Below are 144,179 nucleotides of genomic sequence, written 5' to 3' on the forward strand. Positions count from 1 at the left end.
CTCATTCTCCTTCACCACATGGTTTATCTGTGGCTTGATTCCTGATTGTCTTCAGAGAAAAGATAGAAGTTTCAGTGAATACTCAGGTTAAAATTTATAAGCAAATAGTTAAATACTGTAGCTGGAATCTTGGAAATTAAGCAGTACAGTAACTCACCATCTTTCATAAGGAAATAGGTTTTAACATACATATATTTAGAAAATACAGGATTATTTTTTTTTCCCAAGCATTCCTGGACTATAACATGAAAGCTGAAGAAGTTGTGGAACCAGATTGTGGAGATCCTGGTTGCTATGTTAAGGATTTTTGATTTAGATTTAAAATAATTAGATCAATAAAATTGATTGAATGCAGGGCATTTAAAGAGAGAAGGTATAAATGATGAATCTCAAGTTTCTGTTTTGGGTCATTTAATAGGTGAAACTCATATTCTCTCATATATTAGAAAAGTAGGGGACACCAGATTTCTGAAGAAATATAATAGATTTTAATTTAATTTTCAAAAAGTTAACTTTGAGGTGCCCATGAGCTATCCAAAAGAGGATATTCAGAGTGCAGTTGGAGATGTGTGTCTTGAACGATCTAAACGAGATCTAAAGAATTAGGAGGTAACGATATAAAGTTGATGATATAATTCAGGAAAAGTATGGATAGAAGAGAAAAGGTCTTCAGGTAGGGACTTGAGGAATGTCAGGATTTAAGAGACACCAAAAAGTGGAATAATCAAAGGATGAGCTGAAATGTCAATTCGGTTGAAGAAAAACTCCAAAAGTGTTGATAAAGCATTAAGAAAATGATTCAAAGATTGAAGACATAATCAGTAGTATCAAATGCTGCTGAGATGTCCATCAAGGACTAAAATGAAGATATAGACATCATTGGTGACCTTCATGAAAGCTGCTTCAGAAGTGAAAAGGAGAGGACAGAAATGTGAATCACTTGGGTTTAAGGATGAGTAGATTGGAGATAAGTAGTGTAGACATCTACACTGATTTCCTTATTGTGTGGCTTTGGCAAGTTACTTACTTTCTCCCTGCCTCAGTTTCTATATATTGAAAGTGTGAGTAGTGTTCATAGCTTATATTGTAGGGTTCTTAGGAGCATCAAAGAAGAGATTTCATGTACAGAGCTTTAGACAAAGTGCACTGAATGTTCACAAAAAACATTAACTGTTGTTATTGAGGTTGCTTATCTGCTTTTATCTTGACCCAGAATTTAGGATATACAAATTGTGTATTTCTTCCACTAGAGGTCATCTCTCTCTTTATCAAAAAGCACGTTTGAAATAATTGCCTCGGCTTCCCTGGTAGCTCAGTTGGTAAAGAATCGGCCTGCTATGCAGGAGACCCTGGTTTGATTCCTGGGTCAGGAAGATGGGCTGGAGAAGGGATAGGCTACTCACTCCAGCAATGTTAGGACTGTGGAATCCTGGACTTCCCTTGTGGCTCAGCTGGTACAGAATTCAACGCAATGCGGGAGACCTGGATTTCATCCCTAAGTTGGGAAGATCCCGTGGAGAAGGGGAAGGCTACCCACTCGAGTACTCTGGCCCAGAGAATTCCACGGACTGCGTAGTCCATGGGGCCACAAAGAGTCGGACATGTCTGAGCAACTTTCACTTATTTCACTAATCCTAAGAGTGGGCTGGAGGGTGAGCTGCAACCTCTATTACATTAAAATCCAAGATGAGGCATCAAATAACACAGCCTCAGAGAACATTATGGTCTGCAAATCCCAAGACTTTCTTGTGTCAGGGAAATCACTCCAACTACAATAGGGTTGGTTTGGCAAGCTACAGCTCCAGTTTTTGTCTTTCCTTAAACACTTCTCTACACCTCCTGCCTCCTCTCAATTCTTCTTGTCCAACAGGGTATGGAGGAAGTCCCTGGAGTGGAACAGCAGCAAAAAGCACTGTTGTCTGTGGCCTCTAATGTGCTTGGCTCTGCAAGTTACTAAAGATGAGATCTTTGGTAAGACAGCTCTCAGAGCTTTCATTTTTATTTTAAAAATGAGGACGATAAAAACAAATTTCTCAGAAGATTGTTCTAAATGAAATGATACTTTATGAGAGTCTGGTCCATGGGACAAGTCATATTTTCCCAATTATGCCCCTACTTCTCTAATTGTCCTTCTCTCACTCAGCATGTGTGTGGTTAGGTCATTTTTCTCTATACAGCAACACATTACATTGACCCAGGGAAAACTGAGTCATTAAAATGGAAATAGCATTTTATGCAGTTTGAAGAATATGTTGGAGAGACTCGGTGATTATAACTAGGAGTACTGGTTCTTTAGCATCTTTCTAGAGTTCATGAGCATTGTGTTAACAGAAAAGGAAGGTTCTTTCTTAGCAATAAGAAAGAGAAGAACTGACCCTAAGAAAATGCTGCAAGAAGAATTACCATATGATTTTTTAAAAATGTTCATTACATACAATTTGTTTTAGGACACAGAAGCTATTCATCAGATCTCCATGACCATGTACAATCTGACTGGCTACAACACAGATGCCTTCACCCTTTTGGGTATTCCAGGACTTGAGCAGTACCACGTCTGGATCAGCATCCCCTTCTGCCTCATCTATTTCATGGCCATTGTGGGTAATAGTATCCTTCTCAATGCAATGGAGCATAGTCTTCATGCACCCATGTTCTTTTTCGTTTCTATGCTGGCTATTACTGACCTCATACTATCTACCACCTGTGTCCCAAAAGCTCTGAGCATCTTCTGGTTTGGTGCCCAGGAAATCAGCTTTCCCGGCTGTCTCACACAATTATTTTTTCTGCACTACAGCTTTGTTCTGGACTCAGCTATACTGCTGGCCATGGCATTTGACCGCTATGTGGCCATCTGTTCACCCTTGAGATACACCACTATTCTGACCCCCAGGACCATTGTCACAGTTGCTGTGGGGATCTCCTTCAGAAGCTTCTGTGTTATTTTCCCATGTGTTTTCCTTGTAAATCGTCTACCCTTCTGCAGGACACATGACATCCCTCACACTTACTGTGAGCACATAGGTGTTGCCCGACTAGCCTGTGCTGACATCTCCATCAATATCTGGTATGGGTTTTGTGTTCTCCTCCTGGCCGTCATCTCAGATGTGATTCTAATTGCTGTCTCCTACATCCTCATCCTCTGTGCTGTCTTTCGCCTCCCTTCTCAGGATGCTCGCCAGAAGGCCCTGGGCACCTGTGGTTCCCACGTCTGTGTCATCCTCATGTTCTATATACCAGCGTTCTTCTCCATCCTTGCACATCGCTTTGGACACAATGTCCCTCGGACCTTTCACATTGTGTTTGCCAACCTCTATGTTATCATCCCACCTGCCCTCAACCCTGTCGTGTATGGAGTAAAGACCAAGAAGATCCGAGACAAAGTCATTTTCCTGCTCTTTCCTATGAGGTCCTATTGATACATGCCTGAAATCTAGGAGGCAGGGGGCTGTGCTTTTGTTTTCTTTATTATTTTTGGCAGAAGTCTTCCCAGACATTTCAATTGCAAAAAATTAAAATTTTAGTCTAAGAAATAATATATAGTACATATTAAATATTGTTTCTGGAAACCAGAAAATGGCAATTTCTTTTGACTGCTCTAATGTGATACAAAACTTTAAATGAAATAAATAAAATGTGCAGTATCTTTTTTTCTTTATAAAGATGTTTCTAAGGAATATGAAATTTTTTCCATGTTTATACATCATGGTAATTTCTATGTCATAATAGAGCAAGACATTTCTACCTTAATGACTATGTGAGGTTGTAGACTTTTAGTTTGGCTACTACAACCCATTTCTGAATGGCATCAAGTATAGGTCCTGGCATGTATTTAGTACATAAGCAATGTTTATCAAGAGAAAAATGACAAGGGAGATTCGAGAGGGAGGGGACATATATAAACCTATGACTAATTCATGCTGATGTATGGCAGAAACCAACACAATATTGTAAAGTAATTATCCTTCAGTTAAAAATAAATAAATTAAAAAGAAAAGATGAAATAATCTTATTTCATGGAATAATTTTATTCCATGAAATAATCATGGAATTATTAAACTGAGACTGCAAATGTTTATTTTGAACAAAGGAAGGAAGAATACAAAGATGAAATACAAAGCTCATTTTTCATTCAATCTTGAGAAAGCCCAACAAGATGGAGAGGGTAAAGGCTTCTAAGAAGAAGTATACAGAAGAAGCTAAATTCCACGGCCAGTAAGATAGAAAAGCATGTACAGATGTACAGACTAAGATGTGGGCTTGAAACTTGACTGATTAGAAGTACCGCTAGTACTGAGTCTCTTCTTCATTTTTGTATCCCAAAAGGCATGCCATGTCAAAAATGTATTTATATTATTCTTTTTGAATTGATGTTATTCTTTCTCTCTTCAAATTCAGTATGCCTGACTTGGTCATAGTGAGTCATTTAGTCACTAAATCAGTTAAGAAATAGCTATGTTTTGTGTTTGATGGGTGCCTAAGGTAGCTGATGTCTGATTTTCTCCTATATCTATCTGACCTTACAGTCTACTCCTATTTTCTGAACAATTTGCAGATTACCAGTCCAGGGTAAGCATCCCTTTCCTTACCACTGAGGGTCAAACACGCATCCGTTTTTATCTGGATCAGAACACCAGAGTTCTGCATGGTGTCTCTACTTCTGTTCTGCTTTCTCTCCTCTGTTATGCCTCCACTCACAGGTCACCAGATTTATATTTCTACAGTAGTTCTCAACATAAAATTTTAGTATGAACGATATACTCTTTGGACTCAGAGTCTCAAATTTCAGTATATGTTACTTTACTATGGGACCTAGCCATGTTGTTTCTAAAATTATTTGCAGAAATAAAAATTTTTATGAAGTATAAGTAGGAGACAAAGTAGAGGCAAAAAGGAAAAGCAGAGATAAAGATTTTAAAAAATAAGACAAGAAAATTTAATATAGTTGTCATGTGCTATGAGTTCTCTTTCTCTTACTCCACATGGTTCAGGAATTCAGCTCTAGTTAAGCAAGATTGAGTTGCATAATTCACAGTGCCTATAAAAGTCACGTGTTCAGAGAAGTAAAACTACTTATTCCTGAAATGAAGAGCAGAAAGAGATATATTCAGAGACTTCTTAGAAAAAGGGCACCAAGTAATATAATTAATCACATTCTTACGTAATATACAGCTTCATGGGATTCTTCAGTCCATTATCCTAGTATAGAGCACTAGAACACCCTAACTTTCTATTCAACAGCAGCTAACAATTTAGTGGGGAATCAACATACTGCTAGCCTCCTTAAGCATGCTTTAGTCCTGATATTCTGGGGCATTCAGAGTACTAAGTGGACTTCAGGCAATCATTGCTCATTCTTTCATTCCAGAGTATTTAGCCAATATGTGACACAAATTTTTACATCTGAAACCCTGTGTTAGGCATTCTTTTCACCATGTTGAACAAAACAGAGACAGCCCTCGTCTTAGTGAGCTTTCAGTCCAGTGAGGGAAACAAGCCTCAATCATATCAACACCCAACTGAACATATAATTTTAGATTGCATTGTTTTAAAACAGACAGAAACCAACCAAAATTTTAAAAGCAGTGCCTTTGTGAGAGAGACTATCAGAGGACAGCAGCTTCAAGTTAGGTTTTTCGAAAAGCCCTACCTAAAAGAAATTACATTTTCTCTAAAAACAATGGGAATCATGGGACGTCAATCACGTAGGGAAGGATGGATGGCATCATTCAAGAAGAAAACTTGAAAAGTCTGTACACTGAAAACTATAAGATGTTGATAAAAGAAATGCAGAAGACACAAATACAGATTTACCCATTATTCAAAAGTAAAACATTCTTAGGACTTTTTAAAAGCCCAAATGGCATAAGGCCAAAATTACCTTGAGATACATATGGCTAACAGATTCACAAAATAAACTGAAATAAAGCATAGATTCTCAGTGACACAGTTCAAAGCTATGACGACTTGATACTGAGATGCTGAGTGTGATTCCTGAGGAAGGAGCTTCGTGGAGCCACTCTCGCTGCTCTGCGTGTGCGCTGTGTTGCAAAGACTGGTTGCAGAAGGAATGCTGAATATTGTTTTCCATTGTCACATTTTTCATTAAAGCAGTATCCATCTTTAGCTTTCTTTCAGTTAGTGAAAACAGTTACTGCTATACGTCTTGTGTAAAAATGAAGTGGTCTAAATCAAACTTTCCAAAAGTGGAAGATATCTGTAAATGAGAAGGTATATTCTTTTTTTTTTTTTTTAACATTGATCATTACATTATATTTCAACATAAGGTTAAACACTTTCAGATTAAGTGATAAAAATAGGTACATTTTCTTATTAAGTTAGCTTGCCATTCATATATATATGTCCATATATTTTATCATATATATACACTTTCATAGGATTTTTATAATTTTACCCAAATTAAATAATAATCTATTGTGCATCTGCTACCATTTGCTGTAATATTATTTTCTTACTTATGAAATATTTCCTTATAATAAACCTATTGGTTGTTTTTTGTTCTACTATTAAAAATACGAATCGTTGACAGTACGTTTAAAAAGCAACAATACAATTTATCAACTATTTCTGTAGCTGCATTGTGAATTTTGTGAAATTATTTCTCTTTGAAATATTTACTTGTTTATTTATTTACTTTCAATTAAATTAGAAAGGAAGTAGCATCCTATATTTTAGCCTGTTTTTTTTTTTAACTTTTTATTTTATATTAGAGTATAGGTGATTGGGCTTCCCTGGTAGCTCAGCTAGTAAAGAACCCGCCTGCAATGCAGGAGACTCTGGTTCAATTCCTGGGTCTGGAAGTTCCCCTGCATAAGGGACAGGCTCCCCACTCCAGAATTCTTGGTCTTCCCTGGTGGCTCAGATGGTAATGAATCCACCTGCAGTGCTGAAGACCTGGGTTCGATCTCTGGGTTGGGAAGGTCCCCTGGAGCGGGGCATGGCAACCCACTCTAGTATTCTTGTCTGGATAATCGCCAGAGGAGCCTAGTGGGTTACAGTCCGTGGGTTGCAAAGAGTTGGACACAACTGAGCGACTGAGCCCCGCACAGCACATGGGGATTAGCACTGTTGTGGCCGCTTCAGGGGTACAGCGAAGTGACTCAGTTATACATGTTCACGTGCCTATTTTCCCATGTTCTTGAATTGGGAGAGTTAATATTGTTAAAATGTTCATATGCCGCAAAGCCAGCTGCAGATTCAAAGGAATGCCTATCAAAATTCTAAAGATATTTTTCAGAAACATAGTCATCCCAAAATTTTATGGAACCACAGAAGGCCTGAAGAGCTGAAGCAATCTCAATCAAGAAGGTCAAAACTGGAGACATCACAATTCCTGACTTTGAACTATAAAGCAATAGTTATCAAAATAATATGGTGTTTATAGAATTGCATAAAAACAGACACATGGATCAGTGAAACTGACTAGAGAGCCAAGGAATGAACCTTCCCTTATATGGTCAACAAGGGTACCAGTAGAGAGAAGACACTAACTAAAAAATGATGTTGGAAAAAGGGTAGGCACATGCAAGATAATAAAACTGGATACTAATGCATCACTCACAAAATTTAACTCAAAATGAATTAAAGATGTAAATACATGACCACAAATTGTAAAATTTCTAGAAGCTAATGTAGGATAAAATTCTTCAAGGCTGTGCTTTAAAAATATTTTTTTAAAATTGAAGTATAGTTGATTTACAATACTGTGTTAGTTTCTGTGTACTCCAAAATGTATATGTATGTGTATATATATATGCATATATAGCCATTATTTTTCATATTTTTTCTATTATGGTTTATCACAGGATATTGAATATAGTTTCCCATGTTATAAAGTAAGACCTTGTTTATTCCTTCAATATAAAATAGTGTGCAACTGCTAAAACCAAATTCCCAGGCAATCCCTGCTCTCCTCCCACCTCCAGCTCCCCTTTGGCAAGCCCAAGTTTGTTCTCTATATCTGTGAGTCTGTTTTTGTTTCCCTTTCACATTGGTCTTGACAATATTTTTTTGGATGATCCCCAAAACACAAGTAAAACAGCAAAAATAAACAAACAAGACTATAAACACACACATACACAAGGGAGCATTATTCAGTCACAGGAAAGGAGGAAATCTTGCTATATGTGATCACCATAGATTAGGGCATCATACTAAGTGAAATAAGCCAGACAGAGAAAGAAAAATACTGTGTTGTATCATTTATATATGACATCTAAAACAATTAAAAAAATGTTGAACACATATAAACAGAGAATACAACACTTATTTCCAGGAGATGGGGTGGAGGGACATGGGGAGCTATTGGTGAAAGGATACAAACTTTCAGGTATAGAAAGAATAAGTTCTGGAGATCTAATGTACAGCATTATGACTAGTTAAAAAAACAAATACTGCATTGTATACTTGAAGTCAGCTAAGGAAGTAGATCATAAATGTTCTCACCACACATGCAAAACACACAGGTAAATATGTGATATGATGGATGTGCTAATCAACTTAATTGTGATAAATGTTTTACAATGCATATCTGTATCAAATCATAGTATTGTGCACTTTGAGTATATGCAACTTTGTCAATTATGCCTCAGTAAATCTGGAAAAATAAGAAAAGAACATTTATGAATGAGTGAACCAGGGTATTCTTGTTTGTTTGAAAAAAGGCAAAGGAATAAGAATATATAAAAACACAGAGCTGAAAAAAAAGTCTCAGTACATTAAAGGAACTGGACACTGAGCAAGTGAGGTAGGTTTAGGTAGAGGGAATAACAAAAAGTGAGATTGCAGAAGAAAAAAATTCTAGATCATTTCAAGAGTTTGTTTAAAATTCTAAGAAAAATGGAAAGTTACAGGAATTTTAAGTAAGATGGCAACATATCCCCAAATTGTGTTATTAAACATTATTCATAGAACTTTTGTTTTTATGATGGAGTTTGTGATAGCTTTGGGAGTGTTAGGAGGAGGTCATTGAATTCAACAGTGACCCTATACCTGCCCATTCACACCCACTGTAACCCTCTTTAGGTGGGCATTCTTTTTTAAACAAGGAAAGACCTAACCCTTCAATTTCCTGAAGAAAGGCAAAGCCAACTTCAATTAGAAATGAAACAGTGTCTCTCGGGTTAAGGAATCTTTCCCTTTGGCTCCATCTCTTCATTCTTTCTGGAGTTATTTCTCCACTCTTCTCCAGCAGCATATTGGGTACCCACCGACCTGGGGAGTTCATCTTTCAGTGTCATATTTTTGCCGACAAAGGTACATCTAGTCAAAGCTATGGTTTTTCCAGTAGTCATGTATGGATGTGAGGGTTGGACCATAAAGAAAGCTGATCACTGAAGAATTGATGCTTTTGAACTGTGGTGTTGAGGAAGACTCTTGAGAGTCCCTTGGAGTGCAAGGAGATCCAACCAGTCCATCCTAAAGGAACTCAGTCCTGAATGTTTGTTGGAAAGACTGATACTGAAGCTGAAGTTCCAATACTTTGGCCACCTGATGCAAAGAAATGACTCATTTGAAAAGCCATCCATAATCCAGACAGGGATGCAGGTCCCCTTGAAGACTTACGGACTGGGAGCTGGAGTTTACGGATTGTGGAGCAATCCCAGGGCAAGGGCTGCTGTTGACTCCAGAGAGATCGAAGGGATGTGAGGGAGGAGATTGTGATGGGAAATGCCTGTGGAGGGAATCTGGGCAGCCATGGAAGCAAGGCAATACTGCTGAGTCACGCATAGGGGGTGGAATCATCACCATAGCCTCTCTCCCCACACACCAGCTTCAACAGCTGAACAATAGAGAGGCTGGCCCATCAAATGCCTGACACCCTGAACTACAGAGTAGGACGCCACCCAGGGTGCCCCTTTAAGTGCTTGATGTGTCGATCTACAGAGTAGAAAGCCCAGAAATAAACCCATGAACCTATGGTTATCTTCTTTTTGACAAAGGGGGCAGGAATATGAACTGGGGCAAAACAGTCTCTTCAATAAACTGTGCTGAGAAAACTAGACAGCTACATGTAAAAGAATGAAATTAGAATACTTCCTAACACCAAACACAAAAATAAAATTGATTAAAGACCTAAATATAAGACCAGAAACTATAAAATTCTTAGAAGAAAGCACAGGCAGGACACCTGATGGCATAAATAAAGCAAGATCCTCTATGACCCACCTCCTAGACTAAAAGAAATTAACACAAAAGGAAACAAGTGGGACCTTATTAAACTTAAAAGATTTTTCACAGCAATGGAAACTATAAGCAAGGTGAAAAGACAAGTCTCAGAATGGGAGAAAACAACAGTAAATGAAACAATTGCCAAAGGATTAATTTCCAAAATATACAAGCAACAAGCAAAATATACAACTCAATGCCAGAAAAACAAAAAACCCAATCAAAAAATGGGAAAAAGACCTAAACAGACATTTCTCCAAAGAAGACAAACAGATGGCTAACAAACACATGAAAAGATGCTCAACACCTCTGATTATTAGAAAAATGCAAATCAAAATTACAATGAGATATCACCTCACATAGGTCAGAATGGCCCTCATCAAAAAGTCTAAAACAATAAATGCTGGAGAGGGTGTGGAGAAAAAGCAATGCTCCTGCAATGTTGGTGGGAATGTAAATTGATACAGCCACTATGGAAGACGGTATGGAGATTCCTTAAAAAACTAGGATTAAAACCACCATATGACCCAGGAATCCCACTCCGAGGCATATACCCTGAGGAAACCAAAATAAAAAAAGACACATGTATCCCATTGCTCCTGCAGCACGATTTACAATAGCCTAATTGTCTCTTGACAGATGAATGGATGAACAAGTTGTGGTATATATTAGTTCAGTTCAGTTCAGTTCAGTCGCTCAGTCATGTGCGACATTTTGTGAACCCATGGACTGCAGCACGCCAGTCCTCCCTGTCTATCACCAACTCTGGGAGCTTACTTAAACTCAAGTCCATTGAGTTGGTGATGACATCCAACCATCTCATCCTCTGTCATCCCTTTCTCCTCCTGCCTTCAATCTTTCCCAGCATCAGGGTCTTTTTTAATGAGAAGTACTTCGCAGCAGGTGGCCAAAGTATTGGAGGTTCAGCTCCAGCATTAGTCCTTCTAATGAATATTCAGAACTGATTTCCTTTAGGATGGACTGGTTGGATCTCTTTGCAGTCCAAGGGATTCTAAGAGTGTTCTCCAACACAGTTCAAAAGCATCAATTCTTCGGCACTCAGCTTTCTTTATGGTCCAACACTCACATCCATACATGACTATGGGAAAAACCATAGCTTTGACTAGATGGCCCTTTGTTGGCAAAGTAATGTTTCTTCTTTTTAATATGCTGTCTAGGTCATAACTTTTCTTCTGAGGACTAAGAGTCTTTTAATTTCGTGGCTGCAATCACCATCTGCAGTGATTTTGAGCCAAGAAAAATAAAATCTGTCACTGTTTCCATTGTTTCCCCATCTATTTGCCATGAAGTCATGGGACCAGATGACATGATCTAAGTTTTCTGAATGTTGAGCTTTAAGTCAACTTTTTCACTCTCCTCTTTCACTGTCATCAAGAGGCTCTTTAGTTTTTCTTTGCTTTCTGCCATAAGGGTGGTGTCATCTGCATATTTGAGGTTATTGATATTTCTCCCAGCAATCTTGATTCCAGCTTGTTCTTCATCCAGCCATTTGCTTCTCATGATGTACTCTGTGTATAAATTAAATAAGCAGGGTGACAATGTACAGCCTTGCTGCTGCTGCTGCTGCTGCTGCTAAGTCGGTTCAGTTGTGTCCAGCTCTGTGTGACACCATAGACCACAGCCTACCAGGCTCCCCTATCCCTGGGATTCTCCAAGCAAGAACACTGGAGTGGGTTGCCATTTCATTCTCCAATGTAGGAAAGTGAAAACTGAAAATGAAGTTGGTCAGTCTTGTCCAACTCTTGTGACCCCATGGACTGCAGCCTACCAGGCTTCTCCGTCCATGGGATTTTCCTGGCAGGAGTACTGGAGTGGATTGCCATTGCCTTCTCCATGTACAGCCTTGATGTACTCCTTTTCCCATGTGGAACCAGTCTGTTGTTCCATGTCCAGTTCTAACTATTGCTTCCTGACCTGCATACAGATTTCTCGAGAGGCTGCCAGGTGGTCTGGTATTCCCATCTGTTTCAGATTTTTCCACAGTTTGTTGTGATCCACACAGTCAAAGGCTTTGGCATAGTCAATAAAGCAGAAATAGATGTTCTTCTGGAACACTCTTGCTCTTTTCAATGATCCAATGGATGTTGGCAATCTCTGGTTCCTCTGCCTGTTCTAAATCCAGCTTGAACATCTGGAAGTTCATGGTTCATGTACTGTTGAAGCATGGCTCAGAGAATTTTGAGCATTACTTTATTAGCATGTGAGATAAGTACAATTGTGTGGTAGTTTGAGCATTCTTTGGCATTGCCTTTCTTTGGGATTGGAATGAAAACTGACCATTTCCAGTCCAGTGGCCAATGCCGAGTTTTCCAAATTTGCTGGCATATTGAGTGCAGCACGTTTATATACACAGTGGAATATTACTCAGCCTTAAAAAGGAACACGTTTGAGTCGGTTCTGATGAAGTAGATGAAACTAAAACCTATCATACAGAGTGAAATGACTCAGAAAGAGAAAGATAAATATTGTATTCTAACATATATATGCAATCTAGAAAAATGGTACCAAATAATTTATTTACAGGGCAACAATGGAGATACAGTCACGGAGAAAAGGCTTCTGGACACAGCAAGAGAGGAGGAGAGGGTGAGATGTGTGTAAAGAGTAACACAGAAGCTTACATGACCATATGTAAAATAGATAGCCAATGGGAATTTGCTGTATGGCTCAGGAAACTCAAACAGTGGCTCTGTCGAGGGGTGGGATGGGGAGGGAAATGGGAGGGAGGTTCCAAAGGGAGGGGCTAAATGTACACCTGTGGCTGATTCCTGTTGTGGTTTGACAGAGAACAAAAAATTCTGTAAAGCAAGTATCCTTCAAAAAAAAAATTAATTAAAAAAATATGTGCTAGTAGGACAAAGCAAATTTCGTGTTAACTTATCAGAAAATAAAAATTCATAATTATATGTAAGCTTTATAATTAGATTAGCCATATTACATAATTTTAGCTCTCTAGTCCTATGCCTTTGATAATGCCTAATTATCCTGTAAAAATAAAGAGTATTAAATACACAGAAAAATAATTAATATACCCTGAAGTTGTGTTAGCTCACAGGTCCCATCACGTTTAGTGTAATCTTTATAGTCTTCTCTTGAGGATAAAAAGAGAGGGTGTTAGAGTCCCTCAGGCCCTAATTATTTACCTCTTCTTGGCATTGAACAACGGCCGCTGGGGGGTGGGTGGTGGGCGTGTGGGGAAAGAACAGGGAATCAGCCTATCAGTCTTTTTCTTCCATCTCCCCTTTTTTTCTTGGGTTTATATGTCTGGTCCTCTTGCAGATTTTTTGTGTGTCTATCACCATAATCTCTGTGCTCTGCACTTGGCCCAGTAACCACACTAGGTGAGTGCTGGTTATTTGAAGAGGTTTGGTTGTAAATATGATTTTGAGAGAAAGAGAGAGTGAATGAAAAACTCAAGGCTCCATTTTCTAGGAGCCATGGACTGAGTGCTACAACTTTTTCCCTGAACAACTCAGATTTTTAAGCTGAATTGATGGTCTCCTGTACTTGGATACATGCTTCAAGTGATTAGAAAGATAAACTGCTGGATTAAGGATGGCCAAGGTAAGTATTGTTCTGGTCATTTCTGTTAGATGTGTGGCAAGAACCCATAGCCTTAACTTGAAGAGTGGGCTTAAGTATGTGGACATTCTTGTTTTGAGAGTCTACTGCTACCATCCTTCTCTTGATCTCAAATGAACAGCTCATGTTTATTCCCACCTGGGAAGTGAATCATTTTTTAATACAATTTTCAATGGTTACACTTCATTTACAGTCATTACAAAATATTGGCTGCATTCCCCCTGTAGTACAATATATCCTTGTAGCCTCTTACACACAATAATTTGTACCTCCTACTCCCCGACCACTGTATTGCTCCTTACCCCTTCTCCCCCCTGGTAATCACTAGTGAAATCTCTATATCTGTGAGCTAGCTTCTTTTTCGTTATATTCAGTAGTATGTTGGCTTTTTCTTTTTTTTTTTTTAATATTCCACATATAATTTATATCCTACAGAATTTGTCTCTCTCTGAATTATTTCACCAACTTAACACCCACCAAGTCCATTTATGTTGCTGCAAATGGCAAAATATTGAGGACATAGTCTTTAAAAAATTAACTCAAGGGTATATATTTTGGGAAATTACAAAGAAAATGGCAATGAGACAATTCTGTCATGAAATACTTTGTGTTTTTCGTAGTGTATGTGTGTATGACGTGCGCCTTCATGGGTGAGAGCAAAAAGGGGGTTTGTGTAAGATTGTGCTCAGTCTCTCAGTCCTGTCTGACTCTTTGTGACCCGATGGACTGTAGCCCGCCAAGCTCTTCTGTCCATGGGATTCTCCAGTCCGTGGGGATGCTCCAGGCAAGAACACTGGTGTGGGTTGTCATGCCCTTCTCCAGGGGATCCTCCCAACCTTGGCTTGAACCCAGGTCTCCCACATTGCTGGTGGATTCTTTACTGTTTGAACCACCAATGAAGCCCAAATCAAACACAACCCTAATGCACTGGCTGGAAATCAAACTGGGATCTCCTGCGTGGGAGGCAAGAATTCTACCACTGAACCACCAATGCCCGTATTGTGTAAGATTGCGTGTGGGTAAAAATAGGATGGTAAAATGTATGAAAGAATGAAGTATAGATCAAGGGATGCTTGAGAGTTTAAGAACTAAAATCTCGTCTGTGTGTATGTAAGAGTCATTATCCTGGAGCCCATGTGTTTATCCAATAGAATATGTATTTGCAAAGAAATAATTGTACATTTGGACAGAAATCTTGACCAAAATTGTTAAGTGTAAAGCATTAGGATACCACACAACTATATAGTTTACAGAGTGCTGGAAAAAAGTATTTTGGAGGAGCAAAATTTAAATTTAAGTTATACCTGCTTACCAGTATAGCATGGGACTCAGGCAGTACTGGCTAAACTGAATTAGGTTTTTGAATGGCAAAAAAGTGTATGGACCTCACAAATAGAAGAACAGCAGTCATCATGAAATTGAAAAAGGGTGAATAATTGCTGGGGGCAGAGACTGATATTCAACAGTGACAGAGGAAGCCAATATTAACTACTGATGTCCATAATATCATGTGTACTGTAATCCACCAACCCACAGAAAAATATGTCCTGGAAATTGGTAGTTTGTAGCAACAGTATACTGTGGATAAAAAGTGATTCATGTCAGTATGGAATACTGCTTGGAAAAGCTGTGTAAACCATCAGAGGCAACCAGAGTGAATAAGATAAACTCTTTAAGGGAATGACTGTACTTTCCAACATATATGAGACAACCTGGCTCCTGCTGGTACCCGCTATCTTCATAACAATCTTTCTTCATACAAAAGTGTCTCACTTTGAATTATAATTAGACAGCCACTTTATTTTGGGGGATATATAATGAGCTGTTGGAAGTGAGAGTGACTCAAGTGAGCCTAACATTTATCCCCCTCTGTCCTCAGGAACTAGGACTTGTGCCATCCTGGTCTGCTATGGTCCTTTTCAACCTGAGCAGTGACAACCCAGGACCCTTCATTCTGGTGGGGATCCCAGGCCTGGAGCACGCCCATGTGTGGATTGGGATTCCCTTCTGTATCATCTATATTGTAGCCATTGTGGGAAACTGCATCCTTCTCTACCTCATCTTGGTGGAGCGCAGCCTTCACGAACCCATGTTCTTCTTTCTCTCCATGCTGGCCATGACTGACCTCACCTTGTCCACAGCTGGTGTTCCTAAAACACTCAGTATCTTTTGGCTTGGGGCTCGAGAGATCACATTCCCAGGGTGCCTCACACAAATGTTCTTCCTCCACTACAGCTTTGTCCTGGATTCAGCCATCCTGATGGCCATGGCATTTGACCGCTATGTGGCCATCTGTTCTCCCTTGAGATACAACACTATCTTGACCCCCAAGACCATCATCAAGATTGTGGTGGGAATCTCCTTTCGTAGTTTCTGCATCATCCTGCCAGTTGTATTCTTGCTCACACGCCTACCTTTCTGTAGGACACGCATCATACCACACACATACTGTGAGCACATAGGTGTTGCCCGGCTCGCCTGTGTGGACATCTCCATCAATATCTGGTATGGCTTTTGTGTTCCCATCATGACAGTCATCTCAGATGTGATCCTCATTGCTGTTTCTTACACACTCATCCTCTGTGCTGTCTTCCGCCTCCCCTCCCAAGAAGCCCGCCAGAAGGCCCTGGGCACCTGTGGTTCCCATGTCTGTGTCATCCTCATGTTTTATACACCTGCCTTTTTCTCCATCCTTGCCCACCGTTTTGGACACAATGTCTCCCGCACTTTCCACATCATGTTTGCCAACCTCTACATTGTTATCCCACCTGCCCTCAACCCCATTGTTTATGGAGTGAAGACCAAGCAGATCAGAGAAAAGGTCATCATTTTATTTTCTATAAAGGGTACATTATAGTGTTCCACTGTGCAATGGAAAAGTTAGGAGAAGTTTTTAATGTATATTAATGTGTAAGAATTTTTTAAAAGGTAAATGTTATTTAAAGTAAGAGCAGATTTTGTGTTTTATGAATATGTTATGATTTATATGAAAGAAAGATTTTTATGTATTAAAATACTCCTTAATGACCTGATTGTTTTTGGAATATGAAATTGCACAGGATACAATCTGGAAGAAGGAGGGGAAAGCAGAGTGCTGAGTTAGTTTAAATAGAAAATAGCAATAACGATTTAGAAATTGAAATTTGTAGTTATGGAGAGAGAAAAATATGTGAAATGGAACAAAGACTCTGAAGAAAAGAGATTAAAACTGAAAATATAAAATTGAACTTTTTTGCTTAGGGGGTTATTAGATGGATTTAGGACATTTTTAATAATACAAATTCTAATTATTGTCCATGTTATGTTTATGTAGTTCACTTTAAATGCCCAATCCTTAGATACCAAAGACCTTCTAGTACAAGTCTGTTATAAATAATGAGTTCTATCAACATTGCTATAATAGGAATAAGAGAAAATACTTATCAATGCCATGGTTTTTGGGAAGGGAGAGTAGCTTTTAGGCTCCAAGACATACTAATAAAGTGAACTTCAGAAATAGTGCTCAGGAAAAATGACTCCCTAAAATAACTGGAGATCTGAGAAGAGGGCTGGACTTCTTACAACATTCCTACAATACATAGGTGAGAACTCAAGCCAATATGAAAGTAAAACAAAACAAAAAAACAACAACATTGGCTGGAAGACTTGTGGAGTTCTTATCTACAGAGTCTATTTCCTTGATCAAAAGACTCAATAGCAAAATACATTTCTTTGGTGAGGTGTCGGGATGAGAATGGGAAAGCTACAGTAAAGTAATACATTCAAGGTAAGATGCACCCAAATGTCGTAAGTATTAGAATTGAGAAGGTATATGTTGTAATCAAAGAAAGATGTGGAGTTCTTTCCATCTGTTTTTTTGAAAATTGTCTTTTCAACCAGGAGAATCCCAGGAACAGAGGAGCCTGGTGGGCTTCTGTCTATGGGGTCGCACAGGGTTGGACACGACTGAAGCGAGTTAGCAGCAGCATTCAACCAGGAATTGCTTATTTAGTACCTAATATAGTTCAAGTTTTGTCCTAAGCATTCAGGATTAATAATATGGAAGAGGCTCTGCTTTGCTTCTCTGGAGCTTATTTTCCAGGGAGAGTAACAAATAAGGAGCAAGAAAATAAATGTGTTACTTTCAAATAGTAATATAATCAATAGAAAAACAAAATCAAATACAATGATAGACTAAAACTTGATGAGAAAGACAATGGCAGAGAGAACAGAACATGCAAAGACATGCAAAGGCCCTGGGGCTGAAAACAGCTTGACATGATCTGAGGCTAAAAACAAGGTCTGTGTGGTCACAACAGAGTGAGGTGGGATATGAGGTGAGGGATTAGGGGCAGGACCATATCCTGTGGGACTGGAATCGTCCAGACCTCATTTTTAGAAGAGGAAACTGAAGCTCTTAGAGGAAAATGACTTTTCCAAAGCACATGGCAAGGGAGTCATAAATATGGAGCTAGAAAAGAATCTGCTAAGTCCTACTGATAGTCTCACTGAACATAACATAACCTGACTCATGTGAAAGCAGACTCCAGAGGAAGGTAAAAAAAAAAAAATTATCTAGGAGAATCAGAGCCGATTTTTGTTGTTTTTGTATGCTAAGTTGTGTTCGACTCTTTGAGACCCCATGGACTGGAGCCCTGTCAGGGTCTTTTGTTCATGGGACTTCCCAGGCAAGAATACTGGAGTGGGTTGCCATTTCCTTCTCTCGGGATTGAGCTCTGGTCTCCTACATTATCAGGCAGATTCTTCACCACTGCGCTGCCTGGGAAACCCATTATTGTTTTTGTGAACTATATTTATCTTCAATTAAGCCACAGTTGACTGAGTATTCTGTATTTTTGTGCCAGCTTGCTAAAACTGCTGTTGGATATCAAAAGAGATGATCTCTTATTCTTCTGGTTATTTACATCTCACTGAGAACATGGATTTTTCCAAGAGATGATATTTTAAAAAGTTTACTGATGGAAAACTAAATAAATAGAGACTGAGCTGGGATCATTTAAAAATACATACTTCTTTCATCCTGGAATCTGCGGTTATTCACTGACATGCACAAATGGCTCCCTTGGAAGCTTAATGACCTAGAAAAAACAACAAAGGAAGCGACTGTCTCCCCTTCCTTCTCCAGCCCTCTATCTTTGGGCTAGTTATCTATTATAACTTTTCTAGCCTTCTCAGGAGAGTTTATTTCTATGACTTTATGGCCTCTTTGCTGATAACTCTATATCTTAGTTTTCATGTGTAATCTTTCTGATAAATTTCAGTGCTTTCTTACCTCATAGGGTCAATACCAATATTAAAAGCAAAATGTAAGTAAGTGTGCTTTGCAGATTGTAAAACATCATTCTAATGTTAGCTGTTATGTTAGTATTTTCACTAATTACCACTAAGATTCTCATGTCAGACTCATCCTATTCAAACCCAAGCTCATCATTGTTATTTAAAATCCTTCCCTTTACTGTTCATAAGAGGAGAAAACTGGCTAAACCCTGATTTGCTCTTCCTTTAAGTTTAAATAGCTGCTAATGTCTCTTTCTGGTGAGGTTGATTATGAATATTCTATTCCATGTCAGACCATGAATGAAATTACATGTTCTGGTTTTAATGAAAAAAGAATAATTATACAAAAATCATCAGTGACTGTCTCACACATAAGTTGCCTTGTCCTATATCTATTCCTTTTTGCAAATTCCCATCTCTTATATTAAAGATATCTGAAACTAGCACAACATTGTAATGCAACTATACTCCAATAAAAATATTTTAAAATGACATTACCAATAGAGGCATTAGTTATTTTATCTTCCTACACTCAGAATTTAGAACTGGACTCTACAAATTGTTTAGTTGCTAGGCTATATCCGACTCTTTTGCGACCCCATGGACTGTAGACCACCAAAACTCCTTGTCTGCGGGATTTTCCAGGCAAGAATACTGGAGTGAGTTACCATGCCCTCTTCCTGACCCAGGGATCAAACCCACAGTTCCTGCATTGGCAGGCAGATTCTTTATGGCTGAGCTACCAAGGAAGCCCACTCCACAAATAGTAGGAATTGATAAATGTGTCCCTGACACCTTTAATAACTTAAATTATTAAGTAAATTTACAAATGATTTATGTCATATTTTCAATAGCATTCACAAAGTACATGTTATGTGAAAGGAAATACATATAAACTGGGAGTAGAGACACTGACCAAGTACACAACCTGCTAAAATCAAGAAGCTTATAATTTAGTAAAAGGAGTAAATCACATAAATAGGCAATTTACTCAGATAATCTTATGTATCACAAGGTACTGCAATGATTAGGTTAAAGTGCTAAGGAAGCATAAAGAAGCAAACTCAGTTAATTGGAGTCAAAGACAGCTTCCTGGAAGATTTCTGTAACTGTCTTAAAGGAGAGTTCATTACTGTGATTGCCTTAAAGAACACAAAGAAAGTGAACCTCAAGGATAATGGGAATTGGATGTGCCTGACAGAAGGGATGGTCTGAGCCTACATGGGAAACCACGTGTTCCAAAGATCTGAAAGTGTAAATTGATGGAGGCATCATCCCTAGTGGTGATGCACTGCTCAGGGGCTGTAGGGGTTGTGCAGTGAGAAATGTGGGAGCTCATAAACTAGTCTTCAGTGAATGTAGGGGACTGATCGGAGTACCAGCAAATGAAGAACAGTCCTGTAGCTTGATGCTATAATCGGTATTTGAAAATTAAAAATCAGTCATACATTTGCTACTTCCTTTTGCAACCTAGTTGATAGATAAGCATAGGAGTCAGATGGATATAGAAGTGTGAGCTTTATTTTTGGTAGTGTTGGATTCAAGAATATGGTGTGACTATATATTCAGACTGGCTTTTACTGTTTTATCTCCAAGTCTAAACTTGGGAGGACACACCATGAATGAGTCAGAATTCACAGAACAATAATTCTAGCTCAGTTGGCTGCAGAATCATGAATGTGGATGTACATATATGAAGACACATGTAGAGAAAGACCTCTAGATCAGCTCTTCTCAAAATGTCAGTGAGGAGTCACCACTTTTTTAATGCCCCCAAACTGTAGATTAATACTTTTGTTAAGTACAGTAAAATTAATTAGTAGAAAAATTTTAAATGTGTTGAATATAGAAGCCTTGTTTTTATTATTATATTCAAAAGGCATAAAATATATTACAATGTATAAAACCAGAAAAAAAATAAAGAACTTACAGAAATTGTACACACTGTTTCTTGAAAGCATGCATACAGGTGACTAATGTAGAGAACTTAAATTATTTCATGAGATTTTGCCATTCTGCAACTATAGTTAAATGAAAGTTATAAGTGAAAACTGAAAGCCTCATATTTGTCAAGTATATCGATATTTAAATTTTTAATGTATTAAATGAGCTTACATTGATTTTGTTAATTTATCTAACAGGTTTGATTGATGACAATACTACTTCTAGGAAATAATTTCTGTTTAAATCATATTTTGTGTGTTGGTTTGATTAGTTTTTTTTGCTAATGTGAGTAGTCAGAAAAACCTATCTGACAAAGGTTTATTAAGTAAAATGGCAGAGATAATTTTATAGCAATGACACCACTATAATTACATTTGCTTATCTTTTATTTATTTATTCAAGCAAAGCTATGCTTTCATTATTTTATCTTCAGTTTTATTAGTAGTCAGTTTCAATAATTTATCCTATACTTTACAGTTGAATTCAAATGATCTTTCAGTAGAAAGAGTAAATTCTGAATCCTGGAATTTCCTATGTTCCTGGAGTTTCCTATGTTGGATTTTGTTTTGATAAAAAAATAAAATTCAAAACATTCTATTAAATGTGTAAGGTATTCAGTGATAGTCTTTGTAGATGTGCAATATATAGCTCATAACTTATTGAAAATTATTGTTACTTTAAGGATTATGTCGCAACATTCTGGAGACACTTTGACCTCTCAAATTTCTAACTTCCATATTTGCCTCTAAAACTTACCTACTATTGGAAAGTATGTTGCATAAAAGTATTAGAATGTTAATATTGCCATAGAGAGTCAAGTTAAAGAAAATCTGTCTGTCCAGTTTACTTCCTTAAGAAGTTGGACCAAAAGGTCATCTTATGGTAACGACGACCCTATATGTGAGACAGCAAAAGAGGCACAGATATAAAGAACAGACTTTTGGACTCTGTGGGAGAAGGCGAGGGTGGGATGATTTGAAAGAATAGCATTGAAACATGCATATTACCATATGTGAAACAGATGACCAGTCCAAGTTTGATGCATGAAACAAGGCACTCAAAGCTGGTGCCCTGGGACAACCCAGAGGAATGGGGTGGGGAGGGAAGTGGGAGGGGGGTTCGGGATGGGGGACACATGTACACCCGTGGCTGATTCATGTCAATGTATGGCAAAAATTACCACAATATTATAAAGTAATTAGCCTCCAATTAAAATAAATATTTTTTTTAAAAAAAGGTCATCTTCTTTTGCAGAAACAATGAAAGTTCTTTCCATAGTTCAAACATCTCAATAGAGCTTTTCACTACAATAGCCATCATTCCTCATAGGCAGAAACTTGTTTTTGATCAGCTTCCATACTATCACACAATAAAGAGAATAACCTTGAATTTAACACAGTAAGTTTTATACAGTTCCCTATTTTGATTATCTAAACACATCATTCAGTTTAGCTTTTATTTTCCCTAGCAAGCCTTTAGGTTTACATTCTGATGTAATTAAGCTCCTTAATCTTGCTAGCTACTCCAGTGTGTTTGCCCATACCTATCACTGTTTCTATCAGTCAGTTCAGTCTCTCAGTCATATCTGACTCTTTGTGGCCCCATGGACTGCAGCACGCCAGGCTTCTCTGTCCATCACCAACTCCTGGAGCTTGCCCAAACTCATGTCCACCCAAGTCAGTGATGCCATCCAACCATCTCATCCCCTGTTGTCCCCTTTTCCTCCCTTCAATCTTTCCCAGCATCGGGGTCTTTTCCAATGAGTCAGTTCTTCGCATCAGGTGCCCAAAGAACTGGAGTTTCAGCTTCAATGTCAGTCCTTCCAATGAATATTCAGTACTGATTTCCTTTAGGATGGACTGGTTGGATCTCCTTGCAGTCCAAGGGCCTCTCAAGAGTCTTCTCCAACACCGCAGTTCAAAAGCATCAATTCTTTGGTGCTCAGCTTTCTTTATAGTCCAACTCTCACATCCATACATGACTACTGGAAAAACAGAGACAGACATTTGTTGGCAAAGTAATGGCATCACCGACCCGATGGACACGAGTTTGAGTAAACTCCGGGAGTTTGTGATGGACAGGGATGACTGGCGTGCTGCGATTCATGGGGTCGCAAAGAGTCGGACATGACTGAGTGACTGAACTGAACTGAACTGAATGTCTCTTCTTTTTAATATGCTGTCTGTCTAGGTAGGTCATAGCTTTTCTTCCAAGGAGCAAGTGTCTTTTAATTTCATGGTTGCAATCACCATCTGCAGTAATTTTGGAGCCCAAAAAATAAAGTCTGACACTATTTCCACTCTTTCCCCATCTATTTGCCTTGAAGTGATGGGGCCGGATGCCATGATCTTAGTTTCCTGAATGTTGAGGTTTTTTTTAAGCCAAGTTTTTTGCTCTCGTCTTTCACTTTTATCAAGAGGCTTTTTAGTTCCTCTTCACTTTTTGCCATAAGGGTGGTGTCATCTGCATATCTGAGGTTATTGATATTTCTCCTGGCAATCTTGATTACAGTTTGTGCTTCATCCAGCCCAGCGTTTCTCATGATGTACTCTGCATATAAGTTAAATAATCAGGGTGACAATATATAGCCTTGACATACTCCTTTCCCTATTTGGAACCCTATTTAGAACTCCAGTTCTAACTGTTGCTTCTTGACCTGCATACAGATTTCTCAGGAGGCAGGTTTCTATCAGGACATATTTTTACACCAAGCTTACACCCTAAACTACATATTGTATCCTTTGTTCATAGCTTTATATACAGGTCTAAGTTGGTTGTGTTTGTCAACAAGAATGCTAAAAAATGATTATTCCTTCACATCACTTTCATATTTAAATCATGCATAAAATAATTATTATGCTGGTAATATCTGTATATTCAAGTTGCAATTATAGAAGAAAAATTTTCTGGCTTTATTTGTCCTGTGATTTGGACTTCCATATCATTAAACTCTTAAATATACAAGATGATGTCTGACAAAAGGGGAACCTGCTTAGAGCAGGTGCTCTCACAAGAAGTAGTGAAGTTTGGATTCCTCACTCAGAAGTCATGTCTCCTTTGCACAGCGGGCTTGTTGTTTATGGTTTCCGGGCCATAACTTAGTAACTGCTTTCAGACACTCCAGGTTAGAATGTGTATGAACATGCTCCACAAGGAAAAGACCCAACATGAAATGATTTTTCTGGAATAACAAAGAACACAAGTACAATAGTATATAATATTTTGTATTTTTGATAAACTGAATTTTTTCTTTAATTGTATAAACACAAAATAATTTTATGTAAACTAAAAACAAATATAAACTGTATGTGAGATATTGTGAAATACCTTTCATTACTACATTCTATTGGGGTTTCCTAGGTGGAGCTAGTGGTAAAGAACCTGACTGCCCGTGCAGGAGACATGAGACACTGGTTCCATCCCTGGGTTGGAAAGATCCCCTGGAAGAGGGCATGACAACCCACTCAAGTATTCTTGCCTGGAAAATTCCACAGACAGAGGATCCTGGCAGGCTACAATCCATAGGGTCACAAAGAGTTGGACACAACTGAAGCGACTTAGCATGTGCTGCAGTCTATTATGTACCTCTGAATGGAAGGATGTGTTTTTTTGAGGAGGGGAAACATTATGAAACTAATAATGTTTATTATTAGAGTCCAAAAGTGATGTGGATCCAACAGAGTTTTTCCTCAGGATGACTCTAAGCCACACAGCCTTGAGTAATGCTGTATTAATTCTCCTTAATTAAATCACCCTACTAGGTGATTTACTCCTGTTACTATTATCTTCACAACCACTTCTTTGGGAAGATACACCAACCATCACAGCACAAAGGAAAAAAATCAAGATCAGAAGATTTAAGAAACTTGTTCAAGGCTACTTAGCCATGGAATTTTATTCAAACCAGGTCTGCCTGATTCAAAATCCCAAGCTCTTTACACCCAGCTGGTTTGTTTGTCTCTTTATAAGGGTAAGGCAGAAACAATGCTAAATCAAAATGACTGTCCTTGTCCATTTCTAGATGATAACTAGGTTTGTCATTTTTGTAGAGCATTTTCGTATAGCTCATCTCCATCTGAGTTTGCTGCTGCCCATCCAGTGGATTTTCAGAGACCTCTCTGCTCAGTCTCTACCTATGCCCAGGTTCTGAATGTGCAGGGCATATAAATCTGGGGACCAGGAGAGTCAGCGGAGGTGATTACAGATCTCTGCTAATTCCTCATAAACACCTCACAGCTGTGACTAGCAGGTTCTCAATCCCTGTAGGGGCTCAGGGTCCATGGCCCTCTGAGGGGCACAGAGAAGAAATTCATAAATCCTTCTCATCCCCACCTGCTCTCTCCCAGGCTGACCATAGGAGCATCTTTGGAATCTCCTAGGTTCTGAGTGTGCTGACTGCTGAATGGACAAGCTGGAGCAGCAGGGACTGAAGAAGCGTTGGGTAGAGGGAGGCTGGATGCCTGGTCCTAATCTTTAACCACTGTTTCACAACAAAGAGGTAAGAGAGTCCTGTTCCATCAGTAGCATGAATTCATCAGCCAAGATCAGTCACATCCTAGAAAGAGTTTGGGGGCTCTTGAAAAGGTGTCTTTATCCCCTATCCAGATTTACTACATATTAAGCCCAGTACTGAAAAGTCCCACTAAAGTGCCCATCCTGGAGGAGATGCTCCCAGAAGCCCCTTAGTTTTGATGGGAATGAGGTGTTCAGACTTTTTCTCAGAGAACAACTTTGGGATGCACAGGAGAGTACCCCACAGCAGAAGGCCAGTGTGGACGTCAAGTTTGAGAACTGGGACTAAGGGACCACCACTCCCTTTCTCCCGCGCACCATTCCTGAGCCAGAATAAAGTGAAAATGTGGAGGTGAGGGACGAGGAGTTGGATTAGAAGACAATGCTGTCATATTCCTCATTTTATTTAGAAATGGTCTTATATTCAACCTCCTTTGCTTGGGTCTGCTATTGGCAAAGGAAATTTTTTTTCCTTTGGTCTAATCAGATCTAATCTGAATCTTTTAGTCTTCTTTTAGCCATCCGCCCCGCCCCCCGCCCCGCCTCACACCGCCCCGCCTTTTTTTTTCTAGATTTAAGACCATTCTACTTTCAAATAGCCTTAGTTCAGTCCCTGCTCACCTTATTTTTTTAAGATTTGATAAAGGACTTTTTGTCAGATTGTGAAATTAAGAACTAAGAATGCAGTAGAAAGGACCATGAGAAGAATGGATTCCAAGAGTTACAAGAGGGTTAAGGATAAAAATACCAGTACTGCTTAACATATGCTGGGTATTTACTGTGTTTCAGCTACTACTGTACCTTATGTTATTTCTTTATATATGCTAATTTTTATCCCTGATTTAGAAACAAAGAAACTGAAGCATAGAGAAGTTGAGTATTTTGTTTAAAGTCACAGAGCTTTCGTGTGGCAGTACAAGGATTGGAGACTGGGTAATCTGGCCTCAGGGTAATTAATCACTGTGCTCAAGTGGGAATAAAGAGAAGCAAGGAAAATGTGTTTTCCTCTCACTCTTATCTCCTCACAAATCAGGAAGGGGATTACAAACTGTTTAAAGGAAGTTTCAAAGTGATTAATCAATTCACTCCCAAATCATATAAGAAACCTGTTGTTTGAGTTCATTTCTTGAACTCTTTTGCACTCTGCCTTCTTTTTTTCTTAATGCTTCCTGCTACATTTTATGTTTTTTGATGTTCTACCCTTTGCTGGAGGGAATACTCTGTTATAACTTGGAGATGAGGAGCAGGACTTGGCAGGCAAAGCAGAGCAGTCAGACGGAGGACAAGAAGGGTGGAGTTGTGCCCACAGAGAACCCGACACAGTGCAGAGGATGAGGCTAGAGGGAGTCCCCGGCTTCCTCCTCTTCCCCTTCACTTAGCCCATTAAAGGACATTAAAAGGGTAGAAGTGTGGGCTGCAGATGTGGAGGGAATGGCGTCTTTGGGATTTTTTCCAAGAGGAAGTGGGCTAGCAGGGCCCACAGATCCTAAGTATAGGACTTTCTTATAGGGCCCCCATCTGGGAATGGATTGTGCTTGCTCTGTGGTTTTGTGAGAGATGTTCTCAGGCCCTGAGGGAGTTGACATCCTCCTTCCCTTGTCAAGGCTGAGAATGCCCTGTGGGTCCTGGCAGAAGTTTTCCAGGATCTAAAGGAGCCTGCAGGGACCCCACCATATCAGTTCAGTTCAATTCAGCTTGGAGTTTCAGCTACAACATCAGTCCTTCCAATGAACATTCAGGACTGATTTCCTTTAGGATGGACTGGTTGGATCTCCTTGCAGTCCAAGGGACTCTCAAGACTTCTCCAACACCACAGTTCAAAAGCATCAATTCTTCGGTGCTCAGCTTTCTTTATAGTCTAACTCTCGCATCCATACATGACTATCGGAAAAAACAGCTTTGACTAGACAGACCTTTGTTGGCAAAGCAATGTCTCTGCTTTTAATATGCTGTCTAGGTTGGTCATGGCTTTTCTTCCAGGGAGCAAGTGTCTTTTAATTTCATGGCTGCAGTCACCATCTGCACGGATTTTGGAGCCCCTCAAAATAAAGTATGTCACTGTTTCCATTGTTTCCCCATCTATTTGCCATGACGTAATGGGCCTGCTCCATGGTGAGAAGTGAAACAAGTCCCCGTGACTTGGCAAAGCCTCATCTTTCAGGAGAAATCTCTGGTTTATACACAGCCAAGACTTCCATGTGGGAAAGCCTAGCCTGGTTTCTCACCTGCCTCTAATCTGCAGGAGTCAGTGTGGGGATGTGAGAGAATGTCCAAGAGGCATATTGCAGAGAAAGTTAGAGCAAACACAAATGGTGTGGAGCTTGACAGCTTCGCCCAGGGTCAAACTTTGTTCTCTGCTAACCTGACTGAAACTCCTCAGTCACAGGAGCAGGTTAAGATACCAGTCACTATGTCTCATAAAATTCAAGGGTAAAACTTGGCCTCAGTCAGAACACGCAAAACCCAAGCTTGGCTCCTTCTTCCAGATTGTTCTTTACCCACTTAAACCCCAGTAAGTAAAATCCTCCTCCCTCCACTATTTTAATATGACTACTAGTTGCCTTGTGGCATCTGATCCCGGTCCCTTCCACTGCAGCCCAAACTTGATGCTCTGCCGTGTCCTCAGTCAGATCAGAATTCCTCCAACTGAGTTTCTGTAGAACCAGAGGATGTTCCCCTGGACAAGGGACAGAAGAAAGAAGAACCACAAAGCAGAATCAGGGCATGGATATCTGCCCTGGTCAAAGAAGAAATTAAGTTCCATGAGCCAGGTATACACAGTTATGGTACATCAGAGTTGGGAGTGGGCGGAGGCATGCCAAAGACCTTGGGCAGCTGGGAAAAAGTACTAGACAGACTGGGAGGAGTGTGATGTTGGGAGAGTGGGTCTGAGCTAATTAAGTGTCCTCTGGAAAAGGATCTAGGAAGATGAGTTTTATCTAAGCATTTGTCACAGAATGGAGCAGAAAATGGCCATTCCATATTTCCTTCCTTCTGATTAATATCTCCCTCAGGGTGGAAGGAACATGATGCTTAATCCCTTTAACATCAGTTAATATTAAAGGGATTAAGGTTAGATGGCTTCCCTAGTGGCTCAGACAATAAAGTGTCTGTCTGCAATGCTGGAGACCTGGGTTCGATCCCTGGGTCAGGAAGATCCCCTGGAAAAGGAAATGGCAACCCACTCCAGTACTCTTGCCTGGAAAATCCCATGGACAGAGGAGCCTGGTCAGCTACAGTCCATGGGGTTGCAAAGAGTCGGACAAGACTGAGCGACTTTACTTACTTACTTACTTACTTAGGGTTAGATAACAGAAATGACTTTTTCTGGGACAGGTGATCAGGAAAAGCATATTCCAACATCTCCCTGAGCCTGGGCTGATGAGGAGACATTTGATCCAGAGACGACTGTTGGAAGAGCATCATCTTTAGTCAGATGCGTTTTGATTCAAATTCCAGTTCTTTTATGTACCAGATGTATGACTTGGAATAAGTTTTTTAGCTTCTCAGAAACCAATTCCTTGATCCGTCACACAGAGGGGAACATTGAAAAACTCACAATTAGGGAATTTGTAGGTCAGTGTATGCCAAAGCCCTAGAACAGTGCCTGACACAAAGATAGCTCTCAGCAAATGCTGTAGCATCCTCAGTCCCCATCCTCACCTCCACCTGTCTAAAATCTCTGTAGACCTGGTGATTACCTCGGAAAGATCTCTTTTGTTTCCTGCAGTGACAGAGCGAAGTGGAACCAGGAGATGGGGCTGGATCCCACACTGCCTGCTCTCAACCAGACCTGGCTCAGCTCGGGGCCTGGGACCTTTGTCCTGCTGGGGATACCCGGAATGGAGGCCTTGCATGCCTGGCTTTCTGTGCCTGTATGCCTGCTGCACATGGCAGCTCTGGTGGGGAACGCCCCTCTTCTGGGGCTGGTGGCAGCTGACCAGGCACTTCGGAGACCCATGTACCAGCTACTGGGGCTTCTGGCAGCAGCTGACTTGGTTCTGGCTACATCCACAGGGCCCAAAGCTCTGGCTGTGCTGTGGGGCCTGTCAGGCGAGATCTCCTTCCAGGCCTGCCTAGCCCAGCTCTTTGTTGCCCACGTGGCCTTCATTGCTGAGTCCTCCGTGCTGCTGGCCATGGCCGTGGACTGCTACGTGGCCATATGCCAGCCTCTGCGCTATGCGGCGCTGCTGACTCAGCGCGTGGTGGGCATCGTGGCGGTAGCTGCTGTGACCCGTGGGGCCTGTGTCATGGCACCCCCGGTGGCCCTGCTCTGGAGACTGCCTTACTGCGGGCAGCGGGCCCTGCCCCACACCTACTGCGAGCACATGGGTGTGGCTTGGCTGGCCTGTGGCGACACGCGCCCCAACGTCTGGTACGGACTGGCCACCACGCTGCTCACTCCAGTTCTGGACCTAGGGCTCATAGGTGCTTCCTACGCCCTCATCCTCCGCGCGGTCTGTCACCTGCCCTCCCATGGCGCCCGGCGCAAGGCCCTGGGCACCTGAGGGGCCCACGCCAGTGTCATCACCCTCTTCTACACACCCGCCCTCTTCTCCTTCCTGGCTCACCGCTTCGGCCGCCACACGGTGCCCAGCCACGTCCATATCCTCCTGGCTAACCTCTACGTGGTGGTGCCCCCTGCCCTCAATCCCGTGGTCTACGGAGTGCGGACCCAGCAGATCGCGCAGAGGCTCAGGAGCTTGTTTCGGCTCTGCTGGGCAGGACCGGTGAGGGATGTGGGCCCTGAGAGGGCCTCCCCCAGGAACAAATGAGCACCCTGTTTTCTGCAGCATTTTCCCTCAGTTGGTCAAACTGGCCTGCAGAGCCCATCAGGGCCGAGCTCTAAGCAAGGCGTCTCCATCATCGGCCACTACGGGGCGCTATGCCCACCCCAGCCCTCTTCCCATAAAGGGAGAGCGGATGGTACTGAGGGCAATTGAACGGACCTCTCCCGGCCTGAGGCTTCCGCGCCAAGACTGTTCCTCCTCTTTCTAACCCTGTGTGGTCTCCATAGATGCATGGCGCACATTGGGCCTGGATTGTGGCAGACAGGGAGGCCCAGGACTCAGGCTGGTCATCGGGTCTTGTCTTTTTCTATCACTCTGTCCATCCAGAACCAGATGAGTGAAAGGTGGCTCTGAATGGGGCCTGTGTACAAGGTGTGAAGCTGAGCAGGAACTCTGTGTTGGCTGAAGGGATGAAGTTGGGGGAAGCTGGGGAAATGTCACAACAGGAATAAAATAGACCTCAACTCAAAACTGACACAGTTTCTGACCTGGGTGATTCATATCTAAATCTTGAGAGACATTGTCTCTGGGGGCAGAAGGGAATGGACAATATTGTGGCTGTCTCCCTAAGGTGTTTCTTCACTTTACTCAGAGGCTTCTTCTGCTTTTCTATCTAGTACCACACATCAGCTTTAATTGACTAAATATAGGGAGATGACCCAGCGGCACAAGTTGTCCTATTTCACATGCGATTTCTTCTTCCACTTTTCCTTCCTCCCCAAAGCTCTATTAACTTAGACACTGATTCTGGATAGGTTTCCCACTCCGTGTAACTTAGAGCTTTCAACTCATTTCTCTTTTATCTTCCTAACCTCTATGGTCCCTCTGGACCCCATGGTTATAGCAAGGCCCAGCCAGGGGAGTTGATGGAAGATGGATCCCTGGCCTTGATCAGAGAACCAGAGGATGATAATCTGTAAGTGAGATTGAGGGTATGATCCCTCATTGAAGATTTCCCAGCAGAATCCTGGGCATATCTTTCTGGAGTTATACATTCACCTAAGCTCTTAGATCCTTTCCTTAAAAGGGGAAGTGGTTTCTCCATAAGCTAAAACAGTCTTCCCAGACATGCAGCTTGGCCTCATCCAAGAGTGCATGGCTAAGTAAATGAAGTCAATAGGAAGACCATAATCTCCTCTGAAAAGAACCCATCTCAAGGCCCCCACAGGATGTCTCAGGTTTGCCTTAATCTGTTTGGGCAGGAGGGCCCAGCAGAACTGGGCAGATCTCAGCTTGGAATGGATGAGAAAGACTATGTTTTTAGTGAGAAACTCACTCCCACCCTATCTATGGAGGCACCTGTCTGGCTGTCACAGCCCTATTCTTCCACACCCTACCCCCAGATCCTCCCCACACCCTCACTTACTCTCAGTGCCTTCAGATGCCCAAACCTGGACCCCTCCTTCTGGAGGGGTTTACTGTTTCCTCGGACCAGAGATAGAGTCTGGGGAAGTTCGAAGGTCTTACTCCACTCCTACACCTAGTGCAAGATGCAGCCTATCCCAGCCCTCCTGACCATGATGCTGTAGCTGCCCCAGGTGTCCCCAGGACAGCCTCAGGTATAGGTGGAGGGGAGAACGTCATGAGCAAGTAGAGACAGGGCTGTGTTTTGGGATCGCTTTCTTCATTGCTCTGAACCTTTTCAAGAAGCTTTGTGGGAGAAAGTGAAGGCAGAGAGACCTAGGGACAGGTGGAAGGGGTATGAGATACCCTGCCTCCTCTGACTGTCCCTTGGTTTGGGTGGGCACAGGGTGAGAGAGGGAAACAAGAGGGAGGGGACGGAGAGAAGGATTCTGCTGTGTACCCCTGCCATTTTCTGAGGCCCTGTCTTGCAGAGGTCTGCCACCCCTTCCCTGAGCTCAGGATGCTGGACATAAAGGAGACTCCCTGGGCTATTGTAGGCTATGTAACCTCTGCTTCATTATCTGAAAAAGCCAAGCTCCTGGGCTAGGGTTATAAGCTGAAGACATAGCCAGATTAACTACCAGGACCATAGAAGCTTTGGGTGTGACTATTCAGAGAGCAGTGGCCACACATGTTAATTTTTAAAGATTCTGTAAGGAAGCTCCAGCTGGCACCACAGGCCTAACCAACAATTTGGGAAGGAGTCTTCCATCCAGTGCTGGTCCATCTAGCTTCAAAGTGAGACTGGAGAGATGAACATAGGGAATTATAATAACTAACATAAATGACTTCAGAGACTTTTTTAAAATTGGAGTATACCTGCTTTACATTGCTGTTAGCTTCTGCTGTCCAACAAAGTGAATCAGCTATATGTATACATGTATACTCTCCATCTGAGATGGCCCCCCTCCCCACCCCACCCTTCTAGATCATCACAGAGCACAGAGCTGAGCTCTTTGGGCTATGTAGCAAGTTCCCACTAGCTATTTATTTTACAGAAGGTAGTGTATTTTCTCAATCCCAATCTCTTAATTTGTCCCACCCTCCCCTTCCCCCATTGTCTCCACATGTCTATGTCTCTATTCCTGCCCTGGAAATAGGTTCATCTGTACCATTCTTCTAAATTCCATATATGTATGTGTCAATATATGATATTTGTTTTCCTCTTTCTGACTTACTTCATTCTGTATGACAGTCTCTAGGTTCATCCATGTCTCTGCAAATGGCACAACATTGTTCCTTTTTATGGCTAAGTAGTATTGATTGTATATATGTACCACACCTTCTTTATCCATTCATCTGTCAATGGACATTTAGGTTGTTCCCATGTCCTGGCTATTGCAAACAGTGCTGCAGTGAACATTGGAGTAAATGTGTCTTTTGGCGTTATGGTTTTCTCAGGGTATATGTTCAGTAGAGAAACTGCTGGGTCATATGGCAGTTCAACAAACATAGTCTTACATACATTTATAATTCTGAAAATAAAAGTAATCATCCTCATTTACACACAAGGACTGGAGCATAGAGAAACTAAGTGATTCACACAGTGTCATGGAGCCAGATGTGGAACCCAGTTGAACTGGCTCTGGAGTCAGTGGGTTTGGACTCTTAGTGACAATGTAAGTAAGATCATAGGCAAGGGAGAGAAGACCTCTAGATATGCATCTCTCATCACTAGAAACTTCTCCTCTCTCCCTTTTCTGCTGAGGCAAGAGAGCTGCCTCCCACACTCACCATGTCTGCTACATCACACACCTCCCTTAACAGAGGTTGGAGCTCTGCTCCTCAGGAGTAAAAGTACAGGGCCTAGACCTGGGGGCACCTGTAGGCTTGTCACCTACTAATCATGTGGTTTAGTAAAGCTGCTTTTTAGATTCTCAGCACCTCAGTTCATTCAGCTATATAACGTCAATTACAAGTCATACCTCGTCACCTTCTTGTGAATGCTAAGTGTTGCACAGACTCTGGGGCCCCATGGTGCTGTTAATATTCACTTTCCTGCTTTGACAATATAGAACTCCTGCCATCTTCAAGACAAAGTGAAGTTGTGGAAGTGTACTAAAACTCTATAATGGGGTTGCTGGAGCCCTTACACTTGATAACTTTCAGTGAATGGTGTTGGATTCATGATCTTTGAAGAAGAAGATTTAGATTTAGCTTCAGGACCAGGGACCAGACTTGGTCACTCAAGAGCTTTTGTGTAGCAGAGTTTTATTAAAGTATGAAAAGAGACAGAGAAAGCTTCTGACATAGACATAAAAAGGGGGCCAGAGAGTGCCCCCCTTGCTAGTCTTAGTAAGGGAGCTATATACTTTTTAAAATTGGTTTTTACAGTAAATCAAAAGACTGTCTTAAGTTTGCAAAGGTTTTACCAGACCCACTCACACAATATACATTTTAAGATAATGGGATTAGAACTAACAATAGAAAGACCTTACCAGACCCCCTCACACAACATACACTTTAAGATGACAGGATTATTCAGAAGGTTCTTAAGAAGAAGAAAAATGTCCTCGAGCAGGATACATTGTTGTCATATAATCATTGGTACAGAGTTTAAGGGAAAACATATCCTTGAGCAAGGTGAGTTGTTTTGTTGTGCAATCACCAGCTCTGGACTTACCTATCCCTTTCTCCTCCTTGAGAACTCCAGACCCCTATCTCCTCCCTGAGAGCCCCAGACCCCTTTCTCCACCTTGGGGACCCCAGATTTCTTATCAACCTGTCTAGGAATTGACTCTCTCATACTGGTCCCCTAAAACTTTTCTTTAGACCAGTTTTCCACTCAACTACAGAGCATCAGGAAAAAGTCTGCTTCCATTATGTGAAGATCCAGCCAGTACATGAAGTAGGGTGTGGGTTGCCCTACCAATAAAATCTGGAAGGGAACTGCACTTTAATTCCAAGAAATCAAGGCAAGGACCTCTCAAACCCATGACAGAAGGATGCCTAGATAGTCAAGAGCAACTTCCTATGCAGAGAAAGGTCTCAGGCACTTCAGAGCAGGGTCAGCCTTCTCTCCCACTTTTTTATGTTTAATGCACTAGTGGCCATGTTTTACAATGGCTGAGTAGTATACCAGTCTGTGTGGATGAGGATGGCTTATGCCATGGTGTGGTTTAGCTGCCGAACTACCTCATTCATCTGCAGCAGCTGGAGCAGCTACAAAGTACAGCCCAGAATCTATAGGCATGTATGAGAAGGAGCTGTCCAAGGTGAGTGCTGGAGCTTTGAGCTGGGGCTGCCAAACTGTAAGTTATACAAGCACAGCCTCTCCTGCATGGATCTTCTGCATCCAGCATGGGTATGAGCCTGGATGATAGAGGAAGAGCTGAGGATGGATCCTGAGTACTGTTTTGGGATCCTCACTGGTCATATTTTATAGAAAGGCTTATGCAACAAGTACTTTCTATGTTAATGAATAAATTAATGGCTAGAATCCACTGGGAAATGGAAAGAGCTTATAGAACAAGAAGAGACTTGGAAATGGAAGGACCGGTACAAAGCAGGGGCTTCCCTGATGGCTCAGATGGTAAAGAATCTGCCTGTAATGCAGGAGACATGGGAGACAAGAAAGTTTGAGCTGAAAAGTAAAAATAGGGGCAATATGTCAAGAGACTTGTGAGCCAGGCCAGTGAGCTTGGAATTGATGCTGTGAGGATGGGTGAATAAAAATATTGCATCAGCAGTGTGATATTGGCAGTCGCTTTCTGTAATGGTTACTTGTGGACCTTCTGGGAAAGGCTGCTGGAATAGGATCAGATTGTAAGCTACGAGTCAGTGCATTCCTGAGAGTGGGGCTATAACCAGATAAAAGAAGAGACAATGTGGGTGGTGCAGGAGCAAGAGCTTTTTTTTTTTCTTTTTTTTTTCAGTGAAAAGAATATGAGTGTCCTCAGCTATGAGATGGGGATAGCACCTTGGGCTCACCTCAAGGGCTCTTATTGGAAGCAAATTAGGTGGCAGATATAAGGGTATTTTGTAGACTGTGTGGCACCAGGAGGATGAGCCACAGTGTTCATCCCCCCACGTCCAGGTCAGTGAGCATGCATTTGCCACTGAAGATCAGAGTAACCAGGTCTTGGAGATGAACCACATCCTAGAACCCAGGAATCCTGTTGCCCTTGCTGCTTGCTGTGAGACTCCAGCTTTCATTCTGCTGTGCCTGGAGCTGGAGGGAGCTCAGGAGTTGGTGATCCAGCTTAAAGTCAGGGGAGAAGTGGGTGGGACTAGGGACCTCCTCTATCATCTGGAGAGCCAAGTATGTGGATGGATGAATAAATGTTTGTTGCCTCTACAGCCTTCCATTTTATCTAATCTCAAGAACCTGCCAATTTCCAAAATCTCTTCTTTCTGGGGAAGAAAACCCTGAGCTGAGAAAGAAGGGAAACTGAGTTCAGTTCTGAGTTAACACTCTGTGACCCACATCCTTGGCTTTGCATTTCTACAGGCAGCTAATGTCAACTTCACACTCAGGCTTCTGGCTGACTCTGACCAGTGAACCTTTCATGCTGTCCACCAAGACATGGATGTCCTTGAGAGCCAGCTAAGGGAGTGTGAGAGTGAGAAGGAACAAGAAAAGACCTCCAGACACCTTGGTTCACCCCTGCACCCTAGCGAGGCCTCAGACTGAATTTCCCAAGGTCTCCTGACCCCAAGAGCAGAGTTGGGGATGCCAGGTTCACTATGGTGTACTGAGGGGGCTGAAAGGTGGGCAGTAAAGATCCTGAGGGAGAATAAAGCTTTCATTTCCTTGTTTGGTATGTCTCAAAAGGATGCAGACTGAGACAGATGCACTCTTGAACGTAGGCATACCCATACACAGACATATAAACACACCCATAATTAAGAGTTGGACACAACTGAGTGACTAAGCACAGTACAGCAATCAGACATACACACTAAACTTTATTCTTGCAAATCTTTTCTCTTATACACATGTAAATGCATTCAAGTATATGGACACTCACTCAAATGCACACGTAGTTTTGATACTTTCATAGTCTGATTCCAGTGTGCTATATACTTCACTCCTAGTTCATACCTTACCTGAACTCTTCTCTAGGTTCCTGTGCTCACAGAGGCCTCCAGAAAGTCAGCAAACCCCTTGTGGTAGTGGTTTAGTCACTAGGTCGTGTCTGACTCTTGTGACCCCATGGACCTTAACCTGCCAGGTTCCTCTGCTCATGGGATTCTCCAGGCAAGACTACTGGAGTGGGCTGCCATTTCCTGCTCCAGGGGATCTTCCTGACCCAGGAATTGAACCCGGGTCTCCTGCATTGCAGGCATATTCTTTACCAACTGAACTATGAGAGAAGTCTGTCAAACCCCTTGTGGTACAGCTTAATTGGAGCGATTTCTTGTACAAGTGCCTGGGGCCGAGACTCAACACCCAGCCCAAACTCTTCCTTCTACTGGGTGGCCCCTCTGGGTGCAGATGCCAGGTGAGTCCAGGATAATTTCTCTTCTGCAATCAGGTTTATTCCAAAGGAGTCCTACTATACCCTAACAGGTTTCTTTGTAGCCCCAGTTCAGCTTCCTCTTTCTATTTTAAGTATGCCCCTGGATAGTCTTGGCCAAGACCTGACAGGTCACCTCCTAAAGCTCCTTTCATGGGTTATGGATGGTGCAGACTGCCCCAAGCTTCCTTTATAAACCCACTGTGTGGAATTTCTAATCCCATCATAATCCAAAGCAGTTGTATACCCAGCCTGGTCTTATCTCAAGAACAAATTTTTCTATACCCAGGGCTCTTTAAACTTTCCTTACAGTGCTTTTACTATAATTAAATGAGATAATGCATGTATAGTGCCCACTGGGCATCATTGCAGTTGATTTTAATATTATTACTGTTACATTTCTTTCTTTTTTTTTTTTTTACAGATATATGTTGTCATAATATATTGTAAGTAAAAGAAGAGAGATTATAAGTCAATTCTGGTTGACTCCCAAAGCCCCAACTGTTAGGACACTCACTTGGTCTTTTTATTTTTAGTATTTTATTTATTTATTTAGTTGCATTGAGTCTTATTTGGGATCTTTCATTGTGGTGCTTGTGCTCAGAAGTTGTGGTGCACAGGCTTAGCTGCCTTGGGGTAGGTGGAATCCTAGTTCCCTGACCAGGGATCAAACCCATGTTCCCTGCATTAAAAGGCAGATTCTTAACCACTCGACCACCAGGTAAGTCCCCAGCTTCTCTATCTCTCTCTTTTTTTAAAAACCTTTTTTAACCCTGATGATCTTGGTGTGAGGCTTGGCCTAGGTGCTTTGACTACTATTGGCTATACAAATCCTACGAAGATCTGATGCTGCTGCAGAACTATGAGGAGAGGAAGATGGGCTCCGGCGATGGCAGCGGCAATACTTTGTACAAGAACTTCACGTACTTTAACTCCTATGGCACAGCCGACATGGCCAAGGTGGGCCTTTCTTCTAACATCCTGGAGCTACCGTGTCTGCTGTCCGGTGCCACCTACAACAGCCGCTTCTCCTACGCGGGTGTGCCCTGGAAGGATTTATATTTTGCTAGTGATGATAAGGGGCTGTGGGTGCCCTATGCCACCGAGGTGGCCGCAGGTTACCTGGCGTGAGTCATTTCAATGCCAGCACTCTACAGGTAGAGAAAACCTGGCATGCCAGCCAGTACAAGCCAGCCACGTCAGGGACCTTCGTGGCCTGCAGGGTGCGAAATGCCTTACGCCCACTGAGCACCAACCAGGAGGAGATTTTTTATGCTTTTGGTACCACCATGGAGCGGGAGTGCCGTCTCAGCATCATGCTGGATAAAATGCTGGAAACACCTTAAGGCATTAATTACTAACCTTCTGGTCACAGGTTCTATGTCTACAATGATGATTTCCTGATTATTTATGACCTCGGCTTCCTGGAACTGCAGCATAGGTTACCAAGACCACCAACCCAAAGGCCCTTTGGGGCTTGGGCCCCTCCCAAAGCTGTCAAACTGACAAAACCCTCCAGTCCCTGAGACCTCAGGGCAGAGGATTTATAGAAGTGTGGCCTTCTCCTCACCCTCCAGGTGGACCATTCCTCAAAATGGTCATCAGCTCTAATGATTGGGATATATTGATTATATCTAGTTAGTTCTTGACAATAAATATCTCAATCAGCACATTAAAGTTCTCTTTAATAGTGATCTGGGGCGATCTGATTGAAGTTTCATTGGGAAATGAAATGTTAGTTGGGCAATGTTACCCCTCTTTACCAGAAACCTAGTGTAGGAGCTGGATTCATAGTTTTTAAAATAAATTTTCATAGTTTTGAAAACTGTGATTCCAACTCTTTCAGTTGTAGGAGTCTGTTGAGCTAGGTTTAGAATTCTTTATGTCTGAGGCTGAGATCCTCTGGTTCCAGTGCTGAAGATACAAGGGAGTTGATCATTAAAGTGAAATGTGGAAGTTTCTTATCTTACCCCCAACCTCCTATGGTGTATCTGGGGAGAAAAAAAGCAGTATCTTTGTGTGAAAATTAATGTTTCACTGCCCTGATCAATTTCACTTTAAATGCAGTTGAGCGAGGGCCTTAGACCTGAATCCTGCTCTAGGAATTAAGCAATGGAAGGCTGAGACATGAAGAACTCTGACATGGATTGGGCTAAAGGTCCAGACCTCTTTTATCAGGAATCATTTGATATGATAGCAGAAAGTCTGCTGGCTGACTGTCATTAGTTTCTTTGCTCAGGCCAAGACTGTCTGTACTTATCTGATGTATATTATCTGATGATGATATGATGTACATCCTGTCCATGCAGGTACATGGAATGTTCAAGATTTTAGACCCTGAAGTCTTCTCAATCAACAGAGGATACCAGAATATTTCACACACAGTCTCATGCTTACACTTTCACATATACATACATTTACAAATATTGTACCCAAATTAGACATGCATTCCCACTCTTCATATACAATATTTCCATCCATACCCAAATATCAATAAACATAAAAATGTTTTAATATGTCCTTTAACAGAAAATTCATCTGCTAGCCAAATAAAAAATAAAAGATGTTGGCTTTTAGATGCCTAATCCTGCCCTGTCAGGAATTTCACTGCTAAGTCAACTCTATGCTCACCTCTTGATTTACAGACAAATTTCCCCCTTAATGAGAGCCTCAGATGGTAAAGCGTCTACCTACAATGTGGGAGACCCGGTTTTACTCCCTGGGTTGGGAAGATCTCCTGGAGAAGGAAATGGCAACCCACTCCAGTATCTTGCCTGGAAAATCCCATGGATGGAGAAACCTGGTAGACTACACAGTCCATGGGGTTGCAAAGAGTCAGACACGACTGAGCGACTATGACTAAGCAGTCTGTACTTTTAATAGTTGTATTATGAGAACTTTGCCCTCTATTTCCTGTAAAAGCATCTTATTTTCTTTTATTATGAAGACCCAGACTCCCCAGATAGGTTTCCTTTCCCAACTAGTTCAGCCAGAGACTGTGAGGCTTGGGTTGACATCACAATATCTCTTTTCTCAAGAGCTGTGCTTTTGGTGGGTGGGGCCGGGGGAGGGGGACCCTGGCATGAGTGATTGCCACTTAGCCTACCTTATATCAAGTATGAATTAGTAGCCACTATGGGCCTCAGCTGGGCCATATCTGGAGAACTGGGGTGGGGGTACAACATCACAAAACACCTGGCCCCAGTCTGGTCACCCATCCCCTTTGGGGCAACAAGGAAACCAGCCTGTGGCCTGAGAACTCGACACCTGAAACGGAGGCCAGAGGAAGAATTTGCCTGCCCTCACCCCTCTGCCCCTGCTTCCACCCCATCTGCCCACCCTCTAAGATCCATGCCACATGTCATCGCTCGAACACCCAGGATGGCCCAGTGTGGGCATCATTCAGGGCTGCCTGCAGAGAAGAAGATCTCTCCAGGTGTCACTCGGGTGATAGTGCAGACACCAGGCAAGCAGGAAGACTTTGTGATAGCCAGTGATACCTCAGTGAGGCAGTTCAAGGAGAAGCTATCGGCTCACTTTAAATGCCAAATGGACCAACTAGTGCTTGTCTGCATGGGCCACCTTCTCAAAGACCATGATGTGCTGAGCCAGAGGGGCATCCTGAACGGTCACACCATCCACGTGGTCATCAAGTCTAAAAATGGCTCCAGATCCCTAGCCCATTTCTCCCGGGACCTGTCAACCAATAAACCCTGCCACCAGGACAAAAACACCAAAGGAAACAGCAGTGGGGAATACCAATCTGCTGGTGTGGGTTACACCCCAGTGGAGTCAGCTCTCTCAGAGGATGCACCCAAGGTGCATACCCAGGACTTGAAAGTGGGTAGTCTAGAGAACATATCACAGATACTGGAGAATCCTAGCATCCAGCAACTGCTGTCCAACACAGACTTCATGAGACAGTTCATCTCAGAACACCTAGACATGCAGCAATTGACGCAGCAGAACCCAGAGGTCTCACACATCCTTGACAATTCTGAGATCCTGTGGCAGACTCTGGAGCTGGCCAGGAACCTGGCAGTGATTCAAGAGATAATGCAGATCCAGCAACCTGCACAGAATCTTGAGAGCCCACCGAACCCACAGTCATATGTAGGCTTAGAGAGTGTCCCAGGATGGGACAATGCCTCGGGTCAGAGTTCTGCTGATTTCAATCATCAGATGCTCAACAGCGCACAAGATCCATTTGGGGGCAACATTTTCACAGGTCTCCTGGGAGGACAAGTGCCAGAGCAAGTCCAGTTTTCACTCCCGTCTCCACCACCATCCCAGGAATGGCAGGAACATCTCCCACAGCCCCCTACAGCCCGAGTCATCCATGCTAGTTCTCGAGGTGTATCTTCAATCACTTCAGCCAATTCTACCCCCAACATGGCAAATCATACTTCCAGGGCCAGTACTTCTAACTCCACTAATGGTCAGAGTCATACTTGTGCAGTGGAGCAGCCAATTGGGATACCAGACTTACCTAGCAGAGAGCTCAACCAGCTGCCCCAGGCAGAAGACAAAGATGCCACCATTTCTATAGATAGCTCTAACCAGAAATTAGATGATCTCCAGCAGTCAAATGAGCAGACCAGCTCCCAGATCACAGGAAGCATGATGCAACTGCTTTTGAACAACCCTTCCCTGGCAGCCCAGATGATAATGTTCATGAGTGCGCCCCAGCTGAGTGAACAGTGGAGGCAGCAACTGCCTGCATTTCTGCAGCAGACTCAGTTTTCTGATATGCTTATAGCTCTAGCCAACCCTAAAGCATCACAAGCAATACTGCAGATTGAGCAGAGTCTGCAGCTGTTGGCCACTGAGGCTCCTATTCTTCTACCCTGGGTTGCCTCCTACTTATGGAGCCTGGGCTGGCTTCCTGCACCCAGCTGCAGCTACCCTGACACAGTGCCCTGGGCCTGGGATGTGCCCAATATGGCTGAGCCTAAAGGACCTGAGTCCTGTCCAAAATCGGGAACAGTCCTACAGAGGCTACAGTCCCTAGCTGGAGACCCTTCCCACCTTCTACAAACCCCTGAGACTCGTTTCAGCAAGCAAATGGAATATCTCCAGGCCCTGGGATTTGCAAACCATCATGCCAATCTTCAGGCCCTCATTGCCACCGAGGGAGACACCAGTGCTGCCATCCAGAAGCTCAGGAGATCCCAGGGATCCTAACCATTGGGTCTACATATTTGCTTGGCTACCTGCCTGCCAACCCGTTTGACTACCTCATCTGCCTTCATCTTTTCTGGTGCTTCTGGTGCTTCAGGAGAAGTCCTAGAATGGGGAAAACCAAACAGTGCTTTCTTTACTGAATAATAGACCATTGGCCATAGCTGAGAGATCTGTCAATAAAATGGCTACATCAACTTGACCCCATCTGAAGTTTGGCCATTTTTTTCCCCCCAGAAAAGGCAATTGTCAATGTGTAATAACACTACTTCATGTACCATACATGCATGAGCACACACACACACACAATCACATGCATATATTAAAATAGAAAAGCATATTTGCACCCATAGAATTACATGTACAGACATCATGCCATGCTCATATATTCAAGAACATGCACATATAATCTCAAACACATATGCACACATGGCTAACAGCCAAAGATTCATATATATAGGCATATAAAGTCACCACACAGTACACATAATCATGTGTATAGACAGCTGCACACCAATACTTAGAGACCCAAAACAGACCCACATGTAGGGAAGACAGTCATAACATATGAAAAGAGGGAATTACATGTATGTGTGTTCAGTGGTGTCCAACTCTTTGCAACCTCATGGACTACAATTTGCCAGGCTCCTCTGTCCATGGAATTCTTAAGGTAAGAATACTGGAGTGGATTGCCATTTCCTACTCTAGGAAATTCAGCTGAATGTATAGCTACATGAGGTGTTGATAAGTGCTATAAAGAAAAATGCGGTGGATAAGCTGTTCTAAGTGGGGGATCATCAAGGAAGGCCTCTCTGAAAGGAGACAGTTGAGTAGAAATCACAAGGACTTGGGAGAGCAAAACATACAATTCCAGGCAATGTTCCAGGCAGAGAAGGCTGCATAAGAGGAAAAGCTGTGAGATAACAGTACTCTTGTTGTGTTTGAAGAACGTGGGATGGTGTAGCTGGAGAGGAGTGAACTTAAAAATGAAGGGGGAAAGAGAATTATTAGAAATCATGAAAAGCTTTGTAGATCTGGTGATCACTTTGGATTTTACTATGAATACACAAGAAAATTATTGCTAGATTTTAGCAAAGGGATAGAGTAGTTCAATGTGTCAGTCTGGCTGCTGAGAGGGGAATACCGTTGGAGAAGAGAAAGCTGGAAGCAGGAACACTAGTTCTAGCATGTGAGAGACAGTGGTGTCTGGGGCAGGAGCAGAGGATGAAGTGAGAGATATTCAGATTTGTGTTGTCCTCACAGGTCACCCATCTTTCAGCCCCGATGTAACCATCAGCAAGACTAACGGAAGCTCCATTAAGCTCCCAGTGCTTCAGTAAATCTGCTGACAAAGATCCCACTCCACCACCATGACCTATCAAAAAGAAACAGGTCAAAGAAATGAAGTGAAGTGATAGACACTCAGTCATGTCTGATTCTTTGTGACCCATGGACTGTGGCCAGCCAGGCTCCTCTGTTCATAGAATTCTCCAGGAAAGAATACTGGAGTGGGTAGCCATTCCCTTCTCCAGGGGATCTTCCTGACCCAGGGTTTCCATCATTGCAGGAGGATTCTTTTTTTTTTTTTTTATTTAATTGCAATGTTTATTGTACCAAAAGGATTCACAAAGGTGCAATGTCTCTCATTTTCTTTTTCTCTCGTCTTTAAACCAACGATAAATTATCTCAAAGGCAAATCTGAACCTTGGATGAAAAAAGATAAGGTATACACCTGGAACTGAATTTAGCAAGGAGCTGTATGAATCAATGGATAATTATTATGAAATTATGCATTATAATAAGCCCTTTGTTATAAACAAACATTAAAGTATGAAAGAAACAAACATCCCAAGAGCCTTTATTTTATTTTTTTTTGCAGGAGGATTCTTTAACTATCTGGGCCATCAGGGAAACCTGACTCAGTTGGTAAAGAATCTGCCTGCAATGCAAGAGACACAGGAGATGCAGATTCAATCCATGGGTAGGGAAGATCCCCTGGAGAAGGAAATGGCAACCCACTCCAGTATCCTTGCTTGAAAAATCCCCTGGACAGAGGAACCTGGTGGACTTTAGTCCAAAGGGTCACAAAGAGTCAGACACAACTGAGTGACAAAGATTCAGAGTTGGAGAAACGCAGGGCAAGTTCTAATCTAACTGAGAATACTGGAACGGATTGCCATTTCCTTCTCCCAGAGATGAAACCCGGGTCTCTTGCATTACAGGCAGATTCTTTACCATCTGAGCCACAGAGAAGTTCCCTCAAGAAAGAAAACTATAGCTAGAAACAGATTTTTCACCTCCCCATTAAGATCTCTCTATTAATCCAATTAAATCTTTTATCCTCAGTTTACATAAGGAGCCCAAATTCTCCAGATTATCGTCCTGATTCTCTCAATATGCTCTGAAATTCCCTCATCTGACTCAGTTTCCACTTGTCAGTTTTTCCCACCCTACCGTTTAGGATGCAACGTAGCAACAGTGAAACTCATACCTACAACCTTCTCTCAATGTTCCCTCACCTTTTTGCTGTGACTAATATCTGGATGTTCACTAAGAAGACTGCTTCTCCAGCAGTGATGACTCTTTCTTTCATTCTCTGTGGACTTAGAATCAGGGTACATGTCCTCCATGTACCTACTTTAGGTTCCCAAACATAGTTTTCTAGCTTCAACACTACTCAGTCTATAATAATTATTCTGATATAACACCCACCTGGCAAACTCACAAAGGTTATAACAGTTATATCCAACCCTGCCTAATCTCTGTGTAGGCACAGAAAATCATATAACGGTGCTGACTAGTCTTCTTTAAATTTATTACCAAGGCTTTAGTTGGTCCATTTGTATGCCTAATACATTTTCTTATTTTAATGCTTTTTTCTAGAATCTGCATCAGAAACCACCTGGAGGATGTGTTAAAACCCCCAGATTTCTGAGCCTCATTCCAAGGGTTTCCAATTCTGTGGATCTACAGGAAGGCCCCAAATTCTGCATAGCTGACAATTTCCAGGTGATGCTGATGATACTGATCTAAGGACCACACTTGGAGAACCAATGCTCTAGCCTTATTCTTTGAGATGATTCTTTCATACCTTTTATGCTCTTCTAAAACCTTCAACAGCCCTTTAATATCTATTCTCAGTCTCAGATGATATTTTCCTTATGCCAACAAAAAATAAAAGTTTATTTCATCCTGAACCTCTCTTTTATACTCTACATCTTACTTATCAGAAAGTCAATATGTTGATTGATGTATCATGGCTAACGATGAATCAGAGAGGACATAGGAATATAACAATGCCAAGAAGAGGCTCAACTAGCAAGTAGCTGAATTGGGGTCTTCGTGGGGACATAAGGGCTCAAGAAGCCTTTCTTAATTGTCCAACCCCTGTCTGAGTATCCACATACCACCTACCAGGTTGTGTGAAAGCAGAACACTTGGCTTGTGAGGGAAGGGTCAGCCCAGAACTCTCACTATAAAGATGGCAATTGAGATAAAGGAAGCAGAAGAGTTGAAGGGTGGGGGGAGATGAAGCCCCCAGGAATCCCAAGTACCTTGGAGAAGTCTCAAGAATCCATTGTATGAGGCCATGATGTCAGTGCTGAGGTCACAGAGGTGACCCGGTAGAGTGGGTTCTGGTGTAGAAGGCTTCAGGGGTGGCTGTTCAGCAAGATGAGGGCAGTTTGGAGTCCTATTTAAGAGGAAGGACGGGGCCACAGCTGATCGGTATGTATTCCCCAAACCAGGTCCTTCAGGCTGCCCTTGCCCTTCATTCATCAACTCTCAACCTCTTTCCTAGGGCCTCAGATTTCCCTCCCATGATCCTCAACATTTCTCCAACCCTAAATCCTCCCAAGGCATCCTATCCCATGCCCTCAGAGCCCCTTCTGTGTGGACTCTCTGGTTCCCCCACCCTGAGCCTGCAGATCCTCCCCCTGCTCACCTTTCCTTTCACCATTGCCCAGAAGGATGATTTCTGTCTCCCCCCCCCTCCCCCCAGCTGTGTCCCCACAGACCTGGGCCTGCTGCTGCCCACTATGGCCAAAAGTGGAGAGGCCCTGCCGCAGGGCAGCCCAGCGCTGGTCCAGGATCCCCACCTCATCAAGGTGACAGTGAAGACGCCTAAGGACAAGGAGGATTTCTCAGTTACAGACACTTGCACCATCCAGCAGCTGAAGGAAGAGATATCCCAGCGCTTTAAGGCCCACCCTGATCAGCTGATCCTAATCTTTGCCGGCAAAATCCTCAAGGACCCTGACTCGCTGGCACAGTGTGGGGTCCGGGATGGCCTCACTGTCCACCTAGTCATCAAGATGCAGCGTCGCACCATGGTCAACGAGTGCCCAGCTGCTTCAGTCCCTACCCCAGCCCCGAGCCCTGGGTCCCTCCCTCAGCCAAGCTCCATTTACCCAGCAGATGGGCCACCTACCTTCAGCTTGGGTGTCCTCACAGGCCTCAATGGGCTAGGCCTGACCTTGGGTGGTTTCCCTGACCAGCCAAGCTCCCTGGTGTGGCAGCACGTATCCGTGCCTGAATTTGTGGCTCAGATCATTGATGACCCCTTCATCCAGGGTCTGCTGTCTAACACGGGCCTGGTGCGCCAGTTGGTTCTTGACAATCCCCGTATGCAGCAACTGATCCAGCACAACCCTGAGATTGGGCACATTCTCAACAATCCTGAAATCATGCGGCAGACACTGGAGTTTCTACGTAACCCTGCCATGATGCAAGAGATGATGCGCAGCCAGGACCGGGCACTCAGCAACCTGGAGAGCATCCCGGGTGGTTACAATGTGCTCCGAGCCATGTATACAGATATTATGGACCCCATGCTTAATGCAGTCCAGGAGCAGTTTGGGGGCAATCCCTTTGCCACCACTACTACTGCTAATGCTACCAGCAGCAGCAGCCAACCCTCAAGGACAGAGAATTGTGACCCTCTCCCCAACCCCTGGACTTCCACATATGCAGGCTCAGCTGGCAGTAGGGGCCGGAGGCCTGGGGACCAGGATATATCTGAACTTAGAAATAGGGGTCCCAATATTCTGGGGAATATAGGCCTCTATGACTACCTCCAACAATTGCTTGAGATCCCCCAGTCCCTGGGAACCTATTTGCAGGGGATGGCATCTACCCTCAGTCCAAGCCAAGAACCACCTCCACCACCAGGAAGCCAAGTTCCTCCAGCTTCACCCTCATCCCAGGAACCTGAGTCAGGCCAGGCTCTCCCCAAGGAGTCAGTTGCAATCAAGGGAAAGCCCTCTTGCCCAGCCTTCCTGAGGTATCCCACGGAGAGCAGTGCTAGAAAAGACGGAGGTCAAGATGGTGCAGGGAACGGCTCCACTGGCCATAGCACCCACATGCCTGATCTTGTCTCTGGGTTGGGGCCTGCTGCCAATAGGACCCCACTTGTCCCTTCCCCACCTTTGCCCACAGCAGCTACTGCTGGAATCCCTGAGCATGTCTGGCTGCCGCCACCAGCTTATCCAAGATCTCAGAGGCCCACCAGCATGAATCAGGCCCCACAGCTGCAGGATGAGACGCGCTGGCAACTGCCACTGCTGCTGCACCTTCAGGCAGCCATGGTAAACCCACGTGCCGTGCATGCCCTGCTGCAGATTGAGCAGGGTCTGCAGATCCTGGCTACTGAAGCCCCTCGCCTCTTCCTCTGGTTCATGCCTTGTCTAACAGGGCTGGGAAGTATGGCGGGAGATACAGAGCCTCGAGAGAGTCCCCTTGTGCCTGGGGATCCTTCGCCTCCCCCAGCTCCTGAGGTTCCCTCAGCACAGAGCTCTATGGAGCTGGGCCTCCATTCCACCCCCTTCCTCCAGATGTTGCAAGCCTTGACTGGCACCAATCCCCAGCAGCCAACGCCCGAGACTCACTTCCGGGTGCAGCTAGAGCAACTGCGGGCCATGGGCTTCCTGAACCCTGAAGCCAATCTCCAGGCCCTCATTGCCACAGGAGGCGACGTGGATGCTGCTGTGGAGAAGCTGAGGCAGTTGTAGGAGCCGTAGTTGTTCAGACCGTATCTTACCCTCTGTGCCTTTCCCCCCATAGCTCCCTTCCCTAACTACCCCCACCCCCAGTCATTCTTGAATGCAGCTGCACTATGAAGCAAATTTACTATGATACTCTTTACTGCAGAGACAATGTTGTTCCAGAGTCAATGAGGAAGAATGAGAGCCAGAACAGGGTGGGGGTGCTATAAGTGACCCAACCACCCCTGTCACTGTACCATCCTGGGGTCACGGTCTGAGTTCTGCTAATGCCTAATATGAGATGTAATTACATCCAATCTCCAATGCTGTCTGCTGCTTGAGTCTGATTCTTTGTGGGCTATGGGAAAAGAGGGACTGTATAGGAGGAAAGGTGATGATAAGAGCTATCTCTGCATGGATGGGAGGGCTTGGAGGGGAAATTGAAAGGTATGAGGTTAAAAGCAAAAGAGTCACAGGGAACACAGGAGGGTGAGCTGAGAACTGCAGCCTTCCATGTGTCCTTCCAAAGGTTCCCCAGATTTGGTGTCCTGTTGGAGCTGCCACCACAAACTCTGTGTTCTTTGGGGCTCTCTACCACCAACCAGACTGAAAAGTGGGCACAGCTTCTTATTTTTAATGTCTCTGAACCCTATCCCACAGTTGGCTCTCAATTTTTGGATTTGATCCTGATCCCTGAGACAGCGATAGAGCAGGAATCAGGCTGAGTTCTAAGATTCCCTGATCTCATTGAGTTTACAAAGCTACTGTCTTTGGTAGCCAGATCTGTAGTTGATTCCACTGCCATGGATCTAGCTTGTCCTGGGTTTTGTCTTTCTTATACTATTGCACTCAGAAATTGATTACCTAACCTATGCTAGGCATTCTGCTAGGGATTGGGAATTAAATGTGAGTAAAAGAGGCATGATACTGCCTTCATGAATTTATGATGGTAGCTGGAACTATTCAAACAGTACTCATTATATATAATCACAAGCTATGATAAGTGTTATAAAAGATGGGGATCTGTGAAATAGCAAAACAGAGGCTTGATCTACTCTATGAAGACCGGCAAGGCTTGTGAGTATGAACTCTAAGCTAAAAATCTAAAAAAGTGGTAAGAGTTAAGTAGGTAAAGTTTTGAGGATGGAGGGAAGAGTATTCCAGTAAAAAAGTCATTATGTACAAAGGAGCTGAGGGAGGGTGTGCACACAGGAGGTGCCTTCGGCCTCTCAGACCCATTTGCATTCAGGGATGCTTCCCAATACCCACATGCTTCTGGGGCAGAAGTGTTACAATTCACTTATCAAGTGGATGAACCGTGGCTTCTAGCCCATAAATGTGCCTGTGGGTTCACACGGGTAAATACATCATGGAGTAATGCACTAACACAAAATGCATATTCACACTTTAGTACACTTTCACATGGTCAAACTTTTGTGCATGTGTCTGAGCATACACACAAAACACAGTCTGTTAGAGTTTTATCATAGATGTGTTAAAAAAAAAAAGATAATGCTATATTCCTGTCAGGGCTTACCAGGTGGTGCTAGTGGTAAAGAACCCTCCTGCCAATGCAGGAGACATAAGAGATGCAGGTTCCATCCCCACATCAGGAGTATATCCTAGAGTAGGGCATGGCAAACCACTCCAGTATTCTTGCCTGAAGAATCCTATGGACAGAGGCACCTGGCAGGCTACAATCTGTAGTGTCTCAAAGAGTTGGACACAGCTGAGTGACTTAGCAAGCACACATGCATAATTCAGCCAAGGAAAGGAAAGGGTCTTTGAAAGAGAATATCACTATAGTAGAAAGTGGCCATGGTGTGTATATGTGTTTAAATGTCAGAGACTCAGTATTGGGAGTCCTTTTAGGGAGAAACAAAAACTCTGCCTGGAACCTAGGATACTTGGATCAACCTGCCTTTACCTGTTAGCTACTATCACGTGACTTAGAGATAAAATGAGTTTTGGGGGCAACTTTCTCCCGTTGTTTCAGGTTTCAATCTCCAGTGGAGCACAAGGCTTCAAGACTCCTTTCTACTCCCTCTCCACTCCCCATCAGTGGGGGGGTGGGGGTGTTTCTTGTCCACATCCAATGAACTGTTGTTTATGGTGGGACTGGGTGAAAGGCAGAGGAAAGTCTTGCTTCTTCATTTTCTGTAACTAAGAAGGCTCCAGGCTGCTTTTGACTGCCAGAGTTATACATTGTAATCTCTAATTTCAACCCTTGAAAGTCAGATAGGTCTGAGAAAAAACTCAGGGAGAGAAATGTTGCTTTTATCTGCCTTTCATATGGGCCAAGAAAAGCCTGAGGGTTCATGTGACATAAATTCCAGCTTACCAGAGAAGGCTGTAGGTGGAAATCTGGGTCTAAAAGTTCTGGGTAGGGAAGAGAGTTCTCATTTATTAGATTGTTTTCTTTTCCTGCACTATGGAGAGCCCTTTTCAGTTCACTGGGTGTTTGGAATCTTTGCTCGGGCCTCATCAGAGACTGAACTCATCAGCCCATTGTTCTGCTCCATGGTGAGTCCAAAGAAAGCAGATTCCTGGGGTGGGGAAGGTCACTGTCCACCCAGCAGCTGATATAGGACTTAGTACATGGGAAACATTCAGTAAATGATTGAATAAATGAATGTTGAATGATGAGTGAAGAAGTGAATGACCAAATGATAAAGTGATTGAGGAGGTTAGGTAGATACGAATCAAATAAACAATCTTAGAGGATTTTCCCAGGCCTTCTGCTTGGGAAAAATAAAATTTTGGAGTTTAAGACAGAGGAGATGCCTGTAGGCTGAGGTTACTGAACGGGCAGGCCTCCAGAGATGTCATATTTATAGTCCCTGCTCTGACTCTCATGCTGCATCAGCTGCGCCTTGGAAGGACCCTACCTAAGAGGTTGGGTAGATGGAAGAGAAGCAGACTCATAGTTTTGGTTATACTGGGCCTAGTATGACCTGAATAGTCCCAAAGAAAAGGTACCCCTTCCTCAGACCAAGAGGTTTTCTAGGTCAAAGAGCAGTGAACCTTGAAACGCTGATCTGCATCATAAATAGCCAGCCAGATAGCTGGACAGCAATTTAAGAGAGAAGTATTAAAAACCAGAAAGTGTTTTTATGTATTTATGTTTTTTATTATTTGATGATGTTTCCCTAATATCTCTGTTATAAATAAATGGGTACATTTTTTTTCTGGATATCATAGGGTTTTACTACTTACAATTAATTTTAAATCACAGTTAATATTATTGAGGCTTTCCTCTAGCCAGCCCCTCTTCCAAGCTCTTTACATCTGAATCCACACAATTATCTTTTATTCTGAACTTCAGATGAGAAAAACGGAGGCATAGAGAGAAAGGAAGTACATTGCTTAAAATTTTACAGTTCTAAAAAAAAAAAAAAAATGGTACAGTTCTTGCATAATAGAGCCAGGATTTGAAATTAGACAATGTACTTCCAGAGTCTACAATCTTAGCTGCTGCAGTAAATCAAGTTACTTAATACTTTAATTCTTACCCACGGAAAGTAAAAAGGGGCAGGATTTGTGGTCTTTGTTTGGAAATTTTACACCCCTGACTCCTGCAACTATCTACACTGGATTGAAATATTTTCATTACCGTATCCTGTGTATGCGTACATGTGTATTTCTGGTATAAAAAAAAAATGAACAGCATGAGAGTTGCAAGATATCAAGGGACACAGCATTTCAGATGTTAATCACTCTGAGAAAATGCTCCAAAGAGGTAGGGGGAAGGCAAGTGTATATAGGTGATTTTGGTCAATGGGTGAATGGTGAATTTGGTGAATGGTACATGCAAAATCAAGAACATATTTTTACAGAAAGTCTCATAAGGGTTACTGCTAGTCATGAGGAGCAGACATCATCGTGAAGAAGTTTAGTGCTTTTCTAGGTACGAAGAGATCCAAGAATTGGGCTAATTGGCTCCGGAAAATAGTTATCTGAAGACATGTCCTGCCGCTTTTTCCAGAGCACAGAGTGCCTCATTTCTGTTCTCCACCCTGAACTCCCTTCAGGGGCCATTGAAGGTTAGCAGCAGCACACAATTTAATCCTTGTAGAGGTAGATGACATGTGCCAATGGCAAGTGTCCATTTGTAGTTGAGTATTTTTGTTTTTAATTTAATCTGCTAGTTCTACATGAAAGCGTTAAAGTTTAAGCAGGCAGTCCAAGGCCCTTTAAGGAGGAGGTGAACATTCTCACTCATGCTTTCCCAGCTGTGTGAAGCAATGTATCTTACCCAAGAACTGGCCTTTCTTTAGCTAAGGTCACACAGCACACTAATGATCACACAGAACAATGTCTTACTCAGGGAAATGCTTCTCTTAGTCTCCATGCTAATGATTATAATTGTAACAACCCTTGCCTGGCAACCTGTTTCTTAAGACTTGTACCCATGATTACACAGCAACTGTATATCTAGCCCCGAAACATTGCCTGGACCCGTTCTCCTTGGCTAATCTTGTGCCAAAGTTATCTCAGGATGTATACCTTGGGAAAGGGCCTGGTGGAACTCTTACAGTCTTGAGGTATTCTTTTTATCTATTCTCAGCAGCTAATTGAAAAGCATATAAGGGCCCGCTTAAACTAGTGAGGCAGGTACTCTCCTGCCCACTTCTGATGTCTATGTCAGAAGCTTTCTCGGTCCTGCCACTCTAAACAAAATTTTGCACACAAAGCTCTCAGTGACTGAGACCTGTCTTTGGTCTCGGAATTATATCTTCTTCAGAGATCATGAATCCAGTGGCATTTTCACTATTCACCATAAGCTATCATCTTGGGGACTCATCCAGGATCTTCAAGACAAGGTAAGACTACTCAGAGCTGGGACTCTTTTGCTCTTTTACTGCAAAGTCTCTACTAACTCAGAAGCATACAGACTGAACTTCTTTTACCCATCAGCTTTTCCTGGTTTCTCTGACCATTTCATAACTGCTTGGGGAATTAAAGTTACTGACCTAATGTGCCAGATTATAGACTTTCAGGGGACTTGCAATCCATGCTGTTATTGTGTTTTTCTAGCAAGACCATCATTCCAAGTTTTATAGGACACTGAAGGCAGGAACACATTAGGGATCTAGCTGGAGCTCTAGTTCCAGGGACATCTCTCAGACCTGAAATCATCATCCTGACCCCAGAGACCCAGAGGCAAATTCTTGTCATGGCTATGCCTCCGGACTGTGTGGATGGAGACATTACTGGTGGGCATGAGATTCCTGAGGACACAGATCAGGGAACCCCAGATTTGGGCAGATTGGAAATGCAGCAGGCTTGTTCCCTTGGTAGCAGTAGCTCTTAGAGGACCACAGAAAGCCCTCCAGTGGCTCTTGTTTCAGCTCCTTAGGTATTCTTTTTGTACAATCTGCTGGACAGGAATAGAAAGATTGGCCTTGACACTTCATGAGCACGAAAGATTACTTTTTCCTCACAGGCTGGCCCTCTATCACCTCCTCTGTTATCACATAGACTCATGTGGCAACCCTCTCAGAAGGGACATCTTGGGTTTTCTCTTCTTCCCTTTGTAACTACCTTTTTGACTTTCAGCTTCTCCTGTGGTCAGGAATATGTTCAAAGATGTGCGTAGGCACATAAAAGACGGATGCTTCCCCTAGTGGTCTTAGCTTGGGAGACATTCCAGAAGGCTACTCTGTTCCACCCTGGGTGGCACCAGAGGAAAAGGGGAAATCAAGGCAAGGTTTTAATGGTGAGAAACTGGACATCAGTTTCAGTAAGAGGTAGGTTAACTTCGGCCAGGGAAGGGAGCTTAGGTGGAAGACCTGTCTCCACACCCATCTAGAGCAGGGAGGGACGCCTCTGGTAGAAAAAAGCCACGGCACTGAGCACCGCTTTTTTCTCTCATACAGATTGCAGCTAACAGTTCCAGAACCACCTCTTTGAATTGTATCTTATAAAAACTGGGATAAGTTTGATCCCCAGAGCCTAAAAAGCCCCTTATATACAGGCTTTCTTTGCTATAAGAGAAGACCTCACCAGCCCAGAGAGACAATCCCTGCAGGTACAACATCTCATCAGTCAGTCTACCCCTGTCATCAGAGCCAAATTGAACACTCTCTGGTTTAAAAATTTTAGATATGAAATTATGACTACAAAAAGGAGGGATGACATTTTTGACATTGAATGGCCATGATATTCTTTAGCCTCTGGAGAAAACTGGTTAAAATGAAATCTTTTTGAAATTGAAAAGCTGGTTCTTTTTGCACATGCAATTAGGAAAAAACTGGCTTATTAAAATACTTTTTTTGGAGCTCCAACCCTGCCTGAGAAACAGAAACATACCTGGGAAAAAACCTGAAGTTAACTCTTATCATGTCCTTGAGATACACAGCCCACTCTCTCTGGGACTCCTGCCATGACCAAATTGGTAGAACTTCAAGCCAATGGGGAAAAAAAGGGGGTGGGAGGTGGGGCAAAGAGACATTTTAAATTTCAAGCAGAAAATTGTGAGGTCTCTGTCCAGATTTATTTGTCTTAGTGTGTCTCCATCCTTGGACAAAATTGCTAAGGGCTAATTGATCAGTGAGCTGTATTTAATTGGCCCAAAGAGAAGAGCTTAGAAAGCAAACAGTTATAAAATCAAGAAAACTAAACAAAATGAGTTTCAGTGTTATGTAAACTGGGAAATATTCACTATTGAATTGATACCTGGTATTGATATCTGTTTATTGATCTAATTAACACAGACATTGTAAAGATACTTTTACAAATGACATAACTTTGGGTAATTTATATTTACCAATCTACAAAATGACAATATAAAGTACAGTTCATGGTTGCTAAAGGAAAGTAAGATGTGTGTTTTTAATAAAAAGGTATAAGGAATGGAATTACATTCTATTAAGGAAAAAGAAAGTAAGTCTAAACCTACAGGTGACTCATCTCTAAAATTGGCAAAGGATGTGATAAGTGCAGAAGGCATAAAAAAAGGTTTGTGACAAGTGGAAGAGTGTTCTGTGCATGGTCCATGTTTCTTAAGACATTAACCTGAGCTTTGAACTCCTTTACTATTACTTTGACTAAGTGAATAACTATTGTTTCGCAGTGAATGTAAGCTGGTACCAAAGTGGAATTTGGTTTTCTCTCCCTGTTAAAAGAACAAAGTTTTCTTGGAATAAGGCTTTTGGTAACAGACTATGGCACACATAGAAAAAACTCACTCTGCTTTTACAAAAATTAACCCCTCATCAGGGAGTTTAAAATGGATAAACAATGGCTATAAACCAAACAGCTGGGGCTATGGGAAATCCAAGACAGCCCCTTGGCTTTTCCCAGCTCCCTGACAAACTCACTTTTATTTGATAAGAAAAAGCCTTTCCTGGCTTCAGGGTTAATGTCTCACAATGGAGAAGACATGGTTAAAATGTGTTTTCTATAATCTCCAGTGATTGGAGCACCCACTTTGCTGGACAGGTCATACTGACATTGGCAAAAAAATCTTCACAAGTTTCTGGTAGACTATTGCTTTCACTGGCATACTCTGTCACTTGGGTTTGAGACACTTGGGTTCTGAACAGCCTCATCAAGGTAAAAAAGACTGTCTCCCAACATATACGGAAATCTCAAAGTATACTGGGGACCTCTAAAAGAAAAATCCACTCAACTGATGTCAGGCCAATAGCATCTATTAGTTTCACTGAATATTAAGTTCTAGTTTTATGAATCAAGGACAGCATTTACTAAGATTCACTTCTGAGTTCCTTGTGGTTCTGTTACATTGCTAAGAGGTTTAATTCAGTTGTTAAAAAGGACACTCTGAGTTTGTTTCTAAAGCTTATTTCAGTAACCAGTCTTTGAATAAAGGTCAGATACTCCAGGATCTACAACCAGGAGAATAACAGCAGGCTATAGTCATTTAACAAACTAAGTCAGATGACCTGGAGATGTCACTAGCCTGTACCTAAGTTCTTACTTTTGATTTTACTATTGCTGCTAATATATTGTTTTCTATATTGTTTGTTTCAAAATGTTGTCCCTTACATTATCAAGTATGTGACTGAGCCATTGATACAATGATGGTATACAGTTCCATATGAAATCCATAGCTATAATGGTGTGACTCTGTATATGAGAAGAAACAACAAGAGGGGATATTTTCCTGGACCAAGAGACTAGTGAGACAGGTGCTACCCAGAGACTTTTGCTACTCACAGGGCCTAGTCCAGTAACAGGACATTGAGTAGCCTATCAGTGAAATCTGTGATAGACTTGGGAATGAGCCTTCCCAGCACCAGATGGGACAGATGGTCATGAAATGCCCCCCAACCATGGTCAAACTCATGGCCATAAAGGGGCCCTGTGACTGGAAACTGGCACTTGCCATCTGCCTCTGCAAAGATTAATCATGGACACTACAGCTGCTGACCATCAACATCCCCTGAAAGGAGTTCAGGGTGAAAATCAGAAATTAGGCGCTCGCTCTGTGTTCTGGGAAAAAATGGACAAAGCAGGCCTTTGGATAGTTAGGTATTTTCAGGTAAAGATTTTCTTGAACCCAAATTCTTCCATCTTCTCAAACTTAGAAAAACACTAAAGTTGTTAATGGTGACAGCTACTTTGGCTAATACGTTAATACCACAATAAGAGGCTAAAGCCTACTTGAACAAACTTAGACAACTGGCTACCTGGCTATAAGTCTCCTTAAAACAGCTCTGCACGTTGTGGTTCAGATTCATTCTCCTAAAAAGAAATGGTAAGATTTATTTTGTCTGTTAAGGCTCAGGTTGTCACTCTTTCAACTACTAACTGGGTTTGTTATACCTACATTCAAAATGTATATGAACATGCCAAATGGCTCCATTCTTATAAACAGGGTAGCCCAAGTGTTGACTGTATCTAGACCAAGATCAAAGTTACTATCAAATGTAACCTGATTCCTATTCTTGCTTGGACTGCTGATTACAATAATTCTTTTCACTGATTTTTGGTCTCTGCCTTTTAATCTACTTGTCTAGTTTGTTCCTTATAAAGCATACAATGACTTCAAAGACAAAGTAATGGTGATGCAGAGATTCGGGTCACTCTTCAGAATGGACTCCCTTGATATCCCACTCTGGTCACAGATGCAATCATGGTTTACAAGCTCTCCTTGGTGGAAAACTATCTTGAGTGTAGTAATTGTAATCATCTTATTCTTGCTGTCTGCCCCTTATATCTGTAACTGTATAATAAATTTTGTATCTAAGCAGCATGAGGCATTTAAGTTACAAATGATTGTTAAGCTCCTATGATTGTCACAGGCTCCTCCAGCTATTACGTGGGGCTCCTGGATCAGAGATCCTCAATATAAGGGTAAGGAGAATATGCTGCCTCAACAATTTATTGTCTGTGCCCCTTACCAGCAGGAAGAAGTTATAGAATGATTTCTCTGCCTCTTTCCCTGGCAACCATATTCTCCTAAATAAAAAAAGGAGGGGGGCATGAAAGAGTTAAAGCCTAGGGAGGCAGTCCAAGGCCCTTTAAGGAGGAGGTGAAGATTCTCACTCAGGCTTTCCTTAAGCCTTGTGCAACAATGTATCTTACCCAAGAACTAGCCCTTCTTTCCCTAAGGAACTAATGATCACACAGCACAACCTCTCACTCACAGAAATGCTTTTCTTAGGCTCCATGCTAATGACTATAATTGTAACAAACCTTGTCTGGGAACCTGTTTCTCAAGAAGTGTACCCCTGATTACACAGCAACAGTGTATCTCACCCAGAGATGTTGACAGAACCTTTCTCCCTGGCTAATCTTGTGCCAAAGTTATTTCAGGATGTATGCCTTGGGAAAGGGTCTGGTGGAACTCTTACAACCTTCAAGTATTCTTTTTATCTCTACTCAGCAGCTAGTTGAGAAGTATAGACCTTAAATTAGTGAGGCGGGTACTCTCCTGCCCCCTTCTGATGTCTATGTCAGAGGCTTTCTTGGTCCTGTCACAAAATTTTGCACACAAAGCTCTCAGTTACTGAGACCTGTCTTTCATCTTGGAGTTAAATCTTCTCCTTTGGAACACATGAATCCAGTGGCATTGTTCACCGTTCACCATAAGCTATCACAGACTTTAGTTTTAATTTTGAAATATTTAGGGACAAAATACTCAATGCTTAACTCATTATTCCTTTGCAAAATGCCATTGTCCAATTTTATTTTTGTAAATATACTCTATAGTAGCTGTCAAATTCCATATAAGGCCAAAGGATATCTTCACTGGCTTTTAATTACATATGAATATATGAATATTAGAGAAGAATTGAGGGATTTGCAATAGACAATCTTTCCTTTTAATATAAAGAATGTTTCCATTCAAGTTTCACTTGTGTCTCTTTAAAGAACTGTAATTTCTTCACATAAGTCTAGCTTGGGTTTAAGCACTACATATTTGCAGTTTATTTTCAGAACGGATATTGCTGTGGTGAAACTATGCTGTCACCAGTACACTATAAATTATTTTAGTTTCTTTGATTCTTGTGCAAACATGTGCATCTTTGAAAAATAAAATTTCTACTCGTCTAATAATTAAACCTCTTTACTAGATTCATGACTTGTTTTCTCAGTTTAAAAGATATGTGTGTGTGTGTGTGTGTGTGATAGAATGTATTATGCATAATATATATGCATATTGAGAAGGAAATGGCAACCCACTCCAGTATTCTTGCTGGAAAATTCCATGGACAGAGGAGCCTTGTAGGCTACAGTTCATGGGGTCGCAAAGAGTCGGACACGATTGAGTGACTTCACTTTCACTTTCATATGCATATTAGATAATACAGATAAGTAATAAGAATACAAAAGTCAGCAATAATTCCACTACCCAGATAACACTGCTAACACCATGATGGTTGTCTTTCCACTTATTTTACAAAATTGTGATTATATTGTGCATAATAATCTGCCTTTCCAACATGATACTATGTCATGAAATTTCTTTTCAAGTTATTAAGTAGCCTTTTGGAATTCATAAGTTTAATAAATACTCCCTAAACATTTCTTGTATGCCAAGAGTAGTAGAAATACAATAGTGAACAAGATATGTTTCCTGCTTTAAGGAGCTTACAATATAGTGGAGATAACAGACCTCCAGGAAAAAAGGAAGAGAGAAATAAAAGTAATACCTAAAAAAAAAAAAAAAAAAAAAAAAGTAATACCTAGCACAGAGCACTCACTGAGAACTAGGCACTTTTCTATAGACTTTTATTTTATTTTTTATTTTTAATGGGAGATAGTTGCTTTACAGTGTTGTTTTGCTTTCTTATATAGGCTTTATGCCTATTAACTCATTTAACTCCTACAGCGCTATAAAGCAGGTGTTATTATTAAACCTATTTGACAGATGAGTAAAGCAAGAAATAGCTATGTGGGTTTAGTCCAAAGTTGCACAGCTCGTAAATGATGGAGCTGGAGCTGGGATCTGAATCAGTGTTTCTAGAGACAACACCTTTTATCTCTATTCTACATCGATTTCTACTGAATAAATAATTATTAAATAACAATTAAAATTCATTTCATGAAGGGAATAAACAAGGCATATTGCTAGTGTATATAAGGGGGAAGGGATATATTTTTAGAAGGATGGTCAGAGCCTATCTCTCTGGTGGAAGTATTTATGCAGAGACTTGAAGGGTAGGAGGAAGTCAGACATCCAGAGAGCTGGGAGAAGAAAGTTTTAGGCAGAGGGGAAACTATAAGAGTTCCCTGAGTTTGGTTAGAGCCTGATGCACCTGAAGAAAAAGGAAAGAAAGCCAGGGGTCCAGAGTAGAGAGAATGAGAAGGCAAGTGTTTCAAGGTGAGGTGAGAAAGAGAGGTGAGTGTCAAATTCCCCAGGGCTTTGTTTCGAGTGTGGATTTTACTCTCATCTTATGTGGCACGTGATCGAGAGGGTGGCTGGGGTGTCAGCTGAGTCAAGGCAGAAGACCCTGCAGTCATTCAGCTGAGAGATGGTATTGGCTTAGATTAGGGTTCTCCACAAGGGCAGACGGCAAGAAGTGAACAACTGAAAACATGTTTTGGAGACTGAATTTATCATACTTTCTGATCAGATGGGGTCAGCTTCCTGGTGGCTCAGTCAGTAAAGAATCCGCCTGCATCAGGTGACCTGGGTTCAATCCTTGGGTTGGGAAGATCTCCTGGAGGAGGACTCAAAAACCCACTCCAGTATTCTTGCCTGGAGAATCCCCATGGACAGAGGAGTCTGGTGGGCTACAATCCATGAGGTCACAAAGATTCAGACACAGCTTCGAGACTAAGTACACACAGCACAATAGTAATTAAACACCCTCTCTATGGTGGAGTCCTGTCCTGTGTCTCGGTGATAAGAGGTGTTCTAGATCACAAAACCCTGCCTTCACAAAGCCAACAGAGAGGGGACAGTAGCCAAGTTCATATAATTTGAGCTAAAGGGAGACCCTAAGAAGAAACACAGGGTAAAGAGGAAAATTGACAATGAACTCTTCTAGGTTCTAAACAGGGAGACCATCACCCAAGAGAGCATTTAAGCAGAGATGTGAGTTAGCCAAAGCAAGAGGTCCCAGGGAATAGGGTCAACAATTAAAAAGCCAGCAGGAACAAAAATATAAGAAGTCTCCTGTGACTGGAGAAGGGTGCTCAAGGAGTGGGGTCAGGGAGACAGACATGAACCAGATTATTAGGGCATTTAGATTTAATTCAAATATAATAGGAAAACCTTTGGTGGTTTTGGGTAAAGAGTTGAGGTTAATTGATCTATATTTTTAAAAGATCACATTGGCTACTTGTATTGTCAGCCCAACCAGGTTTTTTCTTTTACATTTTTAGTAATGCAAGTGCCTAATTGGGATTTTGGTTGCCCAGGCATCCAAATTCAAGAGACGTCAACTTCAAATATGGCTATTTCCCCCAAAACACATTGTTAGCTGCAGAACTACATAAAAGGCCAGGGTACATGCCCTCTGATATTCCTTCGTTTTAGAGGTCATGGCTGATTTCTGTAACTGATCATTTGTGCCACTTATTTTTTCTCTTCCCATTATTTAATTTTTCTTAAGTTTTATATCTACCAATAATGAGCCCATTATGGCTGATTCATGTTGTTGTATGGCAAAAACAAACACAACCTTATAAAGCAATTATCCTCTAATTAAAAAAACAACAACAAAGAGTGAACCCTTGAAACCCTCTGTGCCCACTCTTGAGCCTGATAAAAGAAAAGCCCCATATACATTTGTTGTCTCTCTACCCTTGACCTTTTTTTATGGCCCCAAGTGTGCACATAACCTCCAGGACTTGTAAGAAACTTTGTCTCTTTCAAAACTCCCTGATGGCTATTGCTGAAGGCCTCTTGCAATCATAATAAGAACCACAAGGCCAAGTCCAGCCTCAACATCAGTGATAAATTGAGACCAGCACAAAACACTGCTGTGGGAATTAGTAAAAATGGACCAAGAAAGGAAGTAGGGAAACCAGCCAGGAGGCTGTGCTACTGCAGCATGGGAAGTATTAAGGTGAACAGATTCAGGATATACTTTGAAGAAAAAACTCATAGTACTTGCTGATACATAACTTCAATGTGAAAAGAAAGAAACTGAAGGTGATTCCTGTGTCTGGATGAATGAAACTTTTATTAGAAGAACAAAGAGAACTTGAGCAAATGGCAAGTTTGAGATCCTGTTCTGAAATAAACTGTCTTGGTTGTAAAGTTAATTGACATGAGAGAGACTAGGAAAAACAGGTTTGTGGAGAGAAAGTCAAGGCTATATATTATTCCTAAGTATTAGAAAGTCAGTGCTATTCATTGCTATGTATTATTCCCCTTACTGTGAGAGCAAAGAATTCTAATATAGACCAGCTCCAGATTCATCTCATAGGAGAATAAAATTTGCCACCCAAAAATGTGTCTTTAACATGAGGATTAATTTAGCCTGATTATTTTTAAGAGACATGACTCAGGAATTTTTTCTTGTTACCTCCTCCTAAATTGCCCCAAATATTTAGATAAAGGGCCTGCTCCAGGAAGAAGAACTAGCAGCATAAATAACTAAAGAATAATATGAACTAGGTGTGGTAAACTTATGAACTGGTATACCTGGTACAATATGAACTAGGTGGGGGAAACTTAGCAAGTCCTATTTGATCAAAACACCTACCTTGACACACAAGTGTGTAACTGAGCTGGGGAAGGCTGTCAGCTTGAGCCGGAGATTTTTAGGCACTGAAAATGGAGACTGTAGAAGAGAAAGGAAGAAGGACAGTTCACCTCAAGAGTATGAGGGAAAAAATCTCTGGAGCCACAAGATGCACAAATGTGATTCTGGACAATTGTTACCTGGCATGTTCTTCAACCTCAGATACACATTAGCTAAGGAAAAGCCATAAATGTTAGCTTGAATATCTGATTCTGCTGAGGGAAATACAAGTGGAATCCCCAATGGGAACTGGGTTTGGTACTAATATTTGTATAATAGAAATTTTCTTAAGGTCTGGACATTACCAGAGGAGGCCCACTAGGCTGTTGATTCCCGCCAGCCATAAGGATCACTCTGTAAAATTTATTGGGACTGAAAATCTTTTTCAAAATGGCAACTTATTAGAGGCTTGATATGGGTTGGACATGGAAAACATTCATTCATACTAACTGAAGTTTAAGAATACACCTTAGTATATTATAACCAATGTAGTTTTAAGAGGATCTAGGTGTTCATGTTGCCCACATCTAACAACCTTCTAGAGGTGGGAGTCTAGGCAACCAAATCCACCTTTGTAGTTATTTGAAACTCTAGAATCAGAAAAAATGGTCAAGTATATAGTGGAAAAAGCCTCAGACAGCTTGATGTAGCCATTTTTACAGTGAAAAGACATAATTATTCCAGGTACTAGACAGAATTTACTCTTGGGGCTCACCTGACTGGAACAGTCAAAACAGTATCCTAGACAGTCACTGTTACCTGCTTTTACAGCTGAAATATGTACCCTCCCCAGGCACAATTCTATTCGTCATATATACCTCAAATTACATAACTGTTAAGTCAAAGAGGAGGATACATCCAGTCCATCCTAAGGAAATCAGTCCTGAATATTCATTGGAAGGACTGATGTTGATGCTGCAACTCCAATACTTTGGCCACCTGATGTGAAAAATTGACTCATTTGAAAAGCCCCTGATGCTGGGAAAAATTGAAGGCGGGGTGGAGAAGGGAATGACAGAGGATGAAGTAGTAGGATGGCATCACCAACTCAATGGACATGAGCCTGAGTAAACTCTGGGAGTTGGTGACGGACAGGGAGGCCTGGCGTGCTGCAGTCCGTGCGGTCACAAAGAGTTGGACACGACTGAGTGACTGAACTGAAATGAAATGAACTGAAGTAAAAAAGACCTAAAGTCAAATCATTACTTTTTCATTAATTTCTCTTGTTTTAGCTCTGACCCTCTGGGAGTTGAGATCATAGTTTATCTCTCTGGGAACAACTGCATTTCCAAGTTCTTTGCAAATATTATGCCGTCTTACTTAAAATCATGTGTAATAGATGGGTTACCCAGCCTGGGGAGCCTCAGAGATGAAAGCTGCCTCAAGACCCCTTTGAGGCTGGGTGGATTAATTATACATATTTTGAGTCTCTTCATATAGAAACAGAAACTTTATGCCTGCCTAGGGCATAGGTAGTATATAGTGACTTAGTAGAAGATATGTGTGTGTATGTGTGTGTGTGTGTGTGTGTGTGTGTGTGTGCACGTGTGCATGTATGCTGAGTCTTGTCCAACTCTTTACAACCCCGTGGACTATGTAGTCCATCAGGCTCCTCTGTCCCGGGGATTTTCCAGGCAAGAACAGTGGTTTGTGGGTTGTCATTTCCTATTCCCGGATATCTTCCTGACTCAGGGACTGAAGCCGCATCTCTTTTGTCTCCAGTATTGGCAGGTGAATTCTTTACTACTGTGCTACCTGGGAAGCCCTAGTACAAGACAGGTAACTAGGACTTCCTAAGTTAGTAATTAGACTAGTACCTTTTTGGCTGAGCTTTATTCATCTATCCAACTCCAGGTGTATGATTTTCAATAGTGAGATAGGTTGGCACAAAATATGTTTTTAGACGTGCTGCATGCTAAGTCGCTTCAGCTGTGTTTGACTCTTTCCAACCCTATGGACCGTAGCCCTCCAGGCTCTTCGGTCCATGGGATTTTTCCAGGCAAGAATACTGGTGTGGGTTGCCTTTTCCTCCTCCAGGGGATCTTCCCCACCCAGGGATGGAACGCACATCTCTTATGTCTCCTGCATTGACAGGAAGGTTCTTTACCACTTGTGCCACCTGGGAAGTCCTGTTTTTAGACAGGAACATTTAAATTTTTTCTACTGTTTTTTAGATCAAATCTGATAGGAAGTCAACTTTTGACAGGTGGTAGAGACTACCACCCTTCCCCCATTCAGGTCTACCTCCCAACTGTGACCTCATTGCTGACATCATCTGCCCTGAGGCTGGCTCCGGAGAGGGCAGCTGCCACCGGGACTACACTTGGAGGTGGTGCCCACAGGACTTGGGTGAGAGGACATCACGGGCCACCTACTGGTCCCTGCGCTCAGGCGTGCTCAGTGCTACATCTAGATTTCTTAAGGTCCGCAGGGGGCCCTGAATTCTGCTCTCGAGGAAATATGTCAAGGGCTAGGGAAGAAGCAGGGGACAGTCGGCTGGTGTCTGGTCGGGAGCCACCATCACGTATCATCAGAGTGTCTGTCAAGACCCCACAAGACAGCCAGGAATTCATGCTGGCAGAAAATAGCAGCATCCGCGACTTTAAGAAGCAGATCTCCAAACGCCTTCACTGTGATACTGACCGACTAGTGCTCATCTTCACTGGAAAGATCCTCCGGGATCAAGACATACTGAGCCAGCGAGGCATCCTTGATGGCACCACAGTCCACCTGATGGTGAGGAGCCATGGGAAAGGCATTCTGCCTGGCCCCAGCACTCTGCCCAGCCCTGCTGGCCACTGCACCCATCGTCCAGATCCATCCACCTCAAAGAGTGCTAGGATGCTAGCCAGGCTGGGCCAGCTGGCCCGGACCTCTCCTGAATTAGCTGACTTCTTTGGCCAGCTGGCTCAACTCCTCATGGTTGTGCCTGAGTCCATGGGGCCATCACTGGAAGAGCCTGTGGTTCAAGGTCTGGCGAGTGAGAAACCAGCCAATGCCAGCTATGTTCCTGAATCCTCAAGGCCAGTACCGAAACCTGAGCCAGCTCTTAAGGCTCTGGAAAACTTGCAGACCCCAGCCCGGCAACAGGAACTCCTGCAGGTGGACAAGCGGGGGCTGGAAGCCTTGAAGGCAGTGCCAGGTGGTGACAATGCTATGCGTCCGGTCTGCTCTGATATCCAGCATCTCATGCTGTCCACTCTGGCCCCTCTGGTTGCCTCCGAAGACCACAGCCCAGATTCAGAGCCTGGCAGAGGGGGCATCAATCCTCAAAGTTGTACTAACATCACCACCACGGCACCCACAGTTTCTGCACCTACCAGGCCATTGGCACAGGAAGTCATTGCAGGAGCAGCTGTTCAAGCCAGGAGTGTAATTTCAAACCAGCCCAATGCAGTCTGTAGGACTGGACTATCAGACTTATACTCAGGCCAGGATCTTCCCTCCCAGGAGAGCCAGCAGCCCATCGGGAAAGCCACTCCAGCGAGTCAGCTAAGACCATCAACCTCTGTCTTGCGCAGAGCCTTACATGTCCTGCAGCAGAATCCAGCTCTGCTACACCAGCTGGCAACAGGCAGCCCCCTGCGACATCACATGCCACTCCTTCCCATTCTCACCAACCCCCGGGCACTGCAGGCATTGATCCAGATAGATAAGGGCCTGCAGGTACTGTCCAGGGAGGTACCTGGTTTGGGACCGTGTTTATGGTGTCCAGGTAGACCACACGGGGCCAGAGGAGTTTCTGAAACTAGGGGCAGAGGACAGGGTCACAGAGCAGACCCTGGGCAGCCCACCCTGGCTGTTCTTCAGCTCCTCCATGCTCTGGCCAATGCCTGCCCTCAGTTTACCCAGTCCTCATCGTCCTCATGTCCCCTCGCTGAAGACCGCTACCCGCAAGAACTGGAGCATCTGGAGGCCATGGGCTTTGCTAATCGCGATGCCAGTCTTCAGGCCCTCATGGCCACAGGAGGAGACATTTGTGCTGCCATTGAGAGGCTTCTGGGGAAACCGGAGGCCTAGGTGCCTCCAGCTGATGCGCCAATGCACCATCCCATGGAGAGGTGGGGGGAAAGGAAAGGGAAAGAGAGGGAGGGGGAGTAGCTTATTTTGGGAATTTCTCCTCCTCAGATCACGTGCATATTATACAGCCTCCCCTCACCTCCCAAGCCTGTTCTACATTAAAAAGGATTGCATGGATCTTGTGTGTTGTGTCAATTTTGGAGCAGGTGGGCTAAGAGAATGTTGTTTGAGGGAGGGATGGATCTGGGTCTGGGCTTCGCCTATTCTCATAACTGTAACCTCAGAGTAGGGGGAAATCCTGAGTTCTTTTTAGTATCTACTCCTGTTCAATGGGCAATGCAGTTTTCCACCAATATTACTATCATCACCACAATTCCAATTCTGTGGTGACTCTGAAGGAATCCTGACGTTTGCTCTCCTGGGAAGCCATGGGTTTCTTCACAGACTCTGAAAGCCACCTATTCTTTGACAGTGTTTCTCTGTCTTGAGGTCGTCTCCTGATATTGCAGAAAAGTTGTTTAACTTGCCTTTCAGTTAGGGCTTCTCCTTTGCTATCCACCTCAATGGAATGACAGGCCTTAATAGTAATGTTGGCAGTTCTCCTGGGAGCTGGACCTTGCTACCTCCAGGCTGGTAGCAGCTGCTGGTTTCTATAAATTAATTTCTCCCTCTAGGAACTGTTGCATTCTATCATTAGAATACTATTAAAACAACAGATTCCACGCCCACCCGCCCCCCCCCCCCCCCCCCCGCCCCGCCAACAAATGCCTAAAAGCCTAAAAGAACTTCCAGGAGTAGAGTTTGCACCCAGGGCTGCAGAATCCTCCATCTGTTACATATTGTCTGTGAAAGCTGAACTTTGGTCAGAGATAGGAGACTATGGAGAACAGTCCTGTGCTACATCCACAAGACATCAGCCCAGAGTAAAGGCCATAGCTAGATCCCTGTCAGTCAGTTCAGTTCAGTCGCTCAGTCTTGTCCGACTCTTTGCAACCCCGTGAATCGCAGCATGCCAGGCCTCCCTGTCCATCACCAACTCCTGGAGTTTACTCAAACTCATGTACCCAACTATTAACAAGTGTGTGGTCCTTGCATCTCATATTATTTCTGTAGGTAAAACACGGGGAGGTGAGATGCTCCTGAAAAAGCCACAACTGGAGAAGAGGGTTGGATGGAGGGTCTTTGCTAAAACAATTCCTCCTTTCTGTAATATCAGTGTTGGAGTGAGATTAAAGATTTAGGGAAGGAGGAAGGATGGTGGGCAGAATGGGTGGATCAATTCCCACAATGTTCACATAAGCATATATCAATCCCCAGAATAACACAAGGAAAAATAAAGTTCATGAGATGTATAGTTGAATCCTAAAGTCAGACTAGAACACATGGAGGATATCACATAGTCCTACCATCATAATACAGTAGAAAATAAGCATGATAGCCCTAAGCATAAATTTTCAGTCAGACATGAGAATTAGAGGCACAGAGATAAGTGATCTGTGCTCAGTACCAACTATTGATTGGATGTCTACCAGTTGTAGATGTGTATCACAAAATCACACACAATTTCAATCAGAGACACACAGCCAACACACAGACCTCTATTCACACACAGAAATGTAAAGAAAATTGAAAACCACAAATTAAGATAAACTGACTTTTCAGTTTTTCTAGAAAATGAAACTAAAATTATTGACTGTATTGCTTAATATAATACAGTTAAGGACTTAAATGTCAGTGTTAGCTTTCACTGGGAGTAAAATTTGAGAATTTCAGAAGTTACTCCTCGGATTTCTTTTAATGTAGAGTACTTGAGGGAGTACTCAAAACCCAGGGAGTTGGGGGATAAAAATAAAACTAGCAACCACTCTGTCAGAATGAGATGCCATTCACTTTTGAGAGAGTATAGCTATTCCTTTGAAATTCCTGAAAGATATGAAAACTATTTTCATTTTAAAGCTAGAGAAACAGACTCCAAGGGGTAAAGTGACTTCCCACACACCTGTGGTTGAAATTCTAAGCTGATTTTCCAGATTTCAGCATCCTTATTCTGTGCACAGCATAGAGTCAGATGATGAGAGTGTGGGATTCAGAGTGACCATTAAGAGAAAAAAGATCTGGTCAGATTGGAAAGGCTTGAATGTATTTTATTATTTTTAAATTAATATTAATTTTTATTTTATATTGGAGCATAGTTGATTTGCAATGTTATGTTAGTTTCAGGTCCACAGCAAGTGATTCAGTTATACATAAACATACATCCATTACTTTCAGATTCTTTTCCCAAATAGGTTATTACAGAGTATTGAGTAGAGTTCCCTGGGCTATATAGGAGATCCTTGTTGATTATCTGTTTATATATATAGTAGAGTGTATATATCAGTCCTAAACTCCTAATTTATCCCTCCCTGCCACATTTCTCCTTTAGCAGCCATAAGTTTGTCTTCAAAGTCTATGAGTCTATTTCTATTTTGTAAATAATTTCATTTGTATCACTTTAATCAGGGCGATGGAAAGACTTAAGTTTCTGCCCAGAGTGTGGAATCTTATGGCTGGTAAAATCAGTGGATCAGAGTTGTGGTCTGTGGAGTAACTTCTTTAGAAGGATCACTAGAGACAAGACAAAGGGTTGAGCAAAGAAAGACAGATATATCAAAGGAATGATGCAGAAGGCTGGAGTGGGTCAGCTACAGAAGGGAGCTGAGGAAAAAGTAAGAGATATATGTTGAACTTATTTAAAAGTATGTAGATATAGAAGTGAGAGAATATAATCCAAGAATAAAAGTGTAGTGATTAAAGAATTAAGATGTGTCTATCTCCCTGCTGTTTACTTCTATCTGCTCTATGTGGAGAATAATATATAGCCAGATATCTTCCAACTTGACTGTTTATATATAAAAAAAAAGTCTACAGGGGCTATGCAACATTGGATAACAGAAGTAGACAGGAATGAAGCTCCAGATCACTGCCACTGGAGCAGATATACCTTATACAATTCACTCAATTTCTTGGATTCCACTGAAGTCAAAAGCATCCAGTTCCCATTCTACTGAGCTGCTGATTTTGCAGAAAATACAGTTTAATGATCACTATTCGTATCTCAAGCACTGCCTAAACATTTTAATATAGTTATATAGTATAATTATCACAGTAAGCCTGAGAAGTGATATAAAAAGTCCTAACTATGTAGCTTGCAATATTAGAGAGATTGCATAGTTTTCTCATATTTATTTAGTGAGCATTTTACATGTTAGACACTGTCTTAACTTTTCAACATTCATTGATTTCTCTATTCCTCACTGCAACATTGAAGTGAAGTGAAGTGAAAGTCCCTCAGTCATGTCCAACTCTTTGTGATCCCATGGACTATACAGTCCATGGAATTCTCCAGGCCAGAATACTAGAGTGGGTAGCCTTTCCCTTCTCCAGAGGATCTTCCCAACCCAGGGATTGAACCCAGGTCTCCAGCATTGCAGGCAGATTCTTTACCAGCTGAGCCACAAGGGAAACCCAAGAATACTGGAGTGGGGAGCCTATCCCTTCTCCAGCGGATCTTCCTGACCCGGGAATCAAACTGGGGTCTCCTGCACTGCAGGTGGATTCTTTTCCAACTGAGCTATCAGGTAGATGTTAACATTATTCTCCACTTAATCGTTGCCCAAACTGAGGCACAGAGATTTAGCAGCATGCTCAAAGGTCACAAAACTAGTAAGTGGAGAAGGAGGATGTAAACCCAGGTATTCTAATGTAATTTATTTATTTTTTTGTGTGTGTATGCACACGCATTTTTTAAAAATCAAAGTACACTTGATTTACAATATTTCAGGTATATGGCAAAGTGGCACAAGCATTTTTTTTTTTCACGTTCAAAGAATTTAATTTTTATTCTTTCCATTCTTTTTCAAATTCTTTTCCCATTTAGGTTACTAAAGAATATTGAGCAGAGTTCCCTGTGTTATACAGTAGGTCCCTGTTGATTATCTATTTAAAAAGAGCAGTGTATATATGTCGATCCCAAACTCCTATCTATTGCCACCTCCAATCTGTCTCCTCTGGTAGCCATAAGTTTATTCTCTAAGTCTGTGAGTCTATTTCTCTTTGTAGATACGTTCATTTGTATAAAGTTTTAAGATTCTGCATACAAGTGATATTATATAATATCTGTCTTTCTCTGTGTGACTTACTTCACTTAATATGATAATCTCCACATCCATCCATGTTGCTGCAAATGGCATTATTTCACACTTTTTTATGGCTGAGTATTATTCCATTGTATATAAGTCAGATACTCTGACTTTAGACCATGTAATCACTGCCCAAATTTCTTGGATTTGGATTAGATATACTTTAAATGTTCTTGTCATTTTCTACTTGGACTCACAGAAGATAGTCCCACCGTGGGACTTAGATGCTTTTTAAGAACAGGAACTGCTTTGCTTTCTAGTAATAATAGACAGATATTAAACCACAGAAGCATTTGAAGCAAAAGTAGAAATATTAGGAGTTTTGTGCAGTAGCAGTATCATAGCCAATGAGGTTTATGATTTTCACTATTTAAAAGCTTCTTCTAAAAGTAAAAGTATTATTACCTTTCTGGGTTATTCATAATTGCTCAAGGAGCCTCAGAAGTAAGGTATCTTCAATGTGATTATCAATAACTTCAGTTCATCCACCTCTCCTTAGCCTTCCAAGGCTTCCTCCAATGGAAACACATTCCACTTATATCAGAGGTCTCCATCCAGGAAAATGCATTCAGATAGCCATCATACATACTTTTTCCCCCTCATTTCTGATCTCTGCTCAGAATTCATATTGAAATTTTCCCCAAGTGAAGCAGTCTTGGAAGCCGACTCCGAATCTCCTTGGTCCGAGCCCCATAGATGATGGGGTTGAGCACGGGAGGCACCAGCACATAGAGATTAGCCAGAAAGATGTGCACGTGCCTGGGGACTCGGTGTTGGCCAAAACGGTGGGTGAGGAAGGAGAAGAAGGCAGGGATGTAGAAGACCAGGATGACCCCAAGGTGGGAGCCACAGGTACTCAGAGCCTTGTACTGAGCATCACGGGATGGAAGGTGAAAGACAGCATGGAGGATGAAGCCATAGGAGATAGAAATGAGAATAGAATCCAGACCCATGGCCAGAAGAGCCACAGTTAGCCCATAGACTATATTGACAGTGATGTTGGCACAGGCCAGCCGAGCAATGCCCATGTGCTCACAGTATGTGTGTGCCATGACATGGTGCTGACAGTAGGGCAGTCGCCTCAACAGGAAGATGAAGGGGGAGACAATGGCCACACTACGAAGTATCCCAACAAGGCCGATTCTGCCAATGACAGCATGGTTGAGGATGGTTGTGTATCTCAGTGGGTTGCAGATAGCCACGTATCGATCAAAGGCCATGGCAAGAAGAACCGAGGACTCTAGGGCATAAATAGAATGGACACAAAACATCTGGGCCAGGCACCCATCAAAGGAAATCTCACCTGCTTGGAACCACAAAATGGCCAGCATTTTTGGCACAGTGGTGGAGCTGAGAGCAAGGTCAGTGAGTGAGAGGAGGCCAAGGAAGAGGTACATGGGCGCATGAAGGGCACTGTCTGTCACTATGACCAGGATGAGGGTGGTGTTCCCAGCCAGTGCTACCAGATACATGGCACAAAAGGGGATGGCAATCCAGACATGAGCCCACTCCAGCCCTGGGATGCCCGTCAGGAAGAGAGTGTCTGGGAGGTCTTTATCACTGATGTTGGAAGCTGGCATTCTGCTTGGCAATTAAAAGGGGTGATGGTACACCTATTATCCTGCAGCATGAGAGATTTGGTTCATTCACATAAAATGATGACCTTTCTGTGAAGTCGTCTTTCTTAGGCTGAGAAAAATATTTGTTATTAACTTGCTTAAGAATCTTAAAATACTCCTCTACATATTATCTGCTTCCCCTTCTTCTGCTGATTCCTATACTCATCAGTCATATTTTGAATTCTATATCCCAAGCAGCAAGCTAAGTATTTAAGCATCTGTTCAACCTGATGCTTCAGGGGTTGTCTCCTACACATCATTTATGAACATTTAGTCAACCCACATGTAGGGATAGCCCTTGTTTTCTTTCACCCATGTCCTTTTCCCATGCCTACAGAGACTTCTTTATTTTCCTTTTTTCTATGTTTTTTAAATTTCAGTGAAAGTTTCCCTGTCTTCCTGACACCCTTCTATTTTTTATGTCCATAGCTGTCTCATTCTTTTTTCCATTCTTCTGCTAACAAAATTCCATAGAGTGAGAGTCTGTCTTTGCTATGGTATCTTCCACACTGACTGTGACAGTGTATCTAGTCATTTTGGTCACTGTTCATTAAGCCTCAGTTTTGACAACTTAGTAACATTGCATTGCTTTTTTAACTTAATGATATAATAATGTGTTCAGTTGTTTTTTTGTGTGTGTGCTTGTAATGCACCTTCCCAGATATATACCCAAAGAATCTCTTTGTATATCTCACTTGAAATGCCTAGAAAAAATATAGGAAATTATGAATATGCTTATATATCTCATGATCGAATATGTACAGCAATTTGAATATTCAAGAAGCATAATAGAAGATAGCAAAATATACATTAACACGCTAGTTGGCGAGACAGCACTCCCTACTATGGCAAAGCCAGGCAAAGTCCATCATGCCCACCAGTGTAATGTCTGGATATTCTGGCCAGATCAGAATACCAAGTACTCACAGAGGCTGACTAAGGGATAAAATCTGTGGTCCCAAGTTTGCTAACAGTGAAGATATCCCGGAAAGAGGATCTGTTTCTGGCTGTTGAAGGCTAGCGAGTATTTACAGACACTGTTCCTTGACAGCATACTGTTGACCCTTGAACAATGAGGGTGTTATGGATGCCAATCATCTGGGCAGCTGAAGATTCTTATATAATTTATTACCTGCCCTCCATATAAGAGGTTTCTCGTAAAGTGGCTCATCATATCCACTATTTGGCATTCATGGATTCAATCAACCACTGATCAGTAAGTAGTACTGTAGTATTTACTATTGAAAAATCCACTCATAAGTGAATCTGCACAGTTCAAACCCTGTTATTTAAGTGTTGACTGTATTCTGTCCTTAAATCTGTGTAGAATTTGGAGAAGCTTGAATTTTAACCCTGCTTCTGTAACAAAGTTGATGTGTGAGTGGAAACAAATCTCTCTCTCTCCCAGCCAGTCTTCATTTGGAAAGAGCAATGGCTCTGCAGTCATTCTCTCTTTTCTATCTCTTCATGTTGCTGCATTGGAAAAAATGCCACACTTTTTGCCTTCAGTTTTTTGTCTCTAAATTGGAAATGGCATCACTTGATCTACCAGCTTCACAAGATTTTGTGGTAGAGCTTAAAATAGTATTTATGTGATTAAAAATTTGGACATCCCAAATAATCTTCTCTTCCTTCCTTCCTTTCTTTGTTTCTTTAACAAACACTTTCAGTATACTACAAAGATAATAGACTATACTAATCATTTGAACCCCTTATCACTGGGGAGACCAAGTCCAGAGAGGTGAATATATGTAGTCCAGATTACAAAGCATGTTAATTGCAAAACTAAAATTAGATTTTATGTGTTCTGATTCAGAGTTGCAAGCTTTTACTTCACCCAAATGTCCATTAATGTGAACAATATCTGAATTCCTATGTTTTTTGATCAAGGCACTATGTCAATAATTCAAAACCCTGCAATCAGTTTATTACTTATCTGAATTCCAAAGTGATAAAGAGAATTAGGAAGCCCACCCTATTTATGTAGAGGCTTCCACCGAAGACACCAGCTGCTCTTGGGCTCCGTACACAGGACTGAGACGCCAGGGGAGAGAAGCTTGGATGGTGGAGGGCAGAGGACTGGAATCACTACCGTCTTCCTTCCTCCTTTCTTCCCAGCTTATTAATGGCCCCCTAAGGAAGATATCAAGTGGTTACAGTAAGACAGCCACTACTCTGTGTCCATCTGTGGGTCTGAGGATGAAAAAGATTGAGGTAAAAATTCAGCTGGATTTTTCCTCCTTGGGAAACAATGGGATAAGAATATTGGACTGGAGCTTCACTCTAGCCCATAGTGCGAGCATCCTTCCCAGATTGTCCCAGGATCTGGTTCTTTGAGGTTCCTTTCTCTGATAAGACCTCAATAATTATACTCTGTGTCTTTCTGCTACACACAGACATCGGGCAATCTGATTTCAAGAACTGTGTGGTAGGTGTGCATTTGCAGGTAGACCACACTGAGTTTGAATTCTATGAGCGTGTGTACTATGTGAGTGTGAGGCTGTATGGATAGGATGCCAGGTTGTGAAGGAGGTGTGTATGTGAATACAAAATGTTACTTAAGGGTATAAAAGCTGTTTCTGTGCAGGTGCAAGTGGGAGCAGTAAGGAAGCAAAGGGCTCTGAATGTGCAATCTGGGCTGAGATGTGTGATCTTTTATCTGATGCTAAGTGTCTGGGCTCAGTATATGTCTTCAGCTCATCTCTGTGTTCCCACCTCCTCTGATCCAGGGATTTATAAGTAAGGTTATTTATTGATTCTCTTCGTGATGCTCAGGTGTGAAACCAAAGAGGACTCCTCTAGGGATTTGATGCACCTTTTGAGAGACAGAAAGAAAAGGAAGGTAGATAAAGTAACTGAGGTAAGAAAGGGAAATTTTCCTTCATGACTTTTCAAAGAAAGTGGATATTAAGCATCTAGTGTATGATGGATTATATTTTATCCTCCTTTCTAATTTCTTGCTCCCCCCCTCCCCCGTCCTCTCATTCTCTTCTCTTTGCTTTATTTCTGTGTGTCTCCTCGAACTCCCTCTCTTGTGGGTACACCAGAATTCTGTGCTTATGAAGCGTGGTGAGATAATCATGAGAAAAGGACAGCAGGTAATGGTAGTGGACCTGCGCACACATCACTGTGCCATCAGATTTCACTTACAAACACAAGTTCAAAGGTAAAATTATCATGAATTTCATGATGATGAGAGCAGAATGGTAAGGAAAGCCAGAGGCCATTCTGAGCATGGATGCTATGTAATTACCCAGGTCATGTGCCCATGAAGCCCGTCCTGGTAGGGAGTGACATCAGTGCTGAGGGTAGATCACCTAAGATCCCTTGACATCAACCATCTATCATGTCCTGCACAAGCATCGCTTCCATCAGCCCCTTCCAAGACTAATTATTCTCTCCTCCATAACTTCAGAATACTGTACTCACTTTCCTTCTAATAGACCTCTCTTGAATAACTTCAAACTGTGGTCTTCATTGGAGTATCTAAAAGAATATTCAAAATGCTATATGCCTCCTTCAAAACTTTGACAACTAAAAATTATCATTCAAAGTTTAAAAGGTAGAAATAGACATAATTTTCAGTATATTGTGCATACTGACATTTAAGACTCCCGTATGACCATTTAAAGTCGGACACGACTGAGCGACTTCACTTTCACTTTTCACTTTCATACATTGGAGAAGGAAGTGGCAACCCACTCCAGTGTTCTCATCTTGAGAATCCCAGGGATAGGGGAGCCTGGTGGGCTGCCATCTGTGGGGTCACACAGAGTCAGACACGACTGAAGCGGCTTAGCAGCAGCAGCAGCACAAACTATTTATGCCCTAGAAATTGTTAACGCACCATGATTTATTTCAAAGTAAATAAAGAAGCTTTTCTTAAGTGTCAGGAATTTAACATACTGCTTTGTTTCCTTGACTCTGCTCCATTTTCCCACATATATTTTTACTTGAATATTTCATGATAATTACTTTTTTATTCATGTAACAATAATTTTTATGTGTGTTGGAATTTCTGCTTCCTTTAACATTAGGCTCAAATGTTTAGCCACGTTGCTCAGTCATGTCTGACTCTTTGCAACCCCATGGACTATACAGTCCATGGAACTCTCCAGACCAGAATACTATAGTGGGTAGCCTTTCCCTTCTTGAGAGAATCTTCCTAACCCAGGGATCAAACCCAGGTCTCCTTCATTGCAGGTGGATTCTCTACCATCTGAGCTACCAGGGAAGCCCTCAAATGTTTAAAATGTTATTAATTAAAAAAAAAAATAGGATCAGAGAAATGCAAATCAAAACCTCAATGAGGTACCATTACACGCCAGTCAGGATGGCTGCTATCCAAAAGTCTATAAGCAATAAATGCTGGAGAGGGTGTGGAGAAAAGGGAACCCTCTTACACTGTTGGTGGGAATGCAAACTAGTACAGCCACTATGCAGAACAACATGGAGATTCCTTAAAAAACTGGAAATAGAACTGCCATATGACCTAGCAAACCCACTCCTGGGCATACACACTGAGGAAACCAGATCTGAAAGAGACACGTGTAGCCCAGTGTTCATCACAGCACTGTTTATAATAGCCAGGACATGGAAGCAACCTAGATGCCCATCAGCAGACGAATGGATAAGAAAGCTATGGTACAGATATTACTCAGCCATTAAAAAGAATACATCTGAATCAGTTCTAATGAGATGGGTAAAACTGGAGCCCATTATACAGAGTGAAGTAAGCCAGAAAGATAAACACTAACACAGTATACTAACTCATATATATGGAATTTAGAAAGATGGTAACGATACCCTTATACGCAAGACAGAAAAAGAGACACAGAAGTATAGAACAGACTTTTGGACTCTATAGGAGAAGGTGAGGGTGAGATGATCTGAGAGAACAGCATCGAAACATGTATATTATCAAGTGTGAAACAGATCACCAGTCCAGGTTGGACGCATGAGACAAGTGCTCGGGGCTGATGCACTGGGATGACCCAGAGGGATGGGATGGGGAGGAAGGTGGGAGGGGGGTTCAGGATGGGGAACACATGTAAATTCATGGTTGATTCATGTCAGTGTATGACAAAAACCACTACAATATTGTAAAGTAATTAGCCTCCAACTAATAAAAATAATTGGGAAAAAATAGGATATCATTGATTTATAACCTATATAAGTTTCATGTGTACAACATTATATTTCAACTTCTGTTTACACTACAGCTTGCTCAACATCAAAATTTAGTTTCCATCTGTCAGCCTACCTTTCTCAGTTGCTTTCCTCTTTGGTAACCACTACTCTTTTCTCTCTATATATGTGTTTGTTTCTTTTTTTATTGGTTTGCTTCTCTGGTTTTTATTTATTTATGTATTTCACATGTGAGTGAAATCATATGGTATTTATTTTTCTCCATTTGGCTTATTCCACTTAGCATGATACCCTCAAGGTCCATCCATGTTGTCACAAATGGAAATATATCATGTTTTTTTTATGACTTGGTAGTATTCCAGTCTACATACACACTGCACCATCTTTATCCATTCATCCGTCTATCGGAACTTAGTTTCCATATCTCAGCTGTTGTAAATAATACCGCAGTGAACTTAGTGGACTATATATCTTTTGGTCACTCAGACAGTAAAGAATCTGCCTGTAATGTGGGAGACCCAGGTTTGATCCCTGGGTCAGGAAGATTCCCTGGAGAAGGGAATGGCAAACCACTCCAGTATTCTTGCCTGGAGAATTCCGTGGACAGAGGAGCCTGGTGGGGTATAGTCTGTGGGGTCTCAGACAGTCAGACACAACTGAGTGACTAGCATACACATATCTTTTCAAATGAATGTTTTTGTATTTTTTGATAAATACCCAAATTTGAAAAGTTGGATCATACGGCCTTCCTATTCTTAAGTTTTTGAAGAATTTCCATACTGTGTTCCATAGTGACTGCACCAATATACATTCTTAGGAACAATGCCCCAGGGTTCCCCCTTTTCCCGAATCCTCACCATGTTTATCTTGTCTATTTTAGTTTTTAGCTTTAACAACTTGTTACCTTATTCATCCTGAAGCTTTTTATAAAGGTAAAAATAATTTTAAGGATAAATATTCTCGTTTTATTTGATCTCTTTTGATTTTCTATGAGCCTTGGGAAAACAGAATCAGTGTTTTTTTCAAAAAAAATTATTTAGATATAGTTGATTTACAATCTTGTGTTAGTTTCATGTGTAGAGCAAAGTGAATCTGTTATATATATACATACACAATACATATACCCACTCTTTTTAAGAATCTTTTCCCAAAGAGAGCATTGCAGAGTATTGAACAGAGTTCCCTGTGGTACATAGCAGGTCCTCATTAGTTATCTATTTTATATGTAATAGTGTCTTGTCGTTTTTTATATTAATCATCCTAACGAGTGTGAGCAATATCTCATTGTGTTTCTAACTTTCATTTCCCTAGTAATTAAATGACATTGAACTCTTTTTGTATACCTGTAGGCCATCTAATCTCTTCCTTGGAAAAATGCCCATTCAGAACCCATGTCCATTTTTAATATGGTCGTTTGTTTTTCTGCTGTTGAGTTGTATGAGTTATTTATATAGTTTCAATATTAACCCCTTATTGGATATATGATTTGCAAATATCTTCTCATTTTGTAGGCTATCTTTTTGTCATATGTTCTTTGCTGTGCAGAAGCTTTTTAGAGAAGCTTTTAATCATTTATTTATTTATTGAGCATTTTCAGGCACTGTTCTACATTTTGTACATACATTCAGTAATTTACTTAATCCTCACCATAATTCAAGAGTTAGCTATAATTAATCATTGTCCCAACTTTACAGTTCACCAAAATAGACATAGAAATGTTTAATACCATGCTCAAAGTAGAAAACCAACAATAATGGAGAGAGCATTCAAACTCAGGCCCTCTGATTTCAGATCTTGTGCTTTTAACCACTGTCCAAAATTTTGGAGTTCAGATTCAAATTCACTCCAGATGTTTCATCTTTGGTTTTCTTTTTTTTTTTCACTTAACATCCCAATAGAAAAACCCACCATGAGATGCAGTGTCCACTCCAGAACAGAACTGACTAGCATTTTGGAAAGCTACTGTCCCTTCTGAGATGACACAGGAACTACCTTATTACCTTGTTCTGAGCAATTCAGAATTGCTCAAGGAGCATATTCAGTGTGATCCTTAACATGTCCCATTTATCTGATCATTCTTCAGAAAGTGCTTCCTCCCATATCACCATCTCTCTCACATCATAGGCTTTATCTATGTACATGTATCTGGATAATTATCCTTCCCATTTACCTTTCATTCTCATCTCCAACTGCTGCAAGCACTCATACTGAGACCTTCCACAAGTGAGGCAGTCTTGGAAGCCGACTCCGAATCTCCTTGGTCCGAGCCCCATAGATGATGGGGTTGAGCACGGGAGGCACCAGCACATAGAGATTAGCCAGAAAGATGTGCACGTGCCTGGGGACTCGGTGTTGGCCAAAGCGGTGGGTGAGGAAGGAGAAGAAGGCAGGGATGTAGAAGACCAGGATAACCCCAAGGTGGGAGCCACAGGTACTCAGAGCCTTGCGCCTGGCATCTTGAGATGGAAGACGAAAGACAGCATGGAGAATAAAGCCATGGGAAACAGCAATGAGGACGGAATCCAGACCCACAGCCAGAAGGGCCACAGTTAGCCCATAGACTATATTGACAGTGATGTTGGCACAGGCCAGCCGAGCAATGCCCATGTGCTCACAGTATGTGTGTGCCATGACATGGTGCTGACAGTAGGGCAGTCGCCTCAACAGGAAGATGAAGGGGGAGACAACAGCTATACTCCTGAATATACCCACAAGGCCGATTCTACCTATAACGGCATGGTTGAGGATGGTTGTGTATCTCAGTGGGTTGCAGATAGCCACGTATCGATCAAAGGCCATGGCAAGAAGAACCGAGGACTCTAGAGCATAAACAGAATGGACACAAAACATTTGGGCCAGGCACCCATCAAAGGAAATCTCACCTGCTTGGAACCACAAAATAGCCAACGTTTTGGGCACAGTGGTGGAGCTGAGAGTCAGGTCAGTGAGTGAGAGGAGGCCAAGAAAGAGGTACATGGGTGCATGAAGGGCACTGTCTGTCACTATGACCAGGATGAGGGTGGAATTCCCAGCCAGTGCTATCAGATACATGGCACAAAAGGGGATGGCAATCCAGACATGAGCCCACTCCAACCCTGGGATGCCCGTCAGGAAGAGAGTGGTTGGAAGATGGTCTTCGCTGATGTTGGGTGCCGGCATTCTTTGTGGCAAATAAAGGGCTCTGTCCAAGGGGTGATGGTACACTTGTCCTGCAACATGAGAGATTTGGTTCATTCACATAAAACGATGGCTTTTCTGTGAAGTCAACTTTTTTAAGCTGAGAAAAATATTTATTGTTATATCTTGCTTAAGAATCTTAAAAACTTCTATAACATAAATCAATTTTTCATCTGCTAATTCCCATACTCATCAATCACGCTTTGAGTTCTATATCCCAAGTGCCATGATAAGAATTTAAGCATTTGCCCTGTCTAACCCTTCTAGACTTATCTCCTACCACATTCTGCACATCATTCAGTTGTTTTTCTGTCCCAATGATCCAGGAATATTTACTCTCTCTCTCTTCTTTATAAAGTTTACAGTATCAGTATTCCCTTTGCCCAAGGAGACTTTTTCCTTTTCCTTCTCTCTAAATTTTAAACTCTGGGCAAGTCTCTTTGCCTTCCAAAAGCTTTTCCTCTCTAACTTAGTCCTTAGTTGTCTATTTCTGTTTATCCATCACTTTCCAAAATCCTATTGAGCTGAGACTGCATCTTTATGCAATTGCAACATCCAGACAACATGACTGTGTCTGTACCTAGAAAGTTTGATCAATATTCACCTAAAGACTTAATCCTAGTAACATCTTAGCAACATAGTATTGACTTCTTGCCTTAATGCTACAATATTTTGCTTACTTACTCTGTTTGTAAGGTAACTGCCCAAATACACACCAAATGACTTATTTTTATGTCTCACCTGAAGTGCCTATAAAGAGAGTAGGCAGCCTGAATATATGCAATACTCCATAACTGAATATCTACATTATTCGAGTACATGTGTGAGTTCAGTGGAAGAAAGCAAGAGGTGTCGTCGACATGCTATCTAGGAAGACAGCACTTCAAACTTGGCAAAGTCAGACCAAAGTCTTATAGTTCCACCAGTTAATGGTTGCATGTAACAGCCAGATCAGAATGCCAAGTGCTGAGAGAAGCAGATTGAGGGAGGGAGTGGAGTGTCCTAGAATTCACCAACAGTAGACATCCTGGATGAGTGAATACATGGCTGTTGTAGACTGGCAGTATTATATACAACTTCCCTCAATAACACTGTGTACCTAAAAGGATCCTTTGTAAAAGGTCTGGAATCCTGAGTATTAGTTCTGAGTTTGTCACAAGAGTGTTACTTAACCTTGAGAAAATCCCTCCCCTTCTCTGGGAAGTCTCAGTGTATAAAAGCAACAATTCTGGAATCCTCATCTCAGCTTTTCTGCCTATTCACTACTTAGCATTAAAAAGTGCCACAACCTTTTTGAGACTCAATTTTTGTATTTATAAATTAGAAATGGAAACACCTGGCTTACTTTCTTTATGGGTGATGAAGAATAAAGCATATAGTCTTTCTTTAAAATTTATTTATTTTTAATTGAAGAATAATGCATATAGTCTTATTAAGTTTGTACACCAAAAGCAATGTGTTCCCCATTTTTCACAAGCTCTTGGTCCCATAGCCACATATAGGAGTGATACAGAATAGAGTAATTGTATCTCTGTCTTAACAAAATGAAACCCAAGTTCAGAGAAATGAACTGACGTAATTCAGATCATAACATATCTTACTGTTCGAACTGAAATTAAGTCTTAGGTCTGCTGATTCAAAGTATGGTGTTTTTCCCTCACTTAACTGTCCATTTATATAGCCAATAGTTTAATTTCTATCTTTTTCTTTCAAGGCACTCCAGTGTCTGCATTGCTATGATACTGTTATTCATTATCTGGACTACAAAGCGTCACATAAATATGGAAAACCCGTCTTATCTGCTTTGAGAATTTCACCGATGGCCCCAGCCACTAAAGGAAAGACTCTTGGGTACCAAACAAGGGAGCTAGAGTCTCTTCTCTTCCTCTCTTTACCCAGTCTATTCTTGCCCACAGAGGAAGATTTCAAATAGTTATTATAAGGCAACTGCTACTTTGTGAGCATGTATAGATAGGAGGACCAGAGGGATTAGGTATAATCAAGATTGCTTTCCAGGGCAAGTCATAGAAAAAAGACACTGTGCCAGAGGACCACTCTGGGAGGAATGGGGGAATTGTCTCCAACTTTTCCCACTCAGGCTTGTTTCTGGGTCACTATGATTGCTACGTGTTTGAGGTCTCCTTCTAAGATATAAACTTCAATCACTGAACTTGGAGTTCTTTCTCAGAACATAGTATTTTCAATTCAAAAACATACCTGTGTGACTGGCATGCATTGACAAGTGAAGCGCACCGCGGTTGAGCTCTGTAGTGCGTGTCAAATATGAGTGTGAGGCTCTGTGGGAGGGTGTGTGGAGGCTTGTGCAGGTACTGTGTTGCCAAATGTAATTTTTTTTTTTTTTTTGAGATGTGAAAGTTGTGATTCCATGCATGTGTGCAAGTGTGATTTAGAGGATGATGGGATCTGAGCGTGACATCTGAAGTCTGATCTCTTCTCAGTTTTAAGTCTTATCTGTCCTCAGTGAGTGTTTTCTTCTTAGCTTGTGGTTCCAACCTCCTCATGTCAACAGCCTTGGTAAGTGCAGTTATTTATTAACTCTCTGTGACTCTCAGGTATGAAAACCCAAGGGGATTGCTCTAGGGATTTGGAAGAAGCAGGAAAAATTGGATATCCACATGCAAATGACTGAAATTGGGCTCCTCTCTCAAACTTAACTCTAAATGAATCAAACATCTAAATGTAAGACAAATCTACACCATCTTTAGAAAAAACCTTAAGTGTAAAGTCTTTGTGTGCCTGTGTTAGATGATGGTTTTATGACACACCAAAAGCACAAGGGACCAAAGCGGGGAGAAAAAAAGATAAATTGGACTTTCTAAAAAATATACTTTTAGTATTTCTAGGTCAGTGTCAAGAAAGTGGAAATGACAAACCACAGTATGGGAGAGAAGTTTTACAAATCATATACCTGATAAGAACCATGGCTGATTCATGTCAGTGGATGGCAAAAAGCCACTACAATGTTGTAAAGCAATTAGCCTCCAATTAAAATAAATTAATTAATAAAAAAGAGTTTAATATCCAAAATATATGAAGAGCTCTTATAACTCAACAACAAAAAGATAAATCAATTAAAAATAAGCAAATGATTTGAACATACATTTCTGCAAAGCGAGATAGACAAATAGTGAATAAGCACATAGGACATGTTCAGCTTCACTAGTCATTAGGGAAATACAACTCAAATCCACTATGAGATATCACTCCACACATTAAATGGGTTATAAACAAAAATAAAATAAAATAAAAAACAAAATCAGAAAATAACAAATGCTAGAAACATATGGAGAAAATGGTTTCTTCAACTTTGCAAGTGGGAATGTAAATTTTGGTGAAGCCACTTTGGACAACAGTTAGGCTGTCTTTCAAACAGTTATACATAGAGTTACTAGTGACTCAGCACTTTTATTGCTAGGTATTAATAAATACTCTAAAAAACTAAAAACCTGTTTTCACATAAAAGTTTATTTACAAATATTTAAAGAAGAATTATTTTTAATAAACACATAATTTACATTTAAATAAAATTTTCAGAATAGACAGGTCTATAAAAACTGAAAGTAAATTAGCTATTGCCAGGGTCTGGGATAAATGAGAATGAGGAGTGACTGCTAATGGTAATGGGATTTCATTTCAAAGTGATTAAAAATGTTCTGCAAACTGTAAATATGCTAAGAAAAACAGTGAATTTACAACTTTGATGATATATAAATTATATACTAATAATAAAATTTTAAAAAATCATAGAATTGTGTAATCACTGAAACTCGAAAGCTCAACTGCCTAGGGTCCATTTACCCATGTGACACCACAGACAAGGCAAGCCCTGGGTCTGGGTGGAGGGTACAGAGCAAGGGGCCAGGTTTGTATCCCAGATCTTAGCTGGTAGCCTTGTGGAAAGCCAGAAGTTTATGGTCATGAGAATGAGAAAGATTGATTTAGCTTCTTTTATTCTTTTCCTTTGTAGTTTCCTCTATTTTTGAGGGATGTTGCAGAGAGAGGCAGAAGCAGAAAGACAATCAATTAAGTAGGAAAAAAAGGATAAAAAGGAAAAAAGGCAGAGATGGTAATGATTAACAGGTAGATGAAATATGGTCCAGGGTCTTTACTGGATACAAATTCGTATTAGGTTTTCTGAGAATGTTAAGTGATTAATGAGTGACCTATGTCTGAATGCGGCTCTGCTCGTGCTCAGTCACTCCAGTCACGTCTGACTCTTCGCGACACCATGTGCTGTGGTTCCCCAGGCTCCTCAGTCCGTGAGATTCTCCAGGCGAGAATACTGGAGCCAGCTGACATTTCCTTCTCCAGCAGTTCTGCTGCTCAGTGGTGTGATAACTTTGAACCTAATTTGACCTCCTGGGCAATTCATTTCTTTCAAATGGGAAGATACCATTTCTCTCCAAATTTGGTTGTTAAGGTTGAAAATGACAATGCTTAAGAACTTCTTGATGGAGTCTAAGGAAAATTATAAACACAGAATATTACTGATGATTATTGTATTTCTATTGCTTACAACTCTAACCTACTCTACATTCTGGCTTCTGAAAATTCCTTAAGAAGAGAAGGGGGACTTGGCATGGAGGAAAGAAACCCCAGAGCTGAAGGTCAGGAGGAATTAGTTATATTCTTGGCACTCACACTCTGCATCTTGCAGAGCCCTTGGAACCCATCCTGGAGAAAATCTAAGGGGTCATGGGGACCTGGTGTGGAGGCAGCTAAGCCCTGCTCAACTGGGAGGAGAGAAGGTATTACTGAAGGTAAACTTAAGTTCACTTGCCTACAGGCAGCAAAGCCAATCCACTGACACCTACTGACACTGGCTGCTGGTAAAAGTGCAGCATGTATTATTGGAGAAAGGTGCCGAGCAGGAGTCTGGGGCAGCTAGTGCTCAAAACCCAGAACTCCCCAAGGGGTTTCAGCAAAGCATTTGTAAAGGCAAGGTGAGGGAGGAGGATTGCAGGGTCTGTGATCAGCTTGTGCACAATTCTCTGACTGGTTGATGGTGAGGTATCAGATGGTGTCACAGGGTTAACATTATCAATCTTGGGGCTCCAGCCAGACCGGGGGCTACATGTTCATGGTCATCCAGTAGTTCATTTCCATTTGGTGGGGGGGTTTAGCATCTGTTTAACCACTCAGGAAATGTGCATCAGATACAATTGACTCTGTATTTCAGGGAGGAACTACAGATTCTGTAACTGCCATACGACTGATTGAATTATTACCAGTTCTCCCGGCCCAACTGCTACTTTTGTCACTGCATGCTCATATCAGTTATTATTAATTCCTGAGCCGAATATTTTGTGACTCAAGGGAGTCCTGGGACACTACAGCTTTTGTACCAAAAAGAGGCAGGCAGAGCACATGGGGGAGGAGTCAGCCCTAGGAAGGCCCCTAGGGTCCTGCCCAGGCACAGTCGTGTTGCCTTGGCCTCTGCAGACAGGTCTGAAACAACCATGGGAATACAGCAAGAGGTGTCTACCGGGGTCCCACTGTGAGGAGCCTATTCCCAAATGGGTTTACCTGGGAGACATTATGGCTTTACCATAGCTCTTCCATGGCTCAGAGCCTGAGAGGCAACTCCTGTGAAATGTGATGTGTGTAGCATCTTCTGCAGCCTTGCCCTCACTTGGAGAAAACATAGCCCAATCCTCTTGGAGCACCAGGGTCCAGTTGGGGCATTTCCCTGTCACTGTTCTTCTGTCTTCTTTTTTCTTTTCTCCTCTTTCTCCGTCTCCAGGTTTAATTTTCCAGCCACTGTCTCCCTAAAATCCCTTCTCTGGTCTTACACTTCCTTTCTCACACCCAACCTGTCCCTTTTCCATGTTACTTCTCCTGTATATTTAATCCCCTTTTCTCTGCCTCTTCCTCACTCTCTGTCTTTCCTCTTGCCCTTCAATCCTTCTCTGTCTATCACTTCTCTCTCCATCTTCTGCCCCCACTTTCTTTTGGCATGAAAGTTGAGAAAAAAACAGTAAGGAACAGAGAAGAGCACTTGCTGAACTCAAGCAACATCTCTAATTAGGACAGGAAAGAGGTACTAAAACGGGCCCTATTCTAGAGCAAGAGGCTTTTAGTTAAGGCAATTCTAGACTTCCTTATACTAAAACTTGTAACATGATAAAGTGGAACTCAGGAGTGGGGTGCTCAAGAAGTGGGTGACCCATGCATGTCCTTAAGACTGTCTCCTCCGAAGTCCTCAGTGACAGTTTCTCCATGTGTACTAATGAGAGGTCAGGACATTGTACAGGTTTCCCAGGGCTTATCTGGCTCATCCTCCCTACTTCTTCAAACCCAATGCTGCTACGCAGCATCCCCATTCTTCAGCAGTAATTCCCTGAAAATTTTGTCCCGGACACTTAACCTCACTGATAGAGAATTTCTCTCTGATTTTGAATCTAATTGTTCACTGATGTGATACTGAGCTTCTGGTAGAGAAAAAGCAAAATTTCCCCCAGGGGTCACTTAAAATAATAAAGTAATCAGTGGTGGGTAATTACACATAAGTGTTAGAAATTATCCATGAGAGGCAAAGGGGAACTAACAAGCTCCAAAATGGATAGCCAGTCACTTATCACAATATGTTAAAGGGTTTTGCACATGTCACAGAAATATTATTAAATATTCCTAAATGTAGTTTCTTCCCCAGATAGCTGAAACTCCTCTGTGCGAGAGACCATAGGAAAAGATGCAAGATGCATTGATTACCCTTTTAGTACCTCTTGTCACAACCTCATTGGTCCTGCATCAAGGAAACATTTTTCATCATCTACTCCTGTTGAACTTGAAAGTCTGTGAGATGAAAAATTATGATCTATTGTGCAAATTGAAGATTGCTGTTTTTAACCACTCATAGGAAAAATAAGGTAATGGATAGTATGTTTCTAATGTTATAATTTTTTCTCTCCTATTTTTTCTTAAACTTTTACAATTCACTTTTGCTTGACTCTACCATAATTTATTATATGATAATATGTGATTTTAAAATGCATATTTAAGTTTAATGTAAATATATTCCATGACTTTTGTCAAAGAAAACATACTATATAATTTATTTTCCATCTAAAAATGATTTTAAATGATAATAATAGCAGTACCTCTGTAATTCTGACTATGATGGGACATGTTCCAAGTTCAAGTTTTTTTTCTCTCTCTCTCCTTTTGTTATATGTAGCATGTATGCATATGCCTAGGGCAATTCTATTTTAACTTTATCTAAAAAATAAAGAAACTGAAGAAGAGAGTTTAAGAAATCTACCTAATGTCATACAGCTAATAAGTGAAAGCAGCAGAAATCAAACCCAGTGTGTTCTGATTCTATATGCTTTACTAACAAAACTATGATGCCTATTGAGACATGCTGACTTCCCAGGCTTCCTTCATGTATGCTTCGAGGGTGAAATGTGGGACTCTGGATCACAAAGTCACCTCAGGATGGGAACCGAATTACTAAGTTACAGCTCTAGCCACGTAACTGCTTCCCAAGAAAACCTGGAGTAATTTCTTTTCCTGCCTTGCACCTTTGGTTCTTTGTCTGTCAGGATGGATATAAGTGTTTACATCTCTTAGGAGGTAGGTAAGATCATGGCTATGAAATTTGGGGATATTTGAAGGGGAGCTGTGAAAATGATCATAAGGAAGTCAACTAGAAGACTACCAGTAAGACTTAAAGAGCTAGTCAACCACCCTGAGTACTTAATGACTCTTTTCTGAAAGAGTCTAAGAAATACCTCTTTTTTTCAGCTACTAGCATTTCATGAGCTCCTGGTCATCCTCCCAGTGTATCTTAAGAAGAAAATCTATGAATAATCGTAATTTATGAACCTAAGTGTTTCTTTTCCTCTCTGGGAACAGTAGTAATCTTAGGCATATGATATAATTTCACCAAAAAGTCATACTGGCTAACGACAGTTGTCCCCAACCTCTCATGGTCAACTTCAAGATCAATGTCTCTGATGCTCCCATCTGTATCTTGACGGGCTTCCCAGGAATGAAGCTGTGGAGCCCTGGTTATCTTTCCCTCTCCTTCTGCTCTATGCCATCGCCATTGTGGGAAACATCCTGATCATCCTCACTGTTAAGGAGGAGCCTAGTCTGCACCAGCCCATGCACTACTTCTTGTCCCTACTGTCTGTCAATGACTTGGGGGTGTCCTTTTCCACACTGCCGACTGTGCCGGCTGCCCTCTGCTTCCAGGCCCGGGTGGTTGCCTTTACTGTCTGCTTAGCCCAGGTGTTTTTCATCCACTTCTTCTCTTGGACAGAGTCTGGCATCCTTCTGGCCATGAGCTTCAATTGCTACGTGGCTATCTGCAATCCACTGCCCTATGCCACTGTGCTCACCCATGCCCGCATTGTGGCCATGGGCCGGTGTACTTTCCTATGAAGCTTTGCCCTCATCCTGGTCTTCCCACTGTTGCTGCACAGACTACCTTTCTGCCACCCCCGGAACATCCTTTCCCATGCCTACTGCCTTCACGTGGATATGATTAAGCTAGCATGCACTGATGTCTCCCTCAATAGCCACTATGGACTGTCCATTGTGCTTTTCACCTTTGGCCTGGACTGTGCCCTCGTTCTTCTCTCCTATGTACTTATCTTTCAATCTGTGCTAGCCATTGCCTCCCCAAGGGATCGCCTCAACAACTCAACACATGTGTATCCCATATCCTAGTTGTGTTCATCTTCTACATGCCTATGGTGAGTGTGTCCATCATGCACTGCTTTGCTGCTGGCCTGCCCCATGCTGTCCACACCCTCATGTCTCTTATCTACCTCTTTGTGCCTCCCATGCTCAATCCCATCATCTCCTCCATTAGGACAAAAGAGTTTCAGTGCAGGCTTTTCAAGATGCTCTTCAGGATCAGGTCCTGGCTGGCTTCTCTAGAAGCCCTGAAGGATTTGATATTGGGGGCAGAATCATTTGGACACCCGAAGAGGAGAGGGTCTCTCTGGAGGATGCTAGTTCTGCCCTTCACACACTATGATCAAACCTGTAGTATAGTGGGCCAGTTCTTGTCTGGACCATCTTGGGTTTTATCCAGCAATCAATTATATCAATGTTCCCTAGAGACATAAAAGTGGTCTCTTTTTAAGAATAAACTAGAGAATGACAAACACCTCTACAGGGTGGGAGATATTTTCCAGGAAACTCATTTCAGGACACTTGGTGACATGGCTGGGACTTCTGGTTATGGGCCTGAACAATTCTGAGAAAAGACAGAGGCACAGCTGGAATCATTATGGGTTGTTTATCATATCATTACCAGTATGCAACTTAAGCTTGTGTGATTGATCTTCAATGTTGTCAGAAACCAGAGACCTTGTTATGGTGCTGTTTGAAAAGCTTTAGAGTACAACAGTTGTGATGGTTAGTTTTATGTGTCAGTTTAACTGGGCCTCAAGGCTAGGTATTTGGCTGAACAATTTTTCTGTGTGTTTTACTGAGGGTATTTCTAGATGAGTTTATTATTTGAATTGGTAAATTGAGTAAAGCATACTGCCCTCCCCAGTATGGATGGGCCTTATGCAAATCGCTGAATTCCTGAATAGAATGAAAAGCAGAGTATGTAAGAATGTTTTTGAATTGGGACATTAGTCTTCTCCTGCCTTCAGTCTCAGATTTGAACTAAAACATACACCATTGACTCTCCGGATTCTCAAACCTTCAAATTTGGACAGGAACTATGCCATTGACTTTCCTGGGTCTGGACTTCTTGGTCTCTGTAATTGTGAGAGCCAGTTCATTATAATAAATTTAAGATATTTGGTTACACACATATTCTATTGGTTCTGTTTATCTGGAACTCCCTAATACAATGTTACAATATTTAAGTAGTCAAAATTAGATTTTAGGATTCCTGGGCATGTTCTTTTCACATGGGAGACCTTGAAATATGTAGGCACTTGACTCTACCAAATCCTGCAAGATGGTGCTGTGAAAGTGCTGCACTCAATATGCCAGCAAACTTGGAAAACTCAGCAGTGGCCACAGGACTGGAAAAGTTCAGTTTTCATTCCAATCTCAAAGAAAGACAATGCAAAGAATGCTCAAACTACCCCACAATTGCACTCATCTCACACGCTAGTAAAGTAATGCTTAAAATTTTCCAACCCAGGCTTCAGCAATATGTGAACCGTGAACTTCCAGATGTTCACGGTGGTTTTCGAAAAGGCAGAGGAAGCAGAGATCAAACTTGAAACTCTCTTGAAAAAGCAAGAGAATTCCAGAAAAACATCTATCTATGCTTTATTGACTATGCCAAAGCCTTTGACTGTGTGGATCACAATAAACTGTGGAAAATTCTGTTAGAGATGGGAATACTAAACCACCTGACCTGCCTCCTGAGAAGTCTGTATGCAGGTCAGGAAGCAACAGTTAGAACTGGACATGGAACAACAGACTGGTTCCAAATAGGAAAAGGAGTACGTCAAGGCTGTATATTGTCACCCTGCTTATGTAACTTATATGCAGAGTACATCATGAGAAATGCTGGTCTGGAAGAAGCACAAGCTGGAATCAAGATTGCCGAGAGAAATATCAATAACCTCAGATATGCAGATGACACCACCTTTATGGCAGAAAGTAAAGAAGAACAAAGAGCCTCTTGATTAAAGTGAAAGAGGAGAGTGAAAAAGTTGGCTTAAAGCTCAACATTCAGAAAACTAAGATCATGGCATCCAGACCCATCACTTCATGGCACATAGATGAGGAAACAATGGAAACAGTGGCTGGCTTTATTTTTCTGGGCTCCAAAATCATTGCAGATGGTTATAGCAGCCATGAAACTAAAAAACACTTACTCCTTGGAAGGAAAATTATGACCAAAACCAGACAGCATATTAAAAAGCAGAGACATTACTTTGCCAACAAAGGTCCAACTAGTAAAGGCTATGGTTTTTCTAGTGGTCATGTATGGTTATGAGAGTTGGACTATAAAGAAAGCTGAGCACCTACGATTTGATGCTTTTGAACTGTGGTGTTGGAGAAGACTCTTGAGAGTTCCTTGGACTGCAAGGAGATCCAACCAGTCCGTCCAAAAGGAGATCAGTCCTGGGTGTTCATTGGTAGGACTGATGTTGAAGCTGAAACTCCAATAATTTGGCCTCCTGATGCAAAGAGCTGACTCATTGGAAAAGACCCTGATGCTGGGAAATATTGAGGGCAGGAGGAGAAGGGGACAACAGAGGATGAGATGGTTGGATGGCATCAGCAACTCAATGGACATGGGTTTGGGTGGACTCCGGGAGTTGGGTTGGACAGGGAGGCCTGGCGTGCTGCAGTTCATGGTGTTGCAAAGAGTAAGGCATGACTGAGTGACTGAACTGAACTTAACTGTCCATTGTACTTAATGATCCTTTGTTTATATCTCTCCTGAAACTTTCTCCTACTCTTTAATATCTATCTGCTTCCTCTCAAGAAATCTGAGCTCCCTAAAGGAGCAGCTGTGTCAAAAACTTTGTCCATCCACACTCGACCACTACAGAGCCTTAATTCAAATATTGTCTAATGATGTGATGGCAATATAAAAGAATATATAAAAAATGGATGAATAAACAATAGTGAAAGAATAGCAGAAGGAAATCAAGAGTGAAAAAATTAACAGATGAAAATATGGATTATTAATGAATTTCCTTAAGTCAGAATCTCATATTTGGAAATGTTTCCTCTCCTTCTGTGCTCCATAATTCCCTGAATAGACAGAAATGCAAATGAAAGTTTACATTTTCTCTCCTGATTCTTGTATTCCTCCAGCTTTATTGAGATGTAATTGACATATACCTGCTGTAAGTTCAAGGTGTAAAATGTGATGATTTGCTGCACATACGCATTGTGAAATCTTCACCACAGTAAGGTTACTTAACCCATCCATAGAGGTGACTTCTTGAATAAGTGAACTAAATTCAGTCTTAATTTCCTCATCTGTAAAATAGGATCTCTGATTCATTTACCTAACATGTTTGTTTTAAGGAGTACATAAAATGAACTGCTTTAAAATTTTTCTAATAATACACGTGACTTATTGATTCTTTATTTTTATTCAGCAAGAATCAATGTGAAATTCAATGTTTGGCTTCAAAATGTCATGTGCATCAGCCATAGTCTGAAGAGGTATTTTGTCTCAGATTTTCTTGAATCCTGAGTAGAACTATTCTATACTTGCTTTCTGTCTCCCTTATACTTGAAATGTACTTTAGTCATATTAGCTTGATTGGGTACTTTGTCTCCTCAACTACATTGTAAGCAATTTCTGGGCAGGGACTGCTTTATTTATCTTTGTACTCTTCAGTCTCTAACAAAGGGCTTGAAACATAGCTAACATACACGGTAGTTGAGGAATGAGTTAATAAATGATTATATTTGCATACCAACCTTCTCTTTATGCTTCACTGAACTACCATATGGTACAATGTTTTACCTTAAAACTGATCATAATCTCATTAAAGAATAATTTTATATAAAGAGCATATTGTTTATTATCTAAATACTATATGCATTATAGTCTGAATAGAGTGAATAAAAAATTAATTGTACTTGAAATTGTCAAACATGTCATAAATGTATCATATATTTTTATATTGCTCAGATTTTATATACTATAGAGAGTATATCCATAGATTAATAGAGTGCTAATACTGTGTCTCACCTTTAATAGGTGCTTCCCTGGTAGCTCAGATGTTAAAGTGTCTGCCTACAATGCGGGAGACCTGGTTCGATCCCTGGGTTGGTAAGATCCCGTGGAGAAGGAAATGGCAACCCACTCCAGTATTCTTGCCTGGAAAATCCAATGGACTGAAGATCCTGGTAGGCTACAGTCCATGGGTTTGCAAAGAGTTGGACACGACTGAGCGACTTCATTTCACTTCAATAAATACTCTTTGAAAGAATGTTGCTGTATAATGATTTTGGCTCTGTTACAAATATGACTTACAAAGAAGTTGCTGCCATAAGAGTGGACGATATGTTTTCAGTGCCAGTGTATTTCTTGTTTCTTTAAATCCGAGGGATTTGAAAGCAACAATTTGGCTCATTTAGGTACCTGTGAAAAGCTGTTTGAGAACGTCTGGGCTAATGTTTTCCACATCACATTCTATAAACTAATACTCAATATCCTTCCCTTGACTTTAGAAATCTGCATAATCTGAAAGAGGAACAACAGATGGTTGCTGGTGACAGTCTTTATCTATTTAGCACATTAAGTAGGAAGTTCATGGCTCTGTCTGGATTTGTAACTTTCCAGCATGGAGAAAAGGCTCAGGCTCTGTCCCAGTTTCACTGGTGTGAACTGGGGTTACAGTGATAGGCTCACCATCACAGGGCTCTGCTGAGCCAGGTCGTCAGATACATCTGAAGAGAGCTTTGGGCTTCTTCGCAGCTGCTGCTTAGTCACTCAGTCATGTCCGACTCTGTGACCTCATGGACTGTAGCCCAGCAGGCTCCTCTGTCCATGGATTCTCCAGGCAAGGATACTGGAGCGGGTGGCATTTCCCTTCTCCAGGGGATCTTCCCAACCCAGGGATCAAACCCAGGTCTCCCACATTGCAGGCAGATTCTTTATCATCTGAGCTACCAGTGGAAGCCCCTGGGCTTCTTTAGCCTCTTCCTATTGTTTAACTTCCACTGTTCATGGAGTTTTATTGGTTTAATATTCCATTCTTTTAAAGTTATAATATGAATTATACCTAGTCTCTTTAAGCAAGATTAGGGTCACAAATCTTTTATGAGCTGGAAGTGGGTCCAGGGTCCATCTTGTCTATGTGTCTGCTTGAGCCACTGGAAGCAAATGCCAGAATATTTACTTTATGGAGCAGAAAGAGAAGACATTTTCTCCTTTGGTGCTGGTTCTTGGAGAGCCTTCCGGAACCATAAGATTGGAGGAGTATAGGGCATAGGAGGTATTACTGTATTGGATCCGGGTCCTATGGAGGGTTATTTGACCTTTGGCCTTTTTGAATGCATAGCTACACAATTCTACACCCACTCTTCTCCGATGTTTCCTTTTAAGGTCTCATACCTGTGTTCACGCTTTTACATCTGCCGTGTTTTGACATCCTTTGACATTCCTCCTACTGTGTTTACTTTAAAAATATTTGCCCATTCTTTGAAAATCAAGAGAACTATTACACACACCTAGAAATCTCTTCTGATTGCCCTAGAATATTGCAGAGTCCCTTCCTTTGTTCTTCCCTAAAATCTCCTTGTATCTATTATTATTGCTTTCACTGAGATATTATAAATGTTTCCTTAGGAATCTCCCAGACCTGACTATGAATTATTATAATGATTCATCTATACATTCCCAGGAATAAATTTGTGTTTAATGCTAAACGAATGACTTGATTTATAGTTACTTTTGTTAACATACATCTACTGTAGACCTGTAGGGTAGGGATTGTGACTTTGTCATAAATAAAAATGAAGTTTCTTTTTTTCAATTTGAGAAAATTAAAAAAAAAAAAAAGACTAATGAAAAACGAACAATAGAGAATTCACATAAATCCCTGCCTGTTGATTAGGGCTTGGGTGGTTCCTGAACTTTTTCCATGAAAATCAGTGACTATGAGAAAATCTAGGGGTATATTAGGTGATGCACTAAGTCCTTTGCTCTGACTTATGTATGAGTGGCATTGTTGAGAAGCTATTGCATTTTTCCACCTGTTTAGTTTCAGATCAATATTTGGTATATGAGAAGTTCTTTCCAATCCCAACCCCTTACATTCTTCGTAATCTGGTACAAGTATGCATCTCTTGCTACTGATCACTATTACTTCTAGGTATACCTGCCAGTATCTTCCTAGAACTGAGCTATTTAAGATATTCAATAACTTATTATTTGATATACTTATGTTAATACCCACTCCCAGTGTTTTTACTTGCAGGGCATAATGTTTGAGTTTCTTTTTATATTATATTTTATTTTTAAGCTTTTTATTTTGTGTTGCAGTATAGCCAATTAACAAACAATGCTGTGATAGTTTCAGGTGGCCAGCAAAGGGACTCAGCCATACATATACATGTATCCATTCTCCCCCAAACTCCCCTCCCGTCCAGCCAGCCACATAACAGTGACCAGAGTTCCGTGTACTATACAATAGGCCCATGTTGGTTATCCATTTTAAATATAGCAGTGTGTACATGCCCATCCCGAACTCCCTAATTATCCCTTTCCCCCTGGCAACCGTAAGTTTGTTCTCTAAGTCTATCTCTTTCTATTTTGTGAGTTCATGTGTATCACTGTGTAGATTCCACATACAAGGAATGTCATATGATATTTCTCCTTCTCTATCTGACATACTTCACTCAGTATGACACACTCTAGGTCAATCCATGTTGCTGCAAATGGCATTAACTTGTTATTTTTTATGGCTGAGTAGTATTCCATGGTATATATGTACCACATCTTTTTTAAAATGTTTAGGTTTTAAATAACCACTTGTTCAGTCACCTAGCCATGTCCAACTCTGTGATCCCATGGACTGTAGAACACCAGGCATCTTTGTCCCTTCAAGTCTACCGAAATTTTCCTAAGTTCATGTCCATTGAATTAGTGATGCCATCCAGACATCTCATCCTCTGATATCCTCTTCTTCTGTCCTCAGTCTTTCCCAGCATCAGGAACTTTTCCAGTGAGTCAGCTGTTTGCATCAGGTGACCAAAATACTGGTGCTTCAGTATTTTGGTCACCATCTATTAAATGTTACATGGGACCCAATAGGTTAAATGCTTTTGCCTATTTTCTGTTGCTTATTGATCCTGATCAGTCTATAACTAAAGTATGATTATAACCTATTTTATAGGTGAAGAAATGAGGCTGCGTGTATGGTGGAAACTTTCTCAAGGTAAGTGGACTGAAGCTCTCAGGTACAGCGAGCTCAAAACCTTATCAGTTAATCCTCATTACCTGTGTTGTCACCCTAGTAGGTGCTGAATAAATATTTGTGAAGAAGGCAGCTGTATACATTAACACTTTCTTAATTGAGCCAAATACTTTTTATAATTTGACCTGTAATTATGCAATGTGTGTGGTCAGCTACAGTGAATCCGTGCTTCTTACGCTTGGGGTCAATTTCAAGGATAATCCAGGAGAGAATTTCACAAAATTTGATAAATCCAAATTCCTAACTTACATGGGTTTTAAGCACTTTTTATAGGATACAGCATTTCTTGTAGGTATTGATCATAGTTGTAAAGTGGAAAGGCCATGAACTAACCTAGAAGACCTAGTTTGACATGTTCTGCCACTAACAAGCTGTATAAATTGAGATGTATCTTTTCCTTTCTAGGATCTAATGATCTGTTTTATAAAATGAACAACTGGGTACAATATCCTTGCATGTCATTTCCAGTTCTGATCATTCCTATTCCTACATAACCATGTAAGCAACAAACTATTAAGTCAGAGAGGAAAGAACACTGCAAGATTCTCTGTATTCCCAGCAGTCCCTGAGCTCCTGAGCTGATAAATACTCAAGGGACTTCCTGGATGCAGCCTTATATTGCTCAGGTCAGGCAGTTGGCAGAGGAGGCGGGGGGTATGGGCAGGGCCCCCACAACTGCTCTTGCTTCCTCCACCCCCTCCATGAACTCTTTCAGGTAGTAAGGTGGAGTGCCAGACACTCCAGACTCAGGCACTAGGGCACTCTGACTCAGCTTAGAAATCCTGAATGTTATGACAATCTGAAGACAGAAAGGCTGTCCCTATAGGAGTCAGATTTTTTTTTTTTCTGCATATTTTTACTTTCCTGGTTCTATATTTTCTATTTAGTTCTCTTGTTCTCTGAAATCTTCCAATGCTGTCAGATTCAGACATTCATTTCTCTGCAGGGATACTCCAATGGGCTGTAGTTTGGAGGCAGATGTTCTGCAATAAATAAGCACTCTTACCCATTTCTCAAAACAAACTGGTGGTGGGGGGGTGTCTATAAACAGACACTGGCTGCTTTGGAAGCCACGTGGCAAGACTCTATCTAGTGCTTAAAGAAATCTCCAAGTCAGAGATATTGCATATTGCATACAGAGGCAAACTTAGAAATGTTTAAGAAGAGCTTTCATATAGGAAAAAAAAAAAAAAGAGATTTTTAGAATGCAGAATGGAGGGGAAAATGTGCCCTGAGATAAAAGGATAGAGGAGTCCTAATACAGGTGGAGGAACAAAGGCAGATGAAAGCCTGGAGGTGTGTATTTAGAGCAGGTTTAGAACTCAGAGTTGCAAGTATTTGGTCCTAAGGCTTTTCACAGTAGTTTACTTTTGGATCTTCATTACCCCATTAGCAAAGTCCTTAGCCCCTCCAATTTACAAACAAAGAGAATCAAAATCCTGTGGGATCAGTGACTTCCTGAGTGTGTCTCCTGGTCTCCTGTGTTTGGCCTTGCACTGAGCACAGCAGGGACTGAAGCAATGAATGAGTGTCAGTGTTGATCTCTTGGAGCTGGTGAGTCAGAAGGGGAGATAAGTTTAATAATTCAACAGGAACTATCATAACTCCATAAGAGGAAGATCTAATGCAGAACAGGCAGAGGAATAGGCACAAAAGGAGATGCAAATCCACAGCTTATGAGAGTGGTAAAGGGAGGAGAGCAGTTATGTCCACTGCAATGACCAGTCAAATTTCCATGGGAGAGGAGGGCATCGTTGATCCTTGGCCCCAGAAGATGGGTTAAATAGATATGTTCAGACATTCTGGGAAACTCTGGGAGCTGGGGAGCTGTAATTAATGTTTGAATACTAGCAAAGAATATTGCTATTATTAATATGGATAACCAGTCTGGGTTTTTGGGGATACAAGTAAGAAATTCTGAGAATTGAAACCAAAAATATTGATTTAGTACTGGACTACAGAGGGCCTTTAACTCTAGACTTGTGAATTTGGTTTTGACACTTTGGTAGTGGAGGGGCATTCAAACTTTCTAGTCAGAATAGTCCCATTTGCAGAGCTGACCTTTGAAAATATTAGACCTATTCCAGATTAGAGAATGATATAGAGGCAAACGATTCATTAAGAGAGCATTATTATGGGCATACAAATATGATGTCTTTGACACAAAGTATAAGAATGTAAGTGGAAGGAAATCCAGAAAAGTGCTGGCAGATGCACTTATGCCAGGAGCCAGCACAGGAGATCCCACCCATGACAAGGTCACGAGGAGACGACCCGACAAGCAAGGCAAATCAGGACTTCAGGGATTTCGAAAAGCTGCCCCGGTGCTCACCTTAAAGATAATATCTGTCTTTCTGATCCTCGCTATATTAGACTACTCTCTAATTTCTGTGACACAGGTAGAAGGCCTTCCCCAATCTCTCTCCAAACAGAATCAACTTAGAACTTTAATCAATATGTCCCCTGGACAGTGGTTTCCTATAAGATTATCCAGGATGAAAGGAGTGTTTCAATTTAGACCCCTTTGCTGGCATTCTAGCCTGCTTGGCAAATGTGTACTAATGCACATGACTGCTCACAACACCTTAATCATAATCAGCATAAAGAACCTGATCACACAAAAGACCCTAATAGGCACAGAGCCCTTCAGGGAGTGAGGAAGCCCTATTAGAGAACACAAAAAATATTATTCTAAAAGTGGTTATTGGGTCAACACTTGCTTGCTGTGTTTTTGCTCTTAATGTGCTGAGGTTGTGCAGTGGAAACTATTGTTAATATAGCTAAAGATTTAGAAAAATAAGAGCTTAGCCCTAGTGTGGAAACAATAAGATAATTGTTAATTTTAACCAGGAATGCTGAACAGGGGCTGCCTCACCGGAACTGCGGAGTCTTTGTGTGGTAAACCTTTTGGATAAATTTAACTGATAACTTCTGCAAAAAGGACTGACCTTTGTGTTAACAGGGTTGTATTTCTACTATGTTGCAACCTGTACCATGCAACTTTTCTGTTTTCTGTTAAGTTCAAGGCAAAACGGAAAAATAAAGAATAGATTATGAAAAACAGCTTTGCATTCATCTAGGTCATAAAATGTCAATAGGCCCCAAGGCCAGAAGATAATGTACAAAAATCTACTATGGAAAAAGACTCTCATAAACAAAGAAGTATGCAGAAAACATCCTGGTTACATAAAGGGCAACCCGACGTAATGTTAAACTAACTCTGTATGCTATCTTTCACCTCCCCTTAGAAATGTACTAACTTAAGATATGAAAGCTACTGTGAAAAATAAAGCAATGCCAGACCCTGCTGCACACCCCAGTCTGGTCTCTCTCTCTCTCTCTCTCTTTCTCTTGCCAAGGCCGTTCATCCTGAGGGTACCCCTGGATCCTGCTGAGGCTGGACCCCAGCACACTTAGTGTTCAGTATTTCATTGACTATGCTCTAATTTAATGTAATAGAAAAAGGAAAGACAGAAATAACATAATGTTTGTATTTCTGAGTCTTAGTCTCAGGCACAATTATAGTATTATTCAAAGAAATGGAGAACATAGACAAGAACAAGTTCCATGATATAGAGAACTGATTAATAATCCTGTGGTTTTCAGGAGCCAGATACAATTCAGTTTGAAGGAAATTATTAAGAAAAGACTTTCAGTATACTAAGTTATTCAGGCAGAAAACTTAATGCCATAGGATAAATGAATAGAAGGATGAAAAGATAAAGTGGGGGCATCTCATGCATTTTGATGAAAGTCTGAAAGTTTATTCCTTTGGACAGGTATCTTTCTATTCATCTACATTCTAACTGGAGGGATGGAAGGAAGAACTGGGAGATTAGTTCCAATTTTAATTCTTTTTAGAATCTTCATACTCCTTTCCATAGCAGTTGAATTATTTTGCATTTCCAACAATACTGTGCAAGGGTCTGACATCCTCATCAACAACTCTTATCTTCTGTTGTTGTTTTTAATAACCCTTGTGCTTTCACAGGGGCTTCCCTGGAGGCTCTGCAGTAAGAATCTGCCTGTAATGCAAGAACAGCAAGAGATGTTGGTTCAGTTCCTGGGTGGGGAAAATCCCCTGGAGGGGGAAATGGCAACCCTCTCCAGTATTGTTGCCTGGAGAAAACCATGGAGCAAAGAGCCTGGTGGGCTACAGTTCATAGGGCCGCAAAGAGTCAGACACGACTGAAGTGACTGAGCACAGATGCAGACATGCAGGCACGTGCTTTAAACATGCATTTTCCTGGTGATCAGTGACACTGAGCGTTTTCTTTCCTACACTTTCCTATGTTGCCCTTTGTATGTTTTCTTTGGAAACATTTCCATTCAACTCCTCAGTGCATAGTAAAATGTGATTACCAGCTGTGTTTCTGTTTTTGTTTTTGCTACTATAGGAGTTCATCACATGTTTGGCAGGTGAACCCCTTATCAGATTCTTACTTAGAAGTAAAACTGAATGAATGGATACAAAAGGATGTGCCTTGGTGGAAAGATATTGAAAGCGCAATTATCCCCCCAGTAAATTTGACTTAATTCTGAATAATCTGGGTACTGCAACATGATATAAACATTTAGAACTCATGTAAAATAGAGATCACACACCCCCAACATTTCCAAAAAGAAAAAAAAAGAAGAAATGAGACAGAATTAGTAGATTTCCCAAATGGGCTTTCTTTGTGGCTCAGCTGGTAAAGAATCTGCCTGCAATGCAGGAGACCTGGGTTCAATTCCTGGGCTAGGAGGATCCCCTGGAGAAGGGAAAGGCTACCCACTCCAGTATCTGTCTTGGAAAATTCCATTGACTGTGTAGTCCATGTGGTCGCAAAGAGTCAGACAGGCTGAAGCAACTTTCATTTTCACCTCCCAAATGTTAAAACATGAAGAAAAAATAAATTACTAATCAAAAAGAGATATCTGGCTACAACAATAGTTTCTAGGATAGGATAGCTTAGAAGAATGTATAAACCACTGTAAAGTGATATTTTAAATAAAACATTTTATAAAAAGTTTTTATACCCTACTGTCAAGATATTTTGTTAGTAAAAATTCTAAGATATAATGTTATTGTTAGACATTTATATATTTCCATCAAAAAAGGATTTGGAACATGTAAAATAATTATTAATAGTTGTCTGTGGTTAGTGAGCATTGAGAAGATTTATTGTTTATTTATCTGTGATTTCTACTTTGCCATAGAATGTACACATGTTTTGGTACAGAGTGAGAGTGAGGGGGTGAGGAGAGAGAGAGAGAGGGAAGGATTCAAATAAAAATACCCTTAGAGTTATAGAAGGTGAGCCTCATAAGGGAGAAGTCTCAGTGTTGGTGCCCCTGCAGACATCCTACCAAGGTGCTTGCCACATGCTCCTCTCAAGTGATAAATGGTTCTATCCTGGGAGAGCTATTCCCTTTCAGATGTGACTGTGGGTTGTGACGGGCCCATGTCTCTATCTACGGGGCCTGATTCTGGGCCCCAAGAGACTCATCTTCCCTGATGCATAGTGGAAACACCTCAAACTTTGGCTCCATTTATCCAAATTCACCAGAAACCTACTCTGCAGTCAAAGGATAATATAAGGTAATTAGCTTAAAACAAAATGACAGTATATCTATCTGTTGCAGGCCTCATTGTCAGGCCTCAGGGCACAGGGGTGTCTTTATTCAACTGCACTAACTCCACCAGTCATTTAAAGTAGCCTAAGCACAGCACAGACCATGCTCATTTTACCAGCTGCAATGTATAAAAGGATAACCTTTCTTGATAGCTTATTATGTGGCAGTCAAGGTTCAAAGGTTATTTTATCACATATTTTACTATTAATACTCATTATGTCTTATCCTCAAGCCTACAAAGTAGTTAAATTATTCTTCTTGCTTTCGAGGTGAAGACCCTGAGATGCACAGTATAGATTGATGGACCACGATCACATAGCTAGTCAGTGAAGGACAGGAGGTGAACTCAGGCAGTCTGATTCCCAAATCCAAGTTGTCGTGATTTCAGTCAGTGGTGCTACTTTGAAAAATGTTGCAATTCTTGTCCTTTATGTGTATTGCCTTCTCTGGCTAAACATGTGTAACATCGGTGGTCTTAGTTTGACTGGAGATCTGGGAGATATCAAGTGACAAAGAAGTCAGTTCTGCTCATTCAGTGTCTGTTCACAGAGCACCCCTGGTGTGCCAGTCCCATGTTAAGCTAAGAAGGAATCCATGGAGAAGGAAACAGAGGCAAGTCCCATCTAAACTCACAGTATGGCCGTACAACATAATGGTTCAAAGCACCTATGTTCAAATGCTAGTCCTGCCACTTATATATTTTGTGACTTTGAAAAATTTACTTAATTCACTGTGCCTCAGTTTCCTTATGTGCAAAATATAGATAATATTAATCTCTGCTTGGGACACAGATAGGACACAGCATTTCTTGTGGGTAATAGTCATAGTTATAGGGTAGAAAGGCCATCAACTGACTTAGAAGATGTAGGTTTAAATATTCTGCCACTAACAAGCTGTATAAAATTGCAATAGCCCTTTTTCTTTCTAAGTTTTAATAACCTCTTCTATAAAATGAGGGGCTAGATACAATATTCTTGCATGTCACTTCCAGTTCTGATCATTCTGTTCCTAAATATCACTTTGAGCAATGAATTACAAAGTAAGACAGGGAGGAGCACTGCAGATGCTCCATATTCCCAGCAGTCCTGGGCTGCTGAGATGATCAATGCTCAAGGGACGTCCTGTATGCAGCCTTATACTTCTCAGGCCAGGGAGTTGGCACAGGAGGCGGGGGTATGGGCAGGGCCCCCACAACTGCCCTTCCTTCCCCTGCACCCTCTGGGCACAGATCTTTCAGGTAGGTAAAGTGAAGTGTCAGACACTCAAGGCTCAGGCTCTGAGGCACTCTGACTAGCTTAGAAATTCTGAGTGTTATAATATGACAATATGAAGACAGAAAAGCTGTTCCTAGAGGAGTCGGGTTTTTAAAATTTTTTCTGCATATTTTCACATTAAAGAATCACTTTATGGTTCTCTATTTTCCATTTGTTACTTTTGTTCTCTGAAATCTTGCCATGGTTTCCATGTCATATATTCCTTTCTCTGCAGGGATTCTCCCTTTTTAACCAGTAGTTTGAATGTAGATGTCTTCATATGAATAAGCACCCCTTACTCCCCTGCTCTTTTCTCAGAATAAATGAGTATGGGTGGAGGGTTATAAAAAGACACTGATTGCTTTGGAAGACACTTGGCAAGACCCTAAGTAGTGCTAAACAAACAAATAAACAAACAAACAAAAAACCCACACACACCTCCAAATCAAGGATATCTGCGTATTGCATGCAGAGGCAGACAGATATGTTTAGGAAGAGCTTGCAGATGGGAAAAACAAAAAGATTTTATGAATGTGGAATGGAGGAAAAAGAAGGCATCCTGAGAAGAAAGGATAGAGGAGTCCTAATGCAGGTGGAGGAACAAAAGCAAAATAAAGCAGGAGGAGCGGATTTAGAGCAGGTTTAGAACTCACAGTTGCAAAGTATTTGGTCCTGAGGGTTTTCACAACAGTTTACTTTTGGTCTTTCACTACTCTATACCAAAGTTCCTTAGCGCCCCCCCCTGATTTGCAAACAAACAGAATCAGTGACTTTCTGAGTGCATCTCCTGTGTTGGGGTTTGCACTGAGTACAGCAGGGACTGAAACAATGTTTAAGTGTCAGTGTTGGTCTCCTGGAACTGGTGAGTCAGAAGGGGAGATAAGTTTCATAATTCAGCAGGAACTATCCTAACTCCATAATAGAAAGATCTATTGCAGAACAGGCAGAGAAACAGGCACAAAAGGAGATGCAAATCTACCGCTTATGAGAGTGGTGAGGAGAGGAGAGCAGATACCTCCACTGCAGTGACCAGTCAGAGTTTCATGCGGGAGGAGGGCATCATTGATCCTGGAACCTGGAAGATGGATTGAATCGGTATGTTGACACATTCTGGGAAACTCTGGGAGTTGAGGAGCTGTAGTTAATGTTTGACTAACAGCAAATAGACCAATCTGGATAAGGTACAAGTAAGGAAAATGTTGAGAACCGAGATCAAAAATATTGATTTAGTACTGGTCACAGAGAACCTTTATTTCTAGGCTTGTGAGTTTGGATTGAACTGTTTGAAAATGAGGGGGCATTCAAGTTTTCTAATAAAAAAAAAGTGCCATTTTCAGATCTGCCCCCTGGAAATACTATCCTAACCAGAATAGAGAATGAAATAGAGACATGGGATCCAGTAGAATAAGATTGTTATGGCATAAACATGTGATGTCTTGGATCTGAAGTGTGAGACTGTAGAAACTAATGGGCAAAAGTGCTGGCAGAGGCAGTTGGGTCATTGTTTTCTTTATCTTGTCCCATTTAATATAGAAGCCGAAGGAACTAAAGAGCCTCTTGATAAGGGTGAAAGAGAACAATGAAAAAGCTGGTTTAAAACTAAACTTTAAAAAACAAAGATCATGGCATCTTATCCCATCACGTCATGGCAAATAGATGGGGAAAAGTGAAACCAGTGACAGAATTTATTTTTCTGGGCCCCAAAATCACTGTGGATGGTGACTCTAGCCATGAAATTAAAAGATGCTTGCTCTTTGGAAGGAAAGCTATGACAAACCTAGACAAGGTATTAAAAAGCAGAGACATCAATTTTCCAACAAAAGTCAGTCAGCCAAAGCTATGATTTTTCCAGTAGCCATTTATGGATGTGAGAGTTGGACCATAAAGAAGGCTGAGTGCTGAAGAACTGATGCTTGCAGATTGTGGAGAAAACTGTTTGAGAGTCCCTTGCACAGGAAGGAGATCCAATTAATCCATCCTAAAGGAAATCAGCCCTGAATATTCATTGGAAGGACTGATGCTGAAGCTGAATCTCCAATACTTTAGCCACTTAATGTGAAGAGCCAACTCATTGGAAAAGAACCTGATGCTGGGAAAGATTGAAGGCAAAAGGAGAAGAGGGAAACAGAGGATGAGGTGGTTGGATCACATCACCAACTCAATAGACATGAATTTCAGCAAACTCCAAGAGATGGTGAAGTACAGGAGAGTCTGGCGTGTGCCTTCCATTGAGTCTCAAAGAATTGGACACGACTTAGTGACTGAACAACAACAATAACAACAAACAGAGAAAGAACATGGCAATGTGATCTTTGAATTTTGCATCTCGAACTTAGTCATAATAATAGTATTATTCAAAGAGATGGAGAACACAGATAAGAGCCAACTATCTGCATAACCATGGATAAGAGAACTGATTACTAGTCATGTGGCTTTAAGGTTCTATTTAGATCTGAAGGAAGTTATTAAGAAAATACTTTAGTATATTAAGTTATTCATGGTGAAAATTAATGCCGTGAGGTGGATTAAAGAATGAATAGATGAGTATATATAAGGGGGTCCTAGTGCATTTTGATGTATGTTTGGAAGATGGTCTCTGTGGACTTATATCTTCCTGTCCATCTAACTTCTGTTTGGATAAATGCAAGAAAGAACTGGGAGACTGTGTAGAAGTAAGAAAGCCTGAGAGTCATGATAATGAGCAGATGTTACTTATCAGTAGAGACAGTAGAGTGAGAGAATGGAAAAAGGAAAAGTTTACAGCTTGAGGAATAATTGGAATGCTCAGAACAGTCCAGGAAGTAGTCATCAAGAGAATGATATCTTAGGTCTTGAACAAAGTGATGCCTGTAGATTGATAACAAGTTCATAGCTTTGAATGTGAAGAAGAGCATGGTGGAGATAGGCACAGATATAGAGTAAGGTAATGTGACCTGGTGAGCCAGCCAAATAACCTGAAAACACTTAGACAATTCCAAAAATCATGGGGAGCATGAGGGGCAAGGAGTGATGTGGTAAAAAATTGATTAAGCTATAAAGTAAGGGTTTGGATGGCATAAGTGAGAAAATAGGTCATGAATAAACTGTACGTCTATCTTCTCTACAGGTGGTGGTCCTACAGTTCAAGTCCTCCCAGCATGGGTGGTATCCTTTACAACAGCTCAGAGTTGACAACTTTCACCCTGACAGGGCTCCCAGGGCTGGAGAACTCCCAACACTGGCTGTTCTTGCTCCTCGGTACCCTCTACATTGTCTCCATTGTGGGCAATGGCCTTATCCTTTTCATTGTCAAGGAGGAGCAGAGTTTGCATCAGCCTATGTACTACTTCCTGTCCCTGCTCTCAGCTAATGATCTAGGTGTGTCTTTTTCCACACTGCCCACTGTGCTCGCCACATTTTGCTTCCACTTAAGGACAATCAGCTTTGATTCTTGCATGGCTCAAATGTTCTTTATCCACTTCTTCTCTTTGATGGAATCAGGGGTCTTGCTGGTTATGAGTTTTGACCGCTATGTGGCCATCTGTAACCCTCTGCACTATACCACCATGCTCACAAATACCCATGTTGTATGCATGGGCTTATGGGCCATCATCCGCAGCTTCTGTATGGTTTTCCCACTGCCTTTCCTTCTGAAGAGGTTGCCCTTCTGCAAGGCCAATGTACTGTCCCATGCCTACTGCCTTCATCCAGGTCTCATCCACCTTCCTTGTGGTGACATCACCATCAACAGTATTTTCGGTCTCATCATTGTCATGTTTACCTTTGGTCTGGACTCTGCACTCATTCTCTTATCATATGTGCTCATCCTGTGCTCTGTACTTACCACTGCATCTCGGGAGGAACGATTAAACACACTCAACATGTGTGTATCACATCTGTGTGCTGTGCTCATCTTCTCTGTGCCCAAGATTGCTGTGTGCATGACTGCCCGTTTTGGTAGGCACGTCCCCCGATTGGTGTACACAGTCATGTCTCTCATTTTTCTCTTTATGCCTCCCATGCTCAATCCTGTCATCTATTCAATCAAAATCAAACAGATTAGATGGAGGCTTGGCAGAATGCTAGTGTGAACCAAGATTTAAGTCAGAAGCTCAAGGAAAGAAAAGAAGTCACTGGATATTTACTATTACTCCACAAATTGGGGTTTTCAATACCTGCTTTGACAACTTTTTAAACTTCCTTTTGGGTAGGAATAAACCCTTAGGATTTCTTCCACCACATATTTGATGACAGCCTGGCACTAGTTAAGACCAAAGACAACAGGTTTTGGCAAGTTACACTGAGCTGTAGTTTATCCAATAAATAAATAAATAAATAAAAGCTCATTTTTTTTTTTTAAATCCACAAATGTGTCTCCTAAAATCAATCGCTCATTTTGTTACATGTGTTTCTTTTATCCATTTTTAAATTGAATTATCATATAAAAATTTACTTAATACCTTATGAACACTGTGACAATGGTCAAATAATTCTTTTCCCCAAGACTATATGAAAAGTAGTTCTACTTTTAATTTTGTAGAATTTTTTTCAATTTTGCAAAATTTCTACAAAATTTTAATTTTGTAGCAACTCCATACTGCTTTCCATCCCAATTGCACTATTTTACATTCCATAAATTGTGCGAGTAAATGATACCCTTCTCAACACTTATTGTCTTTTGTTGTTATTGTTTTTTTATTATTATTTAACAGCCATCTTGACAGATGTATCGTGATATCTCATTGTGTTTCCAATATGGATTTTCCTGATGGTTAATGACATTGATCATTTTTTTTTTTTCATATACCCGTTGGCCATTTGTATATCCTCTCTGGAGAAACTTCCATTTAACTGCTTAGCACATTGTAAAATGAGATTATCAGACATGATTTTATTTTTGTTTCTAGCTACTGTAGGAGCTCCTTATATGATTTGGGGATAAACCCCTTATCAGATACTTACTTAGAAGTCAGCTTGAATGAATGGACACAAATAGCACATGCCTTGGTGGAAAGATTAAACAAATATCGAATATGTTGCTTTTCACCCCAGTTCACTTGACTTAATTGTGAATAATCTGAGGAATGCAACAACATGATTTAAAAATTGGTTTAGAATCCTTGTACAATTGAGATTACTCTCCCTCAAAGTTACTTCAAAAAAAGAAAACAATGGACAGGCGTAGAGTAAACCTCCCAAATGTTAAAATATGAAGAAAAAGACAACAAAATCTAAGCTAGTCAAAAGATATATGGCTACAACAATAGATTTCTAGGCTAAGATAGCTTAGAAGAATGTAGGAACCACTATAAAATAGTAGTTCAAATAAAAGTTTTTACAAAAATTATTTATAGCGTGGTTGTGGTATGTGTGCTCAGTCATGTCCAAGTCTTTGTGACCCAATGGACTGCATAGCCTGCCAGGCTCCTCTGTTCATGGGATTCTCCAGGCAAGAATACTGGAGTGGGTTCCCATTTCCTCCTTCAGGGAATCTTCTCAACCTAATGATTGAGCCTGCAACTCCCATGTCTCCTGCATTAGCAAGCAGATTCTTTATCACTGAGCCATCTGAGAAGCCCCCTATTTATAGGATACTGTGATGTATACTCTGGATAAAACTATAATATATAATATTATTGTTCAACATTCATACATTTGCACACAATAAGTATTTGGAGGAAGTAATAAAAATGTGGGCTTCCCTGGTAGCTCCTGATTAGATTCCTGGGTCAGGAAGATCCCATGGGGAAGGCATAGGCTACCCATTCCAGTATTCTTGGGCTTTCCTGGTGGCTTAGATGGTGTAGAATCTGCCTGCAATGCAGGAGATCTGGATTTGAACCCTGGGTTGGGATGATCCCCTGGCCAAGGGAACAGCTACCCACTCCAGTATTCTGGTCAGGAGAATTCCATGGACAGAGGAGCCTGGCATGCCATATTCCATGGGGCCACAAAGAGTTGGACATGACTGAGCGACTTTCACTTAAAAAAAAATGTGTTAGTAGTTGTTTTTGCCTAGTGAGAATTGAGGAGATTTATTATTTATCTGTGTTGTCTACTTTTCTGTAAAATATACACATTATATTTTAGTAAAATGGGAGAGATTGAGAGAGAAGGGAGAGACAGGGAGGCAAATAACAATAATGAGAGTTGGAGGAAGTGAGCCTCAGTATTGATGCCTCCAAGGTGCTTTCCAAATGCTCCTCTCTGCCCCTCTCAAGGGATAAGGAGTACTTTTCCTGGGAGAGTTATTCCCTTCTAGATGTGACTATGGGCTATGGGAGGCCTATGATACTATCCATGGGGGGCCTGATTCTAGGCCCTAAGAGACTTAACTCCCCTGGTGCACAGGGGAAATCACATCACACTTTTGCTCTCTTTATCCCAATTCAGAAGTCTGTGCTATCCAGAATGTTCACTCTTCAGTCAAAGGCTAATATAGCATAAGTAGTCTAAAACGAGATGACAGAATATTTATTTTTTGCAGGCCTAATTGTCAGGAGCAACTGCACAGGATCTCTTTATTCAACTGGATTAAGTACACCAGTCACTGGAAATGGCCAATACTGATTTCCCCAGCTGTAAAGTAATACTAAGGATAACATTTCTTCATAGCTTATTACATGACAGTCAAGGTTCAAAGTTTATTTTAGTATATATTTTATTATTAAAGCAATCATTAGGCCCTATCAGCAAGACTAGGATACAGATAAAATTATTATTCTGGTTTTAAAGGTGCAGACACTGAGGCACATAGAACAGACTAATCATTTAGGATCACAAAGCTAGCCAGTGGAGAGGCAGCAGGTGAGTGCAGGTAATCTGACTCCTGAGTCCAAGTTAGGATGATTGAATCAGTGATGCTGCTTTGAGAAATGTTGCAGTTCTTGTCCTTTACGTGTATTGCCTTCTATGGCTAAACATACTCAACACCGATAGTCTTAGGTTGGGCTGGGGGCCTGCAAGATATCAAATGACAAAGAAGCGTCATATGATTGTTCAGGGGCTGTTTACTGAGCACCCATTATGTGCCAGGCCTCATATTAGGCATAGAAGGAATCTGTGAAGAGCAAAGCAGAGCGACACTTACCTTGTGAACTCACAGGAGGGCCTTACAGCTTAACGGTTCAGAGCACCTAGATTTAAATGTTAGTTCTGCCACTTATATTTTTTTGTAACTTTGAAAAAGTTATTTAATTCACTGTGCCTCAGTTTCCTTATGTGGAAAATATAGATAATAGTGATGTCTGTTTGATAAGGCTGTGGTGAGGGTTAGCTGAATTAAAGTTGACCATCACTAAAATGCTCAGTAAGTAAACATAAATGTTAGCACCGAGTGAGGATAGCTCAGATGGTAAAGACTCTGCCTGAATGTAGGAGACCAGAGATCGATCTCTGGGTCGGGAAGAGCCCTTGGAAACGGGAATGGCAACCCACTCCAGTATCTTGCCTGGAGAATTCCATGGACAGAGGAGTCCGGCGGGCTACAGTCTATGAGGTCTCGAAGAGTCAGACATGACTGAGTGACTGACGCACACACAGGGAGATAAGATGCCATGATTACTGTTTGTGGTCGCCCAGAAAAGGGACATGTAGCACAGCCTTTAGATTTCTCTAGTGCACGTTGGTTTAAGATAGTTAATGTAGAAAATAATGTAGAAAAATAGCAATGAAGAAAATCAGGTACTTTACAAAGATTCTACCCAGGAATGAAAAAAGGGTTTAGATTGGGAACAGGTTTGTTTAAAAAAAATGACGTTGTGACTCAAGTTTGATGCATTCTCTATGACGACACTTTGGGGCTGATAGGTAACTAGGTAAATTGACAAAAAAACAGAGTTAAATAGATATGTGTATGTCATATGTTCTTGAACAGGTGTTTCACTAAACAGCATGGTAATCCATTTTTTAGAAACATGGAAGAATGACTGATGATTTTATGCTGATAGTGTAATTGTGGTAAAGACATTAGGTTACTATTTGCTAATCATTAGGCTCCCAGATGGCAAAGTAGTAAAGAATCTCCTGCCAATGCAGAAGACACCGATTTGATCCCTGGGTTGGGAAGATCCCCTGGAGAAGGAAATGGCAACCCACTCCAGTATTCTTGCCTGGGAAATTCCATGGACAGAGGAGCCTGACAGTCTATAGTCCATGGGGTCACAAAAGAGTTAGAAATGATTTAGCAACTAAACAACAACAACAAACATTGTACTGGATGATTTGAATATATTAAAAAATAAGAAGGCAAAGACATCTTTCATGGAACATACATATTAATGTAGGAAAGAGGCATGTAATAAATAATTTACTGTTTATTTTAAATCAATCAATCATAGCCCTGCAAGGTCCTAGAAAAGATCAACAGAGAATGTAATATAACCATTATTAGGTTAGGAGGCTAGGGAGATCTTCCACCGGACAGTTTAAGCTAGAAGATGGTGGTAGGGATCCAGTCAAATGAATGGAACCTGAGTAGGAAAAAGCTTCGAAGATTTTGGAAAGAGCACTTGTGAAGGCCGCATGGAAGAAGTACCTTTGCACATGCAAGAAACTGGAAGATCGCTTTAGTTGTAACACAAAGAACATAAGAAAAATGGCTCAAAATAAAGTTTGGAAGGAAGGCATTTATCATATCATACAGGGTCATTTAAAGTTTGGACTTGACGATAATGTGATGGAATTTTACTTAAATATATTTCTGCAACTTAGAAAGTGAATTGGAAGGGGGCTGAATAATGTAGGGGAATGATTTAAGACACTTGTAATTATCTAGGATTGACACATTGATAGGCTGACTAGAGAGTGGGAATGGAAATAAGTCAATTATATAGTTATTTAGGAGGTAGAACATCATATTTCTGTAAGTAAAGTACATAAGTCCAACACATTTATTGAGCTCTCTTCTCTCTTCCCCTGAACATCCCTTATTTACCCTTCAGGATTCAATCTAAACTAACCTTTTTAATGATTCCTCTTCATAGCACTCTAAACTTTTTGCTAAAGATGATTAACACTTGAAATTATTTCTTTAGTCTGTTGTCCTAACCACTGTGAGAGCAGAGAGAAGGCTCATCATCTTCACTGTTATATCTCAGACTCCCTTGGTGAGGTTCTCTCTCTTAGGGATGAACTCACATTAACCAAGGCAATGACATAGATTCATAATGTTATCAATTAACAATGAGAAATAGAATTACTACACAGACAGAAATTATCTTCTTAACTTGACTAGCATATCCTACCTGGTGAGAGTCATCATGACTACATTTGAGGTGAACAAAGGATAAGGGGCATAACCATAAAATTCAAGGGGCACGATCATAAAACTTCCTGTTTTAAGTTCAGATGGACAAGTATCCTTCTCCAACATCCCCAGCCTTAACCTCTCAGTCCCGACACTTAGTAGGCCATATGGTCTTCTTATAACTGCTTGATTGATGCTGTCCTTCAAGTCCCTTTTTCCTTTGTTTTCATCTCTTCTTCCAATTGATGATTGTGCTTGTGTGAATGACTGTGTGTTAGTATATTTATTTATAATTGTGGTTTTGCATCCAGTTTGGTATCTTGGCTACTCCGATAACATACGACTTTGGCAAGTATTGTAAAATCCCTAATCTCATTTGTAAAAAGAAGACAAAAAATATAATTGATAAGGATCCTGTGAATATGAAATATTAACTATATGTTAACAATAAATAAGCAATGCATACAAAGATTCTAGTAAGTTTATAGCATATGGTAGATGGTCAATTAATGATAACTATTTTTCACAGTCTATGTTTTCATTTAGGTCAAGTCCGTCAAATCTTAAATGTCTGGTAATCATTATGGTTTCTAAGGGCATCATCTTTTTATGTTTCTTTTTGATTTCTTGTGACTGATTTATTGATTAATTATAAAAAATCTGTTTTTCTCCTTTCTAAAAAGCTGGAGGTACATTTTGTTGCCCGCACTTTCTCCATTCTCATACACACATTTGCACACAGTCACACATGCATACACAAACACAGATTTTGCAGACAGACACTAACAACAACCTTTAGAGATACTAAATCCTAAAGAACTTTGGTGTTCTGTATACATTAAAATCTTTTTAAAAGAGACCCTAAGATAAGTGTGTTAAAATCTGATATGTTTCCAGTTTTTGTGAGGAAGACATTGATGCTATGATGTTTTAAAAATTATCTAAATATAAAATACATAGCTTTTTGGCATTCTATTCCTCCACAGCTCTAATTGTTTGTTTAGTCTGTCTACTGAAAAATCCAGTACTGACTTTAGGCATAATAAAAGGTATCCTTCAGTTTTTCTCCGTTGATTAAATGAACTAATCTAAAGCAAACAAAAAACTAGTATTGTCCCCAAAACTGTGCAGGTCCTCAAGAAATATCAGTATTTCTCTTCTCCTTTCCTCAGTCCTGGTAATTGAGATTGCATGGGCAATGGAGATAGACTTTGGAGACTAAATCTGGGTAATTATTTTCAAGTCCTGACTTTATAAATGATTTCACAGTGGATGGCAACAGGCCTCTTGCCCCTTAAAGTCTTCATTTCTTCATTATGACAGTTTGGGTGTGATACAAGATGATCCAAAGGCTCTCATAATTTTAAGGTCTTTTAATAAGCATCCTGGGAATCAACCTGTCCTCACTGCCCTCAGAGCTCTCAGAGCTAATTGCCTATCCCAGCTTCTCAAATTCTTTTCTGGACAATGGAAAGTTAGCAAGTCACTGTTATAGTTCTTGTTTTATGATCATTTACCATGGTGATACGAAGTTGCATAGTCAACTGGATTTATAGACATTTGTGTTCCAAGTTTCGAAATGAGGAATTTGGAATTTGAGCAAACTAAATAATTTTATTAAGGATAGTCACTTAGACAGGGAAGTGGTTGTTTTACTCAGGTCTGGACAGACTGACAAACTGTCTGAGTTTGCAGCTTCAGAGAGGTTGTCCCCAGTGCAGGATCTTCATTGTTAAACCCAGTACAGTTCCAGGCAACCCAGGCTTGTCACTGTGTTCTCTGACTATGATTTCTGAAGCTTTTGGTGGTTATATTTATTGTTTCTTGAAATCTACTTGGGTTGTGACACAATTGGTGGAAAGATCACTAACTTGGGAATCAGTGAGAGTCAAAGGGTCTGAGATTCAGTCTAACCGTTTTTGACGAACTGAATGGATTCTTTCACGAAGGACAACAGAGTTATAACTCGATGTTTTTTGATGTCTGTAAGCGGGGGAAACACCAGTGCACAGAGGAGCCATCATTCAAGATTTTTCATATCCCCTGCTGCTCCAGCCATCTCTTTGTGCCCCAGGACTTACCAGGCCCAGGGGACACTGAAGAGGCAGCTTCATCGCTCAGGGCAGGGAGGTTGGCTGGGAGGTTGTGTACGGAGGAGTGCTCAGAGTTCCTCCTTAGGAGACACTTCACCTGTCCTCTTCTCACTAGAGCTGCCCTGAGGAGGTAAGTTGGGACTTCCGCCCTTCCCTCACAGAAGTCTGTAGGAACCTCGTTCATAGCTTCAAAATTCTAAAGCAATCATAATACACATATCTGAAGAAAAGTTTTTGTGATCTAATTTTAGAGCTTTTCTGTGTACTCCACTTCTGCCCTACACCAATAATCCTCAACAGTAGCCCCTGATGCCTGAAATCCCAAAGCTTCTGTTTGGAGTGAATGCTTCGGTGTTACTAACTACACTCCAGTATTCTCACTGGGAAGTGGACACATGGCAACGCAAAAGGAAAGAGCCTTTGTTTGGGAACTGGAAGAGTCAGGCAGTAGGGAAAGCGGACCTGGGAACCTCGGCTCCAGATGTCCCTCTTCATCCCCTCTTTCTTGGGTGCTGTTTATTTGGTACATATCTTGCACAACGGTGCTGAATATCAATTCTATGTTTTTACTCTCTATTTTTTCTATACTACAGCTGTAAACATAAGGTGTAATTAAGTAAACTAAATCCATAGCTGATGTGTGCTAAAGCTGAGGTTAAAAGTTCGCTGTTTTAGATGTTACCAGAGTTATTTAACTTTTCTAAGTTTATGTTACCCTTCAAAACTGGATCATAATACATTCTTCCTAAGATAGTTTATCTATTTAATCAATATTTACTGGGTAGAATTAGAACTGGTAATCTGAATCCTTATCCAGGTCTCTATGCCCAGCAACTTGGATAAACATTGAGACAACTATAGGATCGTATAATTCTTTGGGGAACAAAGATACTAACCAAATGACCAAACAAATACATAATAATTCACTATAATTCTAAAGTGTGATAAGAGTCATGAAGAAAAGTATGTGTGAGGATACATAATAAGGACATATAATGATATGTAGAGAACTAATGACTGGTTAGTATAACAGGAAGGCAACAAGTTCTCAAGTGGTTCATATGCTGCCTCATGCCCAGGTAAGACTGAATTCTTACTCTAATCCTTATTTTAAGAGTGAAGGGAAGCCACTGAGAGGTTTTCCATAGAAGTGTAACATCATTTTGTTGATATTATTGACAGATAATCTGGCTTCTTTGTAAAAAATGGATTAGAGAAGATCATGACACGGAGCTGGGTGATCAGCAAGAAAGAGTCTGTGAACATCCTGATTGAAAATGCTGAGGGACAGATCAGTGTGATAGACTGGATAGTGGGTTAACTGGAAGTGAGAGAGACAGGAGTGCCAGTGTTATGCATATTTTGGAAAGGTAGTAATATAATTAGATCTGGAAATGGGAGTGGGTGAAAAATTCTTCCTAGGTTTTTCTGGCTTTAGTGTGTGGATAAATGCTGATGGACTTTTACATGAGGAAAATATTGCAGAGGATCAAGTACAACGATTAACAAAAGTTCAGATTGGCATATATTTATGTTGGGCTGATGAGCCTTTACAGCTGATACTCCAGTAGGGAGTTGGATGCTTGACTCTATAGCTAGAGAAGACATCTGAGCTAGAGACATGAATTTGGGATAATTGACATACAGAGGAGAAGTAAGAAGGACATTATGAGCAGAAAATAATTTTGAACTTAGTGTGAAAGAGAGCAGAGAAGTGAGTGATTACTGGAAGAATATGTGGGGGCAATAAAGTGATTTTTGTTGTTGTTGTTATTTATTTTCTTTGTCTGTATATCCTGAAACTGATCCTCAATAATAAAGAAGTTGGTCTTGGATGGGACATAATCTAAACCTCTGATTCTCAAACTTGACTTTGCATTGGAATTTCCTGGGTAGTGTTTTTTTTTTTTTTTTTAATGTATTGATTCTTTTTTTTTTTTTCATTTATTTTTATTAGTTGGAGGCTAATTACTTTACAATATTGTAGTGGTTTTTGTCATACATTGGCATGAATCAGCCTTCCAACTGCTACTGCTAGAGATTTGGATTGAATTGGTATTATTGGGGTCCAGACAAAGGAGTTTTTTTAAAGCTCCTTGGGTGAATCTAGCATACGCACAGTTTGAGAATCCTTAATCTAAACAAAGGAAAACACATAAATATGCAAGATAGAAAAACTTAGAGCAATCAGGAATAGAGGAGCATGAGACTCTGGATCCTTGGTGAATAAAAGAGGAGCTCAAGTGACAAAGAGGATGGGGGGCTGGAGTGAGATCTTCCAGTGTAGGCAGGAGAAAAGACACAGCTCAGAGTACAGAAGGAAGTGTCATCCCTGCATACATGGAGATTCGTGAGTAAGTGGAGAGCACTGAGATAAGGTCTTGGGGAGGTCATACTCTACTTCACTTCTTGAAGAATGTAGTGGCTAGAATTGGTAGAGAGTAAGGGCTAGATCATTTTCTGCTACTGGAGAAAGATTTTAATATTTCTGCAAAGAATACAGAAACAGGAAGAATAAGATACAGTGTTCAAAACAGACTCAAAGGATTTTTGTGGGGAAGGAAGTGGAACCCATGACCCAACTGTAGAAATGATCAGATGGCAGAAGGCCTGAGATGTGAGCAATGATCCCTAGCTTGTTTCCTCCCAATTTTTCATGATCTTTGTTGTGCAATCTAAGTAGCCTTTTCTCTTCCATCCTGGACAGTGACCATTCTTTCCATTGTCTGACCTCACTTTACTCTGATTGTGTTTCTCCAAAAGATACTGAGGGACCCCATGGGAAATTTTGAAACTAACATCTCGAGCATGACCAGCTTCACCCTAACAGGCTTCCCAGAGATTGAGGGACTGGAGCATTGGTTAGCGGCCCTCCTCTTGCTGCTGTATGCTGTCTCCATCCTGGGCAACAGCCTCATTCTCTTCATCATAAAGGAGGAGCAGAGCTTGCACCAGCCAATGTACTACTTCCTGTCTCTGCTATCTGTCAATGACCTGGGTGTGTCTTTTTCTACCTTGCCCACTATACTGGCTACCTTGTGCTTTCACGCACCAGAGACTGCCTTTGATGCCTGCCTGATTCAGATGTTCTTCATCCACTTTTTCTCCTGGACAGAGTCTGGAATCTTGCTGGCCATGAGTTTTGACCGCTATGTGGCCATCTGTAATCCTTTGCATTATTCAACAGTGCTCACTGATATCCGTGTGGCTCACATGGGCATATCTATCATCATCCGCAGCTTCTGCATGGTCTTCCCACTGCCTTTCCTTCTGAAGAGGTTGCCTTTCTGTAAAGACAACATACTGACCCACTCCTACTGCTTGCACCCAGACCTGATCCGCCTGCCCTGTGGAGATACCGCCATCAACAGCATGTATGGCTTGTTCATTGTCGTCTCTGCCTTTGAGACTCAGTGCTCATCCTCCTTTCCTATGTGCTCATATTACACTCTGTGCTGGCCATTGCCTCCCGGGAAGAGAGACTTAAGTCACTCAACACATGTGTGTCACACATCTGTGCTGTGCTCATTTTCTATGTGCCCATGGTTAGTGTCTCCATGGTTCATCGATTTGGGAAGCATGCCCCTGAGTATGTGCACAAGTCCATGTCCCTAGTATATCTCTTTGTGCCTCCAATGCTCAATCCAATCATCTATTCCATTAAGACTAAGGAGATTCGTAGGAGGCTACATAAGATGCTGAAATCTAAGCACTGATCAGAGAGACACCTTCTAAAAACCCAGGTCCCCTAAGAGTCTGTTGTTATTGCTGATGTTTGGGTTTACAGGCTGGTCAGTTGAACTGTGTCATCTCCTTCTATACATGGACCTCTGGTTGGGGACCTGCTACTAGCTGTAGGGTATAGCCTGGCTGTAATTCATAACTTAAAACATCAAGCTACTTTGTAATTAACCAAATTACAGGTTGCCCAAATGACTTCTCTCACACTCAGTAAGGAAGAGGGTTTTAAACTAGTCACTTCTATTTATCCAAGTATATTATTATTGACTAAATTTTTAAGTAAATCTCAAAAACACAAAGCCTAATGCATTCATATGAAACCTTATAACTGGGGGTTATGTTACTCAAGATCATAAGTATCATCCAATGCTTTTTATAGGAATAATAGTTTTGAGCATCTTTTAGCTTTAAAAATTAAAGATACACAATACCTGTGAAGAGTTTTACACTTCTGAAATAAGTAAGCGTATTCGTGAGACTGATCAGATGGAACATATATGGCTGTCACAGTGACACTGCAATATAAACCATGTAAGACCGGCAATTCCAAAGTTTAAAAGCAGGAGAACAGGTTTGTGGGGAAAAAAAAATCATATGTTGCCGTCTGTTGGGCATTGCTGAGGGAAAGATCAACTCTCTTCTAGGGAGCTAGTTAGCACTCTGAATGGAAGGGAAATAGATAGCAGTGATTGATGGTAGGGTGAATCTACTTCAAGAGCATAAATAGTTGTGCTTACCATCTGCTGCAATATGGATTTTAATGGCCTATACTCATCACCCAAGCTCAGAGACATCTGTACATGCTAAAGCAACAGGGGGATTTCCCGGTGGCTCAGAGATAAAGAATCTACATGCCAAGGCTTGCCAATGCAGGAGATGCAAGTTTCCTCCCTGAGTCAGGAAGTTCCCCTGGAGAAGAAAATGGCAAATTACTCCAGTATTCTTGCCTGGGAAATCCCATGGACAGAGGAGCCTGGCAGGCTACAGTCCATGGGATTGCTGTGTTGGCAATCTTAGCAACTAAACAACAACAAGAGCAGAGGAGAGGTAGCTGAAGAATATTAGGAAATTCAGAGCATAATTCCTAGAGAGTAACAATCATGAAGGCAGAGGAATCCTGTGCAAATTTATGCAGAGCACGTACAAAATCACAGCAGCTTGCAAACTCTTGGCATGAAAGTGAAGTCGCTCAGTCATGTCCAACTCTTTTCGAGCCCGTGGACTGTAGCCTACCACACTCCTCCATCCATGGGATTTTCCAGGGAAGAGTACTGGAGTGGGTTGCCATTTCCTTCTCCAGAGGATCTTCCTGACCCAGGGAGCGAATCCAGGTCTCTTGCATTGTAGGCAGATGCTTTACCCTCTGAGCCACCAAGGAATGACTCTTGGCAGAAGTAAGTAAATTGGTGTGAGGATTCCTTCACTGGGTGGTGGACAGACTACAGCATAGTTCAATCCTTATAGATGATTTGAGATGCAGATAGTAGTGAAAAGCATTACACATTCATACATACACACATGTATAAATGTATACATGTATATGTGTGTGTGTTAAGTTGCTTTAGTCATGTCCAACTCTTTGCATGCCCATGGTCTGTAGTCCACCAGGCTCCTTTGTCCATGGGATTCTCAAGGCAAGAATACTGAAGTGGTTGTCATTTCCTTCTCCAGGGGATCTTCCCAACCCAGGGATCAAACCAATGTCTCTTACACCTCTTGTATTGGCAACTTCTTCACTTCTATCACCATCTGGTGCTAGTATATATATGTATATATATTTAAATAAGCATTATTTTCCATGGTTTTTTCTCATAGGGTCATAAAATACTTTTTCTAAAATAAATCCAGAGAGGATGAGTGACATGATAATGCCCTAAACATAGAAGCAATATAGAATTTAGTCTCTCCAAGACACCTCCTGGCTGTCAAATCAAACAGACATTCAGTTCAGCTCAGTCGCTCAGTCGTGTCCGACTCCTTGTGACCCCATGAATCACAGCACGCAAGGCCTCTCTGTCCATCACCAACTCCTGGAGTTTACTGAAACTCATGTCCATCGAGTTGGTGATGCCATCCAGCCATCTCATCCTCTGTTGTCCCCTTCTCCTCCTGCCCCCAATCCCTCCCAGCATCAGGGTCTTTTCCAATGAGTCAACACTTCACATGAGGTGGCCAGAGTATTGGAGTTTCAGCTTCAGCATCAGTCCTTCCAATGAACACCCAGGACTGATCTCCTTTAGGATGGACTGGTTGGATCTCCTTGCAGTCCAAGGGACTCTCAATAGTCTTCTCCAACACCACAGTTCAAAAGCATCAAGTTTTTGGCGCTCAGTTTTCTTTACAGTCCAACTCTCACTTCCATACATGACCACTGGAAAAACCATAGCCTTGACTAGATGGAACTTTGTTGGCAAAAAGAAAACAACAAAACAGAGTAAAACTGGAGTTAATATCTTCAACAATGTTAGGTGTCAGGGAAATCTCAAGTATCCTTGAATAAGATTAGGGTAGCCAAACCACAAGATTAGAAAATGTGTGGTAGAAGTCAGTGCAGTGAAGGTGACTAACAGACACTACTCCAGTATGGAATGAAAACCCCTCTAAAAGCACAAACACACCACCATAGGCTAGGACAACACTGAAACCTTGGCAGGTGGCTTTGACATTGCTAGTAAAACGAGATAGTCCTGTCAAGGTCCAAGTACTTGTGCACTTGACAGGATCGAGCAATACCGCAGTGCTTGCTATGTCGCTCTAGTCGTGTCTGACTCTTTGCAACCCCATGGCCTCTAGCCCACCAGGCTTCTCTGTCTGTGGGATTCTCCAGGCAAGAATACTGGAGTGGGTTGCCATCTCCTCCTTCAGGAGATCTTCCTGACCCAGGGATTGAATCTGAGCCTCATTATGCCTCCTGCACTGGCAGTTTGGTTCTTAACCACTAGCGCTACCTGGGAAGCCAAACTAAACCAAAACCTAACCAGCCAGAAAGTCACATTAACATGACTTCCCAGTTCCATTAGACCAGTGACCTTTCTCCAAAGCGCCTTATTAACAGTTTCCTTTCACAGGCAGAACACCCCAAATTGGAGCCAAAACCCCTAGATGGGAGTTGAAGCTCCCCAGATTGGACAAGGTCAAAAAAGGCCCTGGTGGGACCCTGATGCCAACCTGTTCTGGAGAAAAGTTTATTTGAGCGTTTAATTCACAAAGGAGAGTAGTATCCATTAGAGAGCCAATCAACTTGTTCCCCACTGTCACAGTTACTGGAGCTCCTGTAGCACAGTGGTATACAGCATTTAAGAATCTCAGAAATGTTCAGCAAAGAAGTCTTTCCAAAATGATATTACCTTAGCATGATGGGAACCACACACTCACAGAAAGATCATTGAGTAAGGGACAAAGAAGGTTGTGATAACAGGTTGAAAGGCTATAAAGAAAGCATATGTAAGAAAGTACTGCTATAGTTACACAAATCTTCAAAGCTGAGTTCCCGTAGGAAGGAAGGTCTGTTGAACTCTAGGGCTGGAACAGGGGGAGGGAGTCAAATGTCCTCTGGAAACAGACTTAGCTGAGTCACAGAAGTGGCCTCAAAGAGAGATGCTACTCTGAACTCTTCACATAACTAGAGGAAGTCTAAATCATGAAGATGGAAAAGCTACCCTGTGCTCTCCTCTCAATCCAGAGAATCCTTTTCCAAGTCGTACTGGAGAATCATCCTTCTTTGCATGGGTATAAGCTAACTCTATACACAGTTCAGTTCAGTTGCTCAATCGTGTCTGACTCTTTGCTACCCCATGGACTACAGCGCGCCAGGCTTTCCTGTCAATTACCAACTCCTGGAGCTTGCTCAAGCTAGTGTCCAGTGAGTCGGTGATGCCATCTCATCCTCTGTCACCCTCTTCTCCTCCCACCTTCAATCTTTCCCAGCATCAGGGTCTTTTCCAATGAGTTAGCTCTTCCCATCAGGTGGCCAAAGTATAGGAGTTTCAGCTTCAGCTTCAGTCCTTCCAATGAACAGTCCAGACTGATTTCCTTTAGGATTGACTCCTTTGATCTCTTTGCAGTCCTAGGGACTCTCAAGAATTTTCTCCAACATCATAGTTCAAAAGCCTCAATTCTTCAGCACTCAGACTTCTTTATGGTCCAACTCTCACATCCATACATGACTACTGGAAAAACCGTAGCTTTGACTATACAGACCTTTTTTGGCAAGTCCATACACAGTTCTGAGCAAAACAAAAGGAAGAACAAAACAAGGGCAAAGATTAACCCATGGCCCTGAGCTTCTCATACTTACAATGGAAATCTTTATTCTTTAAAGGAAAATATTTATATTCGAATTTTTTTTTTTGACAGTATTCAGAAAACTAAGATCGTGGCAAATGATCCCATCACTTCATGGCAAATAGATAGGGAGACAATGAATTCAGTGACAGATTTTATTTTCTTGGACTCCAAAAATACTGCAGATGGTGACTGCAGCCATGAAATTAAAAGATGCTTGCTTTTTGGGAAAAAAGCTATGATAAACCTAGACAGCATATTATAAAGCAGAAACATTACTTTGGCAACAAAGGTCTGTATAGTCAAAACTATGGTTTTTCCAGTAGTCATGTATGGATGTGAGAGTTGGACCATAAAGAAGGCTGAATTTGAAGAATTGATGTTTTTTAGCTGTGGTTTTGGAGAAGACTCTTGAGATTCTCATGGACTGCAAGGAGATCCAACCAGTCCATTCTAAAGGAAATCAGTCCTGAATATTCATTGAAAGCACGGATGCTGTAGCTGAAGCTCCAATATTTTGGCCACCTGATGCAAAGAACTGACTCCTTGGAAAAGACCCTGATTCTGGGAAAAATGGAAGGTGGGAGGAGAAGGGGATGACAGAGGATGAGATGGCTGGATGGCATCACCGACTCGATAGACACTAGTTTGAGCAAGCTCCTGGTGTTGGTAATGGACAGGCAAGCCTGGTGTGCTACAGTCCATGGGGTCACAAAGAGTCAGACATGACTGAGTGACTGAACTGAACTGAATACTTATTTTAACAGTGTGAACAAATACAATTTATCTCATAGAAAAAGCCTTTACTGAGAAGTCTGCTGTTTAGGGAATTGGTCAATATTTATTATACAGCAGTAAAACATAAACAGACACATACTTACATAAATACATACACATATATATACTGGTTTTTTCTCTATTAAGAAAACAAAAACTTTTAATTTTAGGCCTCCTAAACAAATGTCTCTAAAATCTATAGTCACTATAAATAGGTTATGTGTGTGTGTGCACATGTCCCTGTGGTTCTTATCCAAACAAGACTGGAAACTGAGCGCTTCTGTAACACAGAAGAGAATTTCTATCTCCATTTTATGCACTGATCCCTTATTTGTTCAGAACTTAGCCCATTACTATGCAACTGGTGAGACACAGGCAAGGACACATCTCCCAATGTCTCAATATTTTTTGTTATCAACCACAATCCAGCTCCATCTCCCTGCTGCTTAGCCCAGAGCGAGACCCAGAGAAGTCACTCCGTGTGGGTGTGTTCAATGAATAAAGGAGTCACCGCACAAAAAAGGAGAGAAATGTTCATACTTACATAGCACCCACTCTTCCTATTCTCATGCCTTATTCTCTGATTGTTCAATTTTGTAGTTGAGATTAGGAAGTGTTTTTTTTTTTTTCAAGGTGCATTTTTTTTTCTCTCTCTTTTTTTTTTTTTTAGTGGTTTTTGTCATACACTGACATGAATCAGCCATGGATTTACATGTATTCCCCATCCCGATCCCCCCTCCCACCTCCCTCTCCACCCGATTCCTCTGGGTCTTCCCAGTGCACCAGGCCCGAGCACTTGTCTCATGCATGCAGCCTGGGCTGGTGATCTGTTTCACCATAGATAATATACATGCTGTTCTCTCAAAACATCCCACCCTCGCCTTCTCCCACAGAGTTCAAAAGTCTGTTCTGTACATCTGTGTCTCTTTTTCTGTTTTGCATATAGTGTTATCATTACCATCTTTCTAAATTCCATATATATGCGTTAGTATACTTTATCAGTCTTTATCTTTCTGGCTTACTTCACTCTGTATAATGGGCTCCAGTTTCATCCATCTCATTAGAACGGATTCAAATGAATTCTTTTTAATGGCTGAGTAGTATTCCATGGTGTATATGTACCACAGCTTCCTTATCCATTCATCTGCTGATGGGCATCTAGGTTGCTTCCATGTCCTGGCTATTATAAACAGTGCTGTGATGAACATTGGGGTGCACGTGTCTCTTTCAGATCTGGTTTCCTCAGTGTGTATGCCCAGGAGTGGGTTTGCTAGGTCATATGGCAGTTCTATTTCCAGTTTTTAAAGAAATCTCCATGTTGTTCTGCATAGTGGCTGTACTAGTTTGCATTCCCACCAACAGTGTAAGAGGGTTCCCTTTTCTCCACACCCTCTCCAGCATTTATTGCTTATAGACTTTTGGATAGCAGCCATCCTGACTGGCGTGTAATGGTACCTCATTGTGGTTTTGATTTGCATTTCTCTGATAATGAGTGATGTTGAGCATCTTTTCATGTGTTTGTTAGCCATCTGTATGTCTTCTTTGGAGAAATGTCTGTTCTTTGGCCCAATTTCTGATTGGGTCATTTATTTTTCTGGAATTGAGCTGTAGGAGTTGCTTGTATATTTTTGAGATTAATCCTTTTTCTGTTGCTTCGTTTGCTATTATTTTCTCCCAATCTGAGGGCTGTCTTTTCACCTTACTTATGGTTTCCTTTGTTGTGCAAAAGCTTTTAAGTTTCATTAGGTCCCATTTGTTTATTTTCGCTTTTATTTCCAATATTCTGGGAGGTGGGTCATAGATGATCTTGCTGTGGTTTATGTCGGAGAGTGTTTTGTCTATGTTCTCCTCTAGGAGTTTTATAGTTTCTGGTCTTACATTTAGATCTTTAATCCATTTTGAGTTTATTTTTGTGTATGGTGTTAGAAAGTGTTCTAGTTTCATTCTTTTACAAGTGGCTGACCAGTTTTCCCAGCACCACTTGTTAAAGAGGTTGTCTTTTTTTCCATTGTATATCCTTGCCTCCTTTGTCGAAGATAAGGTGTCCATAGGTTCGTGGATTTATTTCTGGGCTTTCTATTCTGTTCCATTGATCTATATTTCTGTCTTTGTGCCAGTACAATACTGTCTTGATGACTGTGGCTTTGTAGTATAGTCTGAAGTCAGGTAGGTTGATTCCTCCAGTTCCATTCTTCTTTCTCAAGATTACGTTGGCTATTCAACGTTTTTTGTATTTCCATACCAATTGTGAAATTATTTGTTCTAGTTCTGTGAAAAATACCGTTGGTAGCTTGATAGGGATTGCATTGAATCTATAGATTGCTTTGGGTAGAATAGCCATTTTGACAATATTGATTCATCCAATCCATGAACACAGTATATTTCTCCACCAGTTTGTGTCCTCTTTGATTTCTTTCATCAGTGTTTTATAGTTTTCTATGTATAGGTCTTTTGTTTCTTTAGGTAGATATACTCCTAAGTATTTTATTCTTTTTGTTGCAATGGTGAATGGTATTGTTTCCTTAATTTCTCTTTCTGTTTTCTCAGTGTATAGGAATGCAAGGGATTTTTGTGTGTTAATTTTATATCCTGCAACTTACTATATTCGTTGATTAGCTCTAGTTATTTTCTGGTAAAGTCTTTAGGGTTTTCTATGTAGAGGATCATGTCATCTGCAAACAGCGAGAGTTTCACTTATTTTCCTATCTGGATTCCTTTTACTTCTTTTTCTGCTCTGATTGCTGTGGCCAAAACTTCCAACACTATGTTGAATAGTAGTGGTGAGAGTGGGCACCCTTGTCTTGTTCCTGATTTCAGGGGAAATGGTTTCAATTTTTCACCATTGAGGGTGATGCTTGCTGTGGGTTTGTCATATATAGCTTTTATTATGTTGAGGTATGTTCCTTCTATTCCTGATTTCTGGAGAGTTTTAATCATAAATGGACGTTGAATTTTGTCAAAGGCTTTTTCTGCATCTATTGAGATAATCATATGGTTTTTATCTTTCAATTTGTTAATGTGGTGTATTACATTGGTTGATTTGTGGATATTAAAGAATCCTTGCATTCCTGGGATAAAGCCCACTTAGTCATGGTGTATGATTTTTTTAATATGTTGTTGGATTCTGTTTGCTAGAATTTTGTTAAGGATTTTTGCATCTATGTTCATCAGTGATATTGACCTGTAGTTTTCTTTTTTTGTGGCATCTTTGTCTCGTTTGGAAATTAGGGTGATGGTGGCCTCATAGAATGAGTTTGGAAGTTTACCTTCTTCTGCAATTTTCTGGAAGAGTTTGAGTAAGATAGGTGTTAGCTCTTCTCTAAACTTTTGGTAGAATTCAGCTGTGAAGCCATCTGGTCCTGGGCTTTTGTTTGCTGGAAGATTTTTGATTACAGTTTCAATTTCCTTGCTTGTGATGGCTCTGTTAAGATCTTCTATTTCTTCCTGGTTCAGTTTTGGAAAGTTATATTTTTCTAAGAATTTGTCCATTTCATCCAAGTTGTCCATTTTATTGGCATAGAGCTGCTGGTAGTAGTCTCTTATGATCCTTTGTATTTCAGTGTTGTCGGTTGTGATCTCTCCATTTTCATTTCTAATTTTGTTAATTTGGTTCTTCTCCCTTTGTTTCTTAGTGAGTCTTGCTAACGGGTTGTCAATTTTGTTTATTTTTTCAAAAAACCACCTTTTAGCTTTGTTGATTTTTGCTATGGTCTCTTTAGTTTCTTTTGCATTTATGTCTGCCCTAATTTTTAAGATTTCTTTCTTTCCTCTAACCCTGGGGTTCTTCATTTCTTCCTTCTCTAGTTGCTTTAGGTTTAGGGTTAGGTTATTTATTTGACTTTTTTCTTGTTTCTTGAGGTAAGCCTGTAATGCTATGAACCTTCCCCTTAGCACTGCTTCTACAGTGTTCCATAGGTTTTGGGTTGTTGTGTTTTCATTTTCATTCATTTCTATGCGTATTTTGATTTCTTTTTTGATTTCTTCTATGATTTTTTGGTTATTCAGAAGCGTGTTATTTAGCCTCCATATGTTTGAATTTTTAACAATTTTTTTCCTGTAATTGAGATCTAATTTTACTGTACTGTGGTCAGAAAAGATGACTGGAATGATTTCAATTTTTTTGAATTTACCAAGGCTAGATATATGGCCAAGGATGTGATCTATTCTGGAGAAGGTTCCATGTGCACTTGAGAAAAAGGTAAAGTTGATTGTTTTGGGGTAAAATGTCCTATAGATATCAATTAGGTCTAGCTGGTCCATTGTGTCATTTAAAGTTTGTGTTTCCTTGTTAATTTTCTGGTTAGTTGATCTATCTATAGTTGTGAGTGGGGTATTAAAGTCTCCCACTATTATTGTGTTACTATTAATTTCCTCTTTCATACTCGTTAGCATTTGCCTTACATATTGTGGTGCTCCTATGTTGGGTGCATATATATTCATAATTGTTATATCTTCTTCTTGGATTGATCCTTTGTTCATTACGTAGTGTCCTTCTTTGTCTCTTTTCACAGACTTTATTTTGAATTCTATTTTATCTGATATGAGTATTGCGACTCCTGCTTTCTTTTGTTCTCCTTTTGCATGAAATATTTTTTTCCGGCCCTTCACTTTTAGTCTGTATGTGTCCCTTGTTTTGAGGTGGGTCTCTTGTAGACAGCATATATAGGGGTCTTGTTTTTGTATCCATTCAGCCAATCTTTGTCTTTTGGTTGGGGCATTCAACCCATTTACATTTAAGGTAATTATTGATAGGTGTGGTCCCGTTGCCATTTACTTTGTTGTTTTGGGTTCACGTTTATACAACCTTTCTGTGTTTTCTGTCTAGAGAAGATCCTTTAGCATTTGTTGAAGAGCTGGTTTCATGGTGCTGAATTCTCTCAGCTTTTGCTTGTCTGTAAAGCTTTTGAATTCTCCTTCATATCTAAATGAGAGCCTTGCTGGGTACAGTAATCTAGGCTGTAGGTTATTCTCTTTCATTACTTTCAGTATGTCCTGCCATTGCCTTCTGGCCTGAAGGGTTTCTATTGATAGACCAGCTGTTATCCTTATGGGAATCCCTTTGTGTGTTATTTGTTGTTTTTCCCTTGCTGCTTTTAATATTTGTTCTTTGTGTTTGATCTTTGTTAATTTGATTAATATGTGTCTTGGGGTGTTTCACCTTGGGTTTATCCTGTTTGGGACTCTCTGGGTTTCTTGGACTTGGGTGGCTATTTCCTTCCCCATTTTGGGGAAGTTTTCAGCTATTATCTCCTCGAGTATTTTCTCATGGCCTTTCTTTTTGTCTTCTTCTTCTGGGACTCCTATGATTCGAATGTTGGGCTGTTTGATGTTGTCCCAGAGGTCCCTGAGGTTGTCCTCATTTCTTTTGATTCTTTTTTCTTTTTTCCTCTCTGCTTCATTTATTTCCACTATTTTATCTTCTACCTCACTTATCCTATCTTCTGTCTCCGTTATTCTACTCTTGGTTCCCTCCAGAGTGTTTTTGATCTCATTTATTGCATTAGTCATTTTTAATTGATTCTTTTTTATTTCTTCTATCCTTATTAAACATTTCTTGCATCTTCTCAATCTTTGTCTCCAGGCTATTTATGTATAACTCCATTTTGTTTTCAAGATTTTGGATCATTTTTATTATCATTATTCTAAATTCTTTTTCAGGTCGATTCCCTATCTCCTCCTCTTTTGTTTGACTTGGTAGGCATTTTTCATGTTCCTTTACCTGTTGGGTATTTCTCTGCCTTTTCATCTTGTTTAGATTGCTGTGTCTGGAGTGGGATTTCTGTATTCTGGAGGTCTGTGGTTCCTTTCTAATGTGGAGGTTTCACCGAGTGGGTGGGGTTGGACAATAGGCTTGTCAAGATTTCCTGGTTAGGGAAGCTTGCGTCGGTGTTCTGGTGCATGGAACTGGATTTCTTCTCTCTGGAGTGCAATTGAGTGTCCAGTAATGAGTTTTGAGATGGGTCTATGTGTTAGGTGTGACTTTGGGCAGCCTGCATGTTGACACTCAGGGCTATGTTCCTGCGTTGCTGGAAAATTTGCATGGTATGTCTTACTCTGGAACTTATTGGCTCTTGGGTGGTGGTTGGTTTCAATGTAGGTATGGAGGCTTTTGAATGGTCTCATTACTTGTCAGGAGTTTTCTGGTATTCTCAGGTTTTGGGCTTAAGTCTCCTGCCTCTGGTTTTCAGTTTTATTCTTCCAGTAGTCCAGGACTTCTCCAACTATACAGCACTGATAATAAAACTTCTAGGTTAATGGTGAAAAGATTCTCCACCATGAGGGGCACCCAGAGAACTTCACAGAGTTACATGAAGAAGAGGAGAGGGAGGAGGGAGATAGAGATGAGCAGGAGGAGAAAAAGGGGGACTCAAGAGGACAGAGAGAGATCTACGCAGTTCTCTGTCCCCAAAGTGTTCTCCGTATCCCAGACACCCACAGAGATTCACAGAATTGGATTGGGAAGAGAAGGGGAAGGGAGGAAATAGAGGTGTTCTAAGGTAGAAAACGGAGAGTCAAAAGTGGGAGACAGTAATCAACACACTCCTGAGTAAAAATGGGTACTGAATATTGGGTTCTTAAATGTCCAAAATTGATATCAAATACTGAAAAATGATGATTAAAAATCTAGAGTAGAGGTTAGACTTTTAAAAATACAATATTAAAAACAAAAAAAAAATTTAGAAATATACATGAAGTTTTGTTTAAAAATACGACTTCTCCTTTTTTTTTTTGCAAGGTTATAGTGAAATGAAAATGAAAATTAAGGAGTAATAGAGAAGTAATAGGGGACTTTAAAAGAAAATAAGAAAAAAAAATAAAACAGGGAAAAATTTTTTTCCTAATTTAAAAAAATAGTAAAAATATATGAAAATGGAAATGAAAGTTAAGGAGTACTGGAGGAGTAATAGGGAATTTTAAAAGAAATAAAAGAGAGAAAGTAAAAAAAGAAAAGAAAAGAAAAAAATTTTAATTAAAAAAAAAAAAAGTAAAAATATATCTAGGAATTTCTCTGGAGCTGTTGCAGTCAGTGTGGGTTCAGTTCAGTTTCAGATAGCTCCTCGTTCCAGCTTACACTTCTCGACATCTATAGGCCCCTTCTAGTGTAGTCGGTGTTATCCACAGGGATTTTAATCTGTTGCACTGGTCCCTTCTGAAGCGGTTCCCTTTGTTTATTTGGCTTCTGTTTGCAGGTCTCTTCAGTGTCTAATTTCTACCCTGACACAGGCGGGCGGAGGTGGTCTCTTGTTTAGGTTCCCTGGTTCAGTCGCTCTGCGGGGAGGGAAGGGCGCTGCAGACAGATATCGCTGTGTGTGGGGAGCACTCACAGTGTTCTGGCCACACTGGGTTTGCCCCGTTCACGGGTGTGTGCTCTCCCCATCTACACTGCTCAGGCTCCCGGCTGCTCTATATGGAGCTGGCCCTGCGTTGCCTGCGGTTCCGGTTTTCGGGTATTCCACAAAAGCACGGACTCGGTTGGGCCTGCGTTTTGTGCCTTCCCGGCCAGAGCGGCTCAGGCAGCCAGGAGCTTGACGGGCGCACTCTCCCCGGGTGCAGTGCGCCTTCTCCCCTCCGCAGTCCCAGCCTCAGTTTCCAAGCACGCAGGTTGGGTGTGAGCGGCTGGTGTCTGTTCTCAGGAGCTGGCCTCTAGCCGCTACCCTCCCGGCAGATGTCGACCGTCCAGAATCTCAGGAAGTCTTTGGTTAGAAACTGGAGGTCTGTTTGCAGTTTGGTAGGGGGTACCATCTCCGGGGCCGAGTTTGCCCCTTTCCCCTCCCCCCTGCCTCCTGACTCCGGTCCACAGCCGGCTAGCTCTTCTCTGGAATTGCTCAGTCCCTTTGTTCTGCAAATGGCCGGCAGTGTGTTCAGCTGGTTAATTTTCTCTCTCTCTCTTGCTATCCCACAGTTTAAGTTGCTATCTCACGTTAGTTCCCTCTGATTGCCCTCAGGGCATTCGGGCCCGGTCCTTACCCTAAGCAATGCCGCCTGTTCCTCTCCTTTCCGTCCCCACTTGCTGGTGGCAGATGCTGGTGTCTAGGAAGTGTTTTTAAAAAAGAAACAAAAAATACTGAAATCGATGCAGTTTCTAATAGGCAGGTGAATTAATAGATACAAAGCATTAGGATGTTGTTGCTGTTCAGTCACTCAGTCATGTCTGACTCTTCGCAACCCCATAGACTGCAGCACGCCAGGCTTCCCTATCCTTCGCCATCTCCTGCAGCTTGCTCAAACTCATGTCCATCAAGTTGGTGGTGTTGGAGAAGACTCTTGAGAGTCCCTTTGACTTCAAGAATATCAAACCAGTCAATCCTAAAGGAAAATAATTTTGAATATTCATTGAAAAGACTGATGTTGAAGCTGAAGCTCCAATACTATGGCCACCTGAAGAGCCAACTCACTGGAAAAGATCCTGATTCTGGGAAAGACTGAAGGCCAGAGGAGAAGGAGGCAACAGAGAATGAGATGGTTGGATGGCATCTCTGACTCAAGGGACATGAGTCTGAGCAAATTCCAGTATATGGTGAAGGACAGGGAAGCCTAGCATGCTGCAGTCCATGGGGTAGCAAAGAATCAGACATGACTTTGTGACTGAACAGCAGCTGAAGAAAAGAGCATTTCTCATTGCTGATGAAGAAAAGGGGCAGAAATAAAGTGGAGAGGAGCTCCAGGCTCTTTCAGGAGGTTTGCATTTCCTGTTCCTTGTAGTTTCCCTTGGTCCACCAGTGGGTTTCAAATTCAGGCATGTGGTCAAAGGATGCCTTCATCTCTGCCTGGGGTGAGACTAAGAGAGTGTTTACTGCATTTTCTTATCTAGTGATTTCTCTAAACTCTGTCTTTGTATGTATATATAGTTACTTAAAGGGCTTCCCTGGCAGCTCAGCTGGTAAAGAATCTGCCTGTAATGCAGGAGACCCTGGTTGGATTCCTGAGTTGGGAAGATCCTCTGAAGAAGGGATAGGCTACCCACTCCAGTATTCTTGGGCTTCCCTGGTGGCTCAGATGGTAAAGAATCTGCCTGCAATGCTGGAGCCCTGGGTTTGATCCCTGGGTTGGGAAGATTCCCTGGAGGAGAGCACGGCAACCCACTCCAGTATACTTCCCTGGAGAATTCCATGGACAGAGGAGCTTGATGGGCTACAGTCCATGGGGTGACAAAGAGTCAGACATGACTAAGCAGAGCACAGCACACCTATTTAAAACTAAACTCTCAAGGCATTGTGGATTACCATTATCATTATTATTTGATGTTGAAATAAAGAACTTCCTCTACAAATCAGAAAGGTCATAACTTAAGTTGACTGATGACCATAATCTGACTCTGAACCACTCAATACCATTTTATTTTCCAAAAAATTATTTTCCATTTTAAATCATACTATGCTATATTATTCAATCATGCCCCTATAATAATTTATTTAGTGGAAAAGGGCACAGATTTTATGAGTCTCTTGTACTTATGGACATTTGTGGAGACCTGGATTTTATTACATTCTCTCAACTCAGAAATATTTTTCTCTCTCTGGAACCTAATACACCTCACCTCTCAAGACTGTACAAAGGAAAAAAATAAAAAGCTCTGATAACTGTATTCAATGCTGCTTTGAGGTCTCCAGCCCCGTTTCCTTGATGAGTAGATTAGTCTCTGTTGACCATCCCCTTGAATATGACATTGGTGTATGTCCAATGTAGTTTATAAGCACTAAAATGAGGCTAACAGATTTTCTATTGTATCTTATCTCCCTTGTATGAAGGAAAGAATAGGTTAAAAAAAACTGTATGAGAGAAGTTCCAAAAATAATTTCTAGTGAATAACTCATAAAAACTCTATTCTGCCTATGCTAGGGTTTTGGAGCTAGAAATTCTAGAAGAAATAATTTCTGATATGTCATTGTGTGGAAGAAATGTATAACCTTAAAAAAAATTGTGAATCACTATGCTGTACAACTAAAACTTAAATAATATGGTAAATCAAATATATTTCAATTAACAAAAATCCAAGAAGGTAAGAGAAATAAAAATTATACACTTAGTAAAATTTTCTAAAAAAAAAAAAAAACAAACTTATGGCTCAGATATTAAACATTACTTTCCTTGTTGGGGGCTGGTGATTGAATGGTAGACAGATAAAATAAACAGAGAGGAATCTGGGGTTTCTTTTCAAAGTCAATCTTTATCATTTTTCCTGTGTCATACACATACATCTTATGGCAAGTTCTGAAAATATGTCAAATCTCATTTTATGAAGTTAAAGCAACTCATGATTATTTGAGGATGACAATGGTGGTGAAAGTTGCAATGCTAATAGTGATGCCTTTTAGAGAGGCAGTATTTATATGGTTGAGTACAAATACTGGAGACAAACCAGTATTGAAGCTCATCTGGATCCCATATGATCTGTGTTACTTTGAACAACTTACTTAATTCTATATATCTCATAAGATTGTTACAAAGATTAAATGAATTTCGACAAAAATAATTTAGAACAAAACCTGTTTTAGGACTCAATGTATTAATTAGAATTGTATTACTAATATGTATCATTATAGAAAATGATTTCTAGCTTAGATCAATCCCCTTTGTAAAGTTGTGTCTAATCATTCAATTGCCTCTAATATTTATGTTTCTATGGACACCATTAATGTTTGTCGACTGTACTATTTATTTGTTTTGTGTTATAAGATTTGCTGCTCCATTCCTTATACTTTCCCCCCAGGACACATATTTATCATATTCTTAATGATAATGTTGATGATGTTGATGACACCATGGATGACAGTCTATGACTACAATAAGCATCAGATTTTAAAACCAAATATCAAAGTCACATTTTGATGCGGTGAAACATGCGAACGATGGCTTGGCGGATCTCTTTTGTCTTGGCGCTATAAATGAGAGGGTTGAGCACAGGAGGTACAAAGAGGTAGATGTTGGACAAAAGGACATGTATGTAGCGTTGGGCATGCTTCCCAAAGCGGTGCACTGTGGAGACTCCAATCATTGGTACATAAAATGCAAGTACAGCCAAGATATGTGACACACATGTGTTGAGAGCTTTGAGGCGTTCCTCACGGGAGGCAATGGCCATGACTGAGCGCAGAATGAGCACATAGGACAGGAAGATAAATAACAAGTCCATGCCAAACGTGGAAATAAGAACAAAGAATCCATAGATGCTGTTGATAGTGATATCAGCACAGGCCAGCTTCATCATGTCTGGGTGGAGGCAGTAGGAGTGGGAAAGGACATTGGATCTGCAGATAGGAAGCCTCTTGAAAAGAAAGGGAAGAGGAAAGAGGATGATGAAGCTCCGAGCAGTCACAGCTAAACCCATTCCAGCAATGACTTCATTAGTGAGCACAGTGGCATAGCGCAAGGGATCACAAATGGCCACATAGCGGTCAAAGCTCATGGCCAGCAGAATGCCTGACTCCATCATGGAGAAAGAATGAATGAGGAACATCTGGATTAGGCAGGCATGAAAATCAATGGTGCGGGCATTGAGGCAGAAGGTTCTGAGCACAGTAGGCAGTGTGGCCACGGACATGGCCATGTCACTGAGAGACAGCATGGACAGGAAGTAGCACATGGGCTGATGCAGGCTGGGCTCCGCTCTCACAGCCTGCAGGATCACCGAGTTGCCCCCGAGAGCCACAGCGTACATCACACAGAGGGGTCCTGCTAGCCAGAGCTGAGTGCTCTCCAGGCCAGGGATCCCAGTCAGAAGGAAGAAGGCAGGGTGAGTGATGTTGTACAATGCCATGGCAAAAGGAAGCCAGAGAGCTTTCCAGGGTCAGACCTTCTGATTTAGCGATTTCTGAGAGCTGCACTTACTGGAAGAGGAGGAATCAGGGAGTAAAAGACAGAGCCTATGTTCTACACAGTTTAAACTGATGCATTCATGAAATCACTTGTTTTGAGAAAATAAAGAGAAACTTCTTTTCTTCATACTTTATGATCATCAAGTCATAGGCTAGGCTACTGTTTCTCTCTGTTTTATGGAATAAGGAAGATATTGCCAAATGTTTAAATGTATCAATTAGTTTGCTATGTTTATATAAAACCTACATAGTTTTATCTATAATTTTCATGTGCTTTAAAAGAATCATTGAATGAAATTATGTTAACCAGAATTCATAGATAGTTATTATATAAGAACAGTGAGGGTTTGAGTTATCATTAGCTTTTTGAAGTGTTTACATTGTCCCTTGAAAATGCTGTTTAATTCAGACAGGTCACTGAGTAATGAAAGCATTCCCCAGAGCTAGCTTGAACTATAAAGTGTGTTTGCTGAGAGAAGAGTAGAGGCAGTGGGACCTGGATGAAAATGATTGCCTCTTTACAGGAGGCAGAATTGCTGCAAAAGATCAACAAAGAAACTGTTTACTTGTGCAAAGTCACCAAGCAGTTCCTGTTTTTGGAAAAATAATGAATTCTTCCCTAAATCTGCTACAGGTAGAGTGTCATTCAGTCTTTGGGAAAGCATTGTTCCAAACAGAAATTTTCCACACCCTTAGTCATACATACACTCAAAATATGCTTATTCTCATAGACACATTCCTGTACTTTCACAACAGTCTCATTATGGATTCCATTCATGCTCTTTATAAAAACACTCACACCTCTCTTTCTCTCCAAACTTACTCTTATTATACTAATATATATTTAATACTCCCTCTTGATCTGTATAATTTTTAATGCATGTACCCTCTCAGGCTCATTCCTTCAGTCCATGTTGACATACATGCAGTATTAATACCTGAATAGCATTCAGGTGTATATGTAGATTTGTGTACTCATACAACAAATGCTTTGACCTACCTGCTCATATACTCCTTCTTACCCACTGGTGTTCATCCCCTAATCCACCTAGACTCTCTTTTTACCCTCGTGCATTGCATTTACTCACAGTTTTTCTTACAGTAGCATTTATGTCGGAGAAGGCAATGGCACCACACTCCAGTACTCTTGCCTGGAAAATTCCATGGCTGGAGGAGACTGGTAGGCTGTGATCCATGGGGTCGCTAAGAGTCCAGCACGACTGAGTGACTTCACTTTCACTTTTCACTTTCATGCATTGGAGAAGGAAATGGCACCCCACTCCAGTGTTCTTGCTTGGAGAAGCCCAAGAATGAGGGAGCCTGGTGGGCTGCTGTCTATGGGGTCACACAGAGTCAGACATGACTGAAGCGACTTAGCAGCAGCAGCAGCATTTATGTATTACTTACCCAATTCCTAGAGACTAACCCACAACTACTTCTCTGTAACAGTAATTATTTTTTTATTTGTCTTTATTCTCATGTTTTCGAAATTCTTCCAGGTTCATTATTTCATGACGTATGAAGAAAGAAAGTTAGAAATCTTTTCACCTGGTGGACATGTTTCAGGCTTCCAAGGCATCCTCCTTTGGGGGAGGAGCTCCAGAAATATGTGCTACTATTTTCCCTTGACCTTCCTCTCTAGCCACTAACAAAGCAAGGCCAGAAAGTAATGGCAGTGTCCCTTCTGATGGGAATGGAGGAGAAAGGGAGCCCTAGGTACCTGAAAGCCACAGAGATTCTGGGATAGTTTGCAATGCAGTATTCACACCTTGGGAAAAACTCCTAAATTTTCTCTGGCAGGCTAGAACTCAGACCACCTTCCTGTGGTTCCCAGGAAGTTAGGGGCCACTTCTCTGTGTGATTGGTTACATCCCTCTGGTCTTAGGGATCAGTTCATGCATGCTAATCTCCCCTTCAGAACTGTGATTCTTTGGGATATGGGACTGACTAAACTTCTCCATATCTTTTTTCTGTCCTATGACTCTAATTCTCATGCTTTTTATGCAGCCCTATAGAAGGTAATCAGAAAAAAAAGTCAAGAACTGAGCTAACGTAAAGAAAGAAAAGGAGAAGAAAACAGGCTTATTTTGTGTAGGGCAGAGACAAAGCCATTCTGGGTCTGGCTATCCTAGCTCTAGTGTTTATGGGAAAAAGTCTTCCTGTCCATCCCAGGACCCCATTGTTTAGTATATCCAGCAGCCACTGAATTTGTGGGTGGTGTAGATGCAGCTGAAGACAAAAAATGTAGTGAGAGAAAAACCAATATTTATGGAGCATATGCTATGAGCCAGATACTCTGCAAGGAAATTTACAACTATTTACTCATTAATTCTTGACAGAAGTGGAAACTAAGGCTCACTGATGATGAAGGACAGGGAAGCCTGATGTGCTAGTCCATGGGGTCTCAAAGAACTGGACATGACCGAGCGACTGAACTGACTGACTGAAGGCTCAATGAGGTGAGCTTGCCTCACAGAGTATGCAAGGAGCTGATAAAACCTCAAGTAAAGATATGTAAGACCCTAAGATTGTACTCTGCGTATAAGGTAAACAACAGAGTGATGATATACAGCCTTGATGTACTCCTTGATACACTTGTGTATATTGTCACCCTGTTTACTTTACTTGTATGAGAAACGCCAGGCTGGATGAAGCACAAGCTAGAATCAAGATTGCTGGGAGAAATATCAATAACCTCAGATGTGCAGATGACACCACCCTTATGGCAGGAAGCAAAGAAGAACTAAAGGGCCTCTTGATGAAAGTGAAAGAGGAGAGTGAAAAAGCTGGGTTAAAACTCAACATTCAAAAAATGAAGGTCATGGCATCTGGTCCCATCACTTCATGGCAAACTGATGGGAAAGCAGTGACAGACTTTATTTTCTTGGGCTCCAAAATCACTGCAGATGGTGATTGCAGTCATGAAATTAAAAGATGTTAGCTCCTTCGAAGGAAAGCTATGACTAACCTAGACAACATATTAAAAAGCAGAAAAATTACTTTGCAGACAAAAGTCAGTCTTGTCAAAGTTGTGGTTTTCCAAGTAGTCATGTTTAGATGTGAGAAAGTGAAAGAAAATTGCTCAGTCATGACTGACTCTTTGCGACCCAGGAATTCTCCAGGCCAGAACACTGGAGTGAGTAGCCTTTCCCTTCTCCAGGGGATCTTCCCAACCCAGGGATCGGACTCAGGGTCAGTGAGCTCACCCCTTTGTTGTTGTGTTAGTTGCTCAGTTGTGTCTGACTCTTTGCAATCCCATGGACTGGTAGCCCACCAGGATCCTCTGTTTATGGAATCTTTAGGCAAGAATACTGGGATAGGTAGCCATTCCCTTCTTCAGGGCATTTTTCTGAGCCAGAGATTGAACCCGGGTCTCCCCTCTACTTGGGTTCAGAACTCACCAGAAGACAGGCCAATGAGAGACACCCACAGAACAACATATCCTTTTATCTGCTAAAGTGCATTCATGCTTGCCTCTTTTATATCTCATTCTAAGCCCCTAGAGAGAGCAGTGATGCTGATTTTTTTGTCTGAAAACTCATCAGGAAGGTTTTATTCTCTTGAGGTTTTTAATGATTACTGAGAATAAAGCATATACTCTTTTAGCTGAAAAATAACTCAACAATCTGCAGGACTGATTCTTACCCAATGCAAGGTATCATCCACTGAAGGCTGGATAGGAATGTAAGACAGGAGCTGATTACCCTTTAAAAAATTCCAGAATTATGTGATATGTTGTCCAAGCCCAAGAAGGAAGCTGAAGGCATAATCAAAACATGATTAAGATCACTTTTCTTTTCCTCTTAAATATATTGAAAATGCTAGTTCTTCCTTTACTCCTAGATGAAAAACAAGTTCCTTAATATTTCTGGTCACATTCAGATGATAAAATTTCCTCTGGTGAGTATCTGGAAAACCCAGACTCATATATAGCTACCCTATAGCTCAGATGGTAAAGAATCTGCCTGTAATGTGGGGGACTGGGGTTCAATGCCTGGGTAGGGAAGAACCCCAGAAGAAAAGAATGGTTACCCATCTAGTATTCTTGCCTGGAAAAGTTCATGGACAGAGGAACCCTGTGGGCTACAGTCCATGGGGTCACAAAGAATCAGACACCATTGAGCGAATAACAGACTCGTAATAGTCGAATCTTCCAGTGTTCAGAATTACAGTCTTTTATTTTCTGCTATCCTTCCCTTGCTAACAATGGCACCTGACCTCTCACCCAGAAAGGAGACAGAAGGGAAATGGCAAGATTCATTTCCTTATGATTCAGTTAGCTGATATCATGTTTCCTAGGTTTGTTAAAAACTTAAAACAATACTTAAAGCTGATTGTTTCATTGGGTGCTTTCATTAATTACTTGAAGAAATTTCTCTCCATCTTTTACCTCTCCACTTGACTTTGATCTTGAAGAGATAGCAGTGAGAAGTCTTGAATCTTAGTTTCCTGCCTAGAAATTGGACCTGGGTGGCCTGGATGAAAACCAGGAATCCTAGCTGCTAGTCCACCAGTGGCTGGAGACTAGAAACACAGTTTCCCTGGCTCTTGCCTCTTGTGAGAAGTAAATTTCTCAAGGAAGCAAAAGCTGCAAAAATAAGTATAAAGCTTATTATCCAAGATATAGAATAACATGTGGGAGAGCACACAGGGACATAGTATGCTTATTTAAGACAAAATCAAGCCAAAAATACACACCCAGAGAGAAAGGATGTGAGTGTCCTCCATAATGAGGAAGATCCTAGTAAGATGTGACTTAAATCACTTATATAGGCCAGTTCTCCCCAGTCTTTGTTTGAAAATGAAAGTGTTAATCGCTCAGTCATGTCCAACTCTTTGTGACCCCATGAACTGTAGTCCAGCAGGCTCCTCTGTCCATGGAATTCTCCAGGCAAGAATACTGGAATGGGTAGCCATTCTGTTCTCCAGGGAATCTTCCTGACACAGGACTGAACCTGGGTCTCCTCCACTGCAGGCAGAGTTGTTTACCACCTGAGCCACCAGGGAAGTCCAGTCTTTGTCTCAGTTCAGCTCAGTTCAGTCACTCAGTTGTGTCCGACTTCTTGCAACCCCATGAACTGCATCACGCCAGGCCTCCCTGTCCATCATCAACTCCTGGAGTCCACCCAATCCCATGTTCACTGAGTCGGTGACACCATCCATCCGTCTCATCCTCTGTCGTCCCCTTCTCCTCCTGCCTTCAATCTTTCCCAGCATCAGGATCTTTTCAAATAGGTCAGCACTTCACATAAGGTGGCCAAAGTACTGGAGTTTCAGCTTCAGCATCAGTCCTTCCAATGAACATCCAGGACTTATCTCCTTCACGATGGACTGGTTGGATCTCCTTGCAGTCCAAGGGACTCGCAAGAGTCTTCTCCAACACCATAGTTGAAAAGCATCAATTCTTTAGCTCTCAGCTTTCTTCACAGTCCAATTCTCACATCCATAACATGACCACTGGAAAAACCATAGCCTTGACTACATGGACCTTTGTTGGCAAAGTAATGTCTCTGCTTTTTAATATGCTGTCTAGGTTGGTCATAGCTTTCCTTCCAAGGAGTAAGCGTCTTTTAATTTCATGGCTGCAGGAACCATCTGCAGTGATTTTGGAGCTCAGAAGAATAAAGTCAGCCACTGTTTCCACTGTTTCCCCATCTTTTTGCCATGAACTGATGGGACTAGATGCATTGATCTTAGTTTTCTGAATGTTGAGCTTTAAGCCAACTTTTTCACTCTCCTCTTTCACTTTCATCAAGAGGCTCTTTAGTTCTTCTTCACTTTCTGTTATAAAGGTGGTGTCATCTGCATATCTGAGGTTATTGATATTTCTCCCAGCAATCTTGATTCCAGCTTGTGCTTCCTCCAGCCCAGCATTTCTCATGATGTACTCTGCATATAAGTTAAATAAGCAGGGTGACAATATACAGCCTTGATGTACTCCTTTTCCTATTTGGAACCAGTCTGTTCCATGTCCAGTTCTAACTGTTGCTTCCTTTGCCCAAAAATCTTGTTTTCATTTTCACACCTGTCCTGCCCTAGGACCCTCCCCACTATGCTTGTGCAACTTTTGCCTAAGAGGGATTCCACCACACAGACCTGTGGGGGTCTTGGCAACACGTATCATGGGGCAGCAACCCACCCCCTTTCTGTACCTGTGTTGCTGTCAGGGAAGTTTCCTTGATCTCAGGAAATTTCTGCATGTTATCTCTTTACTCCAGCAAAGCTCAGCTTTTGCCACTAGCTTCGTCCTTGGAATCTCTGAGGGAAACAAAGCTTCAATTGTACTCCAATCGACAAGCACCAGTTGTCCAGCCCAGGGGTCCATCTATTTCCTACATCAATCTTAACTAATATATATATATTTTTTTTTCCTCTTTTTTTTTTATTATTATTTTTTTTTCCAGTGGGTTTTGTCATACATTGATATGAATTAGCCATGGATTTACATGTATTCCCAATCCCGATCCCCCCTCCCACCTCCCTCTCCACCCGATTCCTCTGGGTCTTCCCAGTGCACCAGGCCGGAGCACTTGTCTCATGCATCCCACCTGGGCTGGTGATCTGTTTCACCATAGATAGTATACATGCTGTTCTTTTGAAATATCCCACCCTCACATTCTCCCACAAAGTTCAAAAGTCTGTTCTGTATTTCTGTGTCTCTTTTTCTGTTTTGCATATACAATCTTAACTAATATATTTTTATATGATTGCTTTTGACTCTGTCCACAACCCAGATCCCCTTTACATTCTTTTTGTCAGGATGTATAACCACACCATGACAGCTCTCTCTAACATGTAGCCACCCAGAAATGGGCAGCCTTCCTGTGCGAAACAAATGTCCTACCTCAAAGCAGCAATAGTCTCCTACTCAATCTTGCTATCAGAACAGCAAGGTAACTTTCATTGCTCCATTTAAATTTCCAGGGGTAATAAGGAACTGGTCTGCTGTGTCTCTTTCTCCCCACAACTCAGGGGACCTATGATTTCTGAGTAGAAACCTTCAGGAAACTCTCTTTTCATTCAAGGATGGTGGGGTGCACCTCTGTATTCCTTTCTCTTGTATGAGGGGTTGGGGATGGGAGACTTAGCTCTTTCCAATGGGTCTCTTCAGAAACCTTTATTTAAATCATCTAATTCATAACTCTTTTAAATCTTTGATTAGGACAGAGCTTCTTAACCTCAGCAGTGCTAACAGCTGAATACAAATGTGCTGATCTGAGTTCTGAATAAGTAAGGTATCACTGAACAAAATAGTGATCGTAATTTCTTTCAGTGTTTGTAAGTACTCATTTTCCAGCTCTTGCTTGGTTAGGGACCTATGGAGCATGTGCAGGTGTGTACACACACAGCCTGTTTATAGTGACCATAGATTATAGAGACATTTGCTGAGGAGGTTGAAAATGATAAGCCCTTATATTCTTAATAGAGGAAAAAATAATCCATTATATGTGAGTATGTGTGTAAATTTGTGTATGTATTTTATTGTTTTAATTTTACTGTTTAGTCACTCAGATATGTCTGACTCTTATGACCCCATGAACTATAGCCCAGCAGGCTTCTTTGTCCATGGGATTTCCCAGGCAAGAATACTGGAGTGGGTTGCCATTTCATTCACCGATGTATATGTATTATTTCTGACTAATAAATATTGACCAATTTCCTAATTAACAGACTTGTGGGGAGAAAGAAGTGTTTTTTCTGAGATAAGTTGTATTTGTTTAAGCTATTAAAATAAGCATTTAAGTAAGCTACTGATATCTAAGTAAATTATAAACTATAACCTTGTGTATGATATTTATTGGAAATTAAAAGACACTTATTCCTTGGAAGAAAAGCTATGACAAACCTAGATAACCTATTAAAAAGCAGAGACATCACTTTGCCGACAAAGATCCTTGTAGTCAGAGCTATGTCTTTTTCACTGGTCATGTACAGATGGGAGAGCTGGACCATAAGGAAAGCTGCCTGCTGAAGAGTTGATACTTTTGAACTGTAATGCTGGAGAATACTCTTGAGAGTGCCTTGGACAGCAAGGAGATCAAACCAGTCAATCCTAAATGAAATCAACCCTGAATATTCATTGGAAGGACTGATGCTGAAGCTGAAGCTCCAATAGTCTGGCCAACTGATTCAAAGAACCCACTAATTGGATAAGACCCTGATGCCATGAGAGACAGAGGGCAGGAGGAGAAGGGGATGACAGAGGATGAGACGGCTGGGTGGCATAACCCACTGAAAGGACACAAGTTTGAGCAAGCTCTAGCAGATTGTGAAAGACAGGGAGGCCTGGCGTGCTGCAGTCCATGGGGTCACAAAGAGTGGGACCTGACTTAGCAACTGAACAATGAACAGCAAATTTTTCTCTGGAGTCCACATTTAAGCAATATCATATGATATTTATCTTTCCCAGTCTGGCATACCTCAAGAAGTTGTAATGTTAATAGTGATGTCAGTTAGAGAGGCAGTATTTGCAGTGGTTGGGTACAAACACTGGAGGCAGACAAGTATTGAATCTCACTTGGATCACAGTTTATGTGAGCTACTCTGAACAATTCATTTCATTCTCTATACTTCATAAGATTGTTAGAAATATTAAATGAATTAATGCAAAAATAATTTAGAACTGAATCTGGCACTTTTAGGAAACAGATACTGTAATTATTGTTATGTTAGTAATATTTATTATTATAGAAAATGATTCTTAGCCTAATCATCCTCTGCAAAGTTTTGTCTAATCACTCAGTTGACTTTAATAGTTGTCTTTCTATGAATGAAATTGATTTTTGTGAGCTGTATTGTTACACATTTTTTTCTGTCCTATA

The 144,179-nt window shown here is 41.3% G+C and overlaps 9 protein-coding genes and 2 pseudogenes across 9 annotated transcripts; 8 read left to right on the plus strand and 3 right to left on the minus strand.

The window, feature by feature from the left end:
• Positions 1 to 2,474: 2,474 nt before the first annotated feature.
• On the plus strand, positions 2,475 to 3,416 carry LOC122698066 (olfactory receptor 52H1-like). Its single transcript, XM_043908866.1, has one exon. It carries the CDS (start codon positions 2,475 to 2,477, stop codon positions 3,414 to 3,416), a length of 942 nt encoding a protein of 313 aa, XP_043764801.1.
• A 12,243-nt stretch (positions 3,417 to 15,659) lies between these two features.
• On the plus strand, positions 15,660 to 16,730 carry LOC122698206 (olfactory receptor 52H1). Its single transcript, XM_043908916.1, has one exon. It carries the CDS (start codon positions 15,698 to 15,700, stop codon positions 16,643 to 16,645), a length of 948 nt encoding a protein of 315 aa, XP_043764851.1. The 5' UTR covers positions 15,660 to 15,697; the 3' UTR covers positions 16,646 to 16,730.
• A 23,769-nt stretch (positions 16,731 to 40,499) lies between these two features.
• On the plus strand, positions 40,500 to 42,358 carry UBQLNL (ubiquilin like). Its single transcript, XM_043915590.1, has one exon. The coding sequence runs from the start codon at positions 40,526 to 40,528 to the stop codon at positions 42,356 to 42,358; it is 1,833 nt and encodes a 610-aa protein (XP_043771525.1). The 5' UTR covers positions 40,500 to 40,525.
• A 3,625-nt stretch (positions 42,359 to 45,983) lies between these two features.
• Positions 45,984 to 48,662, plus strand: UBQLN3 (ubiquilin 3). Its single transcript, XM_043909047.1, has 2 exons — positions 45,984 to 46,081; positions 46,356 to 48,662. The coding sequence occupies exon 2, from the start codon at positions 46,393 to 46,395 to the stop codon at positions 48,361 to 48,363; it is 1,971 nt and encodes a 656-aa protein (XP_043764982.1). The 5' UTR covers positions 45,984 to 46,081; positions 46,356 to 46,392; the 3' UTR covers positions 48,364 to 48,662.
• A 16,159-nt stretch (positions 48,663 to 64,821) lies between these two features.
• On the plus strand, positions 64,822 to 66,524 carry LOC122698308 (ubiquilin-1-like). The gene has a single exon (XM_043909189.1). It carries the CDS (start codon positions 64,965 to 64,967, stop codon positions 66,522 to 66,524), a length of 1,560 nt encoding a protein of 519 aa, XP_043765124.1. The 5' UTR covers positions 64,822 to 64,964.
• A 4,734-nt stretch (positions 66,525 to 71,258) lies between these two features.
• LOC122695659 (olfactory receptor 52D1) lies at positions 71,259 to 72,305 on the minus strand. The gene has a single exon (XM_043905782.1). The coding sequence runs from the start codon at positions 72,283 to 72,285 to the stop codon at positions 71,329 to 71,331; it is 957 nt and encodes a 318-aa protein (XP_043761717.1). The 5' UTR covers positions 72,286 to 72,305; the 3' UTR covers positions 71,259 to 71,328.
• Positions 72,306 to 79,674: 7,369 nt separating this feature from the next.
• LOC122695670 (olfactory receptor 52D1-like) lies at positions 79,675 to 80,643 on the minus strand. The gene has a single exon (XM_043905785.1). The coding sequence runs from the start codon at positions 80,629 to 80,631 to the stop codon at positions 79,675 to 79,677; it is 957 nt and encodes a 318-aa protein (XP_043761720.1). The 5' UTR covers positions 80,632 to 80,643.
• A 7,957-nt stretch (positions 80,644 to 88,600) lies between these two features.
• LOC122702087 lies at positions 88,601 to 89,750 on the plus strand (annotated as a pseudogene).
• Positions 89,751 to 106,319: 16,569 nt separating this feature from the next.
• Positions 106,320 to 107,490, plus strand: LOC122695648 (olfactory receptor 51I2-like). The gene has a single exon (XM_043905777.1). It carries the CDS (start codon positions 106,495 to 106,497, stop codon positions 107,488 to 107,490), a length of 996 nt encoding a protein of 331 aa, XP_043761712.1. The 5' UTR covers positions 106,320 to 106,494.
• A 10,027-nt stretch (positions 107,491 to 117,517) lies between these two features.
• Positions 117,518 to 118,403, plus strand: LOC122698361 (annotated as a pseudogene).
• A 15,910-nt stretch (positions 118,404 to 134,313) lies between these two features.
• On the minus strand, positions 134,314 to 135,371 carry LOC122698419 (olfactory receptor 51I2). The gene has a single exon (XM_043909448.1). It carries the CDS (start codon positions 135,297 to 135,299, stop codon positions 134,361 to 134,363), a length of 939 nt encoding a protein of 312 aa, XP_043765383.1. The 5' UTR covers positions 135,300 to 135,371; the 3' UTR covers positions 134,314 to 134,360.
• Positions 135,372 to 144,179: the final 8,808 nt, after the last annotated feature.

Source organism: Cervus elaphus, chromosome 1, assembly GCF_910594005.1.
Source record: "Cervus elaphus chromosome 1, mCerEla1.1, whole genome shotgun sequence".
Taxonomy (NCBI): Eukaryota; Metazoa; Chordata; class Mammalia; order Artiodactyla; family Cervidae; genus Cervus; species Cervus elaphus.

Bases quoted from the DNA above. Each gene is read 5' to 3' on its own strand.
- LOC122698066 (XM_043908866.1), top strand. From the start codon at position 2,475: ATGACCATGTACAATCTGACTGGCTACAACACAGATGCCTTCACCCTT.
- LOC122698206 (XM_043908916.1), top strand. From the start codon at position 15,698: ATGGTCCTTTTCAACCTGAGCAGTGACAACCCAGGACCCTTCATTCTG.
- UBQLNL (XM_043915590.1), top strand. From the start codon at position 40,526: ATGCCACATGTCATCGCTCGAACACCCAGGATGGCCCAGTGTGGGCAT.
- UBQLN3 (XM_043909047.1), top strand. From the start codon at position 46,393: ATGGCCAAAAGTGGAGAGGCCCTGCCGCAGGGCAGCCCAGCGCTGGTC.
- LOC122698308 (XM_043909189.1), top strand. From the start codon at position 64,965: ATGTCAAGGGCTAGGGAAGAAGCAGGGGACAGTCGGCTGGTGTCTGGT.
- LOC122695659 (XM_043905782.1), bottom strand. From the start codon at position 72,285: ATGCCAGCTTCCAACATCAGTGATAAAGACCTCCCAGACACTCTCTTC.
- LOC122695670 (XM_043905785.1), bottom strand. From the start codon at position 80,631: ATGCCGGCACCCAACATCAGCGAAGACCATCTTCCAACCACTCTCTTC.
- LOC122695648 (XM_043905777.1), top strand. From the start codon at position 106,495: ATGAATAAACTGTACGTCTATCTTCTCTACAGGTGGTGGTCCTACAGT.
- LOC122698419 (XM_043909448.1), bottom strand. From the start codon at position 135,299: ATGGCATTGTACAACATCACTCACCCTGCCTTCTTCCTTCTGACTGGG.